At 33.6% G+C, this 144,179-nt stretch overlaps 2 protein-coding genes across 2 annotated transcripts; one reads left to right on the top strand and one right to left on the bottom strand.

Annotated features, from left to right (window-relative positions):
- Positions 1 to 11,064: 11,064 nt before the first annotated feature.
- On the top strand, positions 11,065 to 17,221 carry LOC125072754 (zinc finger protein 510-like). Its single transcript, XM_047683438.1, has 2 exons — positions 11,065 to 11,877; positions 16,625 to 17,221. Exons 1-2 carry the CDS (start codon positions 11,102 to 11,104, stop codon positions 17,103 to 17,105), a joined length of 1,257 nt encoding a protein of 418 aa, XP_047539394.1. The 5' UTR covers positions 11,065 to 11,101; the 3' UTR covers positions 17,106 to 17,221.
- A 38,763-nt stretch (positions 17,222 to 55,984) lies between these two features.
- LOC125072765 lies at positions 55,985 to 128,951 on the bottom strand. Its single transcript, XM_047683450.1, has 7 exons — positions 128,882 to 128,951; positions 107,183 to 107,385; positions 93,517 to 93,618; positions 91,238 to 91,346; positions 82,583 to 82,694; positions 70,910 to 71,088; positions 55,985 to 56,150 (listed from the first exon to the last, which is right to left on the bottom strand). The coding sequence occupies exons 1-7, from the start codon at positions 128,949 to 128,951 to the stop codon at positions 56,047 to 56,049; spliced, it is 879 nt and encodes a 292-aa protein (XP_047539406.1). The 3' UTR covers positions 55,985 to 56,046.
- Positions 128,952 to 144,179: the final 15,228 nt, after the last annotated feature.

The raw sequence follows: 144,179 nt of genomic DNA, 5'->3' as shown, positions 1-144,179 counted from the left end.
GTCCTTCTAAACTCGCTATTGGCTTCTGTAACAAAAAATTCTAACTTGAATGCCGTTTATTTGCACCTTATGCTGGCGAAGCCTTGCTGTTTCTTATCAAGACCAAACTGATGAGTTCGAATTCTGAGTTGATTTAAGAATGTATTATTTATGATAAGTAAGTTTTAATATTGTATATTCCTTAGCAGAAATGTATATTATCGTCTGATCATGCATCTGACCTCTTACTTGACCTGACATCTTAGTGCACCTTTGTTGGCGCGCACAAATAAAGCTTTACATCTCTTGTAGAGTTTGTCAATGTTTAATATGGATTACAATGACCAAAATTCGATCTTTAAAAGATTACGATTGTATGAGCGTCAACATTTCTTTAGCTAAACCATCATGTCTAGTTTAGCTAAAGAAATGTTGACGTTGAGTTGAGTATAATGAACATCAGATTTTTCCATACTATGGTTAGTTTCATCGTGTTCTTTATCTACAAGATTCAATATCAAAGCTGAAAATAGTGACTAATAGTCGCCAACTATTTTTTTGCAACTACACACACACTAGTAAAGTACTATGAAATTTGGTGAGTGTCAAGCTTAGCTTTCGTGCACACTAATATATAAAGTTGGTTCGTTTGTTTTAATTATTTTGTGCATCACTTATATAAAATAAGTAAAATTACCCTATAAAGTGTGCAACGGCGGCCTCATCACTAGTTGTGATTTCTTCTCTTGTTTCATTCGTGTTGGCAACATCCCGAATTTAACGAGCGAAGTTGCGCTTGCGGCTGGTTATTGCTACCTTCACACACATGGACATTGTAAGATGTGACGGAACGACTAGAACTATTTTAAATGTAGATATGATGCCTTTCAGGCCTTTCGGGCGACTAGTACCTTCTCTTTATAGCTTTGGTCATACTTTTGTATGGTGTTTAATAGAAAAGTTGAAATAATTTTAAACCATTATTATGAACCGGTTTAATATTTAATATAATCGTATATATACACATTTTATTGGCAATAACAGTATTATTCAAATTAAGTGGGCGTATATTCAAACGATCCACAAATTCAGTAAGTTTTCAATTAAACAGATAAATTCACAGTCATCATCAATATCGATTCGTTAATAAATCACATAAACAAACACAGCTAAATCACTGAATCTATTACAAAAGAATAAAGATAATGTCGGTAGCGATTCGTCACATACGTGGTGCGCAGAAAATCTTGAATGCAACTGTGTATCCAAGATGGCTGCCTCGCTACCATCGACGCGATGCTAGAGCTTCACTAGAGCGTCGTTCCATTCCCATTGTCACTCTTTTCCAACCAGTATCAATAAACAAGATGGCGCACCAAGCGCCGTCATATATATTTATAACTTATTAGCTGATTCTGCGATGAATCGTGATTATTCATCTACCTCCATATTAAATACTCCATTCAATTGCCATTCATAAGAAAGGTCATATGTAATATTTTAAGTGAATACCAAAATGTGTTTAGATCATATTGAATTCGAAATCATAATTTGTTATGATGGCACTTTGAAATAGTTTAGTGAAACCCATATGGCTAATATTAATATCCCAGCGGGTCCGTCGTGATTAAGTCGTTAGGCACGGAATAGGCAATTGACCTTTGCATAAAGTCCTCAGCTGTAACGGCATTTTGATTATGTTTTGATTTCAGCAGAACTATTCTTGAAACTCGATGTAGATTGATCGACTTGATCGTGCAATGTCAGCAATAACAGTGTGTACAACATTTAAAGAACAATTAGCAATACATTATATCACAGACTGTATTAAATGTTTTATCTTCGGTTCAACGTTTAGCTTTAAATATATTTTCTGTGGTACTTTTTTATGGCATAGTTTGGCGGACGGGCATATGGGCCACCCGATGGTAAGTGATCAACACTGCCCATAGACAATAGCGCTGGAAGAAATATTAAGCATTCCTTACATCGCCAATGTGCCACCAACCTTGGGAACTAAGATGTTACGTTCCTTGTTCGTCCCTGTTACGATGCCCTACCACCAAGGTTTCTTTTAGTAATAGTTTGCAAATATACCACTGCTGGGCTAAGGCCTCCTCTTCCTTTGAGGATAAGGTTTCGAGCATATTCCACCACGCTGCTCCAATGGGGATCGGTTAAGATACACGCGTTCTAACCACTGGACCATCTCGACAGTGTAACTACGCAGACCACTTACCATCAGCAGAACTATTTGCTCATCCGCCACCTATATCATAAAAAAGTAGAATGTAGTACTCCCGCAACTACAGGTTGTGTGAGCTTTCCGCGTGGCATATTTATAGATAACAATCGTGGAAGGTCAAGACTCTTAAATCACAGTATGGGAGAAAAATAGCCTGCCCTATCCCCTGTGGAAGTAATAATAGACAAAGTTAAAAATTATAATTAAACGTACCACTTTATCAAAACAAAATTACGTAAAAACCAAATATTTCGGCAAGCCGCGTAATTAATTTTTCGCAAAATGAAATTCAGTTGTGATTGTAATTCATTAGAGGCAGGTGAATAATGTTGATGGAATTTGTCTTTCCGCGTTAAATTAAGATGTTTTAGACATTGCTTAACTGTTGAAATGTCTTTACGGGAAAGTCAGGGAAATAGATTATTTCCTACATAGATTGGAATCCTCATTTGATCTTGTATCGAATTATATAAAGAGCAGATCTCGTGGTTGCGAAAAAAACCCGCAAAATCCACATGTTCTTTATAATATTCTTATAAATGTCATAATAAAATCAACGTGAAAAAAAATCTTCAGGTGAATGTTTTACGTAATATGCCTTGACGTCTAAAAACGAGGATCAAGGCAAGAGTTATGAGAGATTATTGCTGTACTTTACAGGTCGAATCGCGCAATTTTAGGGGCGCTACACATAGAGTGGATAAATTTGGAGCTGATATAACCTGATCGTTCGAAATAAATATGAGTATGATATGAAAATTGTATATCTATCTCGTATGAATAAATGATAGCAATTAAATTAACAAAACATTAAAGGAACAAAAACGCAAGTAAAATGAAACTTTATAAATGTCACAAGGGTAACATAATCTGTGGAGATAAATTTATTTTTGCTAGTATTCATTTTATCTAAATTGTTCTTTATTGAATACAAAAAAAAAAAATATATATTTGGTGAGGTAGTATATGTATATATAAAAAAAAAACACAATTTTATTTTACTATATTCTACTACTGATTTTATTGTTTCATTTCTATTATTTTTTCCTACCATAGAAAGTACCCTAATTGATCACCATTGCGCTGAAACCGTATGCCATTAAGAATTATCGCATTCAAGAAAGAATAATAATGAATACTTAAGAAATATTTACTCACTTGGTGATAGACCCGCTTATCAAAATTTATTCCACTACCAGAATAATACGTAATATTGTTGTGTTCCGGTTTGAAGGGTAAGTAACCCAGTGTAACTAAAAACACAATACACAACATTGTAGTTTCCCATAGAATGGTTCATGTATTGCTTCAGTCAAAACTTATTCATAATATAAAACTTGAACGCAAATACAATACGATTAAAAAAAATACATGAAAATTTATTAAAACCGATAGAAAAAATATAATGAAAAAATTGCTGCAAAAGATCTTCATTATTTCATATTGATTCCACGAAATAACTGAATTTAATAAAACAATACTGAAGTTATTTATTATTATCGAAGATTGACAGGTTATTCTGGTATTTTCAAGTAAATATTTACACTATACATTATATAAGCAAAATAATAATAACTCTGTACTTTTATCTGCATTTCTTGTTAATCCCAGTGTTCATATATATATATATATATATATATATATATATATATATATATATATATATATTAATAATAATATGGCATAATAAAACTCGTAACATTGATAATTTTTATTCCAACGTTCATATACATGTGCAAATTATTTCGCTCTTTATGGCAACATTTCTTAGACATAACATCTCTATGTAAGTCCCTGGAGGCTTGTACCGTAAAGTCGTTGTCACTTGAAATAGCGCCCGCGGTCGCTATCAACCGCCGCGTTTTATTGGCTTATGTTGCTCACACTGTCTGAACGGGAATTTGGGAAAAGAAAGTTATGGCGTACGTAATGAAAGGGTATATCCCATTTATAAATGTGTTGTTCAAGGTCACTTAAGTGTATGAAATGGTTTACGTAACTACTGTGCTGCTCATTTATTTTAAAAAGGAAGATACTCATTGTTAAAGTAAATCATATTATATTTAAGAGTGATAATAATGGCGTTGTAAAATTGTATGATATCTCTATAGATATACTATTAATCTGATAAATACGAAAGTATCTGTCTGTTGCTCTTTCATGTCCAAACCACTGAATCGAATTTGATAAAATTATGAGGTAAACTGGACTCCAAGGAATGACATAGGTTATTTTTTTGTACTTAACAGCCGACCAACTCCTAAATCACGAGCGAAGCCACCTTTGACAACTAGTTTAATAGCTTAACATATTTTTAAGGATGTTGCAAATTTTATGAAACTGTTTAAATGTTCATAAAAATCTGCTTTCAATACCGTGTTAATCCAAAGAGTTTTTAATTTAAAATGCAGAATAACTTATTATATTTTTGTCACTTCTTAAGTAATTGCGACGTTGGTGAATTTAAATTCTGAATTATATTTTATCGTTGGGGTTTCGTTTTTAAAATTTTAATCATGCAAAATATTTATCACAAAATTGTAATTGTATTTAGCGACTGGAAAATTGCCCTTCTGATGGTAAGTTATGTCCCTCATGTCTGTAATTACACTGGCTCACTATAACTTTAAACCGAACACAATAATACAAAGAAAAAACGCGTTACGCGCTTCCCCCGCGTGATGGAAAGTGGGGGGGTGTGTGGGACTCCCCGGAGCTCTGGACGCCGAATGCGTCCAGGTACGCCGGGTTTACCCACTAAAAAACCCTCTCCGTCTTACGGCGTTCGCCACGGGATCGCTTGCGCATGCTACCGTGACGCCCTGAAGTGGTCTAACCTAACCTAGGCGTTCTTAAAAGACAAGCCGACCATAGACTAATTGTAAGTGTAGCTTAATGTTTTCTTATATCTGTTTTTTAGAGGGTCTCTTATCTATTTAGTTCGAATTTCAAATCCATGATGGCAGAAAGAGATAAATCAGAGTACAATGTGTAATGATATAAAGCAGAGTATACATTTATGTATACTTTTGAAAATAAGGGCACGTCATATCGTAAAACTTTCTAAATCATTTTTTTATATTATTGCTTAGATACTTTAAGGCTGTGATGGAATATTGGTTGGAAGCCGTGAACCTTCACCGATAATTCTGGGTTCAAACAATGGCAAGTACCACTGTTGTTTTTATGGGCAAAATTTGTATTTATAATTTCAGTTGGTACTCGACGATGGAGGAAAATAATCTCCAGATGACGGATGGAGGAAGCTGCAAAATCTTCTACTCAAATAGGAGAGGAGGCTTTAGCCCAGCAGTGATGCATTAACGGGCGGTTGCATAACTTATTTATATATATGTATATATATCGGAGCGTGGTTACTTTGGTTGTTGATTTGGATAATTAATGAATCGAGTATGTCTGATTTACTTTTAAGAGCGGGTCACCCCGAATGGAGTTGTAAGTGTCATGGCAACGCAAGTCGTTATGTTTTGACAAGCCATTCTAATAATCTAGATGAATTATTGTAATCCCTTGATATTATTGTGGTGTACGATTATTGAATCAATTAATACAGTGATTAGACGATATTAAATACGTTTTATTTTGTGAATATCTCCATTGCACGCCCATATAGTCTTACAAATGTCGGATCAATCCCCGAAACCAACTGTTCGGCATCCTGCTCCTGACATATAATATATATATACTTTTTATTCCTTTTATACAATTTCGTAAAGCTTATCTTTTATAGATAAGATTTTCGAAATTGTATTAGGAATTTATATTTGTAAAAGGAATAAAAAGTATAGAAAATCAAATGCGAGAATTTGCTACCTTCACAATAATGCGTATTTTAGTTCATTTTCAATCAAAACTGTTCTTATGTAAATATAATGACGTATTAAAATATATTGTAATGGTATATAACCGAGTAAATTGCATGAAAGCTATTAAGGTTGTGGTCAAGTGTTAAAGGGCGGTCGTGAGTGACAGAACCTATTTTGTAAGTAATATTTCTCTGGCGGCGGTCAAGTGATAATAATTCCAAAATTTTAATTTCGCCTATTAATTATAATTCCCGGAAAAACAAGTGAAAACTTAAGTTTCTATTATATAGTGACTTACACGTTTAGCATCATTACCGAACCGTAGTCCTCTTATAAAGTGCGTCAAAGCTTTCGGTTTTACTCCTTCCGTGTATGCATTCGGTTCCTGATAACTCCTTGACTTCATCGGCCCTCGTGGTTAGAGGGTTCTTCTTAGCTCCATCGGCCACAGCTCCTTCGATCATGGCATGATCTAAAAGCAGGTAAAAGCTGAGCTCATTCCTTGTCGCCATTGAAGCCTTAAATTAAATGCAAGTTTTATATTAGTCTCATTATATATGTGGCATTTTTAGTGAATGATTTTTTTTAAATATTGTTTTTATTATATATGACGAGCCTTCTATTTCGGATTCGGTAAAGCTAAAATTTAGTTTTTTTTTCATTCTCATTTAATATTTAACATTCTTAAATATACTTCTTACCATCTCTTACCATCTTACCTTACCTTGACTTACCTTACCATCTCTACTGGTGACAAGAAGGTTAGTGTACATATTTTGCTCTGAGGAAAATTGCTGCTAGCAGTTTGTCATCAAATCCACGGTATCTAACATCAAACAGTACTAAACAGAATCTTGTAACTTTTTTTTCATGACATTCACAAAATATGTCCTTGGTCTGATATTTTAAAAAGTATATTTGTGCCAATTACAAAAAAAGTCTAATTATTTCTATAAATTTACCATTCTTCTGGTCACGACCGACCTCTCGACCAAAATAATGCTTATTGAGCCATGAAAACGACATTTAAAATGACTTACCGCAATTCCAAGGGTGAAAACTTCTTCCAGGGATTTTAATAAAATACTTTAATTATATCTGCCTTTCAAAAAAGTTTTAAGAGTTCGGGGAATGAGTAAAAGGAACTTTGAAATAGGGACTTTCAAGCTAAAAGGTATAAAATAAGTCTTTATGTACTCAATGTAAACGATTTTTGATCGAGGTAAAAGCGAACAAGAAAAGTATAAAATTAAAATGCGTACCGTTCGTTAGAGCCATTTTATAAAAACAAACTCAAAAGTCACTCATAGATGACAGAAATATCATGAATTGACAAATTACATTGAATTCACGTATTATTAAGAGCGTAGTTTGTAAGCGTGGGAATTTAATTTAGAACACACACATAGGTACTTTCCAAAAATACAGTTGCATTATGCAGTGTATCGTACGCATCCCCGGACAGAATTAGTTGCTTGTTTTAGGTGGAACGAATAAATAAAATTTTCATTGCGCGTTCATAACGTAGGATTTATTAAAATACATTTAATTACGAGTAATGTATTAGCTATAAGGTTGTCACTCGCAAACACAATTATAAATTATTTGTTAGCATAGGGTGCGGTCAGAGTGCATTAAGATGCTTAATATACATTATGATTTTTATTGTTTCAACTGCATTTGTCTAACTAAACAATTAATATTTTCTGGATATTTTAAGGTTGGATACCGAATTAGGGCGTGAAGAACATAAATTTTATAAATAAAAATAGGTAAATATTTTTTTTTAACTAACAAAAAACTAAAGACAAAATACTTTTTCTTGGTTAAACAAGTCTTTATTATTACGTTAATAAATTAATAAATTACGTATTTTTATGAAATAATTCAATTAAAATTATTTTATATTACACGAAAATCAGGGGGGTGGGCCGTTGACGGTATCTGGTCATGAAAGGTACTAAGTATAGCATCAATACACAATGGAATGTATATCAACCGTTTTTTCTTAGCACTATGCACTATTTTAATAAAGCATTTAAATAATTAGAAATTAACCAGACGAACTAAACGACATGAGTAATGGTATGAGTTGGCGTTTGTTTTAAATTTCGAATTTAGAGAAAAAAATAAGCAGGATAGTGCAAACATTACATTACATTCAGGTATATTCAGGTATTCACCATGTTTATTCTTACAATTTTGTACTTTTAATTCGACATTGGGGGAAAGAGGTTACCCTTCGTACACTTTTTAGATTAGATTTTCTTACTATATGATTAATTATCGCATTTACCTAGTTTATGTACTAAACTGTAACAAATATATTATAGTTTGTTACAAAAAAGTCCAAAACTATTGTAAAAAGTAAAAATTAACAATTGCATCAAACGACACTCGCGCCCCACCCTTATGCTAACTTATCTATGTGTGCGTAGACGTTTCGCGAAATTATAAGACTCGGCTCGAAATAAAAACTGACGTGCTCTCACCATGGGCTCTGGGGAGGGACTGAAAAATTATTGACAGAAATGTCGAATAATAAGTCAAAACCGTCAAATTATTTTCTCCATACTAAATAGTATGGACGACGAATGCCAAAAAGTAAGCAACATTTAAATAAAAATTACTATAATATTGTGTGATATAATAGAAATTGAACATGGTGAATTTATTATTTACACTTTTGTGTCCCCATTTAACCAAAAATACATGTATAAACTAGCCGCTAAATATCTTAAAAATGTTAATAGAAAAGGTCGATTTCAGTATTTGGAGTGATGTTGACGATGAATTTACTAAGTTATTGATATATATTTTATAAATATGATCCGGTGAAACTTGAGATATATTTATTCACATAATGAATGTATTTTTTTATCCATAATCAATACTCCAGTTTTAAGATATTTTGAAAATAGTAAGCGCTATTTTAGCGTTCCGCAAGGACTGTCCTCTTAAATAGCAAATCAACATCGTGTAAAGTCTGTATACAATAATTCATGAATTTTATGGTAAAAAGTGTGTTCATTATATGCACGTGAACAAAGGGGTAGTTTGTCTCAGAGGCATTTTATTCAAACGTTACAATATTGATTCTGGAAATCATAATGCACTTAAATTCGAAATTGAAGTTTTTGTTTAGAGAAGTTTCCAAAGAAGTTTTACTTTAAAAATATTAAATCAGGGATCACCACATATAAAACACCACAAAGTCACCCGGCGTCTATCTATTTTTACTTTATCGGTCTCTCTAATCTCAATAATGTCAATTACTATGAAACGAATTTCATATGGTTGTCACCAACGGATAATCCTATAATGATATAATCCTTCCCGCTTTTGTTAACGTAAAATTCATTCAAAATTATCTTCCACGTCATCTTCAAATTTAAATATCAAAAATCCTTTCCTAGTGAAATTCTACGTCATGAAAGGCTTTACTATGTTTAATTTCAATTAATTCAGACTTATAGTTTTGGAAATCTTAAGATTTTATACTTTATAAAGATTAAATGGGTTTGTTGGCGTTATGTTCATTTTCAGCCACCAATCTATCATTAAATTCCCAATTGTTCATAATATAACCTCGTTATTTTATAAAGTCGGTTATAAACAAACATAATTCCATTAATAATAATGACTGCCATTAGTCACATTCTAGTAAATAATATTATTTATTTAAACACAAAAAACTGAGTAGATTCTGTACTTGATTGGATATTTAACGATAGAAATTCTAAGTCCATTATTTTTAATATCAATACCAACGTAATAACTAATAATATTATAATGAATGTATAATAGGTAAGTACATTAAGTATATTATTTTTATGAACTAATAACACTATTCGTAATGATCATGGTACTTACCACAGGATAAATATAATTATATTCGTGTGTAGATACTATAAAACGGTTTTTTTTTTTTAAATGTAGATAATAGTTATTTAAAGTATTTTCGGATTATTCTTGTATTATTTCGTTATTCAATTTAAATAATATGATTAATTTAAATCTGAATCACATTCTGAACGAAAATAATATTGAAACATGCATTAATTAACGGTATTAAAAAAATGTTCACTATTTTAATTAACGAATTTTCTGTGTATAATAATTATTATGAAATGGTAGAAACTGAAATATGGTTGGTATTTCTGAAAAGTTATATATAATTAAAATAGTAATACTAAATTTTAAATCTGTTTTCGTTAAAATAACTGACAAAAGGTAGCCAATTAACATAATATATTTTATTATGTTATTTCTAGTTGAAACAAAGTAACTATATAATTATATATGTATGTACCTATTTTCTTCTCTTTTTCATCTCTTAACATTTTTTACATACACTTCTTCTAAGTGACTATGAAAGATTAAATTTAAATCTTTCAAGTGTAAATGAATTTATATATAAGTCCTTAAAATATATACAAATATGAACTCAAAATAATAATTGTATAAATCTTGACCATGTGGAATGGTGGCAAGACTGCTAGCATCATTTCCCCGTTGAATTGCAATTCCGATCATCTGGGCAAAAAACGATCCAGCCCTTCTGTCACCAATGGGGGCAATAAGGCGAGGCTACATTAAAAGTATAACACTTTTAATGTAGCTTTTTGCTCTACCACTCCAAAGGCCAAGTGTTTAGATTTGTTTGGATCGTTTTTTGCTTCAAAATTTTCCGCAGGGGCACCGGCTCTTAATTTTGTTTCTAGGATATCAGACGGGGCCAGCGTGTCAACGCATGTAGCGTCCCATACAAGGGGCCATCTCGTATAAATAATATTCCAGAAAAACAAATTTTCTCTCGTTATTTTAAAAAGAAAATAACTCAATGTTAATATTTAAATTGCTTACCCTTAATATATTTATATAACTAAATGTTAAAACCTATATATTGAATAACTCAATATTTCAATAGATTGCAGAAACCAAACATTTCCAATAATGTCAATGTCAACGTACTGTCATTTACGCGCGAATTGACAGCACGAAAAGATTTACGAAATGGTGTTGTTTGTTGTTGTATAAAACTTTTTTTATGATGGAAAACTATGAGGAAATGTATAATTCGATTTGCCGCATATGTTTGAATTACGGAAACAAACAAAATATGGTGTCATTAATTGATAATAATACAAAGGATGGCATTAGTTGTCATGGCAAAGCGGTTCTAAGTTTTACAAACATATCAATAAAAAAACAAGACAGTTTACCATCAGTTATGTGTATAAAATGTTTATATTTGTTAAAACAAGCTATTTATTTTAAATTATTATGCGAATCGAGTGATAAATGCTTAAGAAACTTTGTTAGTATTGTGGGTGACAATATCGAAAAAATGAAAGAAAAAGTCGTAGAATACACTATGTTAAGGTTTTATTTACCGAACGAACAATTATATTCTTCAAATAAAATCATTAAAAATAAACAAACGAAAAACAGCGATATCATTTCTATTACAAACGAAAGTGTTACTATGTCAGAAAAAAAGTTAAACGACGTAGCTATCTCAGCAGACTATTTTAATGACCAATCTGACCTAGAACCATACAAGGAAGACGAAGATATAATATTAGAAGATATGGAAAAACTAATTAAAGAAAATGTTTTTACTAGTTCAGTAAAAAAACATAAACCATTCAAGAGAAAGCATTTAAAAATAAAACGAAAACTCGTAAAGAGACAAAAAATGTTAGCGATCCAAAAAGCAATCGAACAAAGAAAAACAATTAAATTGATCTGTAAAGTGTGTAACAAAGTCCTCGCCAACCAACACACATATGAACATCACATGCAAAGACACAATGGCTGCAGGTACTTTGTATTAATTACTTAAATTTGCTTAAAGTGTTTAGTCAATGTATTTAAGTTGGCCGAACAAAAAAACAACACAAATAATGCTCTCATTGTGTTGATTTTCTGTTCACCCATGGTCAAGAAAGGGACGTACCGTTACCTTTCTTATTTTTCTTACTGTCAGTGTTCATGAAGTATAAATAAATAAATAAATATTGGACAACATCACATACATTACTCTGATCTCAATGTAAGTAGCTAAAGCACTTGTGTTATGGAAAATCAGAAGTAACGACGGTACCACAAATCAAGACCCAAGTCAACATAGAAAAATAATGAACTTTTTCTACATCAACTCGGCCGGGAATTGAACCCATGAAAACCAGAAAAATATTATAGAATTTATATATATATGAATATAATATAGTTAAAATTACATACATAGCTATTAAACACGCACAAGCGTTTCTATAAACCTCACTACAGGTTTGCTTATATATCTTGTCTTTAATGTAAAGTTGATAAGTAACTAAGATCATAAGAGGCCTAGTAGGTAGAACACATGAATCTTTATTTAAGATTGCCGTGTATACCTGAATTTACATGATTGAATTTTAATAGAGCTTTAAAAACATTTAGTATAGTCTATCTTTTTTAATTTAGGTAGTTAGTAGATTAAAATGGATTTTTTCATTTATGCTTATATATGCTATGCTGAACAGGATAGTATTGTAATTAGACTAAGCTTTAAATTCTTTACCAGGGGAGTTTGTAAGCATTTTAAATGTTTAAAAAATATTCTTCGTAGTATCATATACATGTAATACATATAAAAAAAATTATTATCTGTCCATTTCTAAATAACATATACATGTATATATGTATGTAATAATATGTACGATAAAAATAAAAAACATATTTATCTTTTTAAAAAAAAAATCTTTGGAAAATTATTTATATGTTAATAAAATGCTATGTAATTTAGATAATTTAATTAATACAATAGAATAAATGAATAAAAATATATGTATATAGTAGGCTTGTAATAGAAATTTAAAAGGTGAAGTAATATTACAAAAGATACTCAAGCAAAAAATGTAGATTCTAATAATATTAATTTATGTAAAATTACATAGCAGTTGTAATTAAAATAATGATGTATGCTTTTCGCGTGTGGCATTAACGAAATAACCCTAATTAGCAAAATAAAACCTTAAAAAGAGAGATATGTATGATTTTTGAACAATAAAATATTTATTTATATATTTAAAAAAAACATATTTTATCTGTATGTCTTATGTGTTGTTTAATGGGTAGATTGTATACATTGTTGCTATATAGTAATAGTTAGTGGCATAGTAAGAGTTTTGCCTATCTGGGTAGGTAAAACTCATCATATATCTGCCTCGAAACAGCAATATATTGTATCGTTGTGTTCCGAGATGGCCCAGTGGTTAGAACGCGTGCATCTTAACCGAATATTTCGGGTTCAAAACCCAGGCAGGCACCACTGAATTTTCATGTGCTTAATTTGTGTTTATAATTCATCTCGTGCTCGGCGGTGAAGTAAAACATCGTGAGGAAACCTGCATGTGTCTAATTTCAACGAAATTCTGCCACATGTGTATTCCGCCAACCCGTATTGGAGCAGCGTGGTGGAATATGCTCCAAACCTTCTCCTCAAAGGGAGAGGAGGCCTTTATCCCAGCAGTGGGAAAATTTACAGGCTGAAGAATATTAACTTCACTTGTAACTATATATGTAAGAAAATCTTGGAAACCTAATTTGACCCACTTCCCGGTTTTCGATTAGGATGTAATTTTGCACATGCTCCGAGTTCATGACATATTAAAGTTTAAAAGAAAAAAAAAAATGCAAAAGTTTATCCATTTAAGTAAAATAATATCATTCATTGCATGGTGATTTAGAGTCAATTGGAAGTATAGAACTCTAGTGCTGTCCTACCCTTTTTCCATTTTTCGACCGGTTTTGAATCCCCGGTACAGTCCATATTAAAGGTAGATGCTAACTTATCCCAGTTAGCTGCGGCCCTCAGCCGCCCCTGGGGTCCATAAACGGGCTTATTTAAGTCGCCGTTACTAGATTTGAGATAATAATTTATTAATTTTTAATTGTAGGATATCACATTTATCACACTGAAGTAACAAAACATTTAACATTCAAAAACGCTTCGTTGTGAAGTTTAGGCTTAAAGAACTTTATTTTTTTCTCAAGAACATTACATTTCACTTATGAGTACAGAATTTTACACATAATGCAGTTAAACATGTAACAAATAGTTTACTTGAATAAACTTGATTTGTTTTGATTTGATTTGGTGCCGATGGCGCCGCGCCATCTACCGGTGGTGTTGCCGTACCGTTGCACGGCAAACGGTGCCGCACCGTAGACATGGGTCCACGCCCTAAGAAACGCCATTAATCCAACATGGCAGCCTACTCAAGATGGCGGACTGGCTGTTTGAAATCCACCCCCATGATATGGATATCAAATAAAACGGTTTGCTGTCAGGAATACGAAAAAAGTAGTCACGTGACTTAAATTCAATATGGCAGACGTCCAAGATGGCGGACAGGCTATTTGAAATGCACCCCCGTGATATGTGTATCAAATGAAAGGGTTTGCTGTCAGGCTTACAATATTTTTGGACAAAACGCCCTATTTGTTATTTTTAGTGCGTGCTAAAAGCGTGTTTTTTAGTTATTTAAACTATTTTATTTATTCTAAATAAACTTGCTGTACACCTGCCCCTTCGCGCGCGTGGCTTTTTTCCCTTTATATTGCAAATAATAATTATTATATAAACTGTAAACATTTTTCTGGGAAAACCTAATTAACTTTTCTTTTCTTTTCTGGGAAACTAACTAATTTACTTTGACTTAATGCGTTCTGTCTAAGGTCTTGCTAGAGGTTCCGAGAAAGGCATAATCGTAAAATCGTATACATTATTTATGTGTGAAAGAAAATATGTTACGATTATTGTTTAATGATTTCGTTGTTAGTTCCTTATGTATTATAGTGTTTATTTTTATAAATTTTAGAATGGAGGTTTTTTAAACAGCTTAACTTAGCGTTTGTCTCAATCAATTTTGTACCAAATAAAACCTATTTAATAGTATGTAAACTATTATTTTTGTTATTGTTTTAATTCACACAGGATTTTATAAGTTATGTCATTGTCGTTCCAAAGTATTCTTTATTCAAAAGTAGGCTCATAAAAGTACCTTTGAATAATTTTTTGCAACGTTGAATAAAATGTAAGCCATCAATGGTTCGGAAATTAGATTCCACCGAGAAGAACCGGCAAGAAACTCAGTTGTTACTCTTTTATACTATTGTACTGACTTTGTCAGTAAAGTACAATTATTTTTTCAACTACAATTAAATTATTCTCTTAAAATATTTTTTTAATTAATTTAATAGTGTCTTTTATTTAATTTGTATGTAATATATAGCTAAAGTAACTTCGTTCCAACCTCTAGATCAACTCTCGTTTTTAGGATTCCGTACCTCAAAAGGAAAAAACGGCACTCTTATAGTATCACTTTGTTGCCCGCCCGTCTGGTATATTCAGGTCCATAGTCTCTTGAAGCTGTGATAAAATTAAACTCATAAGTTAATATAAAAAAGATACGGCCGTTTATGCCGAAAAAAACGTACATTTCGACACTCAAGGGAATAAAAATTTAAATGGTATTTTCCGTTGACCTACAATAACCATGAAATTTGGCAAATATTTAAAAACAGGGTCTTTATGCCAGGAGCGGCGGTCCAAATTTTGACAATAGTTAACCGTGTAATGAGGAGTATCATATGAAAGGGCTTTATTGGCACAAGCTTAAACCGATTTTTAATTATTTTGATATAGTATAGTTCTTGATTTACGACGAAGAATGAACAAATAGAACCTCTTTTCATTCTTTTTTCAATCACCACTAGCAAATCTGGATTATATTTGATATTAAAGTAAATAAATAACTATTTTTTTAATATTTACCTTCAAATTTTTTATAATATGCCGTATAATATTGTACGGAATCCTCGGTGGGCGACTCCGACTCGCACTTGTTCGGTTTAATTTTTATTGCTTCTAAAAAGTATTGTTGGTATTATACTTGAAGGGAAGACTCAACTTTGGTTATATTATAATAAATAATCAATATTTGTATATTTTAAATACGTTCTATCGTCTTACAATAAATCTAAATGTAACATACATTTATACAAACAGATATAAGAAATCGTGGACTTTATGTTCGTACAAATTTAATAGAAAATTTTGTAATAAAATCATTATCTAAGAGCATTTACTTGCTTTGTGAAAGTCTGTCTGGGTATGTACCATCTACTCATCACATATTCTACCGCCAAACAATAATAAATAAAGTTGCGTTTCGGTTCGACGAGTTAGTAACTACCGACACAAGACAACATCTCAGTTCCCAAGGTTAGTGGCGCTTTGGGGATCTAAATGGTGATTAATTTAACCATTTATCAACCGGTGCCCCATTTGCGAGACTGCCTACGAATTTCAAATTAGAATAAATAGTAATAATTGAGTTTCTTAATAAGATTCTTTACGATATAATTTACGGCCGTTGACATCTATAACATTAATAATATGTCAATTTAACAAATACTATAAGAACCTACTTGAATATGAATATAGCAAACTTTTTTTTTTCTTTATTTAGTATAATTGTAATACCGAAATGTTCTATATTTAAATTGGGTATTTTTTTAGATACATCTGCGAGCACTGCGGCAAAGGATTTCCAGTTCGAACCGAACTTCAAATTCACCAAGTATCCCGTCACGGTACAGGACCATACTTACAATGTTCGCATTGTCCTTTCAAAGCACCTAGAAAATTCGATTTGATCGAACACGAGAGACTGCACACCGGGGAAAGGCCTTATACATGCGAAAAGTGTGGGCTTACGTTCAGACGACGCGGAATATGGAGGAAACATTTGATTTACCACACGGAAAAAAAGATTCAATGTCCGCAGTGCCCAAGAAAATTCTTCCAAAGGAGCGAAATGTTAGCGCATGCAAATAATATTCATGATAGGGTTTACGTGTATTTGTGTAACAAATGTGGTGCGACTTACGCTAAGACGGCGACAGTGAGACGGCACATGTCTGAACGCCATGGTATTCCAAGAGAAATGCAAGGGAAAATTATAAGGGTCAATAAAGGAATTGGTTATCAAGAACAGTAGCTTACGTCGATTGAAAATTAGAAGTTTATTAATTTGAGTTGAACAATATCTTGTTGTTCGACCGTTTGAACGACTGATCCGTAGGTTTATAAAGCAATTGGAGGCTGGAAACTCAATTTGAATGGAATTATTATTAAATTAATAATAAAGAAATTTTGTAACTCATTTAGTTTTATTCAGTGAATGTTACGAAACATTCTTTGCACATTTCTACAAAATTTACGGGTAAATATCCATATTATAAAACATATCGACTCTTACGAGCATTAAAACTTCTTAATACATTAAGTACGACCTATTCTAGCGAGTTCCTGCTGAATGAAATCAATAATCAATTTAAAGTTTCGAAGAATTATGGAGGACTCGTAGTTATGAGTAATAGCCACTTACAAACACTAACAGCCAACACACGTCCTCGCCCCACTAACCAGAAGTTCTACCATGTTAAATATGGACGATAAGAAAATCGATTTTCTCTGATGCTTGTCTGGTATTAACTAATTGCATTACATTCTGAATGATTTATATTTATGCCGTAACGTAATTTCAAGATAAGTTAAACATGAATAGATTTACGTTTGATGTGTTTGAGTTCGGTTGTAAATTAATATTTGTAATTTCCACGATTAGTGTGACGTTTAAATCAAGATCAGATTCAATTTATCCATACAATTCATAGTAGTAATATTATATCATCACTACATAGCGTAAAACAAATTCGCTTTCCGCTGTCTGTCTGTCCCTTTGTATGCTAAGATTTATAGAACTATACAACGGATTTTTTTAATAGATAGAGTTATTCAAGTGGAAGAGGATATCTATAATACATGCATAATATAGTTGAGAGACACTGATAATTCTAGAGGTTTCTAATGTGATGTCTTAAATAAACATATTGTATGTGCTTATGTTCCTAACGCTCTCTGAACCCTACGAGAAAGGTCAGTACTACAGTATTGTACACCTTAAACAGTCTACAAAAAAGCCCGGGATATGTCTCTTAGGGTTAACCCACAATAGTATTTGTTATCCTTTACTTTGTAAAGCAAATGATAAAAAATAATATATATCGCTTTTACGAAGCGATTTTAAGCTATACGGCATTAATCCTTATCCAATTAAGCGCCTTGAACATATTTTGCATTTAATATAGATCAATATGACCCTTTACAGCATGTAATTTAAATGAATATTTTCGAAGTTATTACAAATTTTGAAATGCAGGAACATAGCGGTTTGTAGTTTCTAATGACAAAAAAGCTGAGAATGTTGTATACTAAGACATTGTAGTATATTTAGTATTAGCATTGAACCCGTGCGAAACCGGGGCGGTTCGCTAGTTAATGATAAAAATTAGCTTGCGGTATTCGATTCACGATATCGTCGGTACAGGAGAGTCAGTAAGCTAAGCTCCAAAGTTTTGAAAGTTTGTCGCTAAGCTGCGAAAACTGGGCGACTACTATGTGTCATCTTGTACCACATGAACGACCAAGCGTAAACTTGGGAATATATATTTTTGCTTAAAATATTTCGGTAGACTTGTAAATGGTCAATCTGATGGTAACCCTGGTGGTAGGGCTTTGTGCAAGCCGTCTGGGTAGGTACCACCCACTCATCAGATTCTACCGCCAAATAACAGAGTGAGCCATTGTAATCACAGGCACATAACATCTTAGTTCCCAAAGTTGGTGGCGCATAGATGATGTAAGGAATGGTTAATATTTCTTACAGCGCCTTTGTCTATGGGCGGTGGTGACCACTTACCATCAGGTGGCCCATATGCTATCCGCCAACCAATGCCATAAAAACCCTTATAATTCTCAATGTCTATAATCATTATTACTGAGTCCTCGGTAGTGATTAGTTACTTTTTACACCATGGCGCATGGCGCTGGCGCACTGTTTGTCTGTCTGTTGCTTTTTCACAGCCAAACCAAATTCCATGAAATTTGATATGAAGCAAGCTTGAACTGAAGAAAAGACATGGGCTACTTCTAATGCATAAAACCTGATGACCGGAACCGGACCGGTGAAGCCGGGGCGTCTAATCAGACTCAATGAGTTTAGTACATAGACAATTTTACTACTTTTTACTAATATGTAATATTCCTAAGAAATTATGTCTCTGGGTCTGGAGTTCCAATATATATATATTAAGGATTTTTATTTTAAACCGTATTTTTATTTAATACATTATTTTAAAGCCCCACTGAGATATCCCGGACGCTGTCCAAACTAGGACATCCGGGAAAACTAACACGAATGGGAAAGCCCAACTTATACATAAACCATTTTTTGTCCTATTTGAACAGCAATCTTGGCTAGCATTTTTCACTTAAGTTAATTGAATTGAATTAACGTTTCGTTTAATTAGTTTCTCAAAACATGTTAAGAATCACCGACGTATTGAGATATGCACATTAAAACATTATCACAGGGAGATTGAAATGAAGTTCAAATAATAATATTATGAGGGATGGTCTCGTCTTCTTTATTTCTTGAAATCCGAAATTATTTTGAATAAAAATGTATTTGTAAATCGATCATTATATTGTGGAAAAAGAGATCCTCATATTTCCTACCGTATCTAGTGTCGAGGAGGAGGAGAATTGATCTTGTCAAGTCATTTTTACTCAATTACGTTTCTCCTTACAAACGTGATTTATTTAATAATATAATAAATGAATTGTAAATATTATGGTATCTGTATTATTAAATTTAATAATACCATTATATAGTTTATCCGTCCCATTTATACTATCAACGGACCTACTGTTTACTTATAAGTTAATAAAGCTTTTCTGTTAAGATATCCTTAGTAGCCTTGACTTAAAAGTGTTTTATTTACACAGTGGTCAGACTCTCGGACAAAGCACGTTGAACATTTGATCAACCTTCATATCCTTCTGGGTAGTGTCAGGCTTACAATTTCATCGAATATGAGAGGTTAGGTGTAGGAATATGTTTTTTTTTAATGGTATAGTTGGCAAACGAGCACGAGGCTCACCTGATAGAAAGTGACTACCATAGCCCAGGGACAACGGTGGGCTATCAGATACGTTGCCGGCTTTTAAGAATGGTGTAGGCTCTTTTTTAAGGTTCCCAAGTCGTATCGATTCGGAAAAACCGCCGGCGAAAGCTGTCTAGGTGGTTCGGGTAGAATGGATGGAATGATATGGTAGCACAATTCAATACATTTAAAAAAAACAGACATGGATATAAGTAAATGTGATAGTAAATAAATAGAGGATTAATAAGATACAAAAATGAAATAAATTACACAGAACAATAATAATAAATCGATTTTTATAAAATATAATATATCATTATTATATATTTGAATCACCGTTTCGGAAATTTGCGTTTCGCAATTCATAGTTTTTATTTCATTTTTGTTATTAAGATGAATAACATTTTATGTTTGAACAAATATTGTTGTTTAGGAAGTGAGAGATAGAGTCCTGCGAGGTTATTACTGTTTTACTAATAACCCTGCAGACGTATCGATAGATCTTATTCTACTTTTTTTATGGCACAGGTAGGCGGACTTACAAATGGGCTACCCAATAGTAACTGATCACCATTGCCCATGGACATTCTTAGATAATCAATTCCACCAACCTTGGGAACTGTTATGAACCTTGTGGCTGTAGTTACACTGTCTCATTCATCCTTTAAATCGGAATAATAATACTAAATATTGTTGCTCGGCGTAAAATATATCCAGACTGTGGCCCAGAAAAGCTTGCACAAAATCCTAACACCAAGTGAATATCACAGAGTGCAATCTAATAGGTAAATCAAAATCTAAATTACATTTGCAACAAACATTTTATTTACGTAAAGATACGAAATTTACAAATAAAATGTACCCAAATAAAACACAACGGTATTAAAAATAAAGTGTTGAGCTAAAAAAAACAAACATACTCTTCAATACATACATAAAACAATTCAGTTTTTCAACCACAATACCATTGGAATCACTTCCACAACACAATACACTAAAAAGCGACTGGTAATTTTCATTTACAATAGAAAACTGGACCATATATAATTTTAAGCCTTGTCACCGATAACTTAGAGTATATTTTGCATTGGATAACAGTACCGTCGTGCTGTTTTACTGTCCATGCCCGAGCACAAATGAGAGAGAATAGCGTATTTAGAAACGTGCCACGGCTTGTACGCCCATCATTTCCTGGTGCTGTCTAAATAGAACCATTTAACGTGATATCGAATCCATTTCGTGGTGAAGGCTTCGGAATTATTGGTATTGATTGATATATGAGTTTATTGCTGAACGTTATTTACGTTAAATATTTCCATAGATTGTAACTATTGGTAATAACTGTTGGGCTTTAATACCAAATACGTTACGTAACAAGAACATATAAATGAGACTTGTTGAGTGGGTGATACTGCGCATCTATTTAGTGTTAGGGCTATGTGCAGACCCGTCTGAGTCATCTGTTATTTTACCATCAAATAGACCATCTTCGATGGTTGATGGCGTGTTGGCGATGAATATTTCTTACTGGACCATTAATTAAGGGCGGTTGCGACCACTTACCACCAGGTGGCCGATTTACCGCCCGTCAGTCTACATCATAAAAAAACGAATATGATAATATTGTATTCTAAAACCTTTTCCGAAAAGCACTCCGTTTTTTGGTATGAGTTTTACGTATATCCTTTTAACAGCTTTTTTCAGTTAGGCATTACAAAAAAAGCCGTCTACGTACTTTTAAGTGATGTTCATATTTCTGACGGATGTTTTATAGTTGGTTACAAAGAGAGAGACTAAAATTAAATATTCAAGAAAACATTATCTCCATTGGGTTTATTAGGTTCTTGTAAATAATTTACATCAATAAATTGCTCTTAGATGCCCCACTCCCAGTCCTTCTAGACTTTGCCGCTCTGATGATTATATATTGTATTATATATTGACACCGGTGCATTAAATGTCATGATTTTTTTAGCATTAGCAGCCTGTAAATTTCCCACTATTGGGCTAAAGGCCTCCTCTCCCTTGAGGAGAATGTTTGGAGCATATTCCACCACGCTGCTCCAATGCGCGTTGGTGGAATACACATGTAGCAGAATTTCGTTGAAATTAAACACATGCAGATTTCCTCACGATGTTTTCCTTCACCGCCGAGCACGAGTTGAATTATAAACACAAATTAAGCACATGAAAATTCAGTGGTGCTTGCCTAGGTTTGAACCCGAAATCTTTGGTTAAGATGCACGCGTTTTAACCACTGGGCCATCTCGACTAATTTCATGATATAAATGATAAATAATAATTAAATTATCACTTGGTGGTAGCTTTCTGTAAGCTCGTCTGGATAGGTACAACCTACTCATCAGATATTCTACCACCAAACAGCAGTAATCAGAGTTGTGGTGTTCTGGTTTGAAGGGTGAGTGAGCCAGTGTAACTACATTCGCACTTTACAGCGCCATTGTGTATATGGTGACCACTTTCCATCAGGTGGAAGATTTCCTCGACCACCATATATAGTTATATTATAAAAACGCAAGCATCAGTTTTCGTCCGGAATCATGACTCAAGATCCGGAATAATCCATTGAAATGAAGACATGTCGGCTTTTGATGTTTGTTCTCTTAGAAATGGGATGAGGAAATACACCAGAGCGATGTTATGTTTTAGTTTCCTTATATTCCGAGGTGTACGAATTACTCAACGTCGCGCATTTGTACGTTACGTGAGGGTATTAATGAGATATATGATATAAAGAAATAAATAACAAGATGGATTTTTATGACATATTTATTAATAACTCTGTCCAACCTAACATTAACAACCAACACTATCACAATATTGATAGAGTATATATATACATATATATACATGTAAATATTTGCCGAGATCGCCCACTAGTTAGAACGTGTGCATCTTGATCGATGATAGTGGATTGAATCTCACACAAACACTTCTAAATTTTTATGTTTTCATTCAAGGAAAACATCGCGAGTAACGAGTTCTAATTTCAAAGATATGATGCCACATATGTATCCATCAACTCGCATTGTAGCAACGTGATGAAGTACTTTCCAAAACCTATCCTCAAAAGAAAAAGCCTTAGTCCTGTAGCAGGATCTTTCCAGGCTGAATTTTATACCATACTCTTAAATGAAATCATATTATGTTAATATTACACAAGACAAGTAGGTCTAGTAGCTCGAATACGTAAACCTTAACTAAAAATTGCAGGTTCCAGTGCAGGCTAACCCTACTGAGTTTTATACTTTATAATAAGATTTTATGTTAGCGTGAGAAAAATGTATTTGCCGGATGAAAATCTATTACATATCCTCCATCCATATCCTTGCAACAATGTCGAATAGTGTTCTATTTAGTAATATATTGAAACAGAAAATTGATGTTAATGTCCTGAATATGAAAATTACACGCTGTCAATGATATCGTGTGGCGTTTTCCCAAGACGCTCGTGATAATGCCAAACAGCGAGGAGAAGTTTAAGCTAGATTAGTACTGTCTTTTGGATGACCATAGCTAGTTGACTAGCTTGTTCAGACCCAATTTATTTGATCATTGTTTCTAATAACTAGACCGGTTTAAAACGCAATTAATTATATTCGTTTTATTATATTATGTACATATCTAAAATTTTTTGGTCAGTTCTAAACAAAGAAACGATTGTATTAACTATGTCTTGGTGATACTACTTTAAGCTATTTAAAAAATCCTACGGCTGAAGTATTGTTCTTCGAATATTACTTATGGTATGATGGTAAGTTGTCACAACTGCCCATATACATTGGCATTGCAAGAAATATTAACCATACCATACGTTGTAAATACAACGCGCCACCAACTTTGACCACCACCAGCTCATTTGTTATGTTGCCTGTGCCTGTAGTTACAAGTCAATGCAGTTTGCATTGCAGCATCAGTCACTTATCATTTAAAGAAAAACTTAGCTACTAAAAACAAAGTTTTTCCTCACCATCGGACACATGATGGACTATAAACACAAATTGAGCACATGAAAATAGATGCTGTCTTTAGCCAAGATTTACTTGTTCGAATCATTGGACAATATCTGATATCAAACAAAATAGTAAATTAATCATTACATTGAAAATACTGATTTAGGGCGATAGTGGCTTATGGGAACGTCCCAAGTCGCTAACGCCAATCTCTCTGAAGATTTAAGCTCGTACTTTGAACTAGATAAGAACTGCTCGTAACGTTTAACGCTCGAATCATTGTGGTTAAGGCCGTATGAGAGATTCTTAAGAAAAGGGATTATACGTAAAATAAACGCGATATTTTCCGAACATAGCCAATATCGCCTAAAGTGAAGACCACATGACAATCCACCCCGGACTGACTGATAGTTCAAAGTAAAGTAAATATTCATTTTCTTTGAATTTCTTTAGTATAATAGATCAATACGACGTTAGTCTTAGTAGATTATTACTCAATGGTATATAGTCGATTTAAAAAAAAATACACGTTTGATAGTTTGTTAATTGAGTTGGTTTATAGTACAACATCATACTATGACCCAGTAACTTTATGTGGTCCACATTGCACAAAGCAGCTACTGTACATATATATATAACAAAATTTATATGTAGAATTAAGCAGTTCTAGGAAATTTGAATTTATATCAATACCCATTAGAATACATTGTTCTATTGACTTTTTTGGTTAAGTAATTATTTTCCAATTTTTGTGTTCCGAAGTCAAAAAATTATTTACATTGTATACAAAAAAAGTTTTTTTTAATGAAAATTAAACTCGTTTTTCATTTCACACATTCACTGATTATTTTTTGTTTATGGGATTGTATATCGTCCGAGTTCTTGTTAAAACGTACGAAATTGTAACCGGTAGTTGGTACCCGCAAAACAGGATTGCCTAGTACGGGGCCAGTGGATGTTTCGTGACTATGTTAATGTTTCATGTCAATATATATTTTTTTGTAATTTAACAGCTAGGCATACATATATACTAAAATGGACGACTTGATTGTAAGTCATCATCAGTGCTCTAGACATTGACACTGTATGAAATATGAACCATTTTATGCCCATAAATACACTGGGTCCTTCCTACACAACCTTGACCTTCAAACACAACTATACTAAGAATTGTTCTTTATAGGAAGAATATGTTATGAGCGGGTGTTACCAATAGTTAATACACGATATTGCAAATTCACGTTGAAATTTCATTGGTTATTCGAGTCAGTTCACAAAATCTGTGAGTTAAATTTACATGGCGTAAACAATGTAACCAAACGAACACTTAACATTATTTTATTATTTAAAGTCGAGCATTTGTATTGATTTTATTTTTTAATTTATTATTGTTTGCTTAAAAAGCCCAGTGGTTAGACGACATGAATGTTAATCGATGATTCCGAGTTCAAACCTGACAAGTACTGCAAGCTGGCATTTCCTGCTCAATGGTGAAGAAAAACATCGGAAGATAACTTGTGTGGTGAAAATCTGCCAGGTAATTTACAAACCTATTCCCCAAAAAGTAATAGAGATCTTCACCCAGTAGTGGGACATTTACAGGCTGAAGTTTTACTTTAATGGTATGAGCGGACATATGACGTGGTAGTATAAAACGTCCAATAGTAATTTATGCAATACTAGTTGTCAACCGCGGCTTCGTTCGCGTTTTAGGGATTGGTTGGCGTGTTAGGCAAAAAGGTAGCCCATGTCCTTTCTTGGAGTTCAAGTTTGCTTCAGAACAAATTTCATCGAATTCGGTTCATTGGTTTGGCAGTGAAAGAGCGAGAGACAAAGAGACAGACAGAGTTACTTTCACATTTATAATATTAATATTATTAAAGATAACTTCTAAAAGGTCTTAATTAAAGAATGGCGATTCGTATATTTAAAATTCGCTTATTTAGGCTCCGAGCGTAAATAAATTATAATATTTTGGCATAAAACCTGAAAAGTTCCCAATAATTATTATATTTATTCCGTTTCCCTCAATTAAGCGAACCACGGATCCTTAAAATAACGATCATTCTAAACGACCGAATGAAATAATATTTAGAATTGTCATTAAAAACCTTAATTTTAAATAGAAATTTATCATTTTTATAGGGTAATGAAAAAAGGGTGCAAATAAAATAGACCCACCCCCCTAATCTGAATATACAATGCTGAAACATATTTCTTATATAATTTATTATATTTTTTATTTAGAATTGAAATGATATAATTATACGTTTTGTCTAACTGATCACGCGAATGACTTTTTAAATCAAATACAAAAATCTAATCGAAACAAAATTCACTTTATTCAAAAAGTGACTTACAACCCTTTTAATTCGAGATAAAGATTCTACCAAGAAAAACCGGTCAGAAACTCGATCATAATATGTATTTAGTAAAATACAATTAAATTTACGTTTCATATACGTTATTTTTTATCGTATATCGTACCACTCATGTGAAAAATATATATTAATTCCAGTAACAATGGAAAAAGTTACATAAAAAGGCAAGTAAAACCTTACTAACTCAACAAGAAACTGATTGGAGATTCGATCCTATTTAATTCTTGGAGCGTGTTCGTCTGCTTTCCTTGTATAAATAACAAAATCTTTTACAATCACTTTTGAACAGGCATATTAAAATTTTATATTTTGCTTGATGCTTCGAACTTCGTTCAATTGTGCGGTCAGTTGGAACGTAAAGGCAAATTTGCATCTAAAAAGCTTGGTGTGTTCAGCGAGGCAAGATGGTACTTCACATTGGCCCATTGCCTACACCTATACAAGGCGCAGAACCTTTTCTTAACTGTACTCAGTGTTGTCGTGTTCTGGCTTGATGGGCGAGTGATCCAGTGTAACTACAGGCACAAGTGACATAACATCTTAGTTCCCAATGTTGCTTGCGCATTGGTGATTGGGCAGTGTTGACAACTTACAATCAGGTGGCCTTATTGCACGTCCGCCAACTTATATTATAACAAGATCATATGCTATCAGATGAGCCTTCTACGCGATCGCCGCTTATATATTTATTATTAACAAAAAATGGTGCAACCGGCTTGAATTGAATATTCTGCTGAAAAGAGCCAACAAGTAATAAAGTAGTTACGCTATTTCACTAATTAAATGTGGTGATAACAATCCGGCCAATTTCGGCTACGTCGTCCATTCCTAAAGTAGACTAGCCAGGACATGTTGAATACACAACTCCACGCTTTTCTATCATCTGCATAATTCTTTAAGTATATTTCGAAGCTCACTTACGCATAAGCCATGTTACTAAAAAGGTTATCTGAGGAAACGCGTGACGCAATCAACTGTCAAAATTTATGGAGAGAGGTGACATATTTACAAAAATATCCTCCAATCATCCGTTATCTCATTTCTTTGTATGAATTATGAAAGAGAAGGATATATGATAAGATTGGGCTACGTGACCGAAGGATAGTCAGCTTAATCCTATTTACCGGCAAACATTACAAAACGGGTCGCTTAGGTTTCGGGCAGGTAAGCGGGTGCCCCTTGGGGACATCGCTATCATTCCATCTTACAAGGTTACGGGCTAAGTGAACAGCGTTTTTTGTTTTTCTGATTCGATATATTTTATACTAACGTTTGATGTTTTATTTTGTAAAAACAGATTGTTTTATTTCACCTTTGGATGTGTTTAATATATTTTTATCACGCTTTTATCTGCCTTAAAGGAAAACATGACGCAAACACTTGCCCGTGGCTGGAGTTTTCATGCATCCACCAAATCATAAGCTTAAAGAGAAAAGAACTTAGTCGCATCAAATTTACAGGATGTTGCAATATTGTTACGCATTTTGTTAACTTTTGATTTGAATTGTAACTTACATTTATTTTTTGATTTATTCCCATTATTATGTATTGTTTACATTTTGAAACTGTATTGGTATTTTTTTTTGTCATTGTATTTTGTTTAAATGTGTGGCCTTATACGGTTTTTTTCCTTAAAAAAATAAAATAAATATTTCAGAAAAATCATGTATTACGAATAATAAGAATCATCATTAATTTATTGTCAAATGTATATTTTATGTTTTTAGTTCATTTTTGTTTCTGGAGTTGCATTATATCAAAATAAAATGAAACTTCGTTAATTTTTAGCCTTTTATCAAACTAAGAGGACAATGTACAACGGAATCCTTTAAATGCTTGATTGATATTGTTCATTCCATTGCATTGCTAAACATACACAGCTTACACTTTTCTGTTTTGAAAAGCAGCAGCAACCTTAGCTCAGTAGTGAAACTCAGTAAAAATTAAAATAAAAGTTTATAAATAGTTGAATGTATATTGTAATTTATACAAATTAATGATCAAAAACTTATCCTAATATTTAGCTAACCTCGTTGAGACGAAAAAGAAAAACGAATTTAAAAAGGAAAATGAATAAAAGAAACTAAATAGAGATATTTTCTTCCATTCTCCTAGAGCAAGCTAAATACCAATTTTCCGCTACTGTTCGTAAATTGCGCAGATTATAAAAATATTCGAGCGAAATCATTTAAAGTCCTGAGATATTTTTTCGGTGCCGATTTCACCGTTTGAGTTTCCGGGTTCTTGGGTATAAAATAAATGGCGGGGTTAGACTTAATGATTGTCCTTGTTTTTTAATGTTTAACCTTTAGGTCATTTTATTCAGGATTTTGACGTTCTTCAAATCATTAATTTATATTGGTTTATTTTTCTGAAATCATTCGTTATTAATAAAAAGGGCATTTTACTCGAATTAAAAGCATAATATTCGTTGATTTTCTATATCTGAAAGCATTTCTTTATTTCAAGTTTTGAAAATCATGAAAATATGTGATAAAAGAACTAGTAATAAATATCTACGATACAACTAACAACTAAGTACTAAATTTTCAATCAGGTTGTCTAATAATTTGCCGGTTAAGTCTTCATTTCTCCTTCCTTTCATTAGAAAATTGACTATAAACGTGGAACGGTCTCAGTGCTCGTCTTCACTAAAGTTGGACTTACAGTGATATAATTGTTTCTTTTTCAACAATTATGTATATTCAACATATTATTAATTATTTAAGCGTTCGGTGCAATGACAAATATAAATTGTACAAAACACGAGACGGAAAGGCGAACTTGCAATACAAAGTTTCTGACTCCGCAAAGTCTATGCATGCCCAAGTTTCTTGAGCAAGGTGTTCGCTTATATAATAAATCCCTACAATTACCATTAGCTTGACAACTTAATCAAATAAAACTTGTTAAAAAAAATGCATGAATAATTATTACTTGATACAAAAATCTATACAAATATTATATTATTAAGCATGGTGCAGGATCTTCATGCAGTATATAATTATATTTAAAGTGTAATACTTATTACCTACCCATTTGGTGATAATAAATAACTAATGAGTCTCGTTTTTTTATAGATTAGTTGGCAAACGGATACGAGGCTCACCTGATTGAAAGTGGCTACCACCACAAATAGACGTCTGCAATACAGGGGTGCTTGCAAGTGCGTGACTGCAATGTGCTTATCAATTTTATTTATTTTATTTCCTGGTGTAATCTCACGGATATCACTTTTTCTTCATTAACTTGAAATAATAATTACTAACTATTAAAATTTAATATACGGGCTGGAAATATACTGGTTTGCAGGTAGTCAGTTAAAATAAATGACATTCATTTAACTATTGATATCTCATTGCTTCAAAAATATATTTAGTGGACTTTTCATAATTTGTTGAAATCAGATATGAATAACAACAGCTCTATATATTAGTACAGCTCTTTACGTTTAGTGAATAAATATGAACTAGAACAAGGATTTTCATGATTATCAAAACCTACTGCTACTGTTCATAAACCACTTTCTGTAAATAAATGTGGAAATTTTTCTTGGGAATTTACTTGGTGATAGGGCTTTTTGTGAGCCTCTCTGGTAAGTACTACCCACTCATCGTATATTCTACCGCAATGCAGCAATAATGTATCCCGATATGAAGGGAAAGTGAGCCAATGTGACTGCAGCCTAAGAGACAAAACATCTTAACCACGCTTGGTGGCATATTGGCGAACTAAGAAATGGTTAAAATTTCTTACAAAACTAATGTTTATAGGCAGTGGTGACTTACCATCAGGTGGCCTATTCGACTATACCTACAAAAATTATAAGAAATATCTGATCTATTGTCATATCAGGTCACAACAACAACAACCTACTGTACGAGAAAATAGACAAATTGGCTCAACAATGTTGTACTTAATCGACTGTTTCTATTATATAACAAAATTTACAACAAGGAATATTTAAAATTTATACCATTACGGGGTATGTTGATTGATACAAATTGTGCTAATCTTTACTTACTAGCCTACAATGTATGTTTGTCGACTTTGTAGTTTTGTCTACAGAGATACGGGTCTTTACAATTCCCTCAATAGTTTACAAAGTTTGAAGCTCACTTATCAAATATGTGACAGGTATCAAAGATCACAAAAATTACAGCATCTCATTTAAGCAAATGCCGTCATGTATATGAATTAATTAATACATTTCCTGTTAAGCGATTTCAAACAGTCATCAAATGCTTACAAAATTGATTACGTAATATTGATTAATACTTTGAATAGGTAAATGAACGCTCTTCGTTCATTAACACTTTTAATTTGTTTTATGAGATCATAGAGGGTCATTTCTTCGTAACATTATCTTAAGATATTCCATTGCAAATTGATCTGCCTTTAACGTTTACAAAGAAAAAATATGCCAATTTTTTTTTTATGGCATTGGTTTGCGGACGAGCATATGGGCCACCTGATGGTAAGTGGTCACCACCGCCCATAGACAAAGGCGCTGTAAGAAGTATTAACCATTCCTTACATCACCTATGCGCCACCAACCTTGGGAACTAAGATGTTAGGTCCCTTGTGCCTGTGATTACACTGGCTCACTCACCCTTCTAGCCGGAACACAACAATACAGTGTACTGTTATTTGGTGGCAGAATATCTGATGAGTGGGTGGTACCTACTCAGACGGGCTTGCACAAAGCCCTACCACCAAGATTTAAATCTTTGTTTTAACAAAGATTTAAATAATTTGGCATATTTTATATTCTAATATTGGGTTACCATTAAATTCTAGTCATAATAAAAGCTCACGAAGTAATGCTTCAACGTTGCTCTGAGCACTTGTGACATCTGTATTGTTTACTTAATCTAATTATATTGACGTTTTATGAATTAACGTCACTAATAACAATGTGTGGAATACTGCTCATTATTGTTCTCTTGTTTTAATGTACTCACAGTTTTAGCCTCAGATTTGATAGGAATTACTCAACTTCTTCACTAACATCAGCTAAGTTACTATTATTTTGAACATCAGTATCACATGGATGAGAATCTGTATATAATTTATTCAATAAATTTGCTCTTCTTTAATATTTTTAAAAATACCTTAATTCACAGTTTGTAATGTTATACTAATAGACTAAGGCTTCTTCTCACAAAATAATTGCCTTTCACTTAATACGTTTTAATGCTATAGAGTAATAAATGTTAGTTTTATTTACTCAGTCATATGTAAAAAAATAAATGTTTATAAAATAGTCGGGATTATCTCTTGTTTTAATCTTTGGTAGATTTAACCGGCATCCTGGTATACAGCACGACAAGTTCTGAGTGTAAACGACTCAACAGTATCCTTAAATGTAAGCTTATGTTATTTCTAAAAGTTTTAAAACCATTCGAACCATCGTTAAACAGAGATGGCCCAGTGGTTAGAACGCGTTTATCTTAACCGATGATTTCGTGTTCAAACCAAGGCAAGCACCACTGAATTTTCATATGCTTAATTTGTGTTTATAATTCAGTTCGTGCTCGGTGGTGAAGGAAAACATCGTGAGGAAACCTGCACGTGTCTAATTTTACCGAAAATGCCACATGTGTATTCCACCAACCCGCATTGGAGCAGCGTTGGAGAGGAGGCCTTAATGTATATCGTTAAACTATTACTTGTATACTATATATTTTCATCGGTTTTAATCATAAGTATCGTATCTCGATTGCCACTGGTACAAGTAATAAGTACAAATAAGACTAAAGACACTGTAATGTGGCTCTTAATAAGGTTATTTACAATTGTTGCTGTGATAGTTCTATTTGATAAAAACAAATAAAAACACAAAACAGTAAACGGTACAAATTAAAACGTATTAGTTCCATTTTTTTTAGTTACTTGGTGGCAAGGCTTTGTGCAAGCCTGTCTGGGTAGGTATCACCCACTCATCAGATATTTTACCGCCAAACAGCAGTACTCAGTATTGTTGTGTTCCGGTTTGAAGTTTGTGTAAGCCAGGGTAAATACAGGCACAAGGGACATAACATCTTAATCCCCAAGGTTGGTGGTGCATTGGTGATATAAGGAATGGTTAATATTTCTCAGAGCGCCATTGTCTATCGGCGGTGGTGACCACTTACCATCAGGTGGCCCATTTACTCGTCCACCTAACAATATCATAAAAAAATACAACAAAAAGAAGCTAAGTATTGACCGTCTGTGATTAAATCATAAGCTTCCAATTAATTAATATATTCTTTCCGGAGCAAGGAAGTCGATCTTTTTATAAAATTCTACTCATACCTTACCTAATTTTCGCTTTTCTTTATTAATAGGTTAGCAAAAAAGAAAATAAAAACGATAATATATTCCTTGATTTTCTTGACAGTAAAATGAAAAAAAGAGAATGTTACCCTTCTAATAAAAACATTTCATCTTTACACCATCACAATTATTCTTAAGCCCGAAAAAAGACCCTTTGTGAGTGCAAAAAGACTTGAAACAATATTTGACCCTCTACAAAGAGCGTTTACCCCTGTCTTTATTTTGAAACATTTTCTCTTCAAAGTGGCCAGGCACAATGGGTTTTTAATTTTAAATTCTTATCCCCCCCCCCCCCTTTTCAACGTATTAATTTCAACGGTCGTAATTAAAATCTCACCGCTTACATTTTTTAACGCAATCATTGAGCGAGCTTTCGGCAGCTTTGTTAATTCTGTACTAGAGAATGAAAATATTTTTTGATTACTGAGTGTGTCCAGTACTGCTGTAACAGCTGAATTCGTATCTCGGTCGTGAATAGTTACAACTTGACCTATGGTGGCACACTATTTTGACACGTGTATCGCTACATGTGTTTTAAAATAATAATTATATCGCATAACACTTTCTGACCTTTTCACGTTCATTTCATAGATTATCTAATAAAATCTCTTTATTTTATAGAGCCCAATTCAGATCTTGTTTCAATATCAGAATTAAAAAAAAAAAAACTTTCTGGGCTGCGTTTGTCGACTTTAAAACCTGGTAAATGAGGGATAAGACTTTGATGATGAAAGCGATAAGAAATTAAACAGTTGCTAAACATATGATCATATTAAAATAGAGAGGAAAAACTGCACGTTTATTTTGCATAATGCTGTACCAATTAAAATGCATATAATTAAAGTCAGGGTAAATGCAGTTTATTTCAAATAATATTTTGAAAGTCATTTTCTAAGAGCGGAGATCAAAGACGGACACTGTTAACAAGATGCGGATAAGAGAGAAGCGATCACAGAAAAGAATCTTGTAGAAATGGCACCCGTGAGTATGTTCGCTATGTGATAGTATTTTATTTATTTACAACACCAACAAGTGGTACAATAAAAGTACACAATAAACCAAGTCGTCGTAAGTAATTGGGTAATTGCTTACTTTTTTGCAGGTGTTCTAAAATTACTTGAAAAATTGAAATATTCAGAAAATTCTAAAAATAATTATAAAAAGTTTGTTGTTAAAATAAATATTATAAAATTAATAAAAATAATGACACAATAAGAAAACAGTCTAAAAAGAGTTTCTTGTCAATATATTAAAAATAATTTAAATAAGATAAACAACCGTGAATTTAAATATTTTTGAGCCCGGAGTCAATTTCAAGGAAAACAAGCCAACACAGGACATATTATAGTCCACAACTCTGATGATTTATGGGACGGCAAATACGATACGTTCGGAAACAGTTCAGGGACGGGAGCAACGGTTTTACTTAATATCCGAGGCATGGGTGTGCACACTTTTCCAAGTTACAGACTTTCAAGGCCAATGTTTTGAAAGAAAAACCCAATGACAATATATCAGCTGTCAATCCACGACATGTTTATGTTTTTTTTTACAATATTATAAACGTCTTATCACAGTCGGAATAGTAAATGTCACTATATTAAGCATGTTCAAACAAAGACATCAATATGCCTCACGAAATATTCTTTGTATGATAGCTCAGCTCCGTCAAAAAGTCGAGCGATTGTACCGAATCCAGAACACGGAATCTTTATTTTTATTTTCCTCGGTATCGGCACACAACAGCTGGCCATTCGAGACTTTATGTAAGATACAATGTACATAGATTGAACATGTTTATTCGATCAAACAGACTATCAATTTCAAAATGATTTAATTTATGTGTGTATTCATAAATATATTTGTTTTAAGTTTAGTAGTAGTTTTCCAGTATTTTTTTATTACATAAAATAGGTACGTAGGCTAGCAAATGGGCCACCTGATAATAAGTGGCGGTACTGACCATATAAACCATCTCAATCTTTGAGGGTTAGTGTTTCATGGACGATATATAAGATGTCCCTCAAAAAATTTAACTGACAATCTTTTAATGACCAGTGGCGAATGAAAGCGTTAATATCGCAGTGGTTTAAGGGCCTAGCGGTGAAAAAAGTCGCAGAATCGATACTAAGCCCTTGGGCTGTTGGGGCTTGTGGGTGTTGTAAGCTATCTAGTATACAAATATGGCAGCTATGATAAGAATTCCAAATCAGATTCTCATATCTCAGTCACTCAATACAAGTATTGTAAATTACAATTTTGGCATAACAGTGACGAAATTCCTTTACGAGAACCCATTCAGAAGCCTTAGAGATAATATTGAAGAAAATTAAGTCTAATTCAAAATTCGAATTATCAAATCCAGATGATCTCATAAATTTATTGTTAAAAGCTTAAAAGGAAGTTATTTTAGTAATTTTAGTGAACTCAATAAAATAATATCTGAGAAGAATCAAATTTGATAATTTTAACTTAATAAACAATTTAGAGGTCATGTAAAAAAAAAACATTCTTAATAAGGCATATTACTCAATACAGGATTATATTAATAACAAAAAAGCGTGGACGTAGTATTTGTTGATTTTATTCTATTGGAATACTCTAAAGTTAAATTGGTGGAAAAGAGTACCTATTGAATTTCTTTCTTCTCAGTAAAATAACGAGCCGAGATGGCCCAGTGGTTAGAACGCGTGCATATTAACCGATGATTTCGGGTTCAAACCCAGGCAGGCACCACTGAATTATCATGTGCTTAATTTGTGTTTATAATTCATCTCGTGCTCGGCGGTGAAGGAAAACATCGTGAGGAAACCTGCATGTTTCTAATTTCAACGAAATTCTGCCAAATGTTCCGCCAACCCGCATTGGAGCAGCGTGGTGGAATATGCTCCAAACCTTCTCCTCAAAGGGAGAGGAGGCTTTTAGCCCAGCAGTGGGAAATTTACAGGCTACTTATATTATGTATGCAGTAAAATTTACTTTCCGTATAATACTATAATGTGACGATTCAAAAGTGATTTTATGAGCAAACTTAAATGAATAATGTTTTGTTTTTGACTGACTTCATTACCAATATAAAAAGAAAAACAATAAAAGTCATTAAAATTCTAACGAGGATCTACAATAATTTAGAAATACAGAATGTTCAAATAACAAAGATGATTACATAATGTTTTGACACTTAAGCAATCCTTCAAACCCGAACGTTAAGATAACAAGCAACCAGAGCCTTAAGAATGTAAAGGATACTTCAATTTGAAAATGTAACAAATGACTAGAAAATTGTAATGGTTTTAAAAGGTCTTTATTTGTATCGTTTATTATATTTATTCAGTTATTTTCTGTGTTTTTGGGAATTGAAATATAGTACGAATAATTAAATTACACTTGGAAGATATCAAATAATTTATTTACTCGGTGGTAGGCCTTTGTGCAAGCTCGTCTGGGTACATCAACTCACTATGAGGAATGATTAACATATCTTACAGATGTCTAAGGTGCTAATGTCTATGGGTAATGGTTGTCACTGACCATCACGGTCATAAATATAATCATATCATATAGGTTGGCCCACTTACCAGTCTGCCCTACATATCCACCAGATATCTAGAAAGAATTATCTAGAAAGTAGTAGGCACAGTGAAGATAAAAATATTAGTTCAATTTTGGACTAACTAAATATTAAATGCTTTTCCATGATGATATATTTAATTTTTGTACATCTTTATTTTTACAAGGAGATTCACGTGTTGTGAAGTAGATATATTCTGTGAAAATAAACTCAGAACTCAGCACAAAATTAATAGCATTAGCATTTTTTAGCATTAGCAGCCTGTAAATTTTCCCACTGCTGGACTAAAGGCCTCCTCTCCCTTTTAGGAGAAGGTTTGGAGCATATTCCACCACGCTGCTCCAATGCGGGTTGGCGGAATACACATGTGGCAGAATTTCGTTGAAATTAGACACATGCAGGTTTCCTCACGATGTTTTCCTTCACCGCCGAGCACGAGATGAATTATAAATACAAATTGAGCACATGAAAATTCAGTGGTGCCTGCCTGGGTTTGAACCCGAAATCATCGGTTAAGATGCACGCGTTCTAACCACTGGGCCATCTCGGCACAGAATACGATATTAGAATGTCTTAAGTTCATATGCGTTATTGACTATAATAAATATATAAAGGGTACATGAGGCAGATGGAGCACAACGATTCCGTGCCCTCCTAAGAGAAGGAGTGGGTACTGCTGGTCTCTTAGTAGATATTCCGATGTGTTGGGGCACAGGAGGCATTTTAAGCATCGGCAAGTCCCACATAACGTGTAAGAGTTGTCCAGTAAGATATAATGGCAGATGGAGCGCGCAGAACATTATAGTGAATCAACAAAAGCGAATACAACATCAGAAGCCAATGCAAATCGCTGATAGTGGGATGTGTTGTGCACTTTTGACGTATTAACAAAAAGAGTCATCGGTTCGCACTACCGGGAATTTTTTTTGTTCACTTTGATGTTCTGCCTTTTCTATTATAGTCATCAAAATAGAAAACTCAATAAGCCGAGTTTCAAAATTTTACGAGTGAAATATAAAGTGAGTTGCTTTACAGTTTGCAATATCGTGTATATTAAATGTATGTATCGCTAAAGTTTAGAGTACAATTATTTGATGCCATTTCTGAAATTTCGTTCTAAAGACGCATTTAAAATCTTTCATCGTGAGTGAAGTGAGTTTCTGGTTTTGTAGAATTGTATTGCACTGTAAACATAATTTCTTAGAATATTTAAGATGCTTTAAGATATTACACTTTTTGCTTATTTTTATAAAATTTCTCAAATTTATCTTTAAATACATGTATTGTGCACCAGCCAAATATTTTTATACCGTAAGAATCAACTACTTGCCACAATTACTTGCGGTCGTGATTTGTACAGTATCGTTTTCAGTTTGACCACCTTGTTGGTCTAGCGGCTAGATAAAAGGCCGCAGATCCCGAGGTCATGTTTTCAAACTTCAGGTCGGGCCGTTAATCCTGGTTCGAAAGAAATCCAATTATTTTATGTTCGCTTGATTGCAATGGGTATGAAGCCAGAACGGGCAGTTCAGTTTTTTTTTTTTTTTAAAAGTATGTTTTATTTAACAAGTTTGTACTTAAATATAAAGTTGTTGGAGTCTCCTTTTAAGCATATGAAAAGCCTGTGCCAGGAAACTCCGCTCTTCCATATCACGAATTAGGTACAAGTATACAAGATATTCAGTGCAACAAAAAAAATATTCAAAATCAGATTGTTAATGTTCTTGACAGTAATTACGGTACAAAATAAATCGATTTAAATATCCTGTTGAAACAATGAAAACATTAATATTATATTCCCGTAGTCGTCCTCAGAGGCAAATATGTCATGAGGTGCGAATATATAAAAGCCAAAGGTACAGATATACCTGCTCAAATACAGACACAACCACGACAAGGGCTTCCTTCGTCATGCCGCCGGCGTATCAACGACTGACGGTTTTTTGGGAGTGCTCAAAAGGTCTTCGTTGTGCGTGTTTCACGTAGTTTTATCGTATATACTGTGTAGTGCGTGTATCGAGCGTAATTAGCGTTATTGCTTGTTCCTCACGTTTTTCAGAAATTTACCTTGGATTTATGTTCATTTCCAAAAGTGATTACACGATTTAATTTTACGCTATAATTATTAGAATTCAATGTGCCTGCTTCATCCAACACTGTGCCAATTTTCCTTTATTTTTTATCTTTAATTCAATTTAAAAAACTATTATTTTTTGGGTTCCGTATGCCTAAGCATCTGAGTTGTCTTGAACATCGTTCATAGCGTGATCCGAGCGATCATTAATCCTTAATTAAACGTACCTAAATAGACATAAAATATAAACTGTACTATTATTATAAAAAAAATCATATCAATGAGATCAAGTTTATGAGGAAATTTGGGAAAAAACAAACTCACAAACAAAATTTAGCTAAAGTTAAGGAAGTATATTATTAAAAATTCAATATCGTTGGACATGAAAATGTTAAAATATTAGTGGCTTATAAATAGTATCGTTAGCTTAGCAATAGTGTCGTTGTGTTCCGTTTAGAGAGGTGAGGTGGTAATTACAGGCACGAAGGACATAACCTTATATCCATTAAAACACTTACAGAGTGCGCAATGTAAAACACATAACGAAGCTAGGACCAAATATTATCTGTTGTTTGAGTTGCGCTTCTAACAAGCTCGATTCACTCAACGTCATCGCGACCGACGAAAAAACTTCGATATAGTAAAGAACTAGATGAGCCACAAATAATTGATTATCAACACAGCACAATTTAATTGTATTTAATTACTTTTTTAATCATATTTTGAACTTTATAATTAAGATTTCAATTTTAGGATGGCATTTATTCTGAGTAATTATTATTATATTTTATTTATTTAGTTATTAATTATTTTAACCTTATTCTCCACGTAGTATTTAAGAAGTCTTCTAAACACCAAGGCAGATTTAGTATCTTTAATATCGTTTGGTAAATATCAAACAATATAATATATAATATATTAGATATAAAATATCAAAACAATCTTGCATTCTGATAAAGATGCAAATCGTACAAGCTATAACCTAAATCCCTAATTTTTAAGAAGTTATTTATAAATAAGTAATTAATTAATTGAAATATTTTTTGCTACTGAATATATATTTAAATACGTATTATCTTGTAAAACCACAAACTGTTCTGTGTTTACCATTAACAAGGAAGCATAAACTTTTGTCCTCTGTTGCCCAACGGCACATGGTTAGTAACTCTTTTGTTGGACAATGTCTACGTTTTTACGACACGATCCCAGAAACGTTCAATTTACACGGTAGATACGCAGAATTTATCCGATACGAATTTGCACAATGAATTACCTAACGATGCTTTCCGAGTACTACACGAAGTAAAACAATGACATAACACAAGCTGAACTTTGAACCGTATCTTGAGTTAATATAATTTTTTGGTTTCTTTTTTTATGGGAAATTTTCAAAAGATTTTTGGGACCTGACGATGAAACCGGATTATTTGAGATCCTTATCCACTAAAACCTCTGCAATGGTGACTCACAATTGGACAGTTTGCGGAATCATTTCAACGTATACACAGCCACTCCTGCTTGTGCCTGTAGCGCGACTGAGCCACTCTTTTGTGGCTTAGTGGCGGAGCTGCTTAGGGGGCAAGAGTGACCCAATTTAATGAAGTGTATTTAGATAGTAATAGCCTGTTGTTGTTGCTTACCAGGAAATACCTCAATTATTTTAAAGGTAAGCATCTTTCACTATGCTGCTCCGATGTTTTCGGAATTATTCGCAAGTATGTGTCAGTCAATAGCTTTATATCCTAAAATGTACCTTTTAGTTAATGTTATAAATGAGAGCGAATAGCTTTTTCTGCAGGACTCATATCAGCCGCATTACCTCACAGTAAAATGTACGCCAGTAGCGTCGTTTCTACAATTAGCATTCTATTTTTTTTACCACAAATACCGCCGAACTTAATGTAGAAGCCCAAATACTAATATGAAGGCTTGCAATGTAGTTTAAAATCTATAGTCAAGCCCAGAAGTTCTGTTGTGTCAATAATGTCTAATTCTACCTCGTTTGAATTTGTTGTCGTGCAATATTTCTTTTTTGTTACTTGGAAGAAGCTTTCATTGGTATTAAAACAATGTAATATAATATTAGAGAAAGAGTATTATTCACCTCGTCTTGTGAAAATTGATGTCTTTTTATTTTAAAAATTAAAGAAGTATCATCGGCAAACAATACAATCTCATATGTGTCACCTACAAGACATAGTATGTCATTTATGTAAGTGACGAAGAGAAACGAACCAAGAATGGATCCCTGAGGGACCACTTAGTCAAAGATAGTTCGAATACATTCAGATAATAATCATGATTGCGCAATTACTGATTGTGTCTAGAAATGATATTGTAACTTAACCGATATTTTATTTAAATAAAAATATATGCATGCAACAACAGCCATGTAATATTAAAGAAAAAAAAAATTTAAATATGTTCAAGGTCAAACAAGTGACATTCAGATAATTGTTTGAGTCGCAAGATGCATATATCTTAAATACGGTTTCCAAGCCTTAAAATACAATAGGCAAGATTTTTTTAAAGCGGTCTTTTATATAATTATTGTTTAAAAAAAATGTAATGCCTACCTTATGCGGTAGTTGTATGCAACTGCCTTATACTAACATTCATACTGACAAAAAGTCTAACATAACATAAACTTCACGAATTCACTTTAAATTATTAGTCCGGATATAGACCTTAAAGTCATAATATTTTGTTAGTTATCGTAGTTCATCTATTTTTAAATCTCACCAATAGAGTTCTCTTTTCTTTAAATCCTTGTATTAATTAATCAATATAATACAAACGTGCTTCTATATTTGTTTTAATTTCCTAATTTTGTAACAATGAGAATAATTAATTTTATTCCTTTTTAATTTAGAACTTCATGAATATATTTGAAACAACAAAGCAATTATTTTTTCTAATTAATTAAGTAATATTTGATGCATCTTATGATTACCTACAAAATGAAATCCAATCATCATGTTATTAATATTATCTTTCTTTGTTACTTGTACGATTGTCATTGCTGTTGGTAACCTGAAGAATAAATAAAAAAATTAAAATATGTGCCTGGTAAACCTGATAAAAAACAGTTAGTAACGGAGTTATAAACCGGCTTATCGTAGTTGGTGGGTAATAGTTAATTTTTTTTAAAGGAAACATCTTGGGTAACATAAATACATACCTTCATAAGGGGACTTTAACGTACAGGATATTGAGTGGGTTGTTATAAAGTATAGTTTAATTGGTGGTAGTACTTAGTGGTAGCTCTTTGTGCAAGTACGCCTGTTTAGGTTCCACCCACCCATCAGATATTCTACCGACAAGCAGTAATACTTAGAATAATTGTATTTCACTTCGAAGTATGTCCAGTGTAACTACAGTCACAAGGGACATGACATTTCGGTTTCCGAGGTAGGGGATGCACTAGTTTTATAAGAAATTATTAAAACTTCATACGGAACCAATTTCTATACGCAGCCGTGACATCATGTGGCCCATTCGCCAGTACACCTTCCGATACCATTTTTATTTAACATTATAAATTTATAATTATTCATCATAAGTACTTTTCCCTTAGACAGTATTCTTAGTAATAAAAATTGAATTGATATTTTTAATTGAATTTTTGAATGAGCAGGGTTTCCTAATACTGGTCGATTGATTAAATACAAAATATTGCTAGCTTCCAGGGCATATCTCGAAGCAATGCAGATTTGAATTGTTCGATTTAATAGGTTTCAAAAAAATCAACCACACTTTAATACTTCTACTTATTACCTATGCAAAATCGCGACGGTGTATTACTTCGGTGTGCCGAGATGGCCCAGTGGTTAGAACGCGTGCATCTTAACCGATGATTTCGGGTTCAAACCCAAGCAGGCACCACCAGAATTTTCATGTGCTTAATTTGTGTTTATAATTCATCTCGTGCTTGGCCATGAAGGAAAACATCGTCAGGAAACCTGCATGTGTCTAATTTCAACGAAATTCTGCCACATGTGTATTCCGCCAACCCGCATTGGAGCAGCGTGGTGGAATATGCTCCATACCTTCTCCACAAAGGGAGAGGAGGCCTTTAGCCCAGCAGTGGGAAAATTTACAGGCTGCTAATGCTAATAATTACTTCGGTGGTTGGACGGAAATATAATTGTAAAAATAAAAAATGGAACATTTCTGTGTTACATTATAAATATAATTAATTTTTAAATGTTGATCTTAGGAATAAAACTGCCCTTCCGTTTATCAAAGAAATAAAAATTATGTATGTTTTTTTTTTAATTATACGACATTTATTTTGACGTTATTATTAAGCAGTTAGTCGTTATTTTGTATAACGTGAGAGAGATGATTTAACATAATAACAATAATAATAACTTCCCAAGGGGATGAACCTTTTTTGGTATAGATAGCAAGGAAAAAAACAAAGGTCAAAACATCTCAACACCAAGCATCCCTCTAATGGGACAATCTATAAAGCTCAAAGAATTTATCCAAACTAATCATTTCTAAACTCCGTGGAGCACGGTGGCTTCGTCGCACGACAAGCTACAGCTGATCATCGGGATTTAAACAGGCGGGCTTCCGATGTCGAAGTTGTAGCTGAACCAAAAGAAACTCACCTTCCAACACTACATCCTCTACAAAATGATGAGGGTATTGATGAAAATCTATCGAAAAATTCTCAGTAACAAATTTGGAAGTATGTAGTGTACACATTTGCCTCCGAGGGCACGTAAATCCTATAGTCCTCCGCCTAAATTCTTTCCGGTCTTGTCGGATTTGCCGTCCCGTCGATTTATGAATATTCCTAATTCAATAGGACGGCCTAGTTGCGTTTCCAAAATAAAATGCTATTATGTATTGTAAACATAAATTTCTGACAAAAATAAACTTTTTCCAATTCTTTTCAGGTCCGAGGCGTTTCTTTCTGAACTGGTAGTAGATTTTTGAGAATCGATAAGATATTGTTACGTTAAATAAATATTTTTGAATTGCTGGTTTAGTCTAGAGATAGGTAATATTACGTTACATAAATACACAGCCTGTAAATTTTCCCACTGCTGGGCTAAAGGCCTCCTCTCCCTTTGAGGAGAAGGTTTGGAGCATATTCCACCACGCTGCTCCAATGCGGGTTGGCGGAATACACATGTGGCAGAATTTCGTTGAAATTAGACACATGCAGGTTTCCTCACGATGTTTTCCTTCACCGCCGAGCACGAGATGAATTATAAACACAAATTAAGCACATGAAAATTCAGTGGTGCCTGCCTGGGTTTGAACCCGAAATCATCGGTTAAGATGCACGCGTTCTAACCACTGGGCCATCTCGGCTCTTAAAAAAAAAAAAAAAATACACAGAGTACAACTAAAATCCAGTACTGTTGTTATAATTCGGCTGTTATTCTTTCTTATAGCACCAATGTCTATATTTATTTGTGACCAACATATTTGGCCAAAAAAAATACATGCCCTTCTTTACATATATATCTAAAGAAACAGCAGTAAATTTTGAACGAAAAGAAATTCGAACCCGCAATGAACTTGCGACCTCACGAATAATATGCCCCTTTTCAGAAGATTAACCAATTTAAAGGGTTCAAGAACTTAAATGTTTTCTTCGTTAGTAAAGTGAAGGGTTCAAATTAACACTTAAAATGTATTTCATTAACCTTACTAGCGTTAAAATGAGTTTAGGTTTGTCTTTCTTTAAAATAATCTTTCTTTTCATTTTGTACTCTTATACGCAGCTACTTGAAGTTGCTTATGATAATAACCATTACAGTGGAGATATTTTAATAAAGTTTACGTAGCCCTCAATCAATCCAAGGTCTTCATACTCGTTTTGTGTAGAAATCATTGTATTCTCGGTTGAAAAACATTCCCAGGAATCGGACACATGACGTAATTCTATTTTCTGCCGCTTCCACATATATGGGAATAATTCCGAAAACATCGGAACAGCATAATAAAATATGTTCACAGTATCTTTAAAAGGAATTTAGATATTTTCTAGAATATCAACAGACTGTTTCTATCTGTATACTCTTCATTAAATTAGGTTAAGGTCACTCTTGCCCCCTAAGGAGTTCTGCTGAGCCACAATAAAGCACTACACAGGAGGTGCTGTGAATCCATATGATGTTGAAATGATCTCGCAGCCTCTACGATTCGTTGTAGAGGGTTTAGCCTGGTTATAATCTCGTTGCCTCATCAGGTCCCAATAATATTTTGAAGATATCCCATGCAAAAAGATAACAAAAAAATATCTTTACTGAAGATTACGGGTCAAAATCCATTTACAGGTCAAAGTCTTGCTTGTGTTATTTCATTGTCCTATTCGTGTAGTACTCGGAAAGCATCGTTAGGTTATTTTGAAATTATTGTGTAAATTCGTATCGGTATTTATTAATTCTGTCTCATGCGTACCTACCGTGTAAATTGAACTTTCTGCGACTGTGTCGTAAAAACGTATATATTGTACAACAAGAGTTACTAACTATGAGTACGAGCAACGTAGGATACAAGTATATGGTTGAAACGCCACAGTTGGTGGTTGGTGTACATGATTATACAGTTTCAATTGAGAAGTGTCAGTCAATATTTGCTTTATTTAAACACTTATTTATCATTTTGTTCTTATCTTATCTTGTTAATTGGTTAAAATAAATAATAAGTAAATTTCTTATGTAATAAGGAGGTCAGGTTATAATTTGTGCGAATAGTTTCTTAACGCTTATTATTACACACAAAATAATAATTATTTATTTTCGATCAGCAGTGAACCTCGCATAGAGTAACTTTATAAAGTAACGCATCCAGTCAGCACCTCCAAAACCATGCTATCTGTGTTCTTTAGGACCGTTTTTATGTAATAATCCCTTAAAGCGTTCGGCCTTCCGGAGATAGAGTGCGGTTGCATCATTGCAGGTATCTGTAGTTAATGGATTTTTCTCTGTAACGAGATATTGTAAGTGCATGGGATACGCGGTGATGTATATACAATTTAAGGCATATCGGTTGAGTAATTTGAACCTAACAAACAAACTCACTTTCTCATTTATAATATTGGTTTCTGTTTCAGTCAGTTTCCAAATAATATATTTTTACACGCTACTAAGAAGTGTTTACAAATATGTATATTAAAAGTGTAGGAGGTGAAGATTTTTTTATAATTTTTATCGTCAAAGGAAAATAATCAAGTAAAATTAGTTTAAGATATTTCCATTGTATGAAATTTTCGGCAACAGCAGCCCAAGAAAAATAAGTTTTTAGTTGTTTACATACTGAACAATAAGAAGTTAGTCCATATTTTAAACTTGTATGTAGGTCATCCAAATATCGTGCAAAGACTTACACACCGTCGTTAAAAATATGATATTTGAAATTCGCAGTAAAATATCATCGTAAATCAATTTGTTTTAATGAGCCGAGACGTCAACGGTTAGGACACGTAAATCTTAACTTAATTATGGATGCTGGTGCATTAACGATGTAAGGAAAACCTTGCACAACTTTCAGTACCAGATTATTTGGGCATATTCATCATAATCTCAGCCGGAAGCCGTCAATTGATGAACAAAAACCATCCCCTAGGATCTCCACAACGGCCGGTCTTGCACTTCCCACATGCACTGGCTTCCCACGACCTAATCGAGATCGTCAATCCACTTTTTCGAGTCTTGCTTTGCCTACCTTGTAGAGACTTGCCCACGTCTATCAGCACCAATCGGGAACTTTTCAGACCCGTCCGGTTCTACGAGTAATGTATTGATCGCTTGTAATTAATTGGATCACTCATAGCTAGCCAATAGATATTCCAAATAAATATATATTTTTATGAACATTTTCTAGGAGCATACTTTCTAACTTAGCGTAATAATTATATAAAAAGCTAAGTTTTGTATGTGTGTTTGTTAGTTTGTTTTTCCCGAAATTTCGCACAAGCTAGTGACCTTATTGATATGAAACTTTCATAATAATATAATAGTTTCTATTTTATGTCTATTGAGGTGCGTACGGATTAGAGATCACTCGTATCACGCTACGAACGATATTCACGGCTACTCAGTTACTGGCATACTGAACCACAAAAAATAGTTATCGTTTTATTTTAATTGAATATAAAAAAATAATGAAAATTGTTTCACTGTTGGATGAAGCATGTACATTAAATTCTAATAATTATGGCGTAAATTTATATCGTGTAATCACTTTTAAAAATGAATATAAAACGAAAATAAATTTCTACAATACGTGAGGAACGAGCAAGCGAGATAAAAGTGTTCTTGTTAAATCTATACATATAATGAAATTGGAGTGTCTGTTTGTAACATTAAAATAACCGCTTCTTACTAAATGCATATGTATGTATATACGATATTTTTAGAATTTTTGTTTGTCTATCTGTCTGTTTGTTCCAGCTAATCTCTGGAATAGATTGATTTATTTTGATGGGATTTTCTCTTACAAATAGCTGATGTAATAAAGAGTATCTTAGGCTACATTTATTTTAGAATTACATATAAAATACTAATACAAATGTCCAAAGACTGTCCAGTACGGCGCGCAGCCTTCGCACATGCCACCACTCCGCCGTCACGTCGGGTGCCTCCCACCAACGACTTAATATAATAAAAGCTGAAAAGCAGACTAATACAGAATTAATAAGTTATAGTAAAATCTGCTTAACGAAACATAAGCTTAACGAACAATAGCTTTTTTGTTAAATTCAAACGCGCACGATGTCGCGGGCAAAGTTAATACTAAATACATTTACAGGATATGGTCATAACTAGCATTGTTGTTGAATATTTATATTTTAATATAATCTCTTTTGGGTACCACTTATTTTACCGCTATTTGTATTTCAGTTTGAAGGTTGAGTGAGTCTTCTAATTACAGTCACAAGGGACGTTATTTTTTAGATCCTATTTCCCATGTTTGGCTGCATATTGACGATGGGAGGAATCAATTTTTCGTACAGCAGCAGCAGGGCAGCGGTGACCACTCACTGTCGAATGTCCATTTACCAATCACCGATTTATTACATACGAAAATAAAATACCATCAATATATTATACCTTTATCGATAGAATCAATTACAAATTTAATTACCTCTTGTTTTTGATGATTAAACCTCGATCCAAAGTAAAAGCAGGTCTCATCCCCTGGGTCTCGCCTCAGCTTTCACTAGAACACCCTTACTTCCGTACACTTAGCTCGTTATTTATACGCAAGCTAACTAAAGTGCAGTACATATTTATTTTGTACAAAAAGAGCTATTTTGTTTAAATACATAATATTCTAGTCCCAGCAATTTCTTAATTCCCTCACGCCAAATGTATGCCAATGAATTCTGACTGAATTTAAATACAAATATATGTAAAATGACTATTCATGTTGTTGGTCCGTAACTTGTTATAACTTTAGATTCTATATTATCAAATTGTTGCATAAATGCAATGCAGCAAAACACGAACTCTAAATTAAACTATAATGCGTTTGTTTAATCTCCAACGCGCTGTAATTAATTCGCGTCTAATAACTTTAGTACATTATAGAATAATAATTTGCTGTTAGCGAGTCTTTTGATTAATCTGAAATTTTCATAATATGTGCTGATATTCTGGATTTTAAATTATTTTACGTTTGTTGAAATCATTTTTTAAGAGGTTTTATTTAACCTAAAATATATATTTGTTTAAATCAATTCTTACAGGTTGATCACCATTATCACTTTTATCTTTTGGGTTTAAAAAGTTGGTTCAGACAAGATAAAAATGTTTCTTTATGGCAAGCTTGATCTGATTCTATAGTAACGTGCCAATCTAGACTGCGGGACTCCTCAATGGTCTACAGCATATGCAAAAAAGCTCCAAACGAAAGCTCCAAATAAAAAATGTTTTCACTCTTCATTTATTAATTCTTGATGCTATTGGAAAACATCTTCTAATGGGATAAGCAAGTCTTGTGTACCACTTCAACTTGATATGGAAGATATCTTATTTTAGTATACGTTACAGATAATTTTTCTGTAACGTATACTAAAATATCAAATAAAAAAGTCGACTTTTTATTTTCGGTTCGAGTAATACATAGATCATTAATAGATTTTTACACTAACGAGGCTGTGATGAACCAGTTGGTAAAAAATATGATATATACATGTGTTCAAGTTTTGGAAGAAATTGTGTCATATGTATTTTTTAATTGAGTAGGTGGACCAGCAAATTACCAAAAAATACTGATGGTAGGTGATCGCCACCCCAAATACACATTGGCACTGTAAGAAATATTAACTGTTCCTCACATCGCCAACGAGCAAACGACCTTGGTTATGATTGATGATGATGTTACTGTGCCTGTACTCAGACAAACTATCGTCCCAACACCAAGTAATATCGTCTTCATAAGCATCATAATGAAAAAATAAACTGTGAATTTTTAACCGATTAGCCGGTCTTGATTTGAAATAGGAACCTTTGGTATTTGGAGGAGGAGGAGGAGTCGTATAAACTATCAACAATATGTACCAAAGAGGCTTGTCTCAAAATAAGTGCCTATTCTGATACTTTTTTCATATTTACTGTGGTCCGACATATTTTTTCCAGAAGATGTATTTTATCGTCATCGGTGTTAACATTAAATATAACGTACCTTTATTGGGTAACCCTTGGGCCCTTTCTACTTATACCGAGATGTCGAGTTTGTTCTGAGCTTTGCCCTAACGTTCCCTTAAGGGCATAATGTAGGTTGAAGGTACGGTTATAGCTGGATTATATGAAATTGTAAGCAATAAGAGAATTTTCCTCGGGATAAACTTTGGTATAAGTGGATTAACTAGGATTTTAGAGCCTGGAAATAATGTGAAACTTGGAGAATTCCGTTTATATTTTTTAAGGAATATTTAAAGGTTTTATATAATGGATCGATTGCTTTTGAGTTTCAGTCTTTGTTTATTGCTTAACTGGAAATATAATATTTTATGATAGTGTGAATTGTATATATATATATTAATAATATTTGTAAATATATAGTAGCTACCAACCTACCCCGACTTTCTACGGGTGTAATTTATTTATAAATAAAATGAGGACTGCGCTTAGCAGCCTCACCCTACCATCAGGTGTCTTATTTGTCCCTACACATAAAAAAATGTTCAAATTATTCAAAGGCAATATTAAAATAAAAATATTTAGGAACGTCTGTGTTAGAGAATATTTTAAAACTAATGACTTCTTACACGAATGTAAAAATTAGCATTCTAAAAACAATTGACTAGTAAAAGAAGAGTCCCGCTGACATTCTTTCGCCAGTTCTTCTCTGGTCGGAGATGTTACTTGCCAAACCGGTGTTAGACTTTTTGACAATTAATGAGTAAGTGTAATATTAATAAAGACTTTTGGCTTTGATGGTCAAAGTCAATGCATTTTTATCATTTATAATAAAGAGGTCCACTGCGCTTTCCTTAAATAAAAATTAATAAAAAATAAAACACGGGTAAAAATGAACAATTAATTTTATTATACTTGTATGATCTTATACTAAATATTACATATTATTTACAGATATTAACAATTTTGTGAGCTTGTCCGTTTATATCACAAATAACATGTTTATTTACAGTGTTATGATAGACACTTAAATACGATATTTTAATAAATATAATAATTTTGACTATAAAGAACCGTACGATGTGTGGCGATTAAAGTCGTGCTAGGAGATTTTCAAAATATTTAAATTATGAGATAAAATTTCTTTGGATACGAAGTAAATTTTCAAGGTCGAACTATTGTGCAATATTTCGATGAAATTATTCTGTCGTTATACACTTCAATCATTACTCAGTACATTGATAATATTACTAGTATGTAAGGGGTCATATATTGCTACTGAATTTTAATTCAAATCATTCATAGAATTTAATTTTTGTTACCAATTTTGAAGCTAGTGACGATGGAATGTAATGTACTAAATGTTATTAACATCAGGATAAATATTAAAAAAGAGCTTATTTTTAAAAAGGTTTTTAAATAGTTATTAGAAATAAATTTAATTTGTTTTATCGATTATTTTCGTGAAAACATAAAATACCAACTGTATTTAAGTCTTCTGTCATTTAAGAGATCGTTTAGAGTTTATTACACGACGCATCAATAAGGATTGGCAGATTTTCATCAGACATGCAGTGGTTCTTGTCTAAGCTTCATGTGTTCGAACAAATGGGTCATTTCAGACGGTTTTTCCTACAAAACATAAATATCCTACTAAACCAGCAAATGTTACCAGACATCCAACAAATAAACGTTATTTATAGATGAGAAAATACGCCAATCATAAATGTTTTGACGTTAAGACAAACAAATGGAGTTCGGCATTTCAATGACACTTACTAACATGTTTTGTATTCTATTTTCAGATAATTTTTACTTCTTTGGTTAATTTTTCTGAATTATTATGATTATATTTAACTCAATAATAGAGTGCCATTATTTTTATTAATCGAAACAGGCAAATTTGCTCATGCAAATTCAGTATGCTGACTTATTCGCATAAAGTATACAAAACTGCTATGTGAAATGACTTTGTAGTCGTTTTCGTATAATTAATATGTCTTCTAAAATGTGCCAAATTAGTTTTTCGGGACGGGATTGTTTTACATAATTTGAGTCAACAATAAATATTTTCTTTGGAGCTCAAAATTGAATTTCAAACTAAAATTGTTTCTGAACGCCCATTAAGTACTATATTCTCAAATAGATAATGGTTGAAGACCAAATTGATTAGAATCAACGGAGCGTCAGATGTTATACTATTTAGTTTTGAAGTATTATTTTTGTTATAATCGATTTCTTTCCTGCAAATAATCTTATTGAAACGGCATTTGTCGTGAAGTATTTTAAAAGAAAAACATTATTTATTTTTAAAAGGAAAAGTGGCAGCCAAGCAGTGGGACTATTTTTGCAAGTTTATTGCTATTTGCTTGAAGTTACATTAGTGAATCGAAACGGTAAGACTCAGCTAAAAATATGGGGCCTTGAAAGCTGAAGTTTTGGAGCTTTTCCTCATCGATTGAATTCATTGGACATTTGCGTATGTCAATTAGTGCAGTAAGTAACATTAAAATCTGATTCAGAAAATGGTAATTACAAACAAGAATACGTAAATACTATGCCAGACACTTTAACACAATGCCTTGACATTAACTGAAAATAGAAAACAGCCAAACAGAAACATAGGGTAGGGTGAACATATAGTCAAAACTGCACGTCCAAAACAAAATCGGCTGGGGAAAATGGTAATTGTTTTCGAATTCGTATTTTACTTTAGATATAGAAAAATTTTACGCATCCTTTATCAAAGAATCTGAATAAATTGCTTTGGAATGTCAAACGGTAATGATTATAATGAGCAATTGGTTTCAATGTTGTATGAAGAATTTCACGTGTACGTCTATTATCGTAAATGGAATAGTGTTTACAACAATTCTTTGAAAGGAAATATTAATGGCCAATTATGTTATCCTAGAGGAGAATGTTGTTGAAAATAATTATTATTAAAAAAAAAAGTTTAAGATATTTCTTTTGTTCTTAATAAAAAAATATGTTTGTTTTTCCTCGTATTTGATTTCGACAGATTGAGTTTTTTTAAGATATACATTTGGTGTAACTTTCCGTACGGACTCGTGTACAAAGCCATACCAAATATGTATATCAAGAAAGTCGAGCCGATATTTTATATAAATGTACAAGATAAAAAGTAATGAATGGTGTTCAGTGCTTACTATCTGGATATTTATATTTCTGGTAGATTAATTAAAAGATTTCTGTATATTTTTGTTATATCACATTTAACGACTCCTGATGGTAGGTGGTCACCACCACTCATTGGCGCTAGGACGTTAAAACGCTAAGATGTTCGATATAATTACTTGGTGGTAGGGCTTTGTGCAAGCCCGTCTGGGTAGGTACCACCCACTCATTTGATATTATACCGCCAAACAGCAGAACTCTGTATTGTTGTGTTCCGGTTTGAAAGGTGAGTTAGCCAATGTTGCTGTAGTTATACAGGCACAAGGGACATAACATCTTAGTTCCCTGTGTTGGTGGCGCATTGGTGATGTAAGAAATGGTTAATATTTTTTACAGCGCCATTGTCTATGAGCGATGGTGGCTACTTACCATCAGGTGACCTATTTGCTCGTCCGCCTACCGATATCATAAAAAAAAAATTATATACTCACTCAACCTACAAGTCGGAACGCAATAATACTAACCACCGTTACTAATTACCGTTTTGCGGTAGAATAGCCTGACCAGCCCGGGCTCGCATAAAAGCCTACCACCAAGTAAATTATTTCTGGCATATTACCATTAAAGACGGAACTCTTTCACAGTATGCTTTTCACTACCAAAGTTGTAACCGGATATAACCGGAATAAATAAGAACAGGTCTGAGTATTTCCAAATCTGTTAAAGATTTTTATTTAATAAGTAAGTTTATCGCAAATTAAATAAATATTTCGAATATGACTTTGAATTATCATGGATGAATTCATGACATCACTTGATTAGTAAAATTTTCGTCGTCTACAATCCGTGCCCAATACCAATTAGGCTTAAGTGAAAATGGGTATATTATAAATGCATTAAACATGATTTAAACCCAGGTTACGTGGATTTTGCTACCTAGAATTAGATCCTTAATTCTGTAGAGGCATTCTCTTTTCCGTCAAAGGCGAAGGATATGGACTTATTCCACAGCACTTCATATGGATTTATGGATAAACATTTGGCAGAATTTGATCCGACATTACGAAGAATAATTATAAACATGAAAACTCAGCGGCGTTTACTCAGATTCCTATCCAGATCTGGGCCGTCCGACTTCTATTAAATAAAATTAAATAAATAAATGGTAATGTTCTCATTCTACAAATCATTCAGCTTACCTCATTTAGTTTAACATTTATCACCATAATATCCTTAAAAAAAATTAGTTATTACTTATAACATTTACAACGAATAATCCTTAAATTTATTTAACACATTGTCATACATACAAATTGATTTACACATACATAGTTTCATTATCTGGTTCTGTGTCATAGTTCCGTGTGTTCTTAGTACATTATAAAAATTACATTCCATAAGTGATTAAAACAATGTTTTTAATTATGTTATCAAGTTACGAATGACTTGGGAGCTGAGGAGCAGTTTATTGTGTGATTTTCTTTGTGTGATCTTAGTTGTTTTTGCATTTAACCAATATATATTTGCGATAATAATAGTGTACTACAACATTTGGTCATAGTATTGTATGCATCTGAGTCTGATATTCAGAACTATTCCAAAAAATTGGACCACACATATAGTGTATATTAAAATGGATTTTAGTTTTTTAAAAGTAAAAAAAAATAAAAATAGGACATTTGCTTATGCTTCTAGTTGCATCCATTTGATTCGATACTATTTTTTCATGTTTGAAAAAGAAAAAAAATATACGAGTAGCAGACATGTTACGCAAGAATTTTGTGAATTCCTGTTTTGAAATTAAGCTTCATACGATATTAGGTAATCGATACTTATTACCGAAGCCTTAAATACGACATAAATATATTTTTAATTGATATTTTTAATAATGGTAACTATAATGGTAAAAGTCAGAGTCCTGGATGTTTACAATTTATTTTTAAAATAATCTGAATGTTATCACCAGAGGCCGTATAAGAATAATGCATCTGTTGATATTTTACCAACCTCAAAGTGTTGTCTTTTTACAAGTAACGGCCTGTGAATGACCCTCTGCTGGGTTAAGGCATTCTCTCCTTTAGAGGAGAAGATTTGAGCTCATTTCAGCTGCTCGAATGGGACTTAGTGGACACATATGGCAGAATTCCATCCAAATTAGACATTGAGATTATCTGGGTTTGAATTTATTAAGACCAAATTAGACATTAAATAATATTTTTTGGCCAATAACGCCTGGCACTAATTTAGGCACGGGTTCCAATAGAAGACAGATTGAACAATAATAGTGAATTCTGTTTATTTGACAAGAGCAATTGTGTGAGTTTTTTGCCGTTTCTTCTCGCTGGAGACTGCTTTCTGAAACGGTGTTAGAGTTTCAATATTAATGATTAAACAATACTTTATTATAAAGTTTGTCAAATGACATTTGATTTCAGAAATCATCTTTTCTTATATCTTTCATAAAGTTTCCATAAGATCCGGAAAGTACCTAATTCTATGAAAATTATTTTCGTCAGCTCCCTAGTCGTGTTATAAATATTTTTTTTATATTAATATCGTGTTTGTATGTGCTCTTAGAATTTAATTTTCTTAATATATTCACATTGATATCCTAAATTTTGATAACGGTATATTATAATGATATTAAATAAAATCTTACTAAAATTCCTTTATTTGACGTTGATTTAAGCGTGAAACTAAATTTGAACACATTTCAATTTTAAATAAAATAATTAGAATTTCTAATATGTAAACATATTTATTGTAATGTACTGTTCAATTCCATAATTCCTACAATTACTTAACATTTTGATTATCCATTTTTAGATAAACATAAAAAAAAATATAGTCCAGGGGATAGATCGATAAAACTTTCTGTATTCTGTAATATACGAAATTAAAATATCATATTATATGAAAATATTTTAATATGACGTCATATGAAATATCACTTAGAACATGACCACTGACTTTTGAACGTCTTTACTCAAAACGTGGTTCTCGCGCGTCATGACGTTTCGACGTCTCCTAGCGCTGAATTTCAGCTTCGATACGTGATTGGAAAGCGAAATGAGCGGCTTCTGAAATTGCTAGAGTACATTAGATTCAGAAAATCTGCATATAAGCAGGTACAAACAAGATACTTAGTATGAAGCTGCCTGCTTTAGTGTTACCATATCATATGATAACATTTCGCAAATAAAAGAAAAATAAATGTTCAGTAATGAATACGGTCTCTGTGAACACTATACCTACTAATTTAACAACCAAGAAGTTCATCTTATATATATAATACATAGTAATTAATAGTATTATAAAGAGGTAAATTTTGTTTGTTCGTAATTAGCCCCGGAACTAATGATCTGATCCTAAAACAAAAAACTGGTAGAAATTATACCATTTATATCATAACTATCTCACCCTTGACATGTCATTATTTGTCGTTTAATAAATTTGTTGTTTTTGTTTTTGTATAACCAATATTATCATACTATGACAATGAAAAAATCTCCAGTTAAAATTCCATTGTATTTTAAATTCCAATGTGTACAAATATTATTTATGTATTGGAAAAAAAAATCAATTCATCGATGTAATATTCAACAAGTTATTAAAGTATGTTCGCATTACATAATTATTATGTTGAAAATACAATAATTACTACTGTATATTTGATTCACATAATAATGATGACTAAAACATTATCATTATGTAATAAAAATGAAAATAACATTCAATTAATTTCAAAATAAATTTCTGCTTAAAAGTGAAGCGTGTCAAATTTAATTTCACGCGAAAATCGTTCGTATAAGCTACAGATTAGGGTACAATTTACGTTAATTAGTCTCTATTGTAATTGTCACCGTATAATTAGGTTGAGGAAAGTCAGGACATAGATTAATCTTCTGATGTTGACCTGAATGTAGCTGGGTGATGAAGACTGCATCGCCGCTGGATTTTCACCTGAGAACAAAAGGTATAAAATTAATATTGTTTTATTGAAGTACATATGAGCGTTGAACAGAAACTCTTTTGAGCCTTGAATGTTGCAAGATGTGGGGTATCGGCTGTTCCAATATATCAAAGTATTGCACGAGTTTCAATCAGTATGAATCCCAATATACGACACACCCTAAGAGACTAGATATATTTTTTAAATATTTCCCCAGCGACGATAAAAAGGGCCGTACAAACTTTACGTCAAAGTAAGTACGAGTTGCATCCGTAACTAGCTTGATCAGTGTGATCAGTTTAAAAACAAATCTATTAAAAACGTCGAAAAAAGTCGTTACAATAAAATAATATTGCGTGCCAGGTCGTAAAAGAAAATATTAAAAAAAATCTTGTACAAGAAATTATAAAACCACGTATTAAAAAGTATATGCAATAACCCGTTGAATAAACTCAAAATTCTTATCCTTGGCAAGAGCGGTCTTTGCCCAAGAACGACGTTTATGGGTTGCTGCCTTACTTTACTGTTATAACACAATTATTTTATAATGTAATAGTTTTCCAAGAAGGTGCCGTCTGGTTCCAGCAGAGTAAAATAGAACCATCTTATCTCGACCCATGTGTATCGTAAATGCCAATTAATACCAAATTAACGGAATTTTTGTTAAGCGCTATCTATAAGTACAGTGGAGAATTTAAGTATCTAATCTAGGTTGGAAGGATTATTCACAATCAAAGAATTCCCATAGACAGCTTAGCAGAGATTCATATGTTTTTGTAAAATACGTTTTTCATGTAATTAATGCAATATAAAACTCATTGTGTTAACCATGATAGTTAAATGACGATGGTTGAACCACTAAGCGTTCTTTCTACCGAACCTATCTATATCTACAGATTGGCATCAAGACCGATACAGACATGCAAGGAGCAAAGGCTTTACGTGCTTCTCAAGCCAGTAGGCTTCTATTCATTTTCTCCACAGAATAACTTAACAAATTTTTATTGGTCACAACTTGTCCGACTTAAGACCACGGATTATACGGCTTTATAATCTAAAGGCAGATTATCATCTATCACCTACAGGACCGAGTTACTGAAATGACAAGAACCACGTTTTCGTTAACACCCATGAGTAGTTAATGAATGTTTTGTTTTTTATAGGTGGCAGGAGGCTCATCTGTTGGATAGTGACTACCACCGCCCATGAACATCTGTAAAACCAAGGGGCTTGCAGATGCGTTGCCTGCCTTTAAGAAATGAATACGCTCTTTTGTGAAGGTTCCCAAGTCGTATCGGTTCGTAAAAACCGCCGGTGAAAGCTGGTTCCACAGAGTGGCTGTGCAAGGCAGAAAATGTCTTAAAAATCGCGCTGTTGGGGATTTTAGGACATCTAGGTGGCGCGGGTGAAACTTGAAATTTTGACGAGATATCCGAAGGTAAAATTCAACAGCCGGGTTTAATTCAAACAATTCCTCGGAACATTCCCCGTGAAAAATGCGGTAGAAGATGCATTGTTATCCAATATCTCTACGCAAAGCCAAAGGATTCAAACGGATATATTTGTAAATATTTTTGTGTCGATATTTTATGCACTGATCGATCCACTGTTTAGTCATAAAGGTGTGGTTTTCGCATCGCCTGTCACCTTAGCTCGAACCCTTATTCCCTTTACCATTTCAATTAAACCTAAGGAATGGGCGCATAACTACTAAAACCGCCGACCCATTTACAAGCCATCTAATTTATATAGTACATTCATTATCTGCTCCGTCTTTGTCTTTAATAATGAAAACGATGGATGTAATTCTGAAATCGTAGATTCATCAACATCAGTTGAATTGTCTGGAAATTTATAGGCGTTGCGGAATTCGTCTGATACCCATTGAGCTATAATTTTATATACTTCTGATATTGTTTTATCGCTGATACAAGTCTTAGCTTTTTTCTTCTTCATGTTTTTCATTAATTTATAATGTTTTTGGTACAACGGTATATTGATATATATGCTGATATTCTGTAACTTAGGTACGCGCGTCAGAACTTCTTGGGCGTAATTAATAACAGTTTTTCAATGCATGCGAATAATTAATAAATAAGGCAGTTGATGGTAAGTGGCCTATTTATTAATTATCACCACCGCCCATAGACAATGGCGCTGTAACAAATATTAACCTTTCCTTACATCACCAATGCGCCACCAACCTTGGGAACTAAGAATTTATATTCCTTGTGCCTGTAGTTACACTGGCTCACTCACCTTTAAAACCGCAACACACTAATACTGGGTACTGCAGTTTGGCAGTAGAATATTTAATGAGTGGGCGGTGGTGGTGGTGGTGATATTTAACCAGATGGGCTTGCGCAAAACCCTATCATCAAGTAAATATAATAATATAAATAAAAAATATATAAGTAAAGATAATGAGAATCTATTTAATGATATAATCGTAATGATTGTGATAAATATAATGTCTTTTTTTATAATTAGTAATGATACAACACTTACTCCAAATTGAAACATTCACAATATAAGCATTTTTAAATAAGATAAGTTGTCTGTTTCGAGTGACTTGAGTTAATTTGCGGTTTAGTGAGCAACTTCATCAGGTCGACGGGCCCTAAAAATTTACTCGCGTATTTTTTTCTTAACGCGCCAAAAGAATTACTTCAAAATATCTGATATAAAAGTGAATTTGTAAATAGGAACTCATAGTCGAGATTATACAAGAACAAAAAAATTACTATTACGAGCCTAGGCTAATGTAAATAAATTCATCAAAATAGCTTTGCTCGTCTAATTACGTCGACAGTTCTAAAGCTGCATATTTCAAAGAAACGAAGGAAGAGATTCGCTTTCATATTGATATTATCATTAGTATATTCGTTGGAAATTCTTTTGCGAATACGGAACCGTGCTCGAGGGTACATTTTTTAGATTTCCTTCATTATATAAATATTGTGGATTAAATTTAAGATTTTGTTCAATTTCGTTTTGTGTATAAAATTTATAGTAGTAAGAATAGAAGTGTTGAAGTTTCTGCAGAGTTTTTTCATGTATTTAGTTAATATTTTGGTAATGGAGCTAACGAAAAGGAAACGTGTTTTTATTTAATGACATTAAATTAAATTCTGTACTATGGATATATTTGTTAGAGCCCTCGAAGAGATTAACGACTCAAAATTCCGCGTAAGGACTATATACGCAAATCTAAGTTACGGAGGCTAATAGGAAAGTAAACCTCTACATATGATGCCAGCAAACTATCCGACCAGGATAGAAGTTGTAGCAAGCAATCGTAGTTAAAAGAGTATAATATTAAACTTTCAAGACTCAGCAAGTGTGGATTTGCTATCTTGCTACTACGGTCGCTGTGATATGTTACTGAAACAATTGTTTCAATTATATCGAATTTACAACGACACTTCGTTAGCGCGATTTAAAATACAACTAGTGCCATCTAGTTATGAATTATGAAATGCCGCTAAAATGATAACGATGAAATTTGTTCCAATTTTAAATTTATCTATTACTGCGCTGAGTTTGTATGGACCGATGGCACATCTTCTTTCTGTATATTTTGTTTACGTGTAACCATTATTAAAAGTGACCAGATAGAGGGTACCCTCAAGACTTATTCTACGGCAGAATAGCTTCACTTAGTATTATTGTGTTCCAATTTGAAGAATGAGTGAGCGAGGTAGGCGGGCAGGTAATTGGGCGACCAGATGTTAGTGGTCAGCTCCGCCTATAAAAACGGCACTGTAAAATAATGTTTTTTTGATGTCTAAGGACGCTAGAACACCGACCATCATATGCCTCATATGTGCCAATCCATCTACCTAAAACTATAAATGGGTAAACAAAAAATTGTGACTATAATTGTAATTTGCAGTTGATCAGGTAGCTTCGTTAGATTCAAACAGGATTCACGGAATTACCGAAACAATTTATCGACGTTTGATGACGTGCCCATCTATTATTGTACGAAAACTCACTTTTTTTCTAAAAGTCATCGCAGCAACAAAAACAGAACCATATAAATTGGATGTAGCAAGTTTTTCCTCATGCGTCCTATATGATCCCTGGATGAGAAAACCAATCCTTGGGTTGCGGTTATTTATCATTATAATTGGGTGTCTTACAATATAACAGGGAAAAATGGATGGGAACTGTGAAAAATAATACGAAAGTTGTTATAATGAAAGCGATTAATATATGGATTCCATTATTCCTGGAGATGAAATAGACGAACGATGTTCAAGAAAATTGGACCTTGATCTACCCCAAGATTTTTTTTCTGTCATTGAAAAGTATTTTTTAATTTTGTTACACTTTTATGATTAGATTAATTTCAGTCAAAATCTAAACTAGAAAAACGAAGAATAAACGAAATTTTGAATTTTCAAGAACAATTAATAAACTGTGTGACTTTGTGTGAGTTGTTAGAAAACGTTAATCTTAAAAGATGACTCCGAGTTCAAAATCTTTGTTTTATATATACGAAATGCTCGGCGGTGAAGGAAAATACCGCGAGGAAATTTGAATGTGGTGGACGAGAGTTTGCCACCTGTATTCATATATAATGCATTGGATCAGCGTCGTAAAGTGTCCTTTAAACCTTCTCCTCAAAAAACAGAGGAGGCCTTTGAACAGCCCAGCTGTAAGACATAGCTGGGTTATTATGTCTTACAGCTGGTCAACATTATTATATAAGCACACATAATCTTACATTTATTAGGCGACATAATTAACTTTGAGGCTATTTTTTATTTTTAAACGACCGAATTATATTGTTGTAAATAACCTGCCTCTATGTCCTTGTGCCTCGGAAAGCACGTTAAGCCTCTGAATATAAACACTCTTCAGTCGAGTCGTAATGCTGTCTCACCGTAGTAAGTACGTGAGGGGATAGTGATGTGATAATGCACAAATTTGCACACTTGTACACAATAATAATGATGCTTTGCATGTAATTGGCTATTCTTCGAAAACTGCTTTGTTGTCAAGAAAGTTGTCTTGACCGTGAATGGTCAAAAAACGTTTTTCCTAAGTTTTATAAATCGCACTTGTGCAACGTCGATATAGGTCACTGGTACATAAGGATATCCTTTGCCATTTTGAACTTTAATTTTCATAATTTATTCCAAAGGCTATTATTTCAGCTTCATGCATGTCGTCCGCCATGCTGTGACGTCATAATCACGGCTTACCTTCCTGACTAATATTAATCCGTTAAAGCTTCATTTGCGTAAATCTGTTGACCTATTTAAGCTCTTACTAAGTCAGGTATCATACTTCACGGTTGCAATATGCGTTTATAAGTGCTTGTTTTAACATAAACCGTACACTGAAAAAAAAAATATATTAACAAGTATAACGTCTTTGTAGAGCTAGAGCGTGGTAGGGGCGCAAATTTCAGGAACTAATATACTGTCTTTAACGTATCCCGTCTATTGAAGAAGATTATTTTTAAACTGTACAACTTTCTTTTTAATATCTTTAGGCGGACGAGCAAATGGGCAACATGATGGTAAGTGGTCACCATCGGGCAATGGCGCTGTTAAAAATATTAAACACTGGCTCTCTCATCCTTCAAACCAGAACACAACAATACTGAGTACTGCTGTTTGGCGGTAGAATATCTGATGAGTGGATGGTACTTACCCAGACGGGCATGCACAAAGCCCTACCACCAAGAAAGAAGAAAGAAGAAGGAGACACTTCATGCTTTATAGACCAAAGCAGTAAAGATAAACTTTAACCAATATGGCAACTGTATAAAATTGTCATTAATACCGATTTGTAAACACCGAATTGCACAACAAGGCACAACTTTTACGGTTTAAATATCCTGAGACATTTTGCCGTGCAATATTAATAAACATACTATTTTTTTTATACAAATTTAAGCCAAAAATTCCTGGAATGAATAAATTCAGTTGTTGTCATATTTAATATAAACAATTTGAAGTTCGAAACAGAGACAGCGCTTGAAGATTAAAGATTATTGAATAATAATATTTTTAATTTATATAAAACTTATAGGTACTGGACAACCTCACGTTGGTTTATTTAACATGGTTTGTTGGACGATCAACATAGTCTATCTGATGGTACGCGTTCATCATTGGCCAGAGACATTGACGCCGTACGAAATTGTAACCATTCCTTACATCGCCAAAGCGCTACCTTAGCAAGGATTGTAAGGATGTTATGACCCTTGTGCCTATAGTTATACTGGCTTAACCTTCAAACTGAAACACAACAGTACTGAGTGTTGCTGCTTTGCGGTAGAATAATGTCTGTGTGGTACCTAACTAGACGGGATTGTACAAAGCCTCCTACCTAATGAGCTCAATTTTTTGCGAAACTTTTATCGTATAATGTGACTTGGAAGTAATATAATAGAAAATGAGCTCACCACATAAACTAAGATTATTCGTTCCTTTTACTTAAAATTCCACATAAAAAAACACACACACACACAACATCCTACACGATTCACGCAAAAACCAGAGGATATAAGATTTTATGTCCCTTGTATCTGTTATTCTATTGGCTTACTCAACACATTTACCCAACCAACCAGAAGCGATACAAATAAAAAAAACTGGCTATCACATTAGCCTACCCAAAACCCTACCAAGAAAAAAAACTTAGTCGAAACATATAACTCAATAAAACCTCAACCTCATCTCTATTCCCGATTTAATTCCACATAAAAGTAAATAAATATATAACCAGCTACACCAAATAGCTTTAGAGATTCAGAGTATACAGACAGACAACTTCATCTGGTAGAGTGCTCGCTAACATTATAACGTAATATCTTAGTTCGAATACAAAAATTTCAGTTTATAATACAGATTATATTTGTAACGTACAACATAATAATATAATAAAAAGTTATTGAACAGGAAAGGAAAAGTGCTGCTTCATGCACTTTACCGTCGATCGAGATGGTACGGTTGCTGGTACAAAGCGGAATTCATTTAGAAAATATCACTAGTTTTTTGTGTAATGTTCATTAATTCTTAACTTAACTTAAATACGCTTCAGACTTTAATGTCATCTGTTTTAAGTAATTCCCTAAGACACTTGATTAGTCTCGTAGATTATTTTTTTTTATATATAAATATTGGACAACATCACATACATTACTCTGATCCCAATGTAAGTAGCTAAAGCATTTGTGTTATGGAAAATCTGAAGTAACTACGGTACCACATACATCCAGACCCAAGACAAAATAGAAAACTAATGAACTTTTTCTACATCGACTCGGCCGGGAATCGAACCCAGGACCTCGGAGTGGCGTACCCATGAAAATCGGTGTACACAACACTCGACCACGGAGGTCGTCGAATTTTAACTGACAATTTTAAAAATTCATCTTGTGCTCGGCGGTGAAGGAAAACATCGTGGGGAAACCAGCATGTGTCTAATTTCAACGAAATTCTGCCACATGTGTATTCCGCCAACCCGCATTGGAGCAGCGTGGTGGAATATGCTCCAAGCCTTCTCCTCAAAGGGAGAGGAGGCCTTAGACCAGCAGTGGGAAATTTACAGGCTGCTAATGTAAAAAAAAATAATGTAACGTTATTCAACAAATATAGGATTTTTTTTTTTTCATTTAAACGCATCATGAATATTTCCGTTCTTCGCATTATGAACGTCGGTCGGATAAAAATATCGTAAAGACAGTTACTCTGCCGTCAACTAGTGCATTGGTTAGGTAGCATATGACGTACGCAAGCCATTCAAAACCAGGCAAGCATTAACATTCCCCATCCATATAATTTAAAAGGGTTAATATGAAAAATATTTTCCTATTTCCACGTAAAATATATATTTTTAAAAAGAACTCTTGCAAATTACTGTAAGCGTTTTTTGCAATTGCAATAAAACGGTTTAAGCTTGATATTAATTATACATTAAGTTCGTATTGAAATTTTAATATAAATTTCGTAATGTAATCTAGTTCTTTTTTTTTCAATACGACTTAAAGCATTTAAATTTTAAAGATCATATTGAGCTACTTACAGGCAGAGTGCGCAAATTTTCAGTTATTAGAAAAAAAAAATTGTGCAAGTGTCAATCTCTCATTGTATATTGCATGTCGTGTTGGGATGGTGCACCTAAAACTATTTTGAAACGCTTATAAACTGCTCAACAGTGAAGATGGCGCATCTTAAAAGTGGCAACTTTTCGACCACAACTCTATCAAACCAATCTGTTATATACAAATTGTGGGGCTCTGAGCGCAAGAAAATTATTCTTCTTAAATTTAATTCTATACCAACGTAAGAAGATTCCTTACACTGCTATTGTCAAACGACGCAAAAATAACATGTGCTGCTTAGATACTCCAAAATTTGTTTCCACTAAACCATTCGGTTATTATCTTGGTCCCTTCTTATTTAAAGCTGAATGCAAACTTGTCTATATATAAATTGCCACTAGCTCAGTGAAATAAATAAATAAATATAAATAAATAAATATTAGACAACATCACATACATTACTCTGATCCCAATGTAAGTAGCTAAATCACTTGTGTTATAGAAATCAGAAGTAACGACGGTACCACAAACACCCAGACCCAACGTAGAAAACTAATGAACTTTTTCTACATCGACTCGGCCGGGAATCGAACCCGGGACCTCGGAGTGGCGTACCCATGAAAACCGGTGTACACACTACCACTGACCACGGAGGTCGTCAAAACAAACAAAAACGTGTTTGCGTTCCTGCTAAACAAGACGTACGATGAAACAGAAAAATACATTACTTCTATAACCTAATTTCAACTGGCATCCACACTCAACACGCACGCATACATACACATGCACCCACACGCACATATAGTAACACGCAAGTAAACTCACGCCCACATACAAAAAAAAAAAATCATATCTCTATTTTATTTACCTACAAGCACTTTTCATTAGATATGTTTTTTTTTACCTAGGCGATATTTCTAATGTATTTTAATTATTACAACTTTCGGGGAGAGGACTGGATTATCCTTAACACAGGTTATTTAATTAGCCTAGCTATTAGAGCTGATACTTGATCTGTATTTCGTTTGATGACTATGTTATTATACATTGAGACTTTTTGTGCTAGTTCAACCATGTTCATTTGTTTATAAAGTTTTTTTTTGTAATATATATAAGTTTTTTTCTGGTATTCTTATTATTAGGACGACACAGTTAATGAAACACAATTGAGTTTCTCCGTAAAAAGAGATTTATTTGTTTAATTTTACAATAATAAAAAATAAAATAAAAGTTTGTATTTACCTACGCATTATTTTACAAAAATAATATTTACGCACCTGTAAAAAGAGAAACGACATTTAATGTTTATTAATTAACAATGTCTGTTCCTAAATCACAAGATACTTTACTTTTCACAATCACGAGATTGATTCTAGGTTAATATTTTTGATGGCTAACAAAATTTAGTTGTCATGTCATGTCATGTCAGGTTGATGCGCGGAATTCAAATTAATGAAAAATATTTTTTTTTCTTTACATATATTATATTAGATATTATATATTCCTGTAAATAATTTTGTAATGTAGCCATTAATGCCTTATATTTTGTTTGTTTTTTTTTTTTTTTTATTTTGTTGCGTTTAATTATGTATTTAACTTTATTAATAATTGTCTAAGATTTCCGTTAGTATACGTTTATTGATCGTATAATGTTAACTATTTGATTTTATGTGTGTTAGTCTTTTTTTTTTAAATTTTAATAATTGTGTAACAGTGGAAATTTAGCTGATTTTGTAATATTGTATATTTTTATGCCATTAGTGTAATCTCATTGTTTCTATCCCTAAAAAAAAAAAACATTGGTTTCTAATTTAAGTTACGGGTTAAATTAACGAAGCCGTGAAACTTCATTAAATTAATTACCACTAGACTGTGAAAGGCTTCAACCATTATAATTTCGTCTTAATTTCAATTCATGTTAACTAATATCGCACTTGTAAAGAAATAAAGAATTCAGGTGTGTGATATTAGTACGTTTTATAAAGTAAGGGTATTTCATTAATGGTGGATGAAAGGACGTAGCCATGTTGCCGAGCCAAGATATAGCACGACAATGGAGAACCGGAAAAATATATATATATTTTTATGTGATTCGGACGACCTGCATGGTCGAGTAGTATGTACATCGGTTTTCATGGGTACGCCATTCCGAGGTTTCGGATTCGATTCCCGGCCGAGTCGATGTAGAAAAAGTTCATTAGTTTTCTATGTTGTCGTGGGTCTGGGTATTTCTGGTACCGTCGTTGCTTCTGATTTTCATATTTTACATTACACAAGTGCTTCAGCTACTTACATTGGGATCAGAGTAATGTATGTGATGTTATCCAATATTTATTTATTTATTTATTTATATATATAGGCGGACCGGTAATTGGGGCACCTCATGGTGAGTGCCAGAGACAAAGAAAAAAATAACCATTACTTACGTAGCCAATGTACCTTGGAAACTAAGATTGTGCTTTGTGCCTTTGTGCCTGCTTTTTAGTTACACTGGCTCTTTAAACCTTCAAACCGGAACACAAAAATCAAAATCAAAAAGCGCTTTTAAATTGTCATGTTACACTGTTGAATAAACTTTAAAGCTACCACCGGTTCGGAATGTAGATTCTACCGAGAAGAATCGGCAAAAAACTCAGTAGTTACTTTTACCCCCATTTTTATTACAGAGTATGTCAGTAAACAAGAATTATTTTTTTATATAACCTGCTTAGTAAGTCAATAAATACGTAGTCCACTCTTTTTTTTTAATATAATATTGTATTGAGTAATATGCCTTATTTCTAATGTTTTTTTTTTTATATGAGTATTATTTTTTTTAATAGGCCAAGTTAAAAATTGCCGTGGAATTGCTTTACTTAGGTAAAGCTGCTGCTTGGTTAATAATAAGTATCGCAGCTTGGCACAAGGCCCTACAATCCGGTATAATGAACTAACTATAAGAAAAATAATTCTAATTTGCATAGATCATTTTGCATTAAAGTGTCGAATAGGCTTCGTCTATTTTTTAACAAGTCTTAGTAAAAATATTGTCAATAATGATGGTATTTAGTTGTAATAAATGTTTTAGAAATAAACCTGTCAAATTAAGTTATGTTTCAATCGCTGTTTTTCTCAAGTCTGTGCTGTATATTTTGAAACTGTTCGTATACTTTTCACATTCAATGAACAAGTGTTTCGCTTTAATGTTGAATAAATAATTATGACTTTGACTTTATAAGCTCGACCTTATTTCTCTAGTCAATACAACGTCTGTCGCTAATTATTCCAAAATTGTCTACGTTGTTGTAGATATATTTTATTACACCCAGGACCTATTAAATTACCAAAATATAACTGAAATTTTATTTAATTCAATTTTTGTAATTAATCTGAATATTTTATAAATAAGTTTGTTATTATTTCATTAAGACAACTAATTAAAAAAATATTATATTATTATTTCTGTATTAATTAGTTATTTGATATTTTAGCTCTATTCATTATAAAAGTCGAACGTGATTTACTTTAATATTATCATTTTGAAAGCGTTTTAAATGCGAAATAGGTGCGTTGAACTTTTATTTTGATGTGTCTTTTCTCGTCTTGTCTTGGGCCCGATTTTGATAAACACTAAAACTGAGTCTTGAAAACTAATGACGTCCGAGAAACATAAAAATGTTGACTTTATAATTAAATATGTCTATGATTCATAAAACCTCGTCCGAAATTATGTCAATTTAATTTTATCAACAGTGCCTGCCACGCAGTCTCTTTTACAGCGTTACGTTCTCATTTTTATTACATTTTCGCGGTTAAAGTGCACACAAAAAAAATATTTTCGAGAATTATACTGTAATAATATTGCATATATTATCGTTGTTGTTTTTAATTTACAGATTTAATAAATTATGAATGATTTCCTGGATTCTTGATTGATTGTTGTCGAAGTCTCTAGATCAATAAAAAACTTCACCTATAAAAATGATATATACACTTATGACGCTTTTCCCTTATTAATATATTTTATTACAGATTATATATCTGTCCCGTTCCTAGTTGAAACACTGGACTCCAAAGCAATAGTGCAAAAACAGATCTCATAGATTAAGCTCGACGTTCAGGAAGGCTGGTTCATTTTATGCTCAGACAATTGGAATTGTAATTCCACAGGGTAAGCTGCTTGTATTTTGCGCCCCTCCTATTATGTTATTTTTACTTTATTTTTATATTTGAAACTCTATTTTTTTATTTTAATATGGGTGGACCATGTGGTGGTACGTGGTCATCACTAAAAGACATTACTGAAACAAGAAATGAAAGACAATATTCTTATCGCTAATGCGCGACCAAACTTGGGAGCAGGCTCACTCACACCAACAACACGGCGGTAGACTATCGGATGTGTGGGTGGTACCAACCGACAGGGTTACATCAAGTGTAATATAGTCTAATACCGGTGACATTATAAAAGTTATATTTATTTATTTACTTAATTACTTTATTACATAACATAAGAGAAACCAAAAAATATATATTTAACAAATGGCCGAGATGGCCCAGTGGTTAGAACGCGTGCATTTTAACCGATGATTTCGGGTTCAAACGCAGGCAGACATCACTAAATTTTCATGTGCTTAATTTGTGTTTATAATTCATCTCGTGCTCGGCGGTGAAGGAAAACATCGTGAGGAAACCTGCATGTGTCTAATTTCAACGAAATTCTGCCACATGTGTATTCCACCAACCCGTATTGGAGCAGCGTGGTGGAATATGCTGCTAACCTTCTCCTCAAGGGAGAGGAAGCCTTTAGCCCAATTAGGGAAATTTACAGGCTGCTAATGCTAAAAAAAACAAACAATAGGCGTCCAAAGACGGTCTCATCGCTTATAGCGATCTTTCAGAGCTAAGAAGCTTAAAAAGAAAATAGATAAGTGCAGATTTGAGAGGGGAGATAAATTATTATTATTATAATAATAATAATATTATTAACATTACAAGTGACGCAATGCACCCATCACTCTTGTAATTCAATGCTATTCCAGTATGGCGGTGCAGCATTATATATCGCGTCGTTTGTTAGCAACATGGGGGGGGTTTGGCCTGAATCCAGACTATTAGGTCTGAATGTGCCCTATCTCACTTAAATGATTGCATGGGTATTACTGGATCAAGTTGTTCGATCTAATTCTTTTGAATTTGAACATCTTTAAATGTTTCTTTGCTTGAATAGGTATTCAATTGTTCTTTATTATCTTATCGAGAAATAATTAATTGGATTTTTTGTTCCGAAGATACAATTTGATGATCTGAACGAAGTTCACTATTTAAGTGTGTTTAATTAATAATCTATACTAATAATATAAAAAGAAACTAATAATGTTACCTCTTCACGTTAAACAGCTGAATCGGTTTATTTTAGTACTTTATTGTGCAACACATGAGTACAAAAGAGAAACAAAAATATTTGACAATGGTGCGCCAAGGTGATCTTATCGCTTATAGCGATCTCTCAAAGACAACTTTTGGTGATAGGACCTTAGAACGAAAACAGGTAAGTGGATATATAGATAAAGAAAGGAGACAACAACTATAATATAAGAATACTTTTTTTTTTTAAATTAACAGCCTGTAAATTTTCCACTGCTGGGCTAAGGCCTTCTCTCCCTTTGAGGAAAAGTTTTGGAGCATATTACACCACGCTGATCGAATTTCGGGTTCAAACCCAGGCAGGCACCACTGAATTTTCATGTGCTTAATTTGCGTTTATTTATGAGTTTATTTCACACTTAATACTACACCTTCACCGCCGAGCACGGTCTGGAACATTGAACGCCCGGATTTGTACTCAGAATCATTAGTTAAGATTCTCAACTGGGTTATAACGGTACGAGTTCATAGTATTTGCTTTCAAACATCAACAGAATGGAAAACAAATATTAGAGTGTTAAAGCGATCCTGCTTCTTGTTTAGTTTCCTGTTCCTATCCTGTTTATTAGTGCTGTTCCTTCAATGGTATTCAATATGTTAACCTATATAGTCTTTTGTATAGAACACGTGAAAATTAACCAAATCACGTGGATTAAAATTTGAGAATATTGAAAAATCATCGTGACGAAACATATCGTGATATATTCTGACTTATGTATTGAGCTTCAAAAACTTATCCCAGAAGGGAATTAAAGCTTTTCTTAGTAAAAGCATATTAATACACTGTTACTTTACATTTTATAAAAAAAATCGAAAGCAAACATAGTTTGTTCGAGTAAACTTTACAATAAAGCATTATTGAGTTGTCAATATTACAACTCTACCAAAGGAAAGCAGCCTCTAGCATATAGCGAAAAAGTGCTAAGAAACTCACTTAGATTCTCTTTTCATCAACAGATTTACAATTATTTTAATATTTAAAATAACTGTTCTCAATCAGTCCTGTGAAACTCGAGCCTTAATCTAGGCATCTTTAACCAAAATTAACATATTAGTAATATTGTTAATTTTGTCACAGTACAATTTTGAATTTTTTTAAACGGTTCATGGTTTATATTATCCGGTATTTTATTATGTACTCGTAAATCATTGTCCAAAAACATTCTCTGTACCGCATGGGAGCGGCAAGCAAGGTTTACAAGTTTTACAAGCCCTGCATATATTAAAATATATTGAATATTTATACATTTAAATCAAGGGCTCTTATCTGATTAATCTAGTTTTAAGAATGTCACTTACCATTAAATATATGGACGTATATGCTAGCGGGCACCGCATTGTTCGGTACACAGGTATAGTTCCCTGCATGGGATACGCTGGCTGCTGGAATTAGGAGGTCTGACAGCCTCTGCTCTGGATCCGTGGTGACGTTGATGCCACGTTCGAGGTCGTAGTTGATCATCCTACTGTTGTGGTACCTGGTAATTGAATACGCTATTTAATATAATGTAAGATTTATGGAGATGATGCACTTGTTTCTTTTATTAATATTACAGTCCCCTGGATTAAAGTATTTCTTCGGCAATGTCTACTGTCAAAAGTTCGAATGGAACTCGGTTCGTTAGTTCAAGAATTTATTTTTGACTTGTAATAAAAATGAAAAAATCCAAATAGTAAAAATACCTTGTCAAAGAAAAAAATAATTGATGGTTATATTTGTTATAAAAAAATTAATAATACAAGCGAATTGATAACCTTATTCTTTTGTTGAAGCCCGTAAAAAAACGTTTAAAAATAATACATGACCTAGAAATTTTAATTTCTTCCGTGCAGTGACGGAGTAAGAATACAATTCACTGCCCCTCTCTCTCCCATGGGTGTCGTAAGAGGCGACTAAGGGACATCTGAGCGACCATCTGCTCATCTGGTGGTAGGATGTCAATCATCCGCCTGGCTTGTTACCACCGTACGCATGGTGAAACACTCGTGAAGTGGCTGCTTGCAGCCGCGTTTCGAGATCAGCCGGCGTACAGCCAGTGCCCGAGCGCGCATTGTCGCGATAAGTGTTGGTCCGGTGGATGTTGCTGTTGAACCAATGCTGGAGGAAAGTATATTGACCCGCCGGTCAGGGAGACCCGTAGAAACGGTTGTTCCGCTGGCCGCCCGTGGCAGAGTACAGGGGCCCAAGCGTTCCTAACCAGCTCGCGAGGCTGCCCCACCAGGCCACGCATAATCCCGGTGTGGACCGTCGTGCCGGTTGGTGACCGGACGGTGGGGTCCCGGCGGCCACTACCGGGAGGGTTCGGGGGCCCTTCCGCCCGGCGGGTCGGTTTATTTTCTCTTCTGGCAACTTATTGGGGAAACACAGCTCCACACTTTGACCGTCCTTATCGTGGCAACGCATCGCTCGCTTCACGTCTCTTCCTCTTTTTTCCCCCTATCCATGACAGTGCATAAAAGAAATGACGGTCGTACAGCGGTGCACACCCCCACCATTCCCACGCTGTTTGAGGTTGAGTTCGTTAACATCCGTGGACTCCACGCTAACCTCAATGCTGTCCACCACCATCTCGAGACAGCACGGCCAGCAATGTTGTTTCTGACGGAGACTCAAATACTCCGTCCTGTCGATACCAGCTACCTTAATTATCCCGGCTACATGCTTGAAGAATCCTTCAAAGCGAAAGCCGGAGTATGCTTGTTCGTCAGGACGGATGTTTGTTGTCACCGTCTGCGCTGCTTGGAGGACCCTACCTTCTCCCTGTTAGTGGTACGTGTGGACTTGGTTCGTCAGAGTCGGGTCTACGTGTGCCTCTACAGATCCCACAATGGTGACTTGGAGACAAGCCGACTATTTGACCATCTTAGTCGGGTGGCAGATGCTGCGCAAGAGCAGTTTCCTAACGCGGAACTGGTGTTTTTGGGGGACTTTAACGCTCACCATGAATCATGGTTGAAGTCCTCCAAAACTGACCATGCAGGAAGGACTGCCCATGCTTTCGCTCTCACGCATGACTTGACCCAGTTGGTTGATCAGCCCACCAGGATCCCAGACATTGACGGGCAAGCGCCTTCCCTACTGGACCTTCTGCTGACTAGCCACCCGGTGGAATATCAGGTTGAGGTTCGGGCTCCACTTGGTTCTTCGGATCACTGCCTGATATCTACCAAAGTGCCACAGGCCAAGCTGCCGCCACCAACGGTAAGCAAACGTCGCATTTGGCACTATAAGTCGGCAAATTGGGACGGTTTGCGCGATTACTATGCGTCAGTCCCTTGGAAGGAGCGTTGCTTCAGTGAGAATGACCCGACAGCTAGCGCCGCTGCTATTGCTGGTGAGATCCTGTTGGGGATGGAATACTACATTCCTAACTCAGACCTCGCCAGTAAGGGTACGCGTAACCGTTGGTTCACTCGCGAATGTGCCGATGCTGTGTCTTCTAAGCAGGCGGCTTATCGCGCGTGGATCAATGGCTGCGTTAGTGGGGCATCTAACATTGACTCACTGAAAGCAACCTACAATAAAACTTCCAAGTCTTGTAGGAAGGCATACACAAGAGCGGATGCACAGCGCATTGCGCGGTTTGGCCATGACCTTATTTCACAACCTAGAGGCTCCCGTAGCTTCTGGCGTCTGACCAAATCTGTGCAAAGCAATTTCTGTCAACCTTCGCTGCCACCGCTCAGGTATCCGGACGGATCGCTAGCTCACAGTCCGCAGGAGAAAGCTGATCTTCTGGCAAAACTCTTTGCGGATAATTCCGTAATCAATGATTGTAGTGCGCTGCCACCAACAATTCCTTCATGTGGCTACACGATGCCTGACATCAAAATCAGGCAACGTGATGTACGTGCAGAGCTACAATCACTTGATGTGCGGAAAGCTAGCGGTCCCGATGGAATACCAGCCATAGTGCTGATGAAGTGTGCAGCGGAGCTGTCTCCTGTGTTAACGCGCCTGTTCCAGCTGTCTCTTTCTACAGGATGTGTGCCGGATTCTTGGAGAGAAGCTAATGTGCAAGCGGTTCCCAAAAAAGGGGATCGATCTGACCCGGCAAATTATCGGCCAATAGCTATCACCTCAGTTCTTTGTAAGGTGATGGAACGGATCTTAAACAACCAACTGATCCATTACCTAGAAGATCACTGTCTAATTAATGATCGTCAGTACGGGTTTCGACCAAAACGGTCCACAGGTGATCTTCTAGCGTACGTAACACACCTCTGGGGTGAAGCTATCGATAAGCGTGGAGAGTCGTTGGCCGTCAGCCTCGATATCTCCAAGGCTTTCGACAGAGTCTGGCACAGAAGTCTTCTCTCCAAGCTGCCGGCATACGGTCTGCCGGTTCAGCTCTGCACCTGGATTGCTAGCTTCCTACACAAGCGCAGCCTTCGCGTTCTAGTTGATGGTTGCGCTTCAAAATCCCATGTAGTGAATGCTGGAGTCCCCCAGGGGTCTGTGATATCCCCCACGCTCTTTCTTCTGCATATCAATGATATGCTCTCTCTCGGGAACATACATTGCTATGCAGATGACAGTACAGTGCACGGGGGATACCACGGACGCGCAGCGGCTGGACGGGCGGAAACTGAGGAGAGACGGAGGGATCTTGTTGTTGAGCTCGATAGGACGTTAGGACTCATCGCCAAATGGGGCTCTGACAATCTTGTTGAGTTTAACGCCAAGAAAACACAGGTGTGCGCTCTCACAGCGAAAAAGTCACCATTTTCCCCTCCTCCTTCCCTCTGTGGCACCACGCTGGAGATACATAGCAAAGTCGCCATACTGGGAATCGACGTTCGGTGCGACCTCAATCCAAGGGATCACATCGAGGCTGTTATAAAAACAGCCTCACGTAAACTCGGAGTCCTGAACAAGGTGCGGCGTTTTTTCACGCCTGCTCAACTGCTCCTGCTGTATAAAACACAGGTACGGTCCTGCGTTGAATATTGCTCGCACCTCTGGGATGGCTCCGCTAAGTACCTACTGGAGGCCTTGGATCGGTTGCAGCGACGTGCGGTTCGCATTATTGGCGATGTAAAGGTCACCAACACCCTCGAGCCTTTACAATTGCGTCGAGAGATAGCGGCACTCAGCGCTTTCTATCGAATGTGTCACGGCGAGTGCTCAGAGGAACTATTCTCCCTTATTCCTGCTTCCCCTTTCCTTCACAAGTCCACGCGTGCTGGTTCTCGATGTCACCGCCTAACTGTGACATCAATTCCATCGCGTACAAAGAAATTTGGCAACTCTTTTCTTTGTCGCACTTCCAAAACATGGAATTCTTTACCAGCGCACGTATTCCCCTCCTCTTATGACCTGGGTTCCTTCAAGCGAGGCGTGAAGAGGCATCTTGCGGGCCGGCAAGGCGGGGGCGGCTAGAGCAGATCACCTTTCCCAACTGCACTAGCCGTCGTCGCGTTTGGACTCTGCTACCACTTACCATCAGGTGGAGCAGAGTCATTTGCCCTCCCGGGCAATAAAAAGAAAAAAAAAAAATGAACCTTGCATTACAAAATGTTTCGTCAACAGACAAATATTATAATTATTTTTAGTTTTACAAACACGAAAAACGTAACTTCAACTAACCTACTAAAATAATTTCCTTTAATTATAAGAATTTAAAGTAGTTTCTACAGACATTTACTTTTTAATATTAAAAATATAATTTAAAAAAGAGTTTCAGGCGACTGCTTCCGAGCACGTTTGCTTCTAAATTGGTAAGAACGGAACATTTTTACTTTTTACTTTAAGCTTTTCTTATTCAAAATTCTTTTAAAATTGCTGTTATTTGCAAACTCTTGCATTTGTTTGATACAACGAGTAATCTTTAAATGTCATTCAACGAGCATATATTTTATTTAAAATATCTCTTTCTTTTGTTTCAAGAATTTTCTCGTTGAGTAAAAAAGGTAAGGAATATCATAAGTAACCAATATTTATAACAGTATCAATGTTTATAAGCAGCAGAATACTTACCGGTTCCGGACCGATTGACAGTCTGCCTAGCTATTTTAAATAAATAAATAAATAAGCGGCCTTATGTATTCCCATTTATGTCCTAAGATGGTAATCTAACGCCACCAGCTATCAAATGCAGCATTACAAGCTCTCCCAGCCTAGGTAGTACAATATAACACAACAAATATTATATTGTAAGTTTTTTTTTTTTATGACACTGGTAGGCTGACGGTCAAGATACCTAAATATTAGTGATCACCACTGTTCATAGATATTAGTGCTGTAAGGAATATTAACCATTCCTTAAATCGCTAATGTCCTACTAACCTTGGGAACTAATATGTCCTATGTTATCGTAATTATACCCCTTGTGTCTGTAGTTACTGTTGGTATAAGTCAATATAATACTATGGCAACACTCTTTTTTTTTAATTGACAAGCTGTTCTTTTATTTTTAAATTAGTGAAGCTTCTAGAAAAAACAGTACACACCGCGTCATTTCAGACTATATATAAAAACAAAAAAAAAGGCTAGTATTGCCAAAGTATTATATTAACTTATACCAACAGTTACATTACCTCACTTAACCTTGAAACTGGAACAATCCTAGTTATTTACTGTTTGGCGGTACAATATTTGAGTGGAAGAACTCACCACAGAGTAAAAACAAATTATAATAAAACAACTGCCTTGCTCTATCATATTTGTAAGCTTAAATTGTAATTCTGTTCTATTTTTGAAATTAGCACAAACATTTTTTTTATTTTATTATATTGAAATAAACCTCATATTATTTGGAATGAAATTTGATTCGTCTAATTTAGTTTAGCCAATTTTGTAGATATTTGGCAGGATTGAGCCAAATAACCGCTACACATATTTTTGCCGCTCGTTCTATTCATCGTTATACTTTTGCGAATTGCTGTGGTCTTGGGTTTTGAACGTCTACGCGGAATTAGTTTAATTTTTGCCAAGTATTTAAAATTTGGCACGATATAATGGAGACTTGGCAGTGCCACATGTATGGCACTTTGGAACATCAATAAACTGGAAATGAGGCGAAAATTAGTTTGACAATACGAGTTAGACTTCAAGACGATATATCCGAAGTTATTGTTTCAACAAACTTGGTCAGCAAGAGTTTGCAATAAATATTTGATTTTTAAAAGTACTGACTTACTTTAAATCACTTCTGTGACAAATGTAACCGCAATGTTTCAAGTCAGGATAGTTTTGATAAAATTTAAGATATTGGCACAGTTGAAGGTTTTGTTCGAAATGTTATTGTTATATGCGACTGTTTTTCTGTATATTCTGATCGTTTTGAAACTGTTACGTTGTTATTTAATTGAATAAAATCAAAACAACTATACTCGAATCTCATAAATCTCAAGACAGCAGAAAATAATTCACATGAAGAAGATAAACAGACCGTCGGAAACGTTTTAAATTTCGAAACTTCGGAACTTAAAATATTCTAGAAGTTTTACTTCAAAACCAATTAACTAAACTGTTTATTTATTTATATTAACTATACAAACAAATAAACCGAAAAGTACTTTTGCTTTGACAGTTAAATAATTTGTTTCATGCACAAGATGAATACGGATATAAAAATATCGGTATTGTCGTTGGACCTATAATTGGGTTAGACAATGTCAATGGTTAAGTGCTGAGCAATAAGATATAGTCGAGAAAAACGAGATTTTATGTAAGAGCTCAATAAAACGAATCTCTTAGTATCTTACGAGAAAGCACCTCGGATTACGTTTTAGAATCTTCTCGTGAAGCGCATGATCAAGATCATGTCGTCGCAAAGGAGACTCATGTCCGCCGGCTATGATTGTGTGGATTGAGTACGATAAAACATAAGTACTATTTACCAAACCATCGCATGATTTAGAATTTAATATCATATAATAAGCTGACTTCTACTGGTGAAAAGATTATTCTATTAATTAAATATTGCATATATTTCTAAATCAGCCGAGTGGTCTAGTTTGAAGTACGTGAATAAAAACAAAAGCGTGCGGGCAAGAATTATAAAAATTATTAGTTTAATTTTTGTGTATAATTTATTTTGTTCTGCAAGCATGTATAGATGGGCAAGTGGCTACCCATTGGTGAGTGATGATATCGTCCATAGATAAATTTGCCATTAGAAATATTAACCATTCCTTACATAACATTTTGCCACGTTTGAAATAAAATATTATGTCCCTTTTGACTACCTTATACTAGCTCACTCACCCTTCAAACCGGAACACAAAAATACTAAGTAATCACTGATTAACAGTAGAATATATATATATGTATAAGATTATATATATCAGTAGTAGAAATATGTGTGGTACCCCAATGGGCTTGCTTAAAGTCCTACCATCAGGTAAATTATTCATAAATATGATAAAATTCATTCCTAAAATAACGTTCACGTTTCCTTTGGATATGACAGGATATATTATCGCATATTATCTGTCTCTTGAGGACCATTTGACTTCACAAGAAATGAGATAAGAATACTTCGGAAATATTATGTTCTTCGCCGTTGTAGCGATCATAATTACCTCAACGATAATTGTTTAAGCAGATATATTATAATATTATAAATATAATTTTAAATGAACCAGGACGATATTGAAAAGTGATTACCACCTTTCATGGACATCTGCAACACCGGAGGGCTTGCAGGTGCGTTGCCGGCCTTTAAGTAATGATTACGCTGTTTTCTTGTAGGTTCCCAAGTCGTATAGGTTCGGAAAAACTGTCGACGAAAGCTGATTCCACGGAGTGGTTGTGCGAGGCAGAAAATGTCTTATACGTATAATATGAAGTCTGGATGATAATTAACTCCGTATTACTAATATTTACTAATCAATCGACATAGGAGGTTTCAACGAAGGAAACCTGACGTTGCCTCGCTTTGGTTTTATATTTACATATGACGTAATTACAACTTCGCTACCCGTTCCAGTCGACAAGATTTTTTCCAGCATCCTCAAAATCAACAATATATCACTTAAAATTTCGCTATTAACCCTCAGTCTATTCGAGAAAACCGCAAGAAAAGTGGTTTTGAGTTTATCGCGTGCAAGCTCGTTTAATAACATGCAGTGTAAAATCGCTGTCACTATAAAAATTATGATCCAACTATCTGTTATCTATTTATTATACCGACTGTATGCTGCCAACCATGGCTCTTAGATATGTAATTACACTGGCTAACTATTTCTTCATACCAGTCGTAATGTTTACCGATATAACCGTCGACAAGCTCGTAAATTTTTGTGTCAGCTTCATCGCAGGTTTTCACTTAAACTGACATGTCTTAATATTAACATTAAATAAAAGTATTTCGAATTTCAAGTCAAACATTCCGACATTACATTTATTAACTTAAGAGCTCGAGGTTTCGTTTTAGTAAATTAGCAACTCAGTCACATAGATCTATTTGCACAGCTCATAGAATGTCTGGTCTTAAGAGATCATTGTCTGCTATGTTAAGATTTTCTTCAGGAGGTTATTGACCTACGGTAATTTAACGGAGAATTTATTGCAATAAAATATAATTATTTAAAATGAATATTTAAATGAATATTCATTTAAATCACCAATGTACCAATAGCCGAGATGCCCCATTGGTTAGAACGCGTGCATCTTAACCGATGATTTCGGGTTCAAACCCAGGCAAGCACCACTGAATTTTCATGTGCTTAATTTGTGTTTATAATTCATCACGTGCTCGGCGGTGAAGGAAAACATCGTGAGAAAACGTTTCTGCATGTGTGAAATTCTGCCACATGTGTATTCCACCAACCCGCATTGGAGCAGCGTGGTGGAATATGCTCCAAACCTTCTCCTCAAGGGAGAGGAGGCTTTTAGCCCAGTAGTGGGAAATTTACAGGCTGCTAATGCTATATAAGGAACTAAAATGTTTTACTTGATTAATTGGATTGACTCCCTCAAACTTCAAAGTTGAACAAAACAATACAGTTGTTTTGTTTAGCGATAGAACATGTCACAACAACCCAGAACAACAACCCAGATAGACACAGAGTCCTACCAATCATTGTAGTACGTAGTCATTTAGTTGAGCATTAGATTATAGGCCTTTTGTTTTTAGCTTTGATTATGTCATGTCTAGTTTGAATATCGAAGCGAAGAACGCGTCGAAATAGTGGTCGCCAGTGGCTATTAAGTACACGTACAGTACGTACTACACTACTAAAGTATATGTAGTGAGTTTCAATCGTCCCTGTCCCGCAAATAAGAGTTGGCTTGTTTGTCTCAGTTCGATTCTATCTAGATGTACATATGTACATATTTATAATATAAGATTTTTTAAGTACAATCATTAATATCTTAATTTATATTTAGCAAACAAAAGTTATTTATTATTGAAGCTGATGTATCACTTTCGATTATTAAAAAAGTTTTCTCATAAATATTTTAATATCATCAAATATTTGGACTTTGTTTCAATAAATTCGTTTTAGTTTCATTAATATCAGTCATTATCTATTTATTAGGTATTCTTTTAGAAACATAATTCTTTTTTATATTATTAATGATTGGATATTTTTTTTTTTTTGTTTTGTATCTTTGAGTCGTCTCAATTTATTCTTTATCAAGTATATACTATTTTTTTATGTCCCTTAGATGTTGTTCACAGTTCACCCCGTGCTCGGCGGTGAAGAAAAACACCGTGAGATTTTTTATGGTGTAGGTAGCAAGCGAGTAGGCGTCCTACTTGATTGAAAGTGACTACCAACGCCCATTGACAACTCCAACACCTGGGGGCTTACAGATGTCCATGCAGTTCTTGCCAGCCTTTAAGAGTAAGCTCTTTTCTTGAAGATTCCCAAGTTATAACTGACAAAAGCGACAAGACGTGTATCTACTAATTTAATAGATTAATTAAATAGATAAGATAGATAGATGTGACTGTGGCTTTCATGCGCCTTAAATTTGTACTAAAGCGTCATGATATTTTACACTTTATTCTCGGTTCTTCAAGCTAGAATCTATTTTCGGAATCGGTGATAGCTTTATATTTGACCCCTATAGCATGACAATTCTTTCATACCATAATAGAGGTGTTCCAATTATGGACATACTGATCAAACACCATCCAGACTAGCTGACAAATCAAGAATTGCACAAAAGCTAATAGCACCAAGGAACACTAATCAAAAAATCCCGAGTCAATGAAAAAGTCATCAAAGATTTTAATGCAATTTTTTTGTCATCAGTTTCCAATCCAAAAATTCAGATGGTGACGCTGCCAAATAATAAAATAAGTGCTCATTAAAATAAGACAAAACAGCGGCACAGCAGGTCTGTGGACAATTTGGAAGTACTTTTATGAGCCTGCTTAAATAAAGAATGCGTTGATTCTAATTTATTGATACTAAAGAAAGCAAAACAACGCAATATCCTAAATAATCTCGAAAAAATCTGAAAACTATTATTTGTTATTGAATTTTATATACACCTAAAGTAGCTGTTAGCAAATTTGTTCGTAAACTTAAAGTTTTTATAACTTTTGATAGACTCGCAATATTTTCCTCCACAGGCGAGCACGGGATGAATTATAAACACAAATTAAGTACACAAAAAATCATCGACGCTTTTCCTGGCTTGAACCCACGATCCTCAGTTAAGATTTAAGTGTTCTAAACCTTAAACTTATGTGGGCAGAACTTATGATCTTTAGGTCCTTTGATCTCTTATATAGGTCGCAATTACCATTTTCCTGAACGAATATTTTATGGTATGATAAAAGGATTTTTCGGCGTTAAATTTCGTCTTGGCACGAGTTTTTGCGCATCGTGACCTACGACACTAGACTAAGAACTTTAAAAGACTACGTGACAAGAATGTAGCGGCTTTTTAGTATCATCACTTTATACGTACAATATTTAGAAACAGGTAACGCGCACTAAACTTATTTTGGGTTAACTTATACCGTTATAATAACAATTTAATGTGATTTTCTATGCCTACATCTAAAATAATAGTTTATTTCTGTTTTGACTGAACAAGAGACTAACTTTTGCTCGAATTGTAACAAGCAATCATCGGTTAAAATTCACGTGATCTAACCACTGTACCGTCGGCGATTTTATCCACAAAAAAACCCACTTTGATTGTGGTTTGATTAATTTTTTCGAGTTAGAACCAATGTTGATTGCATGTTTCGTTTTGCGGCAGAAAATCTCGATTTAATCGATGCCGATTCTCATCTCTACAAATTAAATACTTGTTCCGTTTGCATTCGGTATACTTGGGCCTTGGAGTTATATTGATATGTTTGAAAGAATTGCTACTGTATTTTTTATAATCTTTACCACTGGACTGACTTTATTTTTGCTCCATATTCAGAACTACAATTCAAAGCGAAAATGCTGCAATCATTTTTGCTGGCATTCATGATTTTTATACTTAACATTTTGCCTTTTGCATATACAGTAGATTATTTTCAAATATGATTATCGATTTTTAATAATGAAGACTGTAAAATGGGCCATATATGGCACTATAGGGAATATTAACTGTTCTTACATCATCAATGAACCTTGATGATCCATGTAAATTCGGAGATGTTTGATTTAAGAAAATGGGATATAAGAACTTATGTCCCTTGTTCCTGAATAACATGAGTTCGCTCACACTTCAATCAAGAATACAACAATAATAAGTACAGCTGCTATCGATATGCTATGCTACGCGATAGGACTTATCCTATCGCGTAGCAGCTGTACTTATTATTGTTGTATTCTTGATTGAAGTGTGAGCGAACTCATGTTATTCAGGAACAAGGGACATAAGTTCTTATATCCCATTTTCTTAAATCAAACATCTCCGAATTTACATGGATTGATTTGATTGAAGTGTAAATACTAATTCATTACTTATAATGAATTAGTGGTATGGACTTGTATACATATTAAGAAATACCTAACATCAAACATCAATAAAAGTTATTCTATTCTACGATTGATACTGACCAAAATACGAAGGCTGGTGCCTCCGTTGTCTGAACGACTGAACACTGCAGACGTAACGTGGAGCCAGGTTTGAGGTACTTCTCCGTTGGGCCAGATATCTGCGCTCTTGCTTCTGAAAGAAAAAAAATAAACCATTGTTATTATTTTTCTTATATAATATTAAATCGTACTTAGAAATAAATGATAAATAAATAAATGTAGGACAACATCACATACATCACTCTGATCCCAATGTAAGTAGCTAAAGCACTTGTGTTATAGAAAATCAGAAGTAACGATGGTACCACATACACCCAGACAAAAGACAACATAGAAAATTAATGAACTTTTTCTACATCGGAGTGGCATACCCATGAAAACCGGTGTACACACTACTCAACCACGGAGGTCATCAGAATACGAATAATAGAAATATAAAATTACAACTTTGAATTAATTCTTCGTTATGAACGATCCAAAATTCAAAGCCGTTATGACTGTGTTCTCTGGCAAAATGTATGCTTACTATTTCGATGTTTAAACAAATTATTATTGAATTTTAAATATACAATTTGGCAAAAAATCATCACTCTAAAAAGTCTAAAAAATCTCAGCTTTTTATACGGCGATCCTTTAATCGTTCCTAACATTTTCTGAATACGGACGAAGGAAACAAATTTAAAGGTATTTAAAAATTTTTTCATAAATTGCTTCGATGAAAAATTTGGTCGTATATTAAAACTCAAGTTAGTAAAACATACAAGCTTGTCAAGTAAGTTACCTGGGAGTCATAGTGCAAAAACCTTTATTAAAACTCGTCCTCGTCTTATTGCCTCCATTGGTGACAGAAGTGCTGGTTCATCTTTTGCAAAGACGATCGGAATTCCGATTCAATTGAGAAATGCTGCTAGCATTCTTGCTACCATTCCACGGAGTCAGTATTTTTTCATTAACTATTTTTTAAATTGTATATAATAATTAGGTCCTTCGTGGAAATAATCTATACTAATATTATAAAGAGATAAAATTTGTTTGTTTGTATGGTAACCGCGGGAGTTAATGGTTCCAATTTAAAAAAAAATTTATTTCTGAGTGCTATTAGGTCTAAATTGTGTTTATTACATCATATCATATTCTACATTAATGAATTATAATCACGCAAAGCCGGGGCGCGTCTCTAGTTCTTTATTCGATTTTAAAATTTTGTCAAGTTGTCCTCAATTGAAATATTCATAAGTAATGTGAGTTAAATCCCTCAAACATTGACTACTAGTATATTATCAGTGGAATAGTATTCGTTACGCGAAAGAGATCGCTCCTAAGCGATTAGTTCGTCTTTGCAGTATCTGTTATTTTGTTTCACTGTAACGGTTTTGTATTGGAGCGCAATCAATAGTATTATTTTAGCTAGTAATCAATCTTGTGATTTGAGATGTTGTGTCCTTTGTGCCTGTAGGTTTACTGGCTCATTCGCCTTTCAAACTAGAACACAACTAAACTAAGTATTGTTGCTTGGCAGTAAAATATATGATGAGTGAGTGGTATCTAGACAGCCCTTCCACCACTATCTACATCTACTTACCTAGCATCAAACGTCATCGATCAATTAGTAAAACTGTTTTATATCATTTTAAAAACACATAAATATAAATATAAAAAAGAAAACCAAACATCAAATAATAATTAATAAAGTTGTTTCAGAATCTTATAGCAGTCTTACTAACCGTATAGTTAAGGAAAACCTGTGTCACAAAAGCAATTCCCAGACATATACGTGTGTATCTTTTAATTACCACAAACAGGAGTGTAGAATTACTCTGAGCTTTGTATCTTCCCCTAATAGAGGGAAAACCATTTCGCAAGTAGTTCCTTTATGAGCTGTTACTTATTACTGCATTGCAAGAGGGTAGAGGAGAGAGAAAATAGGGTAATAATATGTGACTGGGTGACATGGATAATCTTATGCTAGGTGAATACTGAGAACAGAAATCGAGCGCTTCAAGTGTTGCATATGTGTGTGATGTGTGTGTGTTGTAGTAACTTAAAGTTACTCGTGTTTTATTTTCTTTTGATATGGTTTTGTATACTTATGAGATTCATCAAAATATCTTTCCAATGAAAACGTATTTGAATTTAGAATAAAAGACGGCAGTTGCGGAGAAATTTGAAAACAAAACTCACCCAAGGTTCAAAACCAGAACCTCGTCATCAGTAGCTTCATAAACTAGATACTATACCACCGAGACAGTCGACATTTAAATACACTAACAATATATATGTCACAGATTTGATCCAGACTACTTGAGATATCGTCGTACCGACGCGTATCATAAGTTTTACGCTAACTTGGAAATGAGAATAAGTACATTAAGAATACGACAAGATAGTACAGTAATTAGGATACGTAAATGTCAATTGAAAATGACGAGTTCAAACGCAGCAAACTCTTTCGAATTTTCTTGTTAATTTGTGTTCACAATTCGTCTCGTGCTTCTAACAGGAAAAGTAGCCTTTGCCCAGGAGTGGTAATTTTACAGGCTGCCATTGTACACAATATTGACATTATTAGAAGAACCTCAACTTTATTAAAAACGGAATATACCACCACATGATGTCTGGAAATCTACTACGGCGCCATTTTTAAGACATTTTCTGTCTCGCACAACCGCTATAACTAGATTTAGCCGGTGGTTTTTCAGAACTGAAACCCTTCTTACCCTTCAAAAACAAGGGCCTACTTACTACTACTTATTTTTTTTAAGCCGTCAACACACTTGCAAGCACTCCGGTGTTACAGAAGTCCCATGGTCTGTTGTAATTACTTTCCATCAGATGAGCCATAGAAAAAAAATGGATGCTAGCTAACTAAAAGAGATAATATTTAAATGTACAAACACATTTATGCATTTAAATACTGTGAGAGCGCATTTGTTGTTGCGCACTGTAGAGCGCTCTCATAGCCCGACGCGACTGATGAGATCGGTACTAACGTCCACATGAGACACAAAATGATAATAAATACCAACTTCTTTACTTAAACAAAACGATCCTTAATATTTCGTTTTCAAAACATAACTCGAATTAGCCTGGATTTAGGGTTTTTTTAAGTTTTTTACTCCTGCATTTAGGTGCCGACATGGCGATTCCGTTCCCTCCAACGTTGAAGAGGAGGAGTTCAAAGACGACGAGCATCATCACCATCATTGTGAGCATCAGATTTAGTTAGACAACGTGCTGCCTCATATCCTCGTTCACATAACACCCTGACCTGGATTCCTTCAAAAAGGGCGTGAAGAGGCATCTTGCGAGTCGACATGGTGAGGGTGCCTAGGGCTCTTCATTCTCCCTAACTATACTGGCCGTTCTCCCTGAATGTACTGGCCGTCTTCACGTTAAAAAAGCCCCATCCCGGAATAGTCGGATGCTCCGAAACAAGTCCAAGTCAGAGATTTGAACTACAGGGTTCAGGATCAATAGAACAGTAATATGAAAAAAACAATAAAATAACACATAAAACAATCAAGTTTCCACTGATATTGATAAAAATCTACTACTAATCCTCTAAAAAAACTACTAAATCTACTACTATCCTGACCAATTTTGGCTACGGCGGACAATCTTAGGGAGATCAGTCAATCAGCCAAGACACATTATAGACATATGCACAAGTGAATTCACTAGGTATTCCTTTACTCTTATAACCGACGGGACGGCAAATTCATAACGACCAGAAACATTTGAAGCGTAGCAACGATCTCACGTATTCACGACAGTTCCATTTGCAAGACTAGACAAGACGATTTTAATAGAAAAACCCAATAAATTTCGGCTTAAAAGAATCTGGGACTTCAGGATCTGCAGCCTTATATCTAGCTACTAGCACAGAGAAGCAGTCAACAATTTTATAAATAAGACTAATATATTGAGAGATATAAAAACATCTCAACCAGGGCGAATTAAATGAGATAAAAAATTAAATTCGAAACTTGAAAGCGTACGGTGAAAAACTACTAAAATCTAACTAGACCACTCAAGCATTCACCACGCAGACATGTTACTTTTTTAATAAATATAAAGATACCATTTTACCGCCTCTAAACAAAAGCAAACCCATATAACCTACATTTCAAATGAAAGGGTAATGAAAATATCACTCGAGCCGCTCAGGTATTTCATATGTAAAAATTCCATGTTCGTTGTGAAATTCTAAATTAATTTTACTGCATGACCAATTAAACGTGACCCCTTCCATTGAATTACTCGTTAATTATAAAGATCGTCCTTATATATTATAATAATAAAAGCATTTTTGAAGGACCTGTAAAGTGTTAAAGTACACAAAATTAATAAAATTATGGTGCAACCGTAAAATTTTGTATAATCGTCATGTTAAAATGATTCGATTTCAATTTGAAAACATAAAATATAAATAAGCTAGAAAATAGGATGCAACTCGACTAACTAAACTATAAGACCTCAAATTATAAAACAAAAGACATTCAATGGAGCGCGCAGAACATTATAGTGAAGCGACAAAAGCGAATACAAACTCCCAGTATGACTTACGTCACTAATATAAATAATATTAACAATTTTAAATACATCTCTTATCGCTCTATTGGGAACTTTTCGTTTTTGTTTTTTGCTGCAGTATCACGTCTCAAGCGATCCATCTAAATTTTGTCTTATAATCAAAATGTAAGACAATTAATTTTCTGAAGGAGTTTCGTTTCATAATTTACGCGTTCCTTTTTTATACACGAACCACTGTAGAAAAATAAAAACATCACAAAATATAGTGTCAACAAAACATACTTTGAAGTGTTGAATAGACCTTCAAATTTCAATTTCGTCGCGATGAAATAAGTTCTTATTTATAAAATAACAAATATACTTTATACCTTTTTTATTTTCTGAAAAGGAATATTAGGAACAAGTCTCGCTACTCCACTGAACTACTTACTAGACAAAGAGTCTAGACTCTTTAGTAGCGAAGGGCTTCATACTATTTATTTTAAACCAACATTTTATTAAACTAACATATTGTACTTGATGTATGTATAATGTTTATATAAATATTTATGTGAAAAATTTAAATAGATCTTAAGTCGAAATAACAGTTCCTAGAAATGAATAAATTTGTAATATATAAAACATATAGTTTATAATACATGTCCTCCCTTTTTAAGGTTATTAGCATCATCATTACTAAAACAAAGTCGCTTACCGCTGTCTGTCCCTATGTATGCTTAGATCTTAAAATTACACAACGGATTTTGATGTAGTTTTTTTTAATAGATAGATTGATTCAAGAGAAAGGTTTGTATTTATAATACATGCACAATATAGTAGAGAAATACTGATAATTTTAGAGGTTTCTAAAGTGATGTCGTAAATGAACACATTTTTTTGCGCTTACATTGCAAATACTGGCTGAACCCTACGAGACAGATCAAAATAATTTTATAATGTATTGTACACCTTAAAAAGGTCTTCAAAGAGTCTGTCTATTTCTTAGGAAAAATCTACAATAAATATTTTTTATCCTTTACTTTTTAAGAGAAATAATGGCTTATTTTCGATGCGATTTTAAGCAATACAGTATTAATCCTTATCCAATTACGTACCTTAAATACATTGTGCATTTAATATAGATCAATATGGCCCTTTACGCAATTTCATTTAAATGAATATTTTCGAAGATATTACAGATTTAAAACGCAGGGACATAGCGGTTTGTATTGTCTTATTACTGAAAAACTGTGAACGTTGTAAGACATTCTGTGGTATATTTAGCATCAGCATTGCACCCGTGCGAAGCGGGGGCGGGTCGTTAGTGGCATACAAAAATATCATTTATCTCTTGATCTAAATCTTCTTTGCTAATTTTTTTAAGAAAGATCAAATCTCTTTTCTGTATCCCTCGCTGACTCGATGGAATTAAGATTGGCAGAAGTTACTTTAATGCGTATCACTCTTGCGGTATTTGCAACTTGTCTGTCTCTTGAACTGCTATCGGTTAGGGATTATCATTGATTGGCGTGGGCTGGATTATTTCCGGAATATATGATCCTTCTCGCTCGGCTCGTTATGATATAAGGCAATTAAAATTTGACGACCCGAGGTCGAGTAGTGTGTACACCGGTTTTCATTGGTACACCACTCCAAAGTCCCGGGTTCGATTCCTGGCCGAGTAGATGTAGAAAAAGTTCATTCGTTTTCTATCTTGGGTCTGGGTGCTTGTGGTACCGTCGTTACTTCTGATTTCTATAACACAAGTACTTTGGCTATTTAAATTGGGATCAGCAATGTTTATGATGTTGTCAATATTTATTTATTATTATTTAAAATTCAGATGACAGACTGTAACTCCTATACTTATTTCATTAATGACACTCACACAAAAAGTCTCAAGCCAGCAATGACTTGAAACTCACTGAACACGTACTCCGTGCCCAGTGGCAATCTATCCATTCAATCGTAAATGTGTTAGCCAAACAACAATAAATGTCACTTTCGATTTCCACGTTAGAAAGAGATCTTTTTGTGAGCGGGAAGATTGATTTTATGTATTTTCATGAACAGATTGGACTGAAGCTTATCTACTAAAAAGTATCTGTTATCTGGGTCATCTTGTAGATTTTTCAGAAGACAGTCTCATATCTGGGAAGTGATCCTCAATGATGTTTACCTAAAGTTCATTTAGTACTAGGCTTATAACTGACTACTGATACTTGATTGCGTAATAACAGTGTCCAAAATTTCTCATTAAAATACCTTCCACCTACAAATTCTACCCATCCTCCCATAAGTCAAGGCTACAAGACACATTACAATTTATCAGTGATATGATTTTCTGCCAGAAAATTTATCATAGAAATTTGACTTGAAGCTTTTATCTTTTTGCGTTAGAAAACCTCGGACAATGCGAACAAGTTAAACTTTTACTTCCTTGTTTCGAAATAAGTTTGTTTTTTTTTTTTTATTTAAATTATTATTTGTCTCGAGTTAAACTTCTATTTATAAATGTTAGTGGCCAGACTTTTGTCTAAAGGGCTTTTATTAAAAAGTTTATATCATTTAAATCTTGACGATAGACGTTGTTGGATTTCATATTTGCTGTGATGTTTCCTTATTCTGTACTAGTATTATAAATGGGAATCTATCTGTCTGTCTGCTTGTTACTCTTACACGGCCAAACCATTGAACAGAATTTGTTAAAATTTGGTATGAAACAAGCTTGAGCCTCAAGGAAGGACATAGCTTACTTTTTAATGCAAAGGCGTGAAGACCAAGTCCTAAAATATCGCGCAGGAATACTGCTATGATACTAAAGTATTTAAAAAAATATATTTATTATTTTTAAGTTTATACTTTAATTGTACATGCGGATTTTTTATGTTAGATTAATATTTTCTGCGAATAATTATTATGAAAAAAAATCGTAGTAGTATGAGTACTATAGCCTAATTTTCACTCTTATCCCCTTAAGGGGTGGCTTTTTAATTTAACGAGATCACCGAGGTCGTAGTCTCTTTAGTAAAAAAAGGTTAGACTGTATAATAAAATATCACGCTAGATATATTGGGCGGAGCGGGAACGTTTAACAGGAGTGCCGTCGTGGGGAGAAGCTAATGTGACAATCTTGATCAATGAACACAAAAAATATACAGTTTACTGCAACTAATCTATAAAAGATAAGTCTTATATTGTAGTTTTCATAAGGGAGGTGGGTTGTCAGGCAATAGGCCTAATGGTGAGTGATAGTTACCACACAACATTAAGTATTCCTCACATCACCAATGCGCAAAAAACCTTGGGACCTAAAATGTTTTGACTTTAATGTCTGTATTTCCTCTCACACGGAAACACAAAGACCAACCAGATAGTCCAATAATAATCAAGAATAATAAATATGAGACGTTTATCAGACGTAAATAGTATAAGGGAATTCTAGATTTATCAACTTTACTGTTAGAAAATATTCAGGTCCAACCATTTTACGACGCTGGCCTTTTGTTTAGAACTAGGTTGCTTAGTTTCAATTTATCTCAGTTGTTTCTTTGTTTCGAGAACAATTCAAATATATGTATATATTATTAAAATAACTATTTCAAAAGGAACATTGTGATAGTGGAGAATTTCAGGTATGTGGAGTATTCTTTGTGTATGCTACTTCGAGATTCTTTGAGTGTCTTTTCGTGAATTTTCTTTTGACCAGATTGTAATTTTTTTTTGTTGATATTTTTGATTTAACTTTGTGTGATCCCATCAGGGTTTAATGAACTCTTTAGTTGTTCTACGTTATGTGGACTGTTTATATTTAAAGACAAACATATTTCATAAAAATTATTACTCTATTTTTCAGGGTCTTAATTTATGCAAAACACTTAACGAATGTTACATCATAATCAGATGAATAGTTTACGAAAACATATAGGAAGTATATACTACTATCGATTTCGCTTTACGGACGCTTTCGGCGAGTTATATTTATCACAATATAAACTATTTAAGTAGTCCATTATTCTACCCGTGCGAAGCCGAGACGCAGAGTTTTCTACATAATCTACATCTGCCACGTTTATCCACCAAACCACGTTGGGCCCTTTACCCAGCAGTTGAACGTTAATGCGATGTTACTGTAAGTAAAGTAAGAGTAAATTGATTACGTACCTACAACATCAAGTTGCAAGAATATACTCGTCGGCGGATGCGATGATACTTGGCATTCGTAAATGCCAGCGTCTCGTTTCTGCACGAAGCGGACTTTCAATGTCCAGTCCTGAAATAAAATACTTAGTAAAGTATACTTGTCATGCTAATTTTAGTCATTTTTTCCAAACCAAAATGCTGTTAAGTGTTATGTTAAGTGATCACCACCACATAGACAACGGTGCTGTAAGAAATATTAATTATTTCTTACATGGCCAATGCGCAACCAACTTTTGGTTACACTAGCTCACTAACCCTTAAAACCGGAACACAACAATACTAAGTACTGTTGATTGGCGGTAGAGCGTCTGATGAGTAGGTACCACCCACCCAGACGGGCTTTCAGTCATCAGTTGTTCTACCACCAAACAGCAATACTAAAGAAAGATTGAAAGATGAATATCAACGGTCGAAAGTGACCACTTACTATGGCCCCATTTATCCGTAAATGTACAGCGTGTGTGTGAGAAAAATATTAAAAAATAAAATTAAGAAAACTCTGAAATTATTTTATTTATTTAGGAAACCTTATTTGTTACAGACTTTTTTTACCTTTCGTCTTTATATACGAAAGAAATAACTTATATAATAAAATATTGTAATGATCTAAACTAATTTGTATAGATCTAATTCTTATAAAAGTTTTTAAAAAACTTTTTTTAGTTTCAGAACCTTTTACACAAAGTAGAGTACTGCGTATTAAATATTCAAAAAAATATACTAAGTTTAAGTACTATCTTAAGTGCTTTTTTAAGAATATGTATTTTTATTTCTGTAATATTGTCTAGGTTTTTGTTTTGAATGTATACGGACTTACGTTACACTTAAAAACGCTTAAATATATTTTCTGAAAATTTAAAGCGAGGTCCGTCGTTGAAACGTCGTGGCTGTCTGGTCAATGGATCTCTTGCTCAATCTGAGGTTATAGTATAAGATTTTTTCTTATTTCAATATTGTAGTGAGCCGAGATGGCCCAGTGGCTAGAACGCATGCATCTTAACCGATGATTTCGGGTTCAAGCCCAGACAAGCACTACTGAATTTTCATGTGCTTAATTTGTGTTTATAATTCATCTCGTGCTCGGCGGTAAAGGAAAACATCGCGAGGAAACCTGCATTTGTCTAATTCCAACGAAATTCTGCCACATGTGTATTGCACAAACCCGCATTGGAGCAGCGTGATGGAATATGCTCCAAAATCATCTCCTCAAAGGGAGAGGAGGCCTTAGCCCGGCAGTGAGAAATTTACGGGCTGTTAATGTAAAAAAAAAATGTAGTAAGTAAGTAAAACTGATTCGTATAAAATGTAACTCTATGTTTGATAAATGCGATATTTTTCAATGAATGATTCTTGAGTTCCAAAGTGGTCAACGTATGAACACCTGATGTCATATAAGTACCTATGCAATTTTTAAATCTTCAATCTTGCGTCGATTCATTAAAAATCCTATATTAAAATTAAAACTACAAGATATTTAGTTAATATTTTTCTGTGTATTAAAAGTAATTAAAACATTTTATTAAAAGTGATTAAGGGCGGACGTGGTCGTGATATTCTAAGACCATTTCAACTCAAGTTGACGAGAAAACTTAAACTTACCCAAATCGCAAGACTTTAATAGAGTACAAGTACTTGTAATCGTACGGCAAGTCAAAGGTTATGTTGAGCCTTCCGCAACTACAGGAGAAATTACTTTATGAATGGCATTCATTAATGATTCCTAAAAATGGCGTTCTGAATGTCGACCAATGCTATCGTTACTTTAGAAGTAAAATTTAAGTGTTTATAAGTAGTTAGGTAGTTGTTGTATTATAAATAAAGGTATTTACCAAGAACTGTTTGTTGGTAAACTTTGGAGTATTTAACGAATAATTTATATGTGACTAACTTACTAACCTAAGATTTATATATTTAATCAATATTTAAATGTAACGTTTGTTTATCTTCACCTCTTCTTCAATAGATTTAATAATAATATCTGAGAAAAAAAAGTTTTTTTTTTTTTTTTTAATTCAATCAAGTAAACTTTGCATAGTTATTTTCGTTAAATACAAAATATAATGACATATAATAATTTCAGCTTACATTAGCAGCCTGTAAATTTCCCATTGCTGGGCTAAAGCTTCCTCTCACTTTGAGGAGAAAGATTGGAGCATATTCCATCACGCTGCTACAATGCGTGTTGTTTAGTAATTTCAGCTTGTTATAAAAAATATGGAAATAGAAAAAAAAAAACTCACTTCAGAATGTTGAAGATGTATCGCCTGAAACCTCTGATCCGAACTGTATGTTGTCAGTCCGACTGTCAAGAGATGATAGTCTTTTCTTCTTATCCAGGATACCTAAAGCGAGAAACAATAATTAAAACATGATATAAGAATACCTTTCACTAGGCTTATAGTCGTTAACCTTGAAGTGCTTCCTTGGATTCGAATATAGCTTAAGAACTATATTAAAGTAAAGTAAAGTCACGGATCCAGTCAATGTCACTATGCCGTTTGCCGTTTTTACATTACATTAGCAGCCTGGAAATTTCTCACTGCTGGGCTAAGGCCTCTTCTTCCTTGAGGAGAAGGTTTGGAGCTTATTCCACCGTGCTACGCCAATGCGGTTTGGTGGAATACACATGTGGCAGATTTTCCTTGAAATTAGACACATGCAGGTTTCCTCACGATGTTTTCCATTACCGCCGAGCACGAGATGAATTATAAACATAAATTAAGCACATGAAAATTCAGTGGTGCCTGTCTGGGTTTGAACCCGAAATCATCGGTTAAGATGCTCGCGTTCTAACCACTGGGCCCTCTCGGCTCTGTTTGCCGTTTGCCGTTTCATAAATTCAAATCATTTGTAAAAAATACATTGGTAAAGAAGGCATATTATTCGATACAAGATTATATAGATGATAAAAAAGCGTGGAGTTAATGCTTGTTGACATCCAGGCAGGTTCTATAACATATATATATAATTGTATCTAACATAACTTTGTATTTTAAATATTGAAAAAGAGTAACTACCGAGTTTCTTGCCGGTTCTTCTCGGTAGAATCTACATTCTGAACCGGTGTTGGCTTTACTTAATATAGTTTGTTAAATGACGATTCAAAAGTTTGCTTGTAATAGCCTACTTGAATAAAGTATATTTTGATTTTGATGTTTTTTTTGAATGATGGCCTCTTACGTTATTAGTTATGTAGCTAACTAAACCTCCTTTCAGTTTCCACGGCGAAAGTTACGAGCTTTTTTGATCTAGCTCCTTTATAATACTTTAGTGGATGATAGGACACATGTGGCATATTTTTATCTGACACAAGCCTGTTATATCACGATGTTTTCATTACCGCTGAGCATAATACGAACTAATTATTACGTACATGAAAAGTCAGTAATGCTTGCCAATATTTGAAACCCTATTTTCAGTTTAGATATGTTCTTACCATGAGGTATCGTAGCTTAAATATGTATATTTATTTTACCTAAATATAAGATGTGATGTGAGGATGTACTCAAAGCGGAAATTAAAGCCACACCTTCACCGTGCTCTGAATATTCTGACGGTGTTCTTCTATTGTCGAAACTTAAGACAATAAGTACCATATTGTGGCCTTCGTCACGCGTGAATACATAGCCTTACACAAATATAACATTTGATATTATTTTGAACCTTCGATATCGAACAATATTCACATATATAATGATTATTATAATAAATATTTCTCGTACATGATAAAATTATTGCTCAAACCCTTAGTACCCTTTTAGGTTACATACAAAATAAGCATTTTATAATATACAAGGCGAGCCCTTGGTTTCATATTAAAGTTTAATTAAGTATATCATTAATTATTATAATGACCCTTGACTGCGTAGCGCTTATACGAAAATTACCCCCAAAATAATAGCAATTGTTGAGAAAATATTGTATCGTAAATAAGGAGCTATCTTTATCAAGAGACGATTACGGCTAAACAACAGCAAAATTAGCAAAAGTTTGGCCAATCGATGATTCAACGAGGCAATCCCGCTCGCTTATGTAGGAACTCATTCACATAAAGGATTATATTTCTCGAATATGGTTGAACCGATTTATGTTTTATCATATTTTTATTTAATAATCAAAAACAAAGCGTTTTTTTTTTTTCAAACAGCTTTTAAAGAAGTATTAGTCTATCCCATATATATTATTTTATAAGCTGGAATCTTGGATGATTGAAGGTTTATCCTATTGATATAAGTCGTAGTTAGTCTACTGTTAAGCTAAGTACGCCTCTTCCTTCGCGAAGAAGGATTGGATCTTATTCGACCACGCTGCTCAAATACATATTGGTGGGTTCTTTAAGGTATAATTAGTCATTTGAAAAAAATACGGGGAAACTAATCAAATCAAATCAAAGCAAAATCCTTTATTTATTCAAGAAAATTTAAAGTTACTTTTTGAATTTCAAATGAAAAATGGTAGCATAGGTTCGGGAAAGAAAATACCTGACCTTAGAAGAACCGGCGAAAGGAGCCACGTGGGTTTTTTGACAAAGGCACTTTAAACGCTTTCCTAGATCCTGTTGTACAACCGTATACATTGCCCCTCAAAAGAATTACTGACTCTATGCAGTCGAATAACAGGAGTAATTAGTTTGTATCTGTTCCTTGTATGTTTTTTTTAAGCTGCATTATTTTACCGATTTAATTATTTTTATAAAAAGATTTTAATTCTTCTAATAATAGATATAATAATTATCACTTTGATTGTATTAGAGATACAAATTTTCTTAATCCCACGACTAAAGTTGGGTAGATATTTATCACAAATTCTATCGCCAAACAAAAATACCAATTAATGTTGTGTTTCAGGTTGAAGGATAAATAAAAAAACTATAGGAAAAATAATAAAATATACAGTAAAATTTTAAGTTCAATTGTTACTTTTATTGAAAGCATTCGTTAAGAAAAATAATACAAAAGTAACAAGTAACCAATCTGTTGACATGTTATAATATAACAAGTTAAAACTCAATGCAAAGTACGATAACGAAATGTCAAAAAGTGACAAGCGATATTAACTTTAATAAATACTACCTGTTGCCCACGGCTTTGTTCGCGTGGAAATTGAATATATTCACAGATGAACTTAAAATTTTACGTTAATTTAAGACCTCTTTGTCGCCACATTGGTGTGTATTTCACCCCCTTAGGAGCAGAATATCCAGAAACGCTTAAATACATGTGTATTTATTTTTTATTCAGTATCCCAAAAATAGAGTTTCATACTTCTAACTTTAAAAATGACGAACTGCCATACAAATTTTCAATCCCTATTTCATCCCCTTGGGGGTAGAGTATCCAAAAACACTTAAATACGTGTCTACACATTTTTAATCAGCATCTCGAAAATAAATTTCTTATTTAAAAAATGACGAACTTTCATTCCAACTTTCAACCCCATTTTAATCCCTCAGGAGTATAATTTCCAAAATTCCTTCCTTAGTGGGTGTCTATTCAATACAACGATCCTACTTACCAAATATAATAGCCCTAACTTTAATAGTTTACGCTTGTCGATTATGAATCAGTCAGTCAGGACATGTTACTTTATATAAATATAATAAAAAACATTGGAAGGACACAGCGTATCACTCTAAATCATTTTTAACCTTTTAAGACTGGAGACAAAGTGAGCCCGAGCAGAGAGCACTGCGCGTAACAGATTAAGTAAAAAATTATAAAATAATTGTTGTATGTTTGAATCAATTCTGTAATAATAACAATTCGATTTAGATTATTTTTGAATTGTATTGATAACATTGAAATTCAATAAGAGGGTAGATTGACTCTTCTGATAATTATTGTAAATCATGTGTATTGTAGAGGCTTATATAAGTGATGGAAGCTCCTTATAGGACACTTTTCCTGGAGCAGAAAGGTGTTAACATTTAAGGTATGATATAATTTGTAAATACTTTAGTATATTTGTTATTGATTGTTATATGCAATTATCAAGATACAAAATTAGTATAAAGGTAATTAGTATTAATGTGGTAGCTTATTTAGGTTTTATGCATATATTGAAACGTCAATAATTTTGTCCGTGGTATGATTTTGACGTATAACGTACTTCCCTTCTCGTGGGGGCCGCGGTAACGTGTGCAGCGTGAGTGCACCGCGTAACGAACTATTATCCTTCTCCTATCCTAAAAATAACATCACGTATCCCTTGGCTGTGTTCAAGTGTGTGAAGACCAAGGAAGCGCTCCCAAGAAGAAAGTGTCTTCTAAAGTAAGAGCCCGATTTTGAGGTAACATCTACCCATTTTTTTTATTTTTTTACAAATCTAAATATTAATCAATACTATATTACGATTACTACAGATATTATAATGTTTAAATAAATATTTGTTCTTCATATAATCTTTTGTTGCCTTATAACCTTCAATTATTATAAAGTAATAAAGAAATAGAAATTCTTCCTAAAATATTCTAACGTAATGTGTTAAGTCATCATAAATAAATCAAACACGCGTATAGAAAAACATTTTTCTCGGCATTTATTGGAACGAAGTTCGAAAATTCGTCATGTAATAAAAAAGCGTTGTGCCCTCTCCAGTCAATCTTTTCCTCTCTTTCTCTATATCTCCATCTCTTTCTATTATATATTGTATTACATAATATTATTTAAACTTATTTTTTGCAACAATTTTATGTCTTGTCATTTAATTGTTCTTTCTCTCTCTCTCTCTCAGCCGAAGGACGTCCACTGCTGGACATAGGCCTCCCCCAAAGATCGCCACAACGACCGGTCTTGTGCAGCCCGCAACCAGCGGTTTCCCATGACCTTCACCAGGTACAAGGACTACCCTGTGGGAGGCCTACCCACGCTGCGTCTTCCGGTCCTAATTGTTCTCAATCGTTATTAATTTATTTCATTGTGCCTGCTATTGAATCGATACGATATATAGTGAAAGCAGCTTCGTACCAATCCCACCAGTCCCACGAGACTGCTTTCTTAATGGTTTCAAGTGTCGATAGTCAATTAGTCTTCTCCAGTATTATATAAGATAAAAGGCTATCAGGTAAAGCAGTCAATGCCACGTTTTAGTATTCGCCCGCGTATGATCATATACTTGGTATTATGACTCTGTACCTTGAAAACCTGTTTGAACAATTTCAATATGATCAGTTGAATAAACAATTAAACAATTCACGTTCTCACTTATAACATTATTTCAGATAATAGAATACTTCTTAAGTGATATTTTTCACTAAACACTCACACCATTTCTAAGTTGACAAAAACAGAAAATTATTCCAAATGTAATATGAGAAAAGGATGGAATTTCCGAGGTGTGAAATGAGAGAATTCATTAACTTACATCCTCAGAAATTTTCATTCGATAAAGAACTCTACCACGGGGGTATAGAGTTCGAAATATTATGACAGCGTAATATCCAGTCGTTACGAGGTAACCTTAGATAATTTGATGGTTGTTTTTCATAAGCATTCCTTTTAAATAAGTAATGGAATATTATTCTTAGGGACAAACACTGTGTTAATTTGTTTATTTAATCATAAGTAATATAATCTTGACGCTTTATTTGTTATTTATTAAGTTTTGGGAATTTTTTTATTAGGAATTCCCAACATTGTGTACTAGTTCTCATCTGCATGTAATGGAAATAGGAATCATTACAGATTTAAGGTATCTTACACCTTACATTTTTCTTTCGCCGGTTCTTCTCAGGTCACGGTATTTCCTTTTCTGAACCGTTGGTAGTGTTTAATTTGACTATCAATAAGTAAGTGTAATGCTTCTATGTTGAATAAAGGAATTTGAGTCTGAGTTTGAGTTTGATCCGTTTTGTATCCCTGACAATGTTTATTTTTTCAACTTCAGTACTAACTTAGATTTTCATGATTAACGTGGTGGTTGGAATTCGTCACGCCTGCCTGGGTAGGTACTACCTATCTAGACAGGTTTAACTCATCCCACCCACTCGATATATTCTACTACCAAACAGCAAGACTTGGTATTATTGTATTCCGATTTAAAGGATGACTTGCTTATTTGTTACAAACTTCACGGTAATCGCTTTTGCAAATATTAGTGACTAGTAACTTAAAATACGCATTCCCAAATGTAATTTAATATACAGGTATTCCATTTACAACATACATACATACATAAACAGCCCACTGCTGCGCTAAGGCCTCCTCTCCCTTTGAGGAGAAGGTTTGAGCATATCCACCACGCTACTCCAATGCGGGTTGGTGGAATACACATGTGGCGGAATTCCGTTGGAATCAGTCACATGTAAGTTTCCTCACGATGTTTTCCTTCACCGCCAAGCACGAGATGAATTATAAGCACAAATTAAGCACATAAAAATTCAGTGGTGCCTGCCTGGGTTTGAACCTGAAATCATCGGTTAAGATGCATGCATTCTAACCACTGGGCCATGTCGGCACTTACCATTTACAGTACCAAACAGCAATCATTGGTTGTATTCTGATTTAATTGGTGAAAGCCATTTTAAACCACCACGAAGAAGAATTAATTTCCCAAAATTGGTGGCGCATTAGTGATATAAGATACCGACAATATTTTTTTCCAATTTTATTACCTACCTACCTGACATAAGCAATTTTTATGATCAAATAATATTATATTTAAAATAACACCTAAACTTTAATCCGTTTAATGTAACTTTAAAGTCTAATTTTCTTACTTTAATGGTATTATTATTTCTTCTAAATTGAGTTGTTACGAATCTTTCGTCGTCTTTATCAGGTTGGGTTCAATTTGAAAACTTTTCTGCGTTCGTTTTAATGTTTCTAAATTCACCGGATAGGCTTATAGGATTATTATCAGGGTTCGTGATTGTTCATTCGTAAAATGAGGTATAATTATAAGGGTGCCATCGTATCCAATGATGGTTGAGGATTTAAATTCATATCGCAAAGATTTTATATTTTATGATATTGGTTGGCTGACGAGCAAATAGACCACCTGATGGTAATTGGTCACCACTGCCCATAGACAATGGTGAAATTAAGTTTTCCTTACATTGCCCTTGTGCCTGTGGTTACATTGGCTCACCCACCTTTCAAACAGGAACACAACTAATTACGACATTAATTTCATTCGTTTTACAAATATCTCTTAGTTGAAATAAAACAATAGAAATTAAACGTAAGAGAACTTACGCTGACGACTAACGTACTAGTATTAACCGTGTCACAGTCGACGGAATTTAATATCATACGACTTATTCAACAAGTAATGTAATTAGACTTATTTCATCAACTGTCGTCAATGTGGAAGTTGTATGACGTTCTCTATATAATATCACCGGAAGCGAAACACAAGTGTCATCTGATGACGCTGAGCAGAGTTTGGGCGGCGAGTGATCGGTATGCTATCAGTACAGTTGCTTAGTGAACATCAGCCGTGACAGTAACTTATTCTATTTCATGTCATAGGTTGGCGGAGAAGCATATAGGCCATCTGGTGGTAAGTGGTCACCACCACCCATGAGCAATGGCGCTGTAAGAAATATTAACCATACCTTACATCGCCAATGTGCGACTGATCTTGGAAACTAAGATGTTATGTGCCTGTAGTTACACTGTTGTTAATGTAAAGAAAAAATAAACAATAATACACCAGATGACATATGATCATCATCCGTCAATCAACTAATCTGATATCTATCGAACTTTTCGGTGGTTCTTCGAACCTTCATATCTAACCGATGATAATTATTTTTATTTAATATCTGTGAAACCAAATATTTGTATGAGCCTACTTGAATTGAATTAATTTTGATATTTATTTTCAAACGACAAAGCCTACGAAAAGAAAAATGTAATAAAAAAAGAAAAAAACATAAAAGCTAAAGATAAAATAAAAGGGAAGGGAAGGAATCCTTTTCGCTGCTTTTGTTCACAATTTTCTTTCAACCTAAATTGTTTCAAGGAATAAATAGATTTAACATATTGTGTACGTGCACATACATTAAATGAGTTACCTGTGAGTGTCTGTATAAAATGTCATAGATATAATCTCGTTGCAATGCCTCTGTATATTTTCAAATAATTTTTAAAGTGCTCTCACGCTTCTTTTTGTACCTGCAGTTCTGGGATAAAGAACTAACTGATCTGTACAGATATAATAACTCTAATAGTTACTCGCCGGGTCATCAAGTACTACAGATTTTTAGTGAGTATTCTGGAACACTGAATTCAAGGGAGTCTCACATACAACTCTATGTAATGTGAGGAACTGTGTAAATGGCGTTAAACAGCGAGATTAAAAAATAAATTGAACGTCAAACCGTGGGGCAAAGAATGCTAATATTTCGAAAAAGTAGATCCTATGATTAAAACACTAAACAATAAAATAAACAGACTATTCAGTTTTTTATAAGACTAGTTTTCGCCAGCGGTTTCGTTCGTCTTTTAGGGGTTGGTCGTCAGGTTACAGGCATAAAAAAGTATGCAGTTGTTCTTGGAGTTCAATCTTGCTTCATAACATGTGACAGAACAATGCACAGCCAGACATGCGGACAGACAGAGAGAGTTACTTTCGGATTTATAAAATTAGTAAAGATATTCTTAATTTATAATATATTATAATATTTAATGAGCAATTTTCGTATATATTGATCGAACTATAATTTCGCTCAAATTACAGTTATGTTAATAAGGTTTTAAGTTTATATACCTATATAGAGTAATTTCATAGAAAATTAAATTTTCCAGAAAAACATTTTTGTTTAATTATATTTATTAAAACTGAGCGAAATACGGCGACTCAGTTACATATAATAATAATAATAATAAAAATATTACTATTCTTGTGTATTTATTTCATGATCAATTATTTCTTGATTCTATTTATAAACCCTAATATATTTTCTTTATGTATATTATTCAATTAAAACTTTGATTGCCAGCAACAGTCATTGCATTAAGGAGTTTCACTCTAAGTCAACCTACAAGTAATATACTAGAAACCTTCACGTAAGTTCAACAAAGACTGCAAAAAGTAACTTAATAGGGTTAGTGGAAACGCATACGGGGTAAAAAAGATACATACATGTTTATTAACTGCTGTTTACTTGCTTTGTTAATACGTAGGCGGACAAGCAAATGGTAAACTAACAGTAAAATCAACAAAACACTGCGGGGCCTTCCCTCCTTTTTGAGGAGGAGGTTTGAAGAGTATTCCCCCACGAGGCTCCAATGCGGGTTATTGGATACACATGTGGCAGAATTTCATGAAAATTAGAAACATGCAGGTTTCCTCACGATTTTTTTCTTCACCGCCACGCACAAAAAATTACAAACAGAAATTAAGCATGAAAATTCAGTGGTGTTTGCCTGGGTTTGAAACCGCAACCATCGATTAGTATGCACGCGTTCTAACCACTGGGCCATGTTGGCTTAAAAGCAAATGAGCTTGATGGTAAATAGCCACGTCCCACATATATTAGTTACACTGACTCACTCACCCTTCAAACTGGGACACGACCTTATTAATAAATGCTGTTTAGAGGTAAAACAATTGATGTTGATCAGAAGGACTTACACGAAGCTCTACCATATGGTCAACCACCACTTTAATTTACTATTAAAAAAATACTTTTTTGCTAGAATAATATTCTGGAAAGGTTTTACTCTGCGTTTGAAAAAATATACAGTTGATGAATCAGTATTGGAATACGAAGCAAACGAATCATTATTATTAATAGATACACTTAGAGTAGGAAACGAGCAAACATACGGAGCGCTTTTTAGCTCTAAATATACTTTTCCAATTTTTCGAACCAGTAAAATATTTACTATCTACTCGTTATCGAAATTGCAGTTCTATTCTGTAGACTCACTTCATATATCACTCGGAAAATGTTTAAAAATGTTGATATGCTGTTAGATTAAAGTCGATTGTGTTCCGCGGTGACTTTCGAGTTTGTTACAACAGAATAATTCTTCATCCTATTTTCAATTGCATAAATATTTAACAAACGTAAATAAACATCAATATAAAATAAACGCCCAATAAAGATGTCGTTTCATTAAAATTTCGTATAGGTATAACATTGTCACCGTGCGCGTAGCGTTTGCGTAGCGTACTACGTGCCCGCTACGTACGTACGCTACATATTAACGGAACCGCTAATGTCACTTGTTATTCTTGCTACATAATATAATTCCATGTATTTTGTCTTCAAAGCTCTCAGCATACGCCCTGGGCACTTGTTATATGATGAAAAGAAAATAATATAGGTTTGAGGGATGATTTTTGCAACTTATCTAGGATATGACGAGGTAACAAAAAGACGACCAAAGTCGATGTTGGAATGTTTCTTTTGTCCTCAATATTATATGAAATTTCAGTAGCAATAAGAAGGTGTTTTGATTATCTAGATGTAGGCCAGGTTTTAGGTATCAATATTGAATTACTATTGTTATATAAATTCAAATTTATATTTACTTTTGGAATTAACTCCGAAGAAACTATAAATAGAGCTTAGGGTTGACAATTTTATGTATGAACTTTTCATTCATTTGTAAATAGACTTTTAATTTTTTTTTAAGTTTAATTTTGTGTGTTTAAGAAATATTATTCTCGTTAACAAAAGTGTTGCTATTGTGTGGTATTGTTTTCGTTGTTTTTTTTTTGAGTGAGTAGTAAAATAAGTAGATATTTTTTCTATCTATCTTTCATTAAATATTAAATATCTTTTTTTTTTAAATAACAAACTTTCTCATAACAGGCATTAAGCAATATTATTTAATTAAATTCATTATTCGTAATTGTCATTTAAAGCTGTTCCTGTTTGCTTCTATATTTGCAAATTTTAAATAAAATTACATTATATTTATACCAAAAATTACATATCCATGTATGTTGGGTAAGTGTGACGTCATAGCGAAGTCAAGTTCGACACAGTCGTTGGGACGGGCAGGCATTCTATAATCGGAGCTTGCACCGAGTGGAAGTATCTGGATTATAAATTTTAATATATATTATATTTTTATACGATAAAAATATAATATATTTAAAAAAAAATTATGGCATAGGTTGGCGGACGATCATGTGGACCACCTGATGGTAAGTGGTCACCACCGCCTATAGACAAAGGCGCTGTCAAAAATACCATTGATTACATCACCTATGCGCCACCAACCTTGGGAATTAAGATGTTATGTCCCTTGTGCCTGTGATTACACTGGCTCACTAACCCTTCTAACCGGAACACAACAATACAGAGTACTGTTATTTGGCGGTAGAATATCTGATGAGTGGGTGGTACCTACCCAGAGGGGCTTGCACAAAGCCCTACCACCAAGTATAGTGTTTTATTGTCCATTTTAATAAAAATACACGCTCAATTAATAGTCCCAACTTACGGCAATACACAAAACATAACTCATATTCCATTCCATGTACCATTTAATTTTGATAAAACATTTGAGTGGAAACGTTCAAGAGTAATTAACAAATGAACGACGGTACTCGCAAACTTTGACCATAACACTTTTAGAGTAAGATTATAACCATTATAAGTTTACTTCGTTAAATAATACAAACTCTGGTGTGAATCGGATTAAAATGAAAATCGAAATCAAAATATATCTTAAATCTTTAGTCAAGTATATTTGCCTTACGAAGTATAAAGTCTTTTAATCGTTATTTTACAAGTATGCATATATAGAATACTGGTAGTAGCGCTTGATATCTAACTCATGATATGTATACTTAGTGGTAGGGCTTTAAGTAACCCTACCATCACCCACTCATCATATATTCTACCACCAAGTAGCAATACTTTGTATTGTTGTCTTTCGATTTGAAGAGTGAGTGAGCCAGTGTAAATACAGGAGTAATAAAAATTTCTTAAGACGCCGAAGTTTATTGTCTGTGTCACTTACCGTGGTGGTTCATTTGCCCGTCCGTATACTCATTTCATAAAACATGACAACCGACTTTCGAAGTTACGCCATTTTGATACGTGTATCCTATTTATACATTTTGACATATTACAGTCAATGACGCATATAATTTTTTGTTGTATTACGCTCATGTCCTGCGGTGAGTATCGATATTCTTATCACATACTACAGTCCAGTTTTTCTCCTCTGTCTGTCAACAGATTTTTCTTTTACTTGCTTTAGTTTTATCGATAAAAAGAAATAAATATATCCGAAAAGTGTAAATTCATAATATAAGTTTTTCTTAAATTTCAACAATAGCACAAACGCAATAATTAAATCTATGAATTGTTTGCTTCTTGAAATGAACCAACGTACAAATAAACTTGAAAGAGACACTTTGTTTTATAAAATGTTAGCGATTTCGTCGTGCGATGTTGAATATTTTTTATATTTTATTTAATCAACAAAGTAAGGTCGTCTTGTCGTAAAAGTAAATGAATTGAACCGTCCCCGTTTACGTTACTCAAAAATAACAACATTCCGCGACCTACATATTTAACTGAATCTTCTAGTGTTGGAAAATTCGTCATCTTTTGTGATTTGGAAGATTTTTAGTTGTATCGGTTAAATTCAGAAAAATTGTATGATCGCTTATTCAATCATTTACTTAATATTGAATTGAAAACATAAAAAAAATATATAAAACAAATTAAACATGTAACCAACTACATATATGTCAAAAATAAAATGTCACGTGATTGCACTGATTCTTGTATTGTAACATGTGTATTTTAATTGAGTGTCTTGAAACTCACCGCAGGACACGAGAGCGTGCTATGACAATAGTGTTATGTGATATTGACTGAAATATGTAGAAAATTTTTAGGATACACGTATCAAAATGGCGTAACACGAAAAGTTGATTGTCATTTTTTATTTAAATAGTAAGATATTGTGTATATAGAAATTGTAAATATATATATTTGTAACTGTAAATGCAGTCTCTCAGTACGAGTACATTTAATTGTTTAATTTCATTTGTTACGTAATTTTAATCTCAGTATAAGTGAGTTGTAAAATTTTTAGTAGTTTCATATTTTAACTTTTCAACCGATCAACATCAAATTTTCTTAGGAGTATAAACCTGCCTTTTCCTCTTCGTTATATGAGAGGCGAAGCTGCGTGCTGAAATTAGTTTCTTATAATTATTTAATATTACATTCCAATATCTAACCCCCCCCCCTCTCTAATTTAAGCCTTACATTCACACTCACGTCCATACACTGAATTCGTTGCTGGGGATAAATCTGCGAAAAAATCCACGAAGGAATGCGCCACGGCACATAGCTCACGGAAAAGTCAGCGCTCGCCCTCTTGAATGAGCAAACGGCAAACGGCGCGCCGTGCCGATACCGCGCACTACACAAGTCTGCGTGTGTTGACGTTAAACATGTCAGAAACTATCACAAAATGTACAAACAGCTTGGGCACAATTATTTTCTGCTGTTAAGGTTATCAATGGAGTACAACATTAATTGACGACGGTTTATAATGAAAAATTGCTTATTGGAAATTAAAAAGGATACCACAATATGCAATTTAAGTTAAAACAACTTTAACAAGAAATATCAGAGCGCTTTGAAAGTACCAATCGCATGTTGCAATTTACAGGTGCAGGATTCGCCAAAGTACACAAGCGACAGGAGTAAAGCTGCGCGCGTGTATAGTGTAGGTAATGATGGATTTGTCCATCACGGCTCGTATAGCGAATGACGTCTAAAAGTGTTAACTTACTACCCGAAATAAACATGAAAATAGCCTTACATTTATTTATATTATTTAATTTTGGGTTATTTTCATCAGTGAATCAAACCACTATCGTAAACCGTTGGGAAAATAAGGCTTAAATTTAATTTAAACGATTCTAATAAAACAACAATGTATTTTATATTTATATAAATAAGGTTCTACTTACAATGCCATCTCCAATGTTCCTGATGACGCAAGGCATAAGCGCTGTAGAACCAGTCTGGGATGTTACAACAGTGTTATTTTCTGTACCAAATTGTTTCTCTTGAGTAGTGCCATAAATGTCGTCTAATGGTGGAAAAGAGACGGTTAGCTCGTTTTGTTCTGCTCTTATCGTTGATGATTCCGTTGAAGGTGGTAAAGATGGCCCTGGAATAAAAATACGATATAAATATTTACATCAAAGTAACGGAGTGCATAAAGTTGTCATAGATAAAGGCGATGTATTAAGAATACATTACTCAAAAACACCATAAAAATATACTTTATTCAACTAAGGTTTTACGAGTATTTTTGAATCGTCATTTCACAGAACTATCTTAAGGAAAGCTACCACCGGTTCGTAATGTAGATTCTTCCGAGAAGAATCCGCAAGAAACTCAGTAGTTACTAAGACTCTCTCATTAAAAGTTAATTGACCGGCTTTATGTAATGAATATAAAATTAATTAAATTTACCATATAAAATATTAATTTTAATTATTTTATAGATTAATAATGAACTTCAAGTTAGTATAACTACAATTATCTACAAGTTATTTTTACATATTAATGTGTCTTTTCTGTTAAACATGTCATATGTGGAGTGGCACAATGCTCTGTTGATTTTTTAGAGACCTACATTCCCCCTTTGAAACAAAGTTTTCTTGTATCTTTTAAGGTTTTCGTTCGCTTGTACAGCGTTTGAATCGTCAGTTTTCTCCCTGGCTACGTTTGCATCATAATCTTAAGCAAAAAAGTTTTACTTTTATTTATTTTATAAGGTTAATGAACTTTAAAGCTACTGGTTTGGAATGTTCACTCTGAAGAGAAGAAATTGAGGTAAGGTCATTAGCTTTTCTTTTATTCGTGTTATAGTAGAAGCATCTTTTAGTTGTGTGATTTTGGCAATCGGAGTTGGATGGACAATAGAATGGTTTTGACATTACGTATTCGTGCAAGGTACGTTTGTCTCAAGAGCGATTACCTTTAAATGGAGACATCCTATTCTGACTAATGGGTGACATAGCCGACTAAAGGCATTTGTGTTAAGCGCATTCATCTAGCACAAAAGCACATCAAATAACTCGTCTGTTCGTAGAAGACCGGAATCTTCAAAGCGTGCCAAAAGACGATTGGCTTCCGACATAGAGTAAATAACTCAAAATCTTTTCATAATAGTTATACAAAAACGTGTTTGCGTTCCTGCTGAACAAGACGTACGATGAAACAGAAAAATACATTACTTCTATAACCTAATTTCAACTGGCAACCACACTCAACACGCAAATATAGTAACACGCACAAAACTCACGCCCACATACAAAAAAAAAATCATCTCTATTTTATTTACCTACAAACACTTTGCATAAGATATGTTTTTTAATTACCTAGGCGATATTTCTAATGTACTATAATTATTACAACTTTCGGGGGGATAAATCGTGTATTTTATTCGATTTATTGCCAAACATTCATAAACAAATTTCGCATGTCTACTTTTATGATATAGTTTTTAATATTATTCGCTTCGAACACTTTGCCACAGTAAGAGTGCATTGACTTTGCGGAGTTGAAAACTTACACCAAGTTTGTCTTTAACTTCTCGTGTTTATGCAATATTTTAACTGTTTATTTCAACATATTCGTCGAAAAGTTTTCGCTTCTATTATCATAATTTATCTTAACCTCGATGTAATTATCTAGAAGATTTTATTTTCGTCTGTTCTTGATATCAATGAAAAATCAAGCTTTGAAAAAGGGGGGCAATAAATTTATTTTATCATTCTGTAATGATGATGATGATGTCGTCCTGGTCAATTCCGGCCATGGCGATCTATCTTAAGGGAGACTGACCAACTAAACAGGGCATATAGTGTACAAGGGTGTCAATTGCAGGTGCACTCTCTATTCCCACATACTCACAATCCAATTGGACAGCACATCCGACACGACCAGAATGAGTTCAAGTGCAGTTAAAGGCTTTACGTGCTTTCTGAGTCACTGGAGTTTCTTGAGTGATTTCGGGCTGTTTCTGAGAAAAATTCACGAACTTTTTATGGAGACTTGGAGTTAGAACCCAAAATCTGCAGATCCCAAGATGCAGATCTTAGACCAACATATATTAGACCATCGTGGCAGTCAGAAATTAATAAAATTATTTTAAACCCTTATGCCTAATTTAATAAGATCCGATGATGTAATAAATATGGTCATTGAAATAAAGCGGTTCCATTTGTTTGAATTATCATAATCTTTTATAAAATGAAACGTTAATGGATAATTGACGTCAGATAAACTAAGAACAAGGGTTCGCGATTTAATTGACGTCAGTTTTTATCTACCAACTAAACTGAAGAGGCTTAACATACCAGTAAGACAAAGAGAGCGATTACGATATTTGGCCATATAAAGGCTTTTTGCCAGCTAATTATTTCTACATGTTAGTTTAATCTTTTGACCGTTGAGCAGTGCCTTCTTGTGGAACCAATTGTGAGCTTAGAATTACTTTTTTATGGTATGGGTAGGTGGATGAGCAAATGGTCCCCTGATGGTAAGTAGTCACCACTACCCATAGACAATGGCGCTGTTAGAAATATTAACCATACCTTGCATCATAAATGCGCCACTGACCTTGAGAACTAAGATGTTATGTCCCTTGAGTTTGTAGTTGGCTGGCACTGGCTGATTCAGCTTTCAAGAAGTACTTGAAAGGTTAATATCTGATGTGTGAATTGTGCCTACCCAGACTCGCACAAACAAAGCTCTGTCACCGGGAATGACATGTTTATCATTAAAATGTATTGTCATCGAATGTAAACCAATAACCAAAATAAACTCCTGTCTGTCTGTATGTCTGTTGTATTTTTACAGATAATTTAATTAAATTTGATTGAAGCTAACCTGCATTCCAGGGCTATTTTTTGTACCTAAAAACTGACGACCAAACTAGTTACTAATATCTTATTTAAAACAATTATTAAAGATATATTATTTATTTTGTTTTAGTTATTAATCATCTTTTAATAACTTCTTCCTTATTCGTAATCACGACCTCTCTATGGCTTGTGTCCATCGAGTTGAGAAACAATGGAACAATACTGATATACTGATATTTTATCGAATCTATTTCCTTAAGGTTTTATGAGGTGATATATTTACAATTGAATAACTTCTTAAATCTCACACGTTGATGTATGAACAAACGATATTTCCTTGGAATTTACCAAAACAATAACGTCAAATACGACTTGTATTTATTGTATACTGTTACACTATTTTTTTATTAAAGGCTTTAAATATGATGTAAATATATCGATTACATTTAAAAATTGAAAAAAGAACATTTTAGCACTCCTCTTTTTTTACAAAATAATTTCGGAACAAATAGTTAAGTGACCAGTAGGGCTATGCTGTAACAAGAAACTCGAATCTCACCGTAGAACACGATAGTGAAATGAAAGAATGTGATATGTGACATTGATTGACTATAATATACGTATCAAAATTACCGTTTACTGTTCAGTCAGTTATCAACATTTCACGAATGAGATACGAAGTGAACTCTAACAGAATCGCACTGCAGCTTGTTAATTGTTTGACGTAAGCATCCAAACAACACACGTAATGTACACATTCAAATAAAACTAATATCCTGTAAAACATATTGACAAAATATCATGTATATGATATCCGAATCCTTATTCAATGAACTACACAATACTCTGGAGTCAGGGTTACGGAAGCGATAAGAATTACAATCATGTTATTGAGGCATTTTATGGCATAAGAAATATTTTTGAGGCAAATATTTATTTATGGACGCAAATAAAATTGAACATTTCGTACGCCTTGTGACTCAATGGACCACCTAATGATGTGAAACTCGCAGATTCAATCCTTACCCTTAAGGCTATTGTCGTGATACTACAAGAAATATATGTGATACCCCAGAATGTTGTCAGAGAGACGTAAGTTAAGACCCTTCCTGTGAGGTACGATTCACAGATAAAAATAAACACTTATACATTTTATAGGTAATTTGAACGAATCTATATCAGATTTAACATTTAATAATAAGCCAATTCAAATTGAAACTTTTTTAAATTTTGAATTGGATAGTTTTTACTACAGATATTTTAAGCTCAGTGATAAGATTCTTTGTAAAGCCATCATTATATACTTTGAGTGTCAAACAGCAACACTCTTTGTTATGATCCAGTTTAGTTAAGATTTCTTACCGTGCCAATATCGCCAGCGTCTACAGCGGTGACCATTTATAATCAGGTGCCCATTTCCCAATTAGCGGAAAGGGCTGGCACGCCCCGAAAATACCACTCTCTCACTAAATTAGTATGTAAAGTTACCGGAAAATAAACAATATTTTTTTATTAGAAAGACGTAGAGTTATATGACAAATTAATGAAAGCTTTCAAGGTATCTATAAAAAAAAAACAAGATAACAAAAAAGTACCTAGGCAACTGCGATACAGTCTGGCGCACTAAAACTTCTGTATCACCTGATTGATAGACAAACAGACAATGATGTAACAAAATATAGCTTCTTCCCACAGGATTATAGGTCAACGGGAACTCTATACGATTTGATTTATTTTGTGAATGTAAGGGAAATCCTTCACAAGCGTACGCATGCGGGTTTTCTTTGTGACCGTCTAAGTGTGGCATTAATACACACGAAGAAATTTGTACCACTGTTTTCTTCAAAAATTGAATTTTCTACCAACATATGTGGTATATGCAACCCCTCCTCGTAACCTGGGTTTCATTTAAACGAGGCGTGAAGAGGCATCTTGTAGGCCAGCATGGTGAGAGCGGCAAGCGCAGTGTTTGGACTCAACTTCCACTTCCCATCAGGTGGATTGGAGTCATTTGCCATCACCAAATTATAAAAAAAAAAACATTCCATTTTTATAACTCTATGCGTTCCGGAAAAATAAAGTTTTGGTGGACAGACAGACGGACAACGAAGTGATCTTAGAAAAACAAGACATCCATTGTCTTTTTACTGCAAAAATTATAACGCTATTACCAATATTTTAAAATATTAATGGCCAAACCACAATTGAAATCACTTCTAAATATCTATGTACAGGCACAAGACGATCTAACTCTAAATCTAAATATAGATCCTGTGGTTGGCGGCGTATTGACGGTATGCTGGTATAATTTTACAGTGCCTGTAATTTCATGTAGGTGTATACGATAAATACTCATTACCAGGTAAATAATTGACCTTCTTTATTGAACAAATAAATACAATACTCTTGATTGGTATAAAAATGTTGACGACCATTTTATTTCCAATAATAGTTTACAATTTCTATTCTATGAATACATTTACAATGAAATCTAATATCAGATTAAGTTGTTGCATTTAAACCAAGTCGAATGCAATGTGAATGAAAATAGTGTTTGTATGACAATGTAATCTGCTTCAGCGATCTTAATAGTTTTGTATGAAGCTGTAAGCGGTTAAGTTAAAGTTATAGTCGCTTTAAAGTGAACCAGTTGTGAGCACATTTTGATGCTAAAATTTCGAATTCGTTTGAGCTTTGACTTCTTTTTACTTATGGTGTACTGGAGTGAGAAACACATAATCTACCTACTATGTTCTAGAATTATAGTGTATATCAATATATAGTCTAGTAGTATGAATATTGATGTCATTTGTTATTGATAAGTTGAGCTAAAATAATGCGATTCTGTAATTACTTATTTCGCATCTCACTCCTAAAAAGCTAAAAAGTATAAATCGACTATCGATGTTTGGTATATCCTTTAAATATAGCTCTACTAGCTATCGTTTCTGTAACAGTTATTTGGAAATCTCTCAAACGTTTAAGAGCTCCGTTTTTATTGTTAAATTAATTCAATAATAAAATAATTTTAATAAAGAAAAAGTACATATTTTCACTTGGTGGCAGGGCTTGTGTGCCGTCTGGATAGGTACCAGCCACTAATCAGATATTCTACCGGCAAGCAGAAATACTTAGTATTGCTGTGTTCCGTTTTGAAGGGTGAGTGAGCCCGTGTAACTACAGGCACAAGGGATATAACATTTTGCTCCCAAGGTTGGTGCCGCATTGGTGTAATGTAAGGAATGGTTATTATTTCTTATATCGTCATTGTCTATGGGGGTGGTACCACTTATCATCAGATGGTCTATTTGCCTGTCCTACCTATTACATAAAATAAAAAAAAGATATAACCTAATTTATATGTATATATAATAACTTGTTGCTGTCTTTACTTCTCGTCGTCTCACGTACTCTAAGGTAACTTTTATGTATGAGCGTCACTCAACTTATGTACTCCGATAAAATTTACCGTGGATTTGTGCACCTTCGTGACCAAACCAGACGTGAATTTTCAATAAAAATAAAACCAGATATTCAGTTTAAGTTAAAGTAATGCTGTTTGATATAAATAAATTCAAGAAGTAAACTAATACGAAAATATATTCGAATTCGATACCGAAAGGAACGTTTGATTATAGCAGCACATTGTCAATTACGTCACAGACATTGAGAACTACTAAAATGTAAATATAAAAGAAAATCTCGTAACAAATATTTGTAAAGACTTTTATAATGTTTGTTGGCCCACTGTTCGTTAGAACGTTCCCTGCCCTGCGGTGACACAAATGGGGTGCCACTTTCCGTTATATTCTGAGACCTTTCATGAGAATTTTTTAAATGTTTCTTTCATAAATCTTTCACTTTTAACCCTTTTATAACTTGTCATTTTTGTGTTGACTTGTACTCGCTTTTGACTGGACAGTAGAACAGTTTATTGTGTCTTCAATTCAAATTAAATTTTACATTTACATCGTAATTATGAAAATTTAAAAGGAGCTATTTAATTTCATCACTATCATGTTCAGCCTGTGTCATTCCACCGCTGGACGTAGGCCTCCCCCGAGGTGCGCCACTGAGCCCGATCTTCGGCCCTTCTCATCCATGTTCTATGTTCTACCAGCCACCTTCCGTATATCGTCGCTCCACTTAGTACTGTAGAACGCCCTGCGGCACCTAGCACCGGTGGAGCGACGATATATTTATTTTGGTTTCCTACTATTTTTCATTTAAAATATGGGCAGACTTGCCATGAGCTAACGGAAGGTAAGCGATCACCACTCCCATAGATATTGACACTGTAAGAAATATTACTGGTTTACTTCATCAATGCGCCACCAACATTGGCAACTAAGATGTTCTGTTCCTAGTACCGGAGTTACACTGGCTCACTCGCCCTTTAAACTCTGGTAAACAGCAATATTAAATATTTTTGTTTGGCGGAATATGAAATGAGAGGGTGGCAACCCACCCAGACGAGCTAAGTAAAAATAATGTAAAACAAAAATACATTATCAGTGAGTCATATTTTGAAATATAAATAAAATGCTCGATTATTTATAAAATTATTATAAATGCGAAAGAAAGTCCGTTTGTCTGTCTCTCACGCTTTCACAGCTACACAACTTGATGTTAGGGCAAGGTTGTGCAAGCCTGTTTGGATAGGTATCACTCATTCATCAGATATTCTACCGCCAAATTCACGCCAAACAGTATTCACTATTGTTGTGTTCCGGTTTGAAGGGTGAGTGAGCCACTATAACTACATGTACAAGTACAACAAGTACAAGTACAACAATGACATAACATCTCGGTTCTCAAGGTTGGTGGCGCATGTAAGGAATGGTTAATATTACTTACAGCGCCATTGTCTATGAGCTGTGAACATTAAATATTCTTTCTGATTAATGATTAAATATGGTATGAAGCAACCACTTATCCAAAAAAAGGACATAAGGTACTTTTTTATAACTAAAACCTACCCATAGCCCAAGCCGAGTACGAAAACTAGTATAAAATAAACCAAGACCAAGGAACGTTTGACATAAGAAATAAATGGCGCGGAGTCATAATCCCACAAAGCGGTGTGTTTGTTCGTCCAACTAACTGAAGCTACAAAAACAGATGCACAACTTTGTCTTGTTGTCGCACGAAATTTAATTTACATTGTTTATTTACCATTTACAAGCTCTTGTTTTACTTTAAAAACGATGGAACGTATTACATAGTTAATTTGATAGCAACTTCTATTGTAAAGTTGCTTTTTACTTACATTTATATAAGCAGCCTGTAAATTTCCCACTGCTGTGCTAAGGCCTCCTCTCCCTTTGAGGAGAAGGTTTTGGAGCATGCGTGTTGGTGGAATACATATGTGGCAGAATTTCGTTGAAATAAGACACATGCGGGTTTCCTCACGATGTTTTCCTTCACCACCGAGCACGAGATGAATTATAAACACAAATTAAGCACATGAAAATTCAGTGGTGTTAATTCAGTTACTTTTTATTTCGTATAATTTTATAACGTCATCGGAAGAGAGTAGCGCCTGAGACACTGGCTCGGTCTAATTCAGGCGCTTGTTGTACTCATAGAATAAGTACGTACAAATTGTAATATTAATATATTATAATATTAGTAGATAGATAGACAGACAGAGAGATAGATAGATAGATAAAATAAATTCTACTTCTAGATATTGGTTTTACCAACTTTGAACGATTTTCAAATTTTCACCAATCTTTATTGGAAGAGATGGTAAAAAAAATTCAATTGAAAAACTTAGACCATCATGAGATGTAATATCATCGGATCTTCATGCTTTATGTGGCATGGAGTACCACCGCTTTGGAACGTCCACTACGTCCAATGACGTCATCAGTTGGAAAGTGTTAAAGTGGGTTTGCTTCTACGCTTACACGTCTAAATAATAATAATAAAATAAAAATGCCTTCAGCAGTACAGGAAACGGAATAGAGTACGTAGTAAAACAATCCGATCACTACAAATAGGTAAAATCGTAGGCGAAAAACAGTGCTGCAATATTGGATAAATGTTTTGACTTTGATTCTCATAGTTTTCCATCAATAATAATAGCATTGCATTGCATTTATGATAGACTTGCCATAGATTCATTAGTGCTCCGAGATTGCAATTCAGTAATCATTACGTTACAAATAGATCCGTAACCACTAACAACGCGGTTCGTATTAATTGAAATAATACTATTAATTTACGAGCAGATATATCTTATCGTTTCTGTTGTCGAACGATTACGTTGATTATGTTGTTGGAATCGGATTTTAGAATATGTTCGATATTTGAAATTGTTACTACAAGCGACATGTCAAGATATTGCATGGTTAGAATATAAGTCTAAGTAGAACGTATACATTGACGGACAAATTTATAAAGAAAAATCTTGAAATGTTTTTTGAACCAAGAATTGTCGTGGGCGTAAGGAGAGAAACTCATCAAAAGTTTTATCACAATCAGATGAATGGTTTACTATGACATAGAGACTGACAATCATTAATTTTTAAATATTAAGAAAATAATGACATAAAAACTATCAAAATTTAAATGATACTTGTAGTAGTGGCATATTATGTAACATTTAACATCTCAATTTGTGAATAAGAATCATTAGCAATATATCCTCACAGATAATGGTTTAGTACTAGCTGACAGACAAATCTAGCGCCACGCGCTTATATTACACACATATATATTTATATATAAGACAAAAAGTAAGTCCTCCTTTTCCTTGGAGGAGAAAGCGTGGAGCTAATTAACCACGTTGCAATACGAGTTTGATACATGTATACGTAAATGAGATGCACATGCAGATTTCCTTACAATATTTTCCTTCGTCGCCGAGTACGAGATGAATTATAAACAGATATTAATCACATAAACATTCAGTGGTGATTGCCCGGGTTTGAATCCGCAACCATCGATTAAGATGCACGAGTTTTAGCCACTGGGCAATCTCGATAATTATCAAGATTGAATATATTTGTTTATTTACGAAATCTTCATCTTATATTAAAGCCTTCAATCGAACTATGTAATGTAGGTAAATAAAAAAAAAACCTTTCCGTCAAAAAGATTTGTGGCACTCTACTCTAGATTGTGGCAATATTGCCTTTCCGAATGAAAAAAAACTTGGTCTTCGAGCTCACAAGAAGCTTGGACGGACGCTAACGCTTTTGCTCGTTTTAATAAAGCCAACTTTAATAAAGTATGTTGAATTTGTAGACATTGTTTTTTTTTTAACCTATAAAAGAATTAAGAATCTCGTCATATATTATAACCAATTTAGAGTCTTTACTAATATGGACAAGGAAGAGTTTGGAACGATTGTAACAGTACGTCCAAAGAGGTCGAATTGATTTCAACAAAATCCTTAATATACAGAAGTTTAAAGATAGCAAAATATCGTTGATTTTTTTTTTGTTTTTTTCGAAGTCCTTTCGGAATACTTCAAGTCACTTTTGTATGAACGGTTAATCAATTATAATCGTATTTCGATTGAATTTAAATAGATCATTGACACGCAGAGCATAAATTACTAAAGAACATTTTAATGTTTTCGGCTTTCGCAAAAATATCAAAGTTAACTTTGATATTTTTGCGAAAGCCGAAAAATTCCTTTGGTAAAAGTTTTCATTCGTAGTCATATTCATTTAAACTTAAGAAGACTTTATTATTATTAATCCTATATAAGGTAAAGCTTCCTTTTATGTCACGACCGAATCTTTGATGAAAAAGTATATATATATATAAATATACACACATACAGAAAGTATGTTTGTATGTATTTGAGTGGGTCCCTGTATCATTAGCATTAGCAGCCTGTAAATTTTCCCACTGCTGGGCTAAATGCCTCCTCTCCCATTGAGGAGGAGAAGGTTTGGAGCATATTCCACCACGCTGCTCCAATGCGGGTTAGTGGAATACACATGTGGCAGAATTTCGTTGAAATTAGACACATGCAGGTTTCCTCACGATGTTTTCCTTCACCGCCGAGCACGAGATGAATTATAAACATAAATTAAGCACATCAAAATTCAGTGTACCGATGATTTCGGGTTAAAACCCGCCTGGGTTAAGATGCACGCGTTCTAACCACTGGGCCATCTCGGCTATTTTTCTCGGGTCCCGGTATAGTTTATTAATTAAGGAAATAAAAATATGACAACTAGACGAAGTTAGAAGCGTCAATAGCGCAATGGTTTAGGGGCCGCCTAAAGATGTTAAAAGTAGCAGGATCGATCCTGACCTCTTGGGCTATTGTCGTTTCCACTCCTAACACAATATCTAAACTTTAATGTAGGGGTGATTAGCAATATAAGTAACTCCTTATAATAAGGCATTGCTAGTATTTTTTATAGAAAAAAGTTCGGGAAAAAAAGGTCAATAATAATAAATAAATATTGGATAACATCACATACATTACTCTGATCCCAATGTAAGTAGCTAAAGCGCTTGTGTTATGGAAAATCAGAAGTAACGACATACACCCAGACCCAAGACAACATAGAAAATTAATGAAATTTTTCTACATCGACTCGGCTGGGAATCGAACCCGGGACCTCGGAGTGGCGTACCCATGAAAACCGGTGTACACACTTCTCGACCACGGAGGTCGTCTTATATATATAATAACTTAAACTACAAACATAACTGAATCACCAGAATTTTCGCTCAAAAAAATCCACAACGGATATTATTAAAAACATTATTATACGCCTTATTTCGTATTATATTCTAGCCAAATTTTATAACGGTTGAAATTTATTAAAACTACGTCTTTTATTATGGCGCACATACGGTTCCCTGCGGCTAGCGTGACAAGTGCTGTCAGATAGTGGAAAAGATTAATGGTGTTTTTGTTCAACAATTATTACTATCATCGCTTTACCGAGCGCTGGAGACTGGAGTTATTCAGTGAAGAGAAAATCTCGTCTGGAGTTCAGTTCTTGCATGCATGTATTTTTATATTAACTCTTTATCGCTCCTTATTATTAGTTTCATGGTTAATCTTGGATTAATCAACGCTGCGTTTTTTAAATGAACTGTAATGATATTTAATATTATTTGGATGAATTTAATTATAGCAAAATTATTGACTGCAAAGAACGTAATACTACAAGATTAACAGCGGCTTCAGTCAGTTTTGGCAATGTTGATATATATTAAATGCACAATGTATTTAAGGTACATAAATGCATTAACGCTGTATTACTTAAAATCGCATTATTTCACGTAAAGAGTAAAAGATAAAATGTGGTTATTTTAAGTTATTCCTAAGAGATAGACATATACCGAGATGGACTTTTTGTAGACCTTTTTAAGGTGTTCAAGACTGTAGTTAATTATTTTGATCTATTTCGTATAGTTCACCGGAGTTTGCAAATTAAGCGTTAAAATTTTTTTTTACCACACCACATTAGAAATCTCTAAAATTATCAGTGTTACTCTACTATATTATGCAAGTTTTATACATATAAACCTTCCTCTTGAATCACTCTATCTATTAAAATTATAAAGGCAAAATTTTGTTTATTACGCTTTCATATAAAAAATACTGAATCGATTTTAATGAAACTGTGAAATAATATTGATTATACATCAGAATAACACGTAGGCTATAATTTGTAAAGATATTTCGTAAATAATGCCTGAAGCCAACGCCTAAACCGCGATCGAGAGCGCGAGCCGTGGGCGAAAACTATGAATGAGTTTTGTATAGTGCGCAATAAATAGTATCATCCTATAGATACTATTTATTGTGAAATTAAAAATAATAAATAAATATATAAACAATATATGTACTAAAATAACGTATTTATGAATCATCGTTCATCAGATGCCATCTTGTCCTCGTGAAATAGTTCTAAAAGAATATTAGCTAAAACCCTCTTTTTTTGGACGAAAATTGAAAATATTTTCATATCCAATTTTTATTCTACTAATAGCCCAACGTCTAATTAAGTCGAAGACAGAAAATGATCAACTTTCAATCTCTCAATTCCAACAAATTCTGGGTCACCCAATTACCTATATTAGGTCTTAAGTTTTTCCTTGTATTTCAAATAAAAAAGATCAGATAAGAATTTTGTTGATCATCTGTCGATATGTTCGGATGTTTCATTCGTTACCGTTAATGATAAAATATATTTGTCCGAATGATTTTTGACCTTGTCTGACTTCCAGCAATACAGATTGCTTGTTACAAAATTTATTTTCGTACAACCAGAGGCTAACGAGCTTCTAATTGAGAAGTATTATTTTTTAATACTGTAACAATAATTTAGATGTGATTCCCAAATTCTATTTCGAGGTTTTACGTTAAGTAAAAATTGCACGTATTTAATATTAATAGATTAATTCAATTGTTAACTTGTAAAACAGAATTATTGTATTTTGTTCAAATGCTTGAAATATAATTAGGCCGTGTAAATATATTGCCATAAGTTAAAAATATTATTAATTGGTTTGCAACAGCAACACTGTCTAAATTATTATACGATCAAGGCATTGCTTGCAATTGAACTTACCTAATTTACTAACCAGGCAAATTGAAATGTCTTTTGTGTAAGCTATCGCCTTATACCGAGTTCCGACTTTTCAAATTCACATGTTAATTTTATATTGTAAATATTATAAAAGTTGCCTCATCTCACAGTTCAATAGCCTCGTCACGTCTTTTCGTCGCATTCTCTCACCCGCAGTGAGTTTAGTACAAAATAGTTTCAGAATCAAAAGGGCCGCTTTAACGAGCTGGCATTTTGCCGTGATGATTCTGGCAAGTGAATACGACGATTCTGTTTCTTGCATCTTATTATTCGCTGTTAGTACAAAAAGGCGATTTATTGAATTTCTAATTACAACATAAAGTACTAACAATTATCTGTAAGCTCTCTGATAATTACTTCTTGGTAGTATCTACATCTCGAACCGGTAGGAATTTTACGTTTAATAGAGTTGTGTGAAATGACGTTTCAAGTAGTTATTCTTTCCAACCAATTTATAAATCATTGAGAGCTTAGGTAATTTAAATTCACATATTGATGTTTTAATAAATTTGATTTTACAAAAGCTTTTTAGGAAATTGCATCAGTTATATTAATTTAATTATAAATTCCACAGATAGCAATTAAATACGAATCTTGGGTATTTATGTTAATAAATATAATAAACAAATACTTGGCGGTAGGGCTTTGTGCAAGCCCGTCTGGTAAGTACCAGTCACACGTCAGTTATTCTATTACGTTACGTTACGTTATTCTAACACCGAACAGCAATTCTTAGTATTTTTGTGTTCCGGCTTAATGTGTACACTTACCGCCTACAAATATCATCAAAAAATTGATGTACTTTATCACATAAATTATACCTTTATACAAAGCATTTTAACGGAGACCTAAAAACGCTTTACTAAACAAGTGAAATCATTTCCGAATGCTATCTAAATATTCTAGACAGTATTAAACGAGCTGATTACTAACAAAATGGACTATTTGCCTCTTGTCTTTGATAGATTCCTGTAAGATTACCTAGAAAAATGGAACTTTGTTTTCTTTTCTTCTTTGTATCCCGACACATAAATTCAGTCTAGAAAGAAAAGTATCTTTAACTATATTGGCCCTTACTGTAATGAGCTATCGATACATACAGACATATTTCATGGTAGAGTTTTAAATTATCGAATTGAACCTGTTCTATTCTGTATAGGTTTAAATATCTTTATTTTATAATTCATTAAAAATACTCGTGTATTTTAAAGGTAAATTATTGAAATAAAACTAGTTTTTAACGGATTTAATGAAACGGGCAGACTCTGCCCTGCCCGTGACCACGAACACTGCAAAGTGCTCGAAACGTCGGGATGTTAAAATAATTAATATACGCGATTAAATCCGTTAAAAACTAGTTTTATTTCAATGTGTAATAATCGCGAAAATCTAAGACAACATTAGGTAAATTATTATTTATAATATATTATTGATTATATATGTATTAAATTTAATTTTTAACTACAATTTTTAATATTTAAAAATTTATTATTTTATTAATGAATTGAAATAAAATAATTAACTTGGTTTATAAAAAATCATCTTTTATTTGAATTTTAGTCTTATTAAAACTGTTATAAGTATAAAATATTCAATTAGATTTAACATTTTCCGAAAATATTTAAAAATAGTAAGAGAATAAAAAAAAAGTTCTGTGAAGGTTTAATTTTTTAATTGTCAGTGATCGAACCAGGTGCATTAATATCTCATATCTCATCTCATCATCTCATTACTTGTAATATTGTTGATCAATTTTAAAGGATTTTCTAAGAACACCAGTTTATTTTGCAGAAAGAGATCAACTAAGACTACGGACACACATGTGTATAATTTTGTCCCAATAGAACTTATTTGAAAATAAAATACAAAATGTCTTGATTTCAACTTCGAATACTATACCACAATTGTATTAAAACTATCAGCAAGTAAGTTAAATGAATAGCCAATGGATCATAATTCAGATGGCGTGGTACTGTAAAATTAATTGATTGAGAGTATTTGGAAGATAAACATAATATTACCACAGTCTGAAACTAACATTGCTTATACGAAGTTATTTGCTAAACATAGGCAAACTGCCAACTGTTATACGACTAAATAAAACAAATAATATCTAATCCAATCACTTTGATGCGAATCGAAGTAACGAACTTCAGTATACAAAAGCAAAAAGTATCAAGATTGATTGTACAGACTCATAGAGTTTAATGATAATGGACAAGATAATTTATTACTTTTCAAGAATTGATTTAGGATCAAAACCAATATAAAGCAGACGTTGGATTTAATTGAATTAGCGAAATAAAAAATACAATAGTAATATAACATTAGATTTGTGTCTTCCTCACCGCAATCAGTGAAGGCGGTCAATCTCAAGGACGATCGAACTCGACTGGTGATGTTGCAGTGTACGTGTGTGTACCCAAAAAACAAATGCTCTCACACACACGTTTAATACAATACTCAATATCAATAGTTCTATGAATACGGAACCGACACGGTATAAATGTAGAGCAACCATTGATTAATTATATTAAATAGACATATCACCGGTCATAGAATTGATGGTTATTCTAACTCTTCGGTTTTGAGAATTTATTTATTATGAAATCATCAAACATATCAATAAAAACAGTAAGTATTCACTAAAATTATAATTTCGTAAATAATAATTCCAGTGATAATAAAACGTTATTGCAGCGTAGTCATTAGGTCTATGGGCAATCTTCTGCCATATATTCAATTTGTAGCACCATCCTGATCCAATGCGTTCTTGGATACAAACCTAGCGGAATTTCATCTGACACACTCAGGTTTTCGTTCTCCACCGAACACGAAATGATACATTATAAATAAAGAGTAGTATGAAAATTTAGTTGTGTTTTTCCGGATGTTAAATTAAAACATTCCTCTCGGCATCAACGAAGACTACTAATATGTTAATATATCCATTATAACGATTATTAGATTGGTGCTGTTTATCAGAAGAAGAAGGCGGATTTTTACTTTAGGCAGACGGGGTTGCACAAAACCCTACTTCATAAATTGATATTATACTATATACGTCTGAATAGCTACTGTCTAAGTATCTTTGTGTCATCACGAAAATTTAATACTGGAATATAGCCGCCATTGCGAGACCTATGTTAAGCCTTTGTCAGCTGTCATTAGTTGCTCGAGTAATTACGAAATACGTTGTACTTACTATTCTCTGTTTAATTTTTAATGATCATTGAAGTGAAAAGTTTAATTATATTTTTTTCATCACATTAATTGGAATAGGCGTTTCATTTTTAAAACGCTGAACCAATTTGTACTTCGTCTCTTATTTCAAAACGTTCAAATTAAAGGGCTTCAATATTTGACTCTTTTACTATTTTGTGTATTGGTGCTTTTGAAAGGTTGTTAAATGTCTAAATTTTTGGAACATGATGTACGGTTGGCGTTTAATAAATATAGGTTAAGTAAGGTAAATAAGAGTAATGGTCTTTAATTCTCCCATCGCTGGACTCTGGACTGGACTGAACTGGCTACTACGACTGGACTTAGGACTGCTACAATGCAGATTGGTGTTAGTATATACGACACATTTTTTTATAATTATTGTAGGGAAATGGATAAATGTAAATGGTAACAACTACCAATCAATTCCAACCAAGTCAATGGGCGGTGGTGATCACTTGTCAAAGTCAATCCTTAATTAAATTTCTAGCTGAATATCTGTTGTAGTATTTTCACAAACTTTTATTCCACATGCAATATTTGTTTGCTCGTTCGGGTCGAATTTTGCAAGCCGAATTAGAACCACTTCTAATTATCCTTTGGGGATGGCAAATATGTTCAGTTAGTTTCGGTGACAATGCTTTTTTATAGTAACCATGACGATAATATACCCAGGTTTGGTTGCATACAATCGAACTCTTCAACAGACAATCACGGACGTAAGATTTTGTAAATAAATCTTTGTTTTAAAAAAAAAAACAGGTGTTTTTAAATTATGTTAAGGTTGTTTGTTGTTTTAAATTATGTTACAACAAAACATGCTGACTTAGACCCATTTCAGATACACAGTTTGATTGTTTCTTAAGCCTTAGTTTTACTTATTGCTTCTATATACATTAACTTTCGTAAATAAAAATAAGCTCACTAAAAATCTCTTATAATGGCCAAAGATTTAAAATTCCACTTTTAATATGAAATTTTATTTTCACCGCAAACTAGCCACGTAATAAATTGTGCAGTTTTATTACAGGAATAAAAAAGATCCGAGCAAAATAATAAACTCCTTTGTTACACTTGCTCGAGCGTTTGCGAAAACAAAAGTTTTAGTAAACATGTTGACTGAATTTTGACCCATTTCATATATGGATGCTATGTTTATAATATGTACATTAACTAGTGGCCTAAATACTTCAACTGATTCTGATAATGATGTCTTAGATTTTCGCGATTATTACACATTGAAATAAAACTAGTTTTAACGGATTTAATCGCGTATATTAATTATTTTAACATCCCGACGTTTCGAGCACTTTGCAGTGTTCGTGGTCACGGGCAGACTAAGGTGACATTTGTCTTTTCGAATTAAAAAGAAATATTATATAATTTGACGGTAGTTGTAAATAATTCACATATTAAATCCGTTAAAACTAGTTTTATTTCAAAATGCGTTCTGAGATTCTTAGAAGTTTACGCGCCTAAATTGATTTTGAAAAGTGAGATGAGTCGTGATATTCTTAACCTATATACATATATATCAGAGTGACAACGGTACTGACAATCCAATTTCGCTAGAAAACCTATAACTGTATAACTTAGAGAAATCTATGAGAATAAAGATAGCAATGCCTTCAGATTTAAATACACAATAACAAATAAAATCATTATATCTAATGAGATGAATTAATTATAAACGCAAATAAAAACTGATACTTGTACGGGCAATAATTTTGAGTTGATAATGATTCAGATCTCTCAATATTTAAAATTATGTTCTATGACCTAAGATCTATGATCAAAATACAGATTCTCCTTCCAAACCCTTGAGTAACAATTTGCGGACAAGGATCGATGAAAGTAAATTACTCCCAAACACGCTCTCAACGATATTATATTTATATACACACCATAGTCGTATAAATGTCGTTAAAGTGGCATTAACAAGATTTATATCAAGTGAGAGAGGAGTACTTAGTGAGGCGTGTCTACACGTCGAACGTTCACGCATCGGTAAATGTAGCGAGACAATTCCAAGATGAGTGTTAGAAATAGTCAATTCAGTTGTCATGTGTCTTTGTATATAGATTTATGTTTTACTACTTACTTCGTTGTAGGGTTTTATTTTTTTTAGCATTAGCAGCCTGTAAATTTTCCCACTGCTGTAATTTTAGCCCTAAAGGCCTCCTCTCCCTTTGAGGAGAAGGTTTGAAGCATATTCCACCACGCTGCTCCAATGTGGGTTGGCGGAATACACATATGGCAGAATTTCGTTGAAATTAGACACATGCAGTTTTCCTCACGATGTTTTCCTTCACCGCCGAGCACGAGATGAATTATAAATACAAATTAAGCACATGAAAATTCAGTGGTGCCTGCCTGGGCATGAACCCGAAATCGTCGGTTAAGATACACGCGTTCTAACCACTGGGCCATATCGGCTCTTTTTTAGGGTTTTATTAAAGTCAGGATAAGTACCAACCAATCATTGCATATTTAAGTTTGAGTAATATTTAGTATTGTTGTATTTCTGTTGAAAAGACGAGTTACTTACAAAGATATACTACTGAGGTACCATTGGCAATGTAAGTAATCGTTAATATTTCATACAGTGCCAATATCTATGGTGACGATGACAACAGATGGCACATTGGCCTCTCGATCTATTGGAAATAAAAAAAAAGTACAAAACATATTATATTAAGCGAAACAAGTTAGTATACAAATGAAAGTCTTGGTATTTTCTTGAGCGTGCTTTAAGAACGTATTAAATTTATTGATGTAGTTATTGCATTCTTAAAGTCAACTTGGCATTCAATAAACGGTTTTTTATTGCTCACTTTATTGACTTTTCTGTACCAACTTGTTGTTCTCTTGAAGTGATTTAATATCGAGTTCTTTGATGTTCCAAATTCATCTTGTCTTTATAATAAAATAGTAATAATAAACGACTTATAATTTTAATTCGCCTTCTTAGATTTAATTTTGATCTGGTAACATTAATTTTTCACATTTAAATAAATTTAAAGAAAAACTATTTTTATATTTTTCTTGTATTTTTGTAAATGATTCTTTAATTATCTATTATTGAGCGTATATTATGGTTTTACTAGAATATATCCACCAACCAGCATTGGAGCAGCGTGGTGATATATGGTCCAAAACTTCTCCTCAAAGGGAGATGAGGCCTTAGCCCAGCAGTGGGAAATTTACACGCTGTTAATGCACTAGAATATATGTAAAGAATGTCCTATCATATTTTGAAAAAACACGTACATGATGTAAGTGTTCAAATTTATACATCTTGTAAAGTGGAATGACTTGGAACGTCTTTTGTCTCTGTTATATCAGACACCACTTGTTCATCTTTGAATTTCCGTATTATGTATACGTGATATTACTCAAAATGCTTTGTTCTAAAACAAGAAATTAATCATAAATTTAGACAGTAAAAGAAAGCTTTCTTCTCTTTCTCTTTGACAATATTATAATTTATTCTGTACGTAATACCATTTTGAATTTAGATTACAGTTCCATTATAAGGTTCCATTATAGATACAAGCTCTCTACAATGTAACATTGTTAGTTCAATATAATGTGTCAAATAACCCCCGAACCCGTGAGAGTAATCAGAATTTATTGACGCGATTATGTGGAGCCGATGAGTTATCCCGTTTGACTTCAGCAGCAATAAAAACAGATAAAGAATATAATATAGTATTAAACGACGAGCAATCTAACGTTGGAAATAGTGAAATAAATTTACCTATTAATAAACGTTAAAGAAGTCAATAAGTTTAAGATATACGTTTTTATTCAAATTCAGTGAATGAGATTTTCAAAGTATAAAGCGACAAGATTATTATAATAATTCACAAAAAAACTTTGAAAGGAAAAATATAAGATACCTTTGACACCGTTCATTTAATACTAAATAAAAATTTAAAATAAATAACACGATACATGAGATACGTGATACTGATAACTCAGAAGCTAATATATATATATATATTATCATTTTATATTTTTGGAATATCGACGCTTTTGAAATATTTTTGTTGTCTTTAAAATCTAAACAATTTCCTTATTAGAGCAGACAATTTCAGACCATTCGTCCAATATAAGTGAATGAAAAAAACGTATCTCTGTATTTTTTATTTTGTTATAGAATTTTTACTTCGACAAAATTACGCCTGAAGCTATTAAGCCTATCAACGTGCCAGTAAGCCAAGATTGCTAATGAGAGGATCTGGAGCGGAAACTGCAGCAATGCGGTGTATACATCTTAGGATTTTGCGCAGTTTTTTTATTTTTAAATCACATTGAAGAAAAATATCTTAAATAATTAATAAGAATTGTGTTTATTGAAATAAATGTCGCTGGAGATATAGCACAGGTGGCCTTTAAAAATGATGTCTTCAATTTGATACGAATATGTTAATATATTTGTGATAAGTTAGTCAACGTTAAAATGAAATGGATTTGCTGAACGCATTAAAGTAACTAAATTGATTTATTTCAGCTTATGAGTTAGTAATCTTACTTACGTAAAAATGAAGTATAAAAAAATCTAAGTGGCAAAATATATTTTTATTCGTTTGAATTTAGTTCAATTTCAATGGAATTTATTTTCGCATAACTTGCTTTGATGTTTCCAACAGTAAATTAAAAGTATTTCGTAAACAGATTCGAAAATGTTTTTCTTGGTTGTCATAAAAGCGATTTGTAACACTTTTTAAATATGTGTTCCCGGTTCTGCCAATAATATTCTTCTAGATTTTTCTAGACCATTTTTAATTCTTCCAATTTGATGTTCTCATAACTTTATGTAACTTAATCTATATTTTTTTAATAGTGCTTTGTAAATTCTATGTGTATGTGTGTATGTGTATGTGTGTGTCTGTCATTTATAATATATATCTTACTTATTAACTGTGCCAATGTATTTTGTGCTTTAATAAATAAATAAATTATCAATATAGGTATATAAACCTACCTTCGCCAGTACCAATAACAGTGTGGATGAGAAGCACGACAATCCCCAAACACCGTTGCCCCTCCGACATCGCTGTCGTGGGTTCAATACCTGAAAGATGAAAATTATCATTGATTAAATTCAATGTTTCCATACAATATTAAATAACATACAATAAGACCTTTAAATATTAAAAATAAAACATTTCAAATTATTATTTTGAGACTCTTAGCAAGCAGTTCAATGTAATTCTACATCTAATAAATATCCACATAAAAATCACCGTTCGATGCACCGCATGGATGAATGCAAAATATTATAAAATGAAAAGTACAGTACAAAAAGTAAGTACACAGGAAAAGTTTTTAATAATTTATTAATATGTAAACATTTTTATTTAATCTTGGCGTATAATAACTTCAAACTAAGCTGCCATTTACATCAAAGAAAAACAAAAACAGCTCAAATATTGTACCTTGTGAAACACCGTTATGATTCGACGGTCGGTTATTATTTTCTACAAGTTTTTAAACTTTTTAACTCGAGTTGAAGGCAACATGATGGAGTGTTGCACTTTCGATAGAGTTTTAGTAGTTTAACTTTCAGAGAAAATGTTTTTAACATAACAAATTTGTTATTTAAGTATTAACCAGATATATATGATTAGTAGTTGTTTTTACTATAAATTTATACTACTAATAGACACTATTTAGGTATATTGTTTATGAATAAAGTTGTACCACGAGGAAACCAAGTTATGATGGTTTTTATGGTACTGGAGAGCTCGCGCCCAGAGGTGAGAGCAGTACCCCAGATCGAATTAGCGTTTCGTATAATTTTAGGTGATAGGTTGCCGTTGAGTGTTTTACTTGCGGAGCACACCAAGTTTTTTAGATGCTTATTTGATATTGCTTTCAAATTGTTTGCGGAACTGAATGAGGCTTGAAACATCAACATCAAGTTTTCCGATATTAGCTGAATACAAGGGGAATGTACTTAAAAAGTGGTGATACGACAAATTGTGACTTTTATCAGTTATAGTGTAAGCTTGTGTCTTTTTGGCGTTGAATTGTACTAGGTTTAACTGAACCCAGACTGAAACTTTGTTTAATAAAGAATCGATTTCAGATACAAGTTTGTACCGGTTTTCGCCGACATAGTGTCAACCATGCTGTCGTCCATAGTAGTGAGTACTACTGATTTGACAAAAGAAACAGCCGTAAGGAATACTAATAATACCAATGCTCGGCCAACCAAATAAAATTATTTTAAAATTGCCTCAAAATAAATTTAATATTTTATAAATTTCTATAAAATTATATAAAAGATAAACCTATTTACGGAAGCACTGACTAATAAAACTTCGGAAATTTGCATTGGTAATTGGCGTTGGTTATTTGACACGCAAATGTAAATTCGGCTCAAGTTTCAATATCATTTGAATATTATTTAAAGGGAAGACCAATAACTGCCATATAATACTATTATATATTATTGTTTTAATAATATTGAATATTGATATAATTTAAATGAAGTGAGTTAATGAATCAAAACATTTAATTCATGTCACACAAACAGACAACGATTCAATAAAAGACTACGTAAATTATTTAAAACATGGAATGAGTATTTATAAATAATAATATAAAATTCCGTTTTCATGCTGATGTAATTTAATTAGTGAACATCAAAAACAACCGATTTCCTTGTCAGTTTTTCTATGTAGATTTTTTAGAATTTAATTTATCGAAACGATAGAGTATTTAAATTGAATTTAATCTTATGACGTGACAATTCATTTCAGAGTCCAAATGTGTACGCAAGAGTGTAAATACAACACTGCTAACTAAAAATTTAGAATTTATACACAGAATACCTTGATCTGCTTTGAACAAAAGACTCAAGTTTGGTCAAAGCCTAAAGTCAGTATATATAAGGACATCGATATAAGGAAAAATTAACACCTCTGAAACCGGTTGCAGCCAGATTTTACCGATAAAAACTGGCAATAAATTCAGACACAATTATTTTTTAATGAATTACTGTAATAATTTTTATATGAAATTTATATATTCTGCGTGAACATTGACGGATATTTGATTCCGGCTCTTTTATCACATATTTAATCTTGTATTGAATAATATGCCTTATGTTAATGTTTTTTTTTTTTAATTTAGATCTTAAATGTTTTAATTTTGAAATGTTTAATATTCTTTATTTAAAATATCAAATCGTATTACATTGTTACAGGATTTAATGGCTTCGTTGCTAAATAATGGTCAATCGCAAACAAACAAATTGTTCTTACAAATTTTTTTTTTGATAGATTTATTATCACTAGACGTTGAGTGATTGAATATTGCCACCAAAACGCCATACAACTAAAATTTTTTAACAATTTGATTCTTTGATCTGAACATTTAAACCGCAAAATTGTTTTAAAACCGGTTTTGTCTCGCGTTTCCTATTTTTCACGTCACTATTGTTCTATACAGCTGTGTCAAAAAACAAAGGATCCAATTCAAAAAATTTCGTCCGTTGTATAACGTATAACATGTGGTCTCGAGCATTCCAGTTTCGTATGTTTGACTTTTGGAAGATAAGAATATTGTATAATTGCCTAAACGCCTTTATTGGATTTAGTATTAAATTTTCGATTATAAAGGAGGGTTGGTATTAAACGCGCTAATCACAGGAAGAACAAGACAAATTTGAATAATTATTTTCACGGTTTACTGCACGCATTTTTGCGATCAATCTTATTAAAACTTCTGAAGTCATTTCTTCTTTTTTTATACAAAAATTATAGACAAAAGGATCACATTGACATTGGTATGATGAAGTCGGTAGAAGAAATGTTTGAAACTGTGCCGTCAATAGTCATCTTTCATTGAATACATAAAATGTGTTTATTCAAAATCAGTGCACATTTTGGTCGACAGTGAAATTTATCCAAGCAAAAAGTATTCAGCTTAAAAAAAAAACAGTATGATGAAACGGAAAATAATAAATGAAGATAATCTTATTGATAACATAATATTAAACATACAATTATATACTCCACATATAATTTTATGTTTCTCACTGATAGTATTAAAATAACTAAACGAGATTTAATTACAACAGTGCACCTCATCATGATACCACAAAATCCATACTGATATTATAAATGCGAAAGTAACTTTGTCTGTTTGTTACTTTTTGAACCAAACTTGATGATATATGTTATGAAGCAAGCTTGAATTTCAAGGAAGGATATATATTTTAATACTTAATACATGCAATTAGTATAACATTAAAATACCTTAATAATTATTATTATCACAGGAAACTGAAAATACTGTCACGTCTAACGTTCATTCAAACGAAATCGCTTCATCGGTACGACAAAGAATCTTTCATTAAGGACAAGCTTTTAGAAATCTTAACACATTCTAAGCATCAGTATTGGACATCAAGGAGAAACAAAATTGTCAAATTAATCACTTTCTCGGAGTATACGTGAATTGGAACGAATTGTTTTTTACTGTATTGTTAAAGTGATTACGATGTTTCAATAATGACAAGTACAATATAAAAGTAGAATTTTTGTTAATTTTGAAACATTGAACAATTCTTGATTGATTTTTTATTAAGATATCTTTTTTACTTAGTGGTAGGGATTTGTGCGAATCCATCTGGGTAGGTACCTACTAACTCATTCGATATTCTACCACCAAACAGCAGTACAGTATTGTAGTGTTACGGTTTGAAAAGTGAGTGAGCCAGTGTATCTACAGGCACTGGCATAACATCTTAATTCCCAAGGTTGTCATCGTTGTATTGGCGATGTAAGGAATAGTAAATATTTCTTACAGCGCCATTGTTTTTATATATATTTTTTCTACTTACTGGACGTTTTGCTAAGAATAAAGTTTATTGATTACATTTATACCAGAACTGATACGAACTTACTTAGTGATTTATCAATCTCATGTCCTTAATCCAAAGGCTGTTTCAAAGAAATCGATTCTAGCGATAAGATCGCCTTTTGTATGAGGCATTAATATTATTTTTGCGTGTAACGCTGTTTTTATTTGTTCCCTTTTGGTTTTCAACTTGATCGTAAAGTTGTTTTTTTATAATAGGAGAGGACGTGCATCCAGTTTTTCAGTGCAAATTGTTTGATTTATGTTCGTTCAAGACATTCGTTCCTTGCGCTTTTCAGTTTTATGAAAGATTAATTATATCCAAGAACTACCTGTCCCCGCGACATCGTGCGTGTTTAACTTTAACAAAAAAGTTATCGCCAGTGAAAGTTAGATAAAAAAAACAGATAAAAATGAAAAAATATGTTATTTTGGTATATGTATCATGCATTTAGTAAAAAAGCGGTTATTTTAATATTACAAACAGACACTCCAATTTAATTATATGTATAGATTAGCATGGCAAGAAATAGACTCGGCTGGATTTTCTCACTACTACTTATTGCAATTTTGTCGCAATGGGACGAACAAAATATGCTTAGTAATTTTGTTCTGAGTTATATTATTTTTATTCTTATGTTTTTTTTACGAATACTAGCAAAACCGCAAACTTTTTAAGAAATTACTAAGAGACCTATTTAAGTTAAGTTTCGACTCCTTTTAAGTTTATCACTTGTGTTAAGAGTGGGGACGCCAATAGCCCAAGGGTTCAGGCTCTAGCGAGGCGGCCCGTAAACCCTTGCGCTATCGACGCTTATATTTTGCTCTTATTTTTTCGTTATATAGTCGAGCTATATTTTTATCTATCTATTTATATATGTACATATTATATATATTAAACACTCTCAGCTTACTTTTATACTTGTGACAAAAAAAATCAAGAACGTTACTTGAAACGTTCAACATTAAAACGTTTCGAAAATACTTTATTACGTTTACAAATTGTTATTCACATAGTAAAATAAACAAACTACTCGATCGAAGATCGTTCACAGGTTTAGTGGATAAATGCGCTCTTAGCGTATCAGCAAGCCCCAATAATAAATATCACCACCGTTCACGGTGCACTTATAAAATTTATAGCACTGTAAATTCCGCCCCTGGGAGATTTTCGGTATTTCGAGATCATATAACGCAATAATACTCTGAAACAGTTCACTCTCGTTTAGTAAATTCGGAAATGTAACATAAAATGCAACGCAATTTAATATTAGGTTCTCTTGTGCTTATAACTGTTTATTATATGTGTATCTAAAACACACAGCATTGTTTGAAGAAGCATCCATAAATCTTACCATAAACAATTAAAAAATAAAAGTTCATCTTACCTCTCTTTCCGTCCTTTGTTACCTTTCTCTTTCACACACAGCAGAGCGCGCCATTTTGTTTCAAATTTGCGCGCCACTGACATTGTCAAATCATAGCGTTTGTAAATCTTGCCGCGTAAACTTTTAAAATTTTTCTATCAACTTTTAGAAGTTCAAAAATTAAATAATATAGTGAATTTTTGTTAAAAACGTGCTTGCAGAGCATTAAGGAAACCATTTACAAATGAGTGTCGTAAACGGTAAAGGTAATGGTAAGGATATGACGGATGTCGCTGCTTCGGATGGAGAGCGGTCGTCTCGACAAGTATCCGAGGTGTCCAGCGATCAAAGAGAGTCTTCTTCATCTTCGGAAGATGAGGAGGGCTTGGCGTCACCTCCACCTAATAAGCGACGTAAGTATAAACACCGTGGGTCGGACCCGCGAGTTGATTCACTAGTTAATCAGGTAGATTTCATTTCAGGCTACTTAACTCAGTTGCCTCATTATATTGTGGCCTTGACTCAAAATTCGCAAGTAAATAATATGAATCCCAGTAGTGTGGAGAGAACAGATGTTCCTGCGAGTGAATTTTTAGTAAATCCTTGTCCTGTTATTAATAAGTTGCAGATGGGGGATATAAACACAGAGTTTGATGAGAAGAGGGTTATTCCCGTAGCTATTAAGGAACGTTTAGATGAAGTTACACGTTTACAACATTTTGACACTCAGGCTTGGAAGGGAATTCGCTATAAATCAACATTACAATCTTTTGCTGCTTCGCCAGGTTTTGTTGCATTAAAGGTTAATGAGGAACTTTGTCATTTTAACAAGACTAAGGATTATTTAGCATCAGCTGAGAATATGTTAGCCGGCTTAACTAATGCAGAGCTGGAACAGAGGGAAATTTTAAAGAGTAGCTTACAAGATATTGTTAATTGGGCTGCTTCAAATCCAAGAGATTTAAATGCTACATTACTCTTTGATAAAGTATCAACACTGTTTGGTCCAGGTTCATCCTTACATAAATGCTCTGAAAAGATTATGCAAATCATTTGTGGCAGGCGAGGTGAATGCATTGAAATAAGAAGAGAGAGAATTTTAAAAGAAATTAGTAATATTAACCTGCGATCAACTCTAAGAAACATTCCACCAAGCTCAGAACATTTATTTAGTAGAGAAGCCTTGCAACCTTTAATTCAGTCCTTAGGTGGTTCACAAACATGGCTTAACATGCCAAGCTATTTGAAAGAAAAACCAACAACACATGATCGTCCATCCACTAGTTACAAATATGATAATAAATCACAAATTCAAAATAGAAACTTTAAGACCAGTAAGAAGATGAGGAATAATAATAATAATTTTCGTTCATTTAAGAAACAATCTAACTTTCGAAACAACAACAAAGAAAGTGCTACCAACTTTACCAGGAAACAGAAATGACATTATAAGGACTCAGAGGGTGTTTCTAGGGGGATGTTTGCAACAGGCAGTTCAAAGATGGCAAGCTTTGGGTGCAAACCAATTTATTATAAATATAATTACCAGAGGCCGCATACCTTTCAAATTGAAGCCTCCTCTTCAGTACCCAACAGTCAAATTATTAAAGAAATTTGCAACAAAGATATCCACAAATATGACTACAATAGTTCAGGACCTAAAAGACAAGGGAATTTTAGAAACACCAAGGATATTGAATACGGGTTTTCTATCCAAGATGTTTTTGCTAAGAAAATCAGATGGTGGGCTCCGTCCAATATTCGATCTAAGAGGGCTCAACCGATATATTGCTACAAAGCATTTCCACTTGGCATCTCAGATGGATGTCATAGACTTGCTACAGAAGAACGACTGGATGGTCAAGATAGATTTACAACAAGCCTATTTCCACCTACCAATAGCAGAATCACACCGAAGATTTCTTCGAGTTTACTACAACAACGAAGTCCTACAGCTAACAGCTCTACCCTTTGGCCTTTCTTCTGCCCCCCGAACATTTGCAGCCTTATCAAACTGGATCGCAGAGATCCTGCGAACAAGAGGTATCAGACTAATGGTCTATCTGGACGATTTTCTTTTAGTCAGCCAGGACAGAAGCTTATTGGTGAACCAAGTCACAGAGACCATAAGCATTCTCGAGAGTCTGGGGTGGCATATCAATTTTCAAAAATCCCTGATAACACCTATTCAGCAACTCGAATACCTAGGAATTTTATGGAACACTTACAACTTTACAATGGCCCTACCTCAGATGAAGGTAACAAAGATTCAATCTGTAATCCAAAAAATTCTAAGGGCGGGCTGCTGCGCTCTTCGACAGACACAGAGTCTGCTAGGCCTCTTAAACTTCGCAAATATGACCATTCCCCGTGGACGCCTACACTGTCGGCGAATACAGAGGTTTTTAAAGATTTTTCCTCAACACAATTTACGACAAAAGTTAAATGTTCCACCTCTTGTGAAGCAGGAGTTAACCTGGTGGCTCGAAGCCATAGGCCACAGTTGTGTGGATCTGGACCAGAGGGAGATCACTCATTTCTTAACCACAGATGCAGCGGATGCAGGCTGGGGTGCTCAATTAAACGAGATTTGTCTGTCAGGGAAATGGTTGCGACACCAGAAGTCTTGGCATTCAAACGTCAAAGAGATGTTTGCAGTGTACTGCGCGATAAATTCACGACAAGTGAATCTAAGAGGGGCGCACATTTTAGTTCAGTCAGACAACAGGACTCTGGTGGCGCATATAAGAAACGAAGGAGGCACGCGCTCTCTAGCCTTATTAGAGTTGACCATGAAGCTAATGGAGTTGGCCGAGCGGCTCCACATAAAAATTTCGGCGGCGTACCTCCCGGGGAGGTACAACGGCATAGCCGACCGCCTTTCAAGGAATCGACCAGTGCCGGAATGGCATTTGTTGCCCCCGGCCTCGGAGGCCGTATTCAGAATATGGGGCGTCCCCGAAGTCGACTTATTCGCGTCCCAAGACAGCGCAGTCGTAAAACGGTACGTAACCTGGGACTCCAGAGATGGTTGCGCCTTATTCTGCGACGCATTCAGTCGACAATGGAACTACGATTTGGCTTGGGTGTTTCCACCACCAAGTCTAATGCCAAGGGTGTTGCGTCACCTAAACACGGCCAGGGGGACATTTATAATAATAGCACCACAGTGGACACAATGTTTTTGGCTGACAGACTTACGAGCACGAACTCTGGCAGAACCATTGGTGATACCAGACCTACATCATTATTTAATAGATCTGACAACGGGGAAGAACCCACCACATCTGGAGAAGTTAAAGCTGCTAGCGTGGAAAGTTGGGGGTGGGCAGATAAAATAGCGCACTGGTCCTTAGAGGAAAAGGAATTAATAAATAAGAGTTGGCGAGCAGCAACTAAAACTACTTATAAGGCCCCTATACAAAGATGGATTTTATGGTGTAAATTCCACAGAATAGATCCTAAGATGCCTCAGGCTATAGATGTTGCTAGATTTTTAGCCAAAATTTATTTGAAAGATGGGTTAGCTTACCGAACTGTACTTCTACATAAGTCTGCAGTCTCTACTTACTGTGGTTTAAACAATTTATCAAAGAATTTTTTTATAAACCAAATATTAAAAGCTATTTCCTTAGAAAGACCTCAAGAAAGAAAGACACCAATATGGGACACATCATTATTATTTGAATGGCTTAAAGACACACCAAATTGTAATACAATTTTTGATATAGTTAGAAGAACAGCAATAATTCTTCTTTTAGCTTCTGGAAGAAGAATTCATGACCTCACACTCTTGGATGTATCTGAAGAAAGTTTAGAAATAGACCAAGATAAGGGAGTAATTAAGTTATGGCCAAGGTTTGGCTCAAAGACAGATGATATCAATAATAGACAACCTGGGTGGTTATTAAAACAACACACTGAAGAATGTTTTTGTCCAGTAAGACACATCAAAAAGCTAATTGAGGTAACCAACACTAGACGTTTAGAAGGAGGTTTAAATAACTTATTTATATCAATTACGGGTGTGATTAAACCAGCCACTCGAACAATGATAGCAGGCTGGATAAAATCAATATTTAAGGAAAAGGGAATTGATGCAACACCAGGTAGTGTAAGATCTGCTGTAGCATCTAGAAGCTGGTTGGAAAATAGACCTATAGATGAGATTTTAAGTAGAGGCAATTGGAGAAGTGCCCAGACCTTTAGAAAGTATTACTGTCGAGTAGTGGAGAAAAGGGGAGATACTTATAAGGAAGACTTACTAATGAAGAATTTTTCAAATATTTAATTAAATACTGTTATTATTTTGATTTAATATTCAAGACTAACTTGAAATACATAAACTTAGTATATTTTTGTTGCTAAATATTGATCTCAATTGATAAAGTTACTTTATTTACCTAGGGGTAGAATTAATAATTATTTTCTAACTTTATTTCTTTTTTGTTAATTCCTGAGATATATTTTTGTCAATTTATTTGTTTTTTAATTATAATATGATGAATATAGATTTTATGTTTAAATATTATTTCTACTGACATGATAAGTATATTCAATTATAGGGTTCAGTAAAGGAAGTTGAACATATAGAATATATAGAATATATTAAACATCATGTTTGTTTTAATTGATTATAATTCACATAGCGTTTGTATTCTTACACCAGCAGATATCAAACAGGTCTTCAAACAATGCTGTGTGTTTTAGATACACATATAATAAATCTGTTTTGCATTACAACAAAACAGTTATTATGTGTGTGAGAAAACACACAGCATTGTAGCAAGGTGCTTGCTGGTGGTGGATGAAGACTATGATTTGACAATGTCAGTGGCGCGCAAATTTGAAACAAAATGGCGCGCTCTGCTGTGTGTGAAAGAGAAAGGTAACAAAGGACGGAAAGAGAGGTAAGATGAACTTTTATTTTTTAATTGTTTATGGTAAGATTTATGGATGCTTCTTCAAACAATGCTGTGTGTTTTCTCACACACATAATAACTGTTTTGTTGTAATGCAAAACAGATTTATTATTGGGATAAGTATGTTGTTAATTTTAATGGATGTGTAAAACATTTGTGCGATTGGATTTTGATTGCTTGTGATTGGTGTTATTAGCAAAAAAGGCGTGGTAACGTGATAAATTTTTATTCATAGTCAAGCTCAAGGTCAAATTTTAGTACAAAATTAATGTTATATTTGAATTAAAGTCATCTGATGAGCAATTATTACAATACTAACAGTATTTAAAACGGGATATTTACCATCTTTTTTATTTTTATTTGTTGGAGCTCGATATTTCGACATTATCTACGAATGTCTTGTTCACGAGTCTCGTGAATACTGTTAGTAATAAAAATAACCATGTTAATTTAAAAAAATATTACAATAATCAGCTACGAGTGCCATTAACAAATGTGCAGCCTATAAATTTCCCACTGCTGGGCTAAGGCCTCCTCTCCCTTCGAGGAGAAGATTAAGAGCATATTCCATCACGCTGCTGCTGTTGGTGGATTCAAATGTGGCAGGATTTCGTTGAAATTAGATACATGCAGGTTTCTTCACGATGTTGCTTGTCTAGGTTTGAACCCAACAGCGTCGCACATCAATAGTTAATTTAAGTGGTACGCGTTCTAACCACTGGGCCATTTCGGTTCTAATTAACGTACGCGCTTTAATCTAAATATTATTTTTGTATGACGTGGTGAGCTGTTTTTATTTTTCAATAACGTTTTGCTTATAATTTATTTTACTACATCTGTTGTTGATTTAGTTGGCCCAGTGGTTAGAACGCGTGCATCTTATCTCTGCCACTGAATTGCCATCTCGTGTTCGGATGTAATGGAAAACATCGTGAGCAAAACCAGGTGTCAGGTAGCCAGTCCGAATTGGAGCGGCATAGTGGAATAAGCTTCAATCTTTTCCTCAAAGGTCTCAGCCCAGCAGTGATGATATAACTCGTTTCTGTGAATTTATGTTAGTAATGTGAAACATCTATGTAAATAGAAAATTATGAATAATGTTAACAGCGATTTCTATACGGGCAGGAGCTTCGGAAATATGTAGCTCGCGTATTAAGGGAAACCAAATCGAAATTCCGAATATAAAATCGACCTAACTGCGACTATAAACTAAGATTAACATAAAATCGAAAATTTCTTCCAATTTTATTACAAAATACGCAAAATTGTTGACATAATTTTGAACGTTTATTTGCTTTTTCAACGTCAAGTAACGCTATAGTCGAGTTTATTTAAACTCATTTTACAAAGCGATACTTTATTTTGTAGTTATTTTAAAGTGGATTTACGATTTCGTGTATGTTTCGAATTTTCTCTTTTGAGTTTAATCTGATATAGAATTTTTTGTGCACTGAGAATGTTTGTATTTTTGAAGCAATTATTTTCTTAATTATAATATGATATTTAATCTAAAATTGAGGTTCGTGTTAAATAAGATTAAAAACATTCACGGTTTACGGTTTTCCGAAAGCAAATTTAAAAAGCGAAATCAAAATAGATTTTAATTGAGTTCACTGAAGACTCAATTCTCGAAACAAACTGTTTTAATAATTGACGCTTCAATTTACAAAATCGAATCAAAGGTGAAACAATAACAATAACATAGATCGGAAATTTCATTTTTCCAAATATAGACTTCATTTATTTAGAACAATTTTAAAATAAAACCAGTATAACGCTCATAAATATTAATGATACACACACACACATGAAACGAGTAGAAAACTGCACACATTTAAATTTTAGCGTATTCTAAATATTCCACTAGGCTATAGCTATAAATATACCCTCATTTGAATAATAAACTTTTCATGGGTCTAATTCGTCTTAAAGAAATCCAAATCACTTAACTTAGTTTGAAATAAAAAAAAAAAATTAATATACAAAATTGCAAACAGTAACTAATTATCCTTATAATTTACAAAGTAAAAAGTTGTTGATATAATATTTTAAACTTGGGAAGAAATTTCAAAGTTTGAAACAAGAGATATCGAAATTCACTTTGTAATGGACTTCCGAAAACGATTTACGATATAAAACTTGAATAACGGTCGCGGCGAAATAATCCTTTAAAAGAAATATTTTGTTTTAAAGACACTTTTGAAATTAGTTTTTTGTGATATGGTCGAATTATCGATTTGGCTGAGATGGCCCAGTGGTTTTACTTTACTGATGATTTCAGGTTCAAACCTAAGCACGCCCCATTGAATTTTTATGTGCACAATTTGTGTTTATAATTCATCTCGTCCTCTGGAATAGAGGAAAATACCGGAACACCTGTGTGCGTCTAATTTCAATGAAATTCTGCCAAATGTGTATCCACCAACCCACATTGGAGCAGCGTGGTGGAAAAAGTTATAAAAAAATATATATATTAAAAACCTTAAAGTAAGTTTGTATTACTGAAAAAGTTTCTGTACATTTAAAAAAAGAATTAAAGAACAAAAATTTCTTATTTCAAATTATAAAATAATCTAAAACTATTTTATCATAATATCAATAAAATTCTATAACTATTTTAAAAATACACGTACTTGATTCTTTCTCTTGTAATATTAAAAGCCTAGTTAGGTTATTAATAGCCGACTGAAACCTTCATCCGAGTGGAATTACCTCTGCTCTAGTTCATAGTAATTATACTTTTATAGGTATTTATACGTTCTTTATTGCACTCGAGATTGTCGATTTAGTCAAGTGACTTGTCTGACTGCATCTGAGGTCCTGGGCTTAAGCCAATTGGACCAATATGTCGATAAACATGAGAAAAAAAAAGATTTTAAGATAAGCAATGTTAAAATTGATACTTTTATAAAAAAAGAAAAAACTGTAAACTCAAAAATATTTCTGTATTTACGACTATTAATGTCTACTATACTTAGTACTGGCTGTGAAAGCTGAAAGATGCTGCTAACGTTACTACTAACAGAAACAAAATATATATTTTTTTAATTTATCTACAAGTTAACCAGCCCGACTTCTCACAGCAAGGTACTCTCCATAGAAGATCAAGCATAAACTTAACGTTTATACAAAATTTCAGCCAAATCGGTTAAGGATATCTGCTTCAAAATTGAGTAGCAAGATTCCACCCGTAAATACATACAATGCAAGTTAAATAAGGGCTTTTAAAAAAAACTTTTGTTTTTTCGACGATAATTTAAATTCCCGGTTTTAATCTTCTATAATATACATGTAAAAAATCGTCTCTTGAATCATTCTGTTTATTCGTGAAACCGCATTAAAATCAGTTGCGTAGCGTAAAAGATCCAAGCGTGCAGACAGCGAGAAGCGATTGCGTTTTATACTATGTAGAGATAACTCATGCATGTACATAATATGTTGAATGACTCCTCGGTAAGGTTGTCTGGAAGAGATTGCTACTTAGTAAATACGACTTATTATATATTTTTAATTTATATATATGTAGTGAATAATAGAGAATTTAAACATGATTGTCTCTCTCTTAATTACTATAATAATTTTATGTATATTTTTTAATTACTTATTATAATATATAATACCTTTATCAGACGTAAATGTAACAGTTCGCCTTATTGTCTCCACGGGTGACAGGAAGGTTCGTTTCTTGCCCAGAGGATCGGAATTGCGATTCAATAAGGAAATGCTGCTAGCATTCTTGCCACCATTCCACGCGTTCAAAATTATACAATAACTATTTTAAATTCATATGTAAAGAAAAAAATGTATTTTTCTTTAATTTGAATTCCGCGCATCAACCGTCATCGAACGCGCAGTGACATGACAACTAAATTTTATTAGCCATGAAAAATATTCTAGAATCAATCTCGTGATTGTGAAAAGTAAAGTATAAAGTATCTTGTGATTTAGGAACAGACATTGTTAATAAATAAACATTGAATGTCGTTTCTCTTTTTACAGGTCCGTAAATATTATTTTCGTAAAACAATGCGTTGGTAAATACAAACGTTTTTTCATTGTAAAATTAAAAATCTCTTTTTACAGAGAAACTCAATTGTGTTTCATTAACTGTGTCGTCCTAATAAAAAGAATACCAGAAAAAATCTTATATATATTCAAGGACTTAATGTTAATAATTCTTATGTAATTAAAGTACTCATTATAATATATGATAGGTAGGTCGCGGCTTCGCGTTTTAACGGATGGTCATAATATGTTATTTATAAAAAGTAGCCTGTATTCATGCTTGACGTTCAAGCTTACTCCTAATTTGTTTTATATAATTTTAATATGTGGTTCAATCGTAACAGATAGACAGACAGTCAATTTAAAATTTTATATTAGTAAAAATATATATGAATGCGAATGGATGGAGTAAGCATTTTGACGAAGTCCGTGGTCGAGTAGTTTTCATGTGATGTAGAAAAAGTTCATTAGTTTTCTATGTTGTCTTGGGTCTGGGTGTTTGTGGTACCGTCGTTACTTCTGATTTTCCATAACACAAGTGCTTTAGTTACTTACATTGGGATCAGAGTAATGTATGTGATGTTGTCCAATATTTATTATTTATTTATTTTAGGAATGACTACTTAAGAGGAACTGAGGTACCGATAACCGGTAATCGAGAAGCTATATAGAAACCGGCTGTTATGGTATGGGCATGTTGTTAGGAAGATCTTGGTCATGGATGTGGGTGGATACGAAGGTAGGGGAAGACCATAAAAACGATGGATGGATTGTGTGAAAGACTATATGGCTAGAAAGAATGTTACTTGTGAGATAACGTCAGACAGAGAAGTATGGAAGAAGACATGCTGCGCCGACCCCAAATAAAATTTGGATAAGGGCAGGAGGATAACAATATATATGAAGTTTAGTTGAATGTAATAATTCCTAGATTTATCTTTCGCGTCATATAATCCATTTATTGAGGTTATATGCTATATAACTTCACGTTACGACACTAAGGAGACGAACCGCAACCGATTTGGCAAACTGTGTGAAACAGGCTTACGTGTATGATTCAAGTTTAAAGCGGATGATATCGTATAGTACGACTATTAAAGCCGGAGACAATAAAGTA

The sequence above is a fragment of the Vanessa atalanta genome, chromosome 22 (genome assembly GCF_905147765.1).
Source record: "Vanessa atalanta chromosome 22, ilVanAtal1.2, whole genome shotgun sequence".
In the NCBI taxonomy this organism is placed as follows: Eukaryota; Metazoa; Arthropoda; class Insecta; order Lepidoptera; family Nymphalidae; genus Vanessa; species Vanessa atalanta.
This window is presented reverse-complemented; position numbering and strand designations above follow the sequence as displayed.

What these genes read in the sequence shown, in the direction of transcription:
- LOC125072754 (XM_047683438.1), top strand. Translation starts at nt 11,102, where the DNA reads ATGATGGAAAACTATGAGGAAATGTATAATTCGATTTGCCGCATATGT. An exon ending in CAAAGACACAATGGCTGCAG is followed by an intron (nt 11,878 to 16,624) that starts GTACTTTGTATT and finishes GTATTTTTTTAG; the next exon opens with ATACATCTGCGAGCACTGCG.
- LOC125072765 (XM_047683450.1), bottom strand. Translation starts at nt 128,951, where the DNA reads ATGTCGGAGGGGCAACGGTGTTTGGGGATTGTCGTGCTTCTCATCCAC. An exon ending in GCACCAGCCTTCGTATTTTG is followed by an intron (nt 71,089 to 82,582) that starts GTCAGTATCAAT and finishes TTCAATTACCAG; the next exon opens with GTACCACAACAGTAGGATGA. An exon ending in ATACGTCCATATATTTAATG is followed by an intron (nt 56,151 to 70,909) that starts GTAAGTGACATT and finishes TTTTGTTCTCAG; the next exon opens with GTGAAAATCCAGCGGCGATG.